We start from the raw sequence: 144,179 nt of genomic DNA on the forward strand, positions 1-144,179 counted from the left end.
ATCACCCCCCAAAATTCCTACATGCCTCTTTGTAGTCAATCTCTCGATCCCTTGGCCCCAGACAACCGTGATCTGCTTTCTGTCTCTGGAGTTTTGCCTTTCCTACAAATTTCGTATAAATGTAATCAGAGAGAAGGTAATTTTTTTGTGACTGACTTCTTGGCAAATGTTTTCTGCCCATTTTCTGTTACTTCTTCATCTCTAGTCATATTTGCTAGGGGATAATGAGAAAGTCGTTATGGGAAGGAGCATAGGAAGCTGGAGACCTGAGTTACGATCCTGGGTCTGCCACTCTGTCTGCTGACCTTGAGCTAGTCACTGTTCTGGAGTCCATTTCCCCATCAGGAACATTAGATTCATCATACTTCCTTTGACTACCTTAGAGGCAGAGCTCATACACAGAAGATATGTCCAGTGTGACCATAAAATTGATAAAATGTTGAACTAATTCCTTAAAAAAAAAAAAAATTTTTTTTTTTTTCTTACCAACTGGCAGATAGCCTCTGCCCTGGGCATTCCCCAAACACTCTTCTCCACCATCTCACCAACCTCAATGTCTCCTCCAGGACCCCCTAGACTTCCTGTAATCTAGCAAGAAGAGAAACAAATCCTGGATTTGCAAGGGTCTTTGGACTCTCCTTACCCCCCATATGCTTCAGTTGGTGTCCTTTCTGATTGCTCAGTGCCCAGACCACCAGGAATGAAACATCTGTTTACAGGAGGCTGCGTGGATGAAGTCTCAGCCTTCATGACAAGAAGAAAGTGCTTCTGAAAATCAGCCAGTGAAAACCCTACAAATCACAATGGTCCAACCCATGAGCAATCATGGGGATGGCACAAGGCCTGGCAGCATTTTGTTCCATTATACATGGGGTTGCCATGAGTTGGGGGCAACTCCGTGGGAGCTAAAAACAACAACAACAACAACAAAACTAACAAGAAGCTGGAAACATGACTTGCTTCTAAAATCCCATCCCGTTTTAGTCCAATGCTTATTTTCTTCTATGCCTGGAGAGAAGTCTTTAGAAACTAGGATTTTAGAGGCAAAATAAATTTATGGTTGGGATAAAGACATTACCTTCGGGGTAACTCTGCTGTTCCTTTCAGAGTTAGCACAGAAGGATTTGGCACCCAGATTTGCTTTCTTTCAAGGGAATATCAGTCCAGGTGATGTCAGCAAAACAACTTGAAATCTCTCCAGGTACATATTGATTTATCTCTGAGCTTTCTAGAAAGACAAGCATCTCAGCAGGTACTTGTAGCCTCATGAACAGCATTCTGTTCAACTTAGAGGGAGATGCCCCAGGGAAGAAATGAATCTTTGTTTGTTCTGCTCATTTGAGGAATTTATTAAGTCCGGCTCTGGCATGGAAGTTTGAGTGGGCTCCTAGACAAATATTAACATTTCTCTGAAAACAGGCTCATCTCCTTGACATTCTTCACCCAAATGTGTTCCTTCTTAGGAAAATTTCAGCTTAACTTAGGCGCAAAAGGTCAGAAGGCTAGAGCCTTCTTGTGTACATACCAACTTCTCCCTCTCAGAAGTGCCCCTTTAGTCCAAACAGATGACTTGGATCCCTACTACGTATTTAGTGCTGGCTATAATTCCTTGGAAACCCTGGTGGTGTAGTGGTTGAGTGCTATGGCAGCTAACCAAAAGGTCGGCTGTTTGAATCCAGCAGGTGCTCCTTGGAAACTGTATGGGGCAGTTCTACTGTAGGGTCGCTATGAGTTGGAATCAACTCAATGGCAATGGATTTGGTTTGTTTGGTATAATTCCTTACCTAGACAAATGCATACTCCTAAACTCACAATCCTGTGCCCTAAAACTACTTGTCTTCCTCCAGATGGAAATTTTCAGTTACCTGGGCATAAGCCTTAGTTGGCAATTGAACATGCACTAGAAGACATCACAGGCTGGATAGGGCTTGTGCCCAAAGATTCCTAGCTTTAATGAGGCCAACTATCTTAGTCATCTAGTGCTGCTGTAACAGAAATACCACAAGTGGATGGCTTTAACAAACACAAGTTTATTCTTTCACAGTCTAGTAGGTTAGAAGTCCAAACTCAGGGTATCAGCTCCAGAAGAAGGCTTTCTCTGTTGGCTCTGTAGGAAGGTTCTTGTTATCAATCTTTCCCTGGACTAGGAGATTTTCCGCACAGGAACCCTGGGTGCAAAGGACTTGCTCTGCTCCCGATACTGCTCTCTTGGTGGTATGATGTCCCCGTCTTCTGCTCGCTTCTCACAATCCAATCTTGTAGATTGAGTCCTGCCTCATCAACATAACTGCTGCCTATCCTACCTTATTAACGTCGTAGAGGTAGGATTTATAATACAAAGGAAAATCAGACAAAAAGTGGTGGACAATCATACAATACTGGGAATCATGGCCTAGCCAAATTGATACACATATTTTTGGGGGACACAATTCAATCTATGACACCTGCCATGAAGAAAATAAACAACCCAGTGAGACCCTGCTGATCTTCACCATCTACAACCAGGATTTGAAGAAGAGGTTTGTTGATTCTGGCTAGTTCTAAAAGAAGATCTTCATAAAGTGCAATCCTTGACAATATTTCTTTGTTGCTCTCCTGATGTGCCCCAGGGACTTATATATACACCTCCTGCCATGTCTGAGCCAATGGAAGAGGATGATACATGTCAGCATTTTCCCTGTCATTCTCCCTATGCCATCCTCCATAGATGTAAAGGAAAGGACGCAAGATGGGGAGTCAGAATCCTGAGTGACCCTTAGCTTTACCATCTGTCTGGGCCTCATTAGCCTCAATGATGACTAGATCAGTGTTTCCCAAACTTGCCAGGTGATTAGAATCTCCTACATAAGCTTTTTAAAAATTTAGCCTCAAGACTTTCATCCTAGGGATTTTAATTCAGCAGGTCTTAGATAGGGACCAGGAATCTTATATTTAATGAGTACCTCAGAAGCAAGAGTGGCTAGAGTTCAGCTTGATTACTTTGGACACCTCATCAAAAACCAATCGCTAGAAAAGGACACCCTGTTGGTAAAACAGAGGGTCAGTGAAAATGAGGGAAGCCCTCAATGAGACGGATTGACATGATAGCTGCAACAACAGACTTTATATACCATCAGGAAGATGGTGCAGGACTGGGAAATGTTTCATTTGTGGCAACATAAGGTTTCTATGAGTTGGAGCCAACCTGACAACAACTAATAACAACAACCCAAATTAGACCGATAGGGCAAGGCTTGGAAAGAACTGAATCAGATGCTACTGAAAACCCTTTCCAGATCTGGCAATGGGATTCTTAGGTGGATCATATGAATTCAGTACGGGAGATGCTGTCAGTCCAACCCTCCCCTGCTCTTACCCTTTCAGAGGCCATACTGTGTGGAGCACAGTGGGGGTAGCTTTTTCCTGGCACGGGCTTTGCTATTAACAGCAGTCAAGCAGTTAATTAAATGCCCAGGTTACCTGGTAACTCTGTACTTATTTCTTCTTGCACTTTAACTCACCAGCTGGCTTTATTCAAGTCTTTGAAGATTTGGAAGAAATGTTTTATCTTATAATAATAAGCTGAAATTCAAGGACTGACAAAGATGAGCTATCATTATGCACACATTATTATGCATGCTTTTATAAGCATGTGTGACAAACAAATTTTATAAATCACTCACTTTCCCTTTGTCTCATCTTTAGCCTCAGGCTTCTACTATGTTCTCAGAAAGAATATCACTGGGTAGAAGTACTTTATAGAAATGAAAAAAATTAAAAGAAAGAAAAGTGCATGAAACCTTTTAGTCACTCTAAGCACTGATACTAAAAAAAGAAAGTCTCACACTTCTTAATGCAACATCTATGCAAAGAAAAATGGAGTTCTTTTTTTTTTACAAGGATTCCTGGCATTAAGAACTTCTTATTGATTTCTGACTCTAACAGTGTGGTGTCTGAGATGCCCTGACTGACCTGCCCATCGAAAAGTAACTAAAAATGCTGGAATGAATGTTTTTAAATTCTTTTAAAAATATGCACATCAATATGCACTGTCAGTTTGGTAAGGGATGTTGTTGTTAGGTGCTGTCTTAGTCATCTAGTGCTGCTATAACAGAAATATAACACCAGTGGGTGGCTTTAACAAAGAGAAATTTATTCTCTTACTGTCTAGTAGGCTACAAGTCCAAGTTCAGGTCCTCAGCTCCAGGGGTAGGCTTTGGAGGAAGGTCCTTGTCATCGATCTTCCCTTGGCCTGGGAGCAAGCATCTCAGGGCAGGAATCTCGGGTCCAAAGGATGTCCTCTGCTCCCAGCACTGCTTTCTTGGTGGTATGAGGTTCCCCTGTCTCTCTGTTCACTTCTCTCTTTTATATCTCAAAAGAGATTGGCTTGAGACACCATCTAATCTTGTAGATCTCATCAATATAATTGCTGCTAATCCATTTTATTACATCATAGTGATAGCATTTACAGTACGTAGGGAAATCACATCGGATGATAAAATGGTAGACAATCATACAATACTGGGAATAATGACTTAGACGAGTTGACAGATATTTTTGGGGGGCACAATTCAATGCATGGCAGGTGCTGTCGAATAAGTTCTGACTCATAATGACCCTATGTACAACAGAATGAAACACTGCCCAGTCCTGCACCAGTCTCATGATTCTTGCTGTGTTTGAGCCCTTTGTTATAGCCACTGTGTTAATCCACCTCATTGAAGGTCTTCCTTTTTTTTCACTGACGCTTTACTTTACCAAGCATGACGTCCTTCTCCGGGGACCATTTCCTCCTGATAACATGCTCAAAGTACGTGAGACAAAGTCTTGCCATCCTTTCTTCTAAGGAGGATTCTGGTTGTACTTTTCCAAGACAGATTTGTTCATTCTTCTGATGGTCCATGGTATATTAAATATTCTTTGCCAACACCGTAATTCAAATGCTTCAATTCTTCTTCAGTCTTCCTTATTGACAAACCAGCTCTTGCATGCACATGAAAAAACTGAAAATACCATGGCTTGGGTGAGGTGCACCTTAGTCCTTAAAGTGACATCTTTGCTTTTTAACACTTTGAAGAGGTCTTCTGCAGATTTGCCCAATGTAATATATCATCTGATTTCTTAACTGCTGCTCCTATGGGCATTGAATGTGGACCCAAATAAAATGAAATCCTTGAAAACGTCAATGTTTTCTCTCTTTATCGTGATGTCGCTTATTGGTTCAGTTGTGAGGATTTTTGCTTTCTTTATGTTGGGATGTAATCCATACTAAAGGCTGTGGTCTTTGATCTTCATCAGTAAGTTCTTCAAGTACTCTTCACTCTCAGCAAGCAAGGTTGTGTTATCTGTATATTGCAGATTGCTTATGAGTCTTCCTCCAACCCTGATACCATGTTCTTCTTCATATAGTCCAGCTCCTCTGATTATTTTCTCAGCATACAGATTGAATAAGTATGGTGAAAGAACACAACTCTGATGCACGAATTTCCTGAATTTAAACCACACAGTATCTCCCAATTCTGTTCAAATGACTGCCTCTTGGTCTATGTACAGGTTTCTCATGAGCACAATTAAGTGTTCTGAAATTCCCATTCTTCGCAAAGTTACCTGTAATTTGTTATGATCCACACAGTTAAATGCCTTTGCGTAGTCAATTAAAACACAGGTAAACATCTTTCTGGTGTTCTCTGCTTTCAGCCAAGATCCATCTGACATCAGCAGTGATATCCCTTGTTCCACATCCTCTTCTTAATCCAGCTTGAATTCCTGGCAGTTCCTTGTCGATGTACAGTTGCAAACTGCCTTTGAATGATCTTCAGCAAAATTTTATTTGTGTGTGATATTAACGATACTGTTTGATGATTTCTGCATTCTGTTGGATCACCTTTCTTTGGAATGGGTACAGATATGGATCTCTTCCATTCAGTTGTTCAGGTAGCTGTCTTTCAAATTTCTTGGCACAGACAAGTGAGTGCTTCCAGTGCTGCTCCATTTATTGAAATATCACAATGGTATTTGGTCAATTCCTGGAGCCTTGTTTTTCACCAGTGCCTTCAGTGTAACTTGAGCCTCTTCCTTCAGCACCATCAGTTCTTTATTATATGCTATCTATTGAAATGGTTGAATACCAAGCAATTCTTTTTGGTACAGTGACTCTGTATTCCTTCCATCTTCTTTTGATCCTTCCTGTGTTGTTTAGTATTTTTCCCATAGAATCCTTCAATATTGCAACTTGAGGCTTGAATTTTTTCTTCAGTTCTTTTAGCTTGAAAAATGCCAAATGTGTTCTTCCCTTTTGGTTTTCTATCTCTAGGTCTTTGCACATTTCATTATAATATTTTATTTTGTCTTCTCGAACCACCTTTTGAAATTTTCTGTTCAGCTCTTTTACTTCTTCATTCCTTCCTTTCACTTTAGCTACTCTACATTCAAGAGTAAGTTGCAGAGTCTCTTCTGACATCCTTTTTGGTCTTTTCTTTCTTTCCTGTCTTTTTAATGACACTTGTTTTCTTCATGTATGATGTCCTTGATGTCATTCTACAACTTGTCTTGTCTTTGGTCATTAGTGTTCAATGTGGCAAATCTATTCTTGAGATGGTCTCTAAATCCGAGTGGGATATACTCAAGGTCATACTTTGGTTCTCATGGACTTGTTCTAATTTTGTTCAGTTTCAACTTGAACTTGCACATGAGCAGTTGATGGTCTGTTCCACAGAATTTCTTTCTGTGTATGGATATTTCCCTGTCACTGACAGTGTTGTATTTCAGAATAGATCTTGATATGTTCTTTTGACAGTGAATGAAACACCATTCCTCTTCAAGTTGTTGTTCCTAGCATGGTAGACCATATGCTTGTCCTATTCAAAATGGCCAATACTAGTCCATTTCAGTTCACTAATGCCTAGAATATCCATCTTCAAGCGTTCTATTTCTTTTCTGACAACTTCCAATTTTTCTTGATTCATATTTCATACACTCCATGTTCTGATTATTAATGGGTATTTGCAGTTGTTTCTTTTCATTTTGAGTTGTGCCACATCAGCAAATGGAGATCCTGAAAAGCTTTACTCCATCTATGTCATTAAGATCAACTCTACTTTGAGGAGGCAACTCTTCCCCAGTCATATTTTGAGTGCCTTCCAACCTGAGGGGCTCATCTTCCAGCACTATATCAGACATTGCTTTGCTGCTATTCATAAGGTTTTCACTGGCCAAGTTTTTCAGAAGTAGATCTCCAGGTTCTTCTTCCAATTTCTCTTACTCTGGAAGCTCCACTGAATCCTGCCCACCATGGGTCACCCTGCTGGTATTTTAAATACCGGTGGCATAGCTTCCAGCATCAGAGCATCACACAAGCCACCACAGTATGACAAACTGACAGACTAGTGGTGGTGGTAAGGGATGCTAAGGGGTTAGCAACTCTCCCGGCATGGACCAGTAATGTGAAATTTGCCTTCAAAAATGAAGGGCACCCAGAGACCAATGAAAGAGGCAGGCAACTCCAGTGTGTCAGCAGAGAAGTATCTTATGGAGAGTTACTTACAAAGCAAATCCTGGGTAGCTGCAAGACCAAAGCAGATCTCCATGCCCTGCAGTGGGAGGGTGGAGGTTTTATAGGAGTAGTAACAGTAGTGGATCCATGCCAGGGGCTTACATAAGAATACAAACTGTAGTGAACTAGTAGACCACATGGGGCACTCATGTTCGGCCTGGCAAAGCTTGTTTCTCTTTCAATAAGCCTGTTGCCATCGAGCTGATTCCAACTCATGACAATCCTATAGGACAGAGTAGAATTGTCCCATAGAGTTTCCAGGGAGTGGCTAATGAATTGGAACTGCCAACGTTTTGGTTAGCAGCCTGAGCTCTTAACCGCTATGCCACCAGAGCTCCAATAGTTAAGTGAAAACAAGAATCTGAAGGGATAAATATAGGCTGAGTCTGGTTTCTGCACTGAGGGAAATTGCCAAACCAGGTAAATTTGTCCTTCAAATTTCACATCATCAAGAGACAAGGCTTATGGTGAGGAGTCTAATAAGAGACTCACCTCCTAAAATTGGGACCCTAAAGGGCTATGCCTCAATGCTAGGGTAATCTAGAAAGATATAACCCTCAAGGGACTGGATTGAAAATGACCTATTTCAAACTTTAGTGCTGGATGGAAGGGAAAAGTGTGTATCCTTCCAAAGAATTTATAGCAACAAACCGGCCCTTATATAGATTTGTTGCCTGAATTCAGTATACCTGAGTATTCAAAACAAAAACCCTCACTCTTTCAATTCAGTTTAAAGTTGCCCTGGGCAGGTAATGTCCCAGACACCTGATATAAGCAAATGCAAATCCTCTCTGAAGAAACCTATTTTCTACTCAGGTCATAAAGTATTCACATAGATAAAACTCCAAAAATTAGATGAGTGTACATAGCCAGAATAAAAGAACAAGGAAATAACCACTATGAATGAGATCTAACAGAAAAAAAAAAAAAAAAAAACAGTAATTAGCATCAGACTTCAGATATGGGAAATATAAGATACAGAATATTAAATAATTATTTTAAATGTGTTTAAAGAAACAAAGGAGCTGTGGTGGTGTAGTGGTTAAGAGCTACGGATGCTAACCAAAATGTTGGCAGTTCGATCCACCAGCTGCTCCTTGGAAACCCTATGGGGCAGTTCTACTCTGTCCTATAGGGTCTCTAAGAGTTGGAATTGACTCGATGGCAATAGGTTTTTAAAGAAATAAAAGATTAAAAATATGAGAAAAGAACAAGCATTATAAAAATGACCAAACATACTTGAAAAATAAGAAAATAGATGGCACTAAAAAATAACTTCAATATTAAATTAAATACAGCTGAATAGAGAATTAGGGAACCAAAGACAGATTTAATAGATTATTCAGTATGCAGCACAAAGGAACAAAGAGATACAAAATACAAAAAAGAGAATTAGAGTAAGAAGAATTAATACACTTAGAATTCCAGGGAAGTGTTTGGGAGAAGGAAAGAGAGAGAGGAAGAAAGAGAAGGAAAAAGAGAAAGGATGAGAGAAGGAAATACTTGAAGTGAAAATGTATGACCCTTTCTAGAACTGATGAGAGATAAACATCGCAGATTGAAGTAGCCCTATGAATTCTAAGCAGGAAATATAAAAAGAAACCTACGCCTAGACACTGCCATGGATTGAATTATCTCACTCCAAAATTGTGTGTATTAACTTGGTTAGGCCATGATATGATTCCCAGTATTGTGTGGTTGTTCTTCATTTTGTGATTGTAATTTTATGTTAAAGAAGATTAGGGTGAGATTGTAACACCCTTACAAGGTTCTATCCCTGATCCAAGGTAAAGGGAGTTTCCCCGGAGTGTGACCTGTACCACCTTTTATCTCTCAAGAGATAAAAGGAAAGGGAAGCAAGCAGAGAGTTGGGGACCTCATGCCAGCAAGAAAGGACTGGGAGCAGAGCATGTCCTTTAGACCTGGGGTTCCTGCACAGAGAAGCTCCTAGTCTAGGGGAAGACTGACAAGAAAGAACTTCCTCCAGACCAACAGGGAGAGAAAGCTTTTCCCTGGAGCTGGAGCCCTGAATTTGGACTTCCAGCCTACTAAATTGTGAGAAAATAAATTTCTCTTTGTTAAAGCCACCCACTTGTGGTGTTTCTGTTATAGCAGCACTAGATGACTAAGACAGACACCAAAGACAAAGGGCTCTTTAAAGCAGCCAGAGCCAAAGGACAGATACCTACAAGGGAATTACACATAGGGCAACAGCTGAATTCTCGACAGAAGCAATGGAATCCAGAAGACCATGGGATAATATTTTCAATGTGCTGAGAGAAAGCAGCTGTCGTGATGGAAATCTATACCCAGCAACATTATTTATCAAGAGCAACACCAAAATAAAGGCTTTTTTTCTGACAGTGAATTCACCACCAAAAGCAAAGGTTTAAAGAGAACATTCCAGGAAGAATGAAAGTAATCCCAGATGAAAATTTTAAAATGCAAGAAGGATCAGAAGAGCAAAAACAAGCATTTTTTTTGAAAGATCTAAATGAAAAATGACTGTATAAAAATGATAATATCCTGTAGAATAATAATAAACTTAAATGTATAATAAAAACAGCATGTAAGTGCAGACAGGGTGATCAGCTCTAAAATTTTCTCAGGTTTTTGTGTTATTTGGGAGGACTGTAAACTTATAAATAAAATTTTAGTTTAAATAAGTTTACATGCTGACATCTCTGGGGTAAACAAACAAAAACCAAACAAACGCTAGAACAGAAAGAGAATGTATAACTTTCAAATCAGTAAAAGGGAAAATAAAATGAGCAAAAAAGAGAAAAAAAGATGAGATACTTTATCAATCAAGCAGAGAGGAAAGATAAACATATGCAAGGCATAAAAAATTGCACAAAATAAATCCACATATACCAATAATTGTAATAAATGAAAAGAGTTAAATAGTCCATGTTGTTGTTGTGTGCCATCGAGTCAATTTTGTCTCATAGCAACCCTATATGACAGAGTAGAACTGCCCCATAGTGTTTCCTAGGCTGTAATCTTTACTGGAGCAGATTGCCAGATTTTTTTCCCCTCTGAGCAGCTGGTGGATTCAAATCACTGACCTTTCAATTAGCAGCCAGGTGCTTAACTACTGAGTCACCAGGGCTCCTAAGAAGTCCACAGGCGCATCTCAAACATGTAAAATAACGAAAGTAAGTGGATGGAGATGGCTGTATCAAGCAAATGCTACCAAAAGAATGCTGGTGTGCCTATATTAATAGTAGATAAAACAGGCTTTAGTAAAGTAAAAAAATTACAAAAGATAAAAAAAAAAAAAAAGGTCACTACATAATAACCAAACCAAACCAAACTTGTTGCCATCAAGTTGATTCTGACTCATAGTGACCCTATAGGGCAGAGTAGAACTGCCCCATAGGGTTTCCAAGGCTGGAAATCTTTACAGAAGCAGACTGCCCCATTTTGCTCCTTTGGAGTGGCTGGTGGGTTTATTTACCTTGTTTTCCCTATAGGAGGTTGTCTTAGTCATCTAGAGTTGCTATAACAGAGATACCACAAGTGGATGGCTTTAATGAAGAGAAATTTATTTTCTTACAGTCTAGTACTAAAAAAAAAAAAATTTAGCTCCAGAGGAAGGTTGTCTCTCTCTGTAGGCTCTGGAGGAAGGTCCTTGTCATCCATCTTCCCTTGGTCTGGGGGCATCTCAGCGCAAGAACCTCAAGTCCAAACGACGCGCTCTGCTCCCGGCACTGCTTTCTTGGTGGTATGAGGTCCCAAACTCTCTGCTTACTTCACTCTCCTTTTATCTGTTAAAAGTTAAAAGGTGGTACAGGCCACACCCCAGGGAAACTCCCTGTACATTGAATCAGGGATGTGACCTGGTAAGGGTGTTACAATCCCATCCTAATCCTCTTTAACATACAATTACAACCACAAGATGGAGGACAGCCACAGAATACTGGGAATCATGGCCTAACCAAGTTAATACACACATTTTTGGGGGGACACAATTCAATCCATGATAAAGGTAGACAGGGATCAGCATATGTGGTCCTGGAAAATTATTGGATACAGTGTCAAACATCAGTTAAGAAAGATAATCTGTATGACATCACCAGGTTGGTGATCCTATTTTGTAATAAATAGCGGGAAAAGGAAAAACAAGGCAAATGTCATGAGTAATAATCAAGGTCTCCTCCTGTAGGGGCAATGGTGAATAAGTTTCAGCGGACCTTCCAGACAAATACAAAGTAGGAAGGTCTGGAGCCAGTGAAAACCCTTTGGATCACGTCTGATCCTGTTGTAAATGGGGTCACCATGAGTCACCATAATTGCAGGGGTGTGGTTAAATAAATGATGGCAAATCTCTATGATGGGCTTTGTTGCATATGCACAAAACAATTTGAAGTTTGGTGACACAGAAAACTGCTCAAAACATAAGGTTAAGACAAAAGAACACACTGCAAAAGTGTACAGATAGTGTGACCCCATTCTGTAAAATAAAATACATGTTCCTACCAAAAAAAAAAAAAATCGAAGGATATACTTCTCCAACTTTTGTACTCAGCACTTTCCCCACCAGGGGTGATACTGTTTTTCCTCTTTTAACCCAAGACATAGTCCTCAAAAATCCTTAAGTTTATTTTACCATCTTTCAAATATTTATGTATGGAAACTTTTTCATTTTAGTAGCTAACTCACATTGACTGTTTACTGTGTGTACTGTGCTAAGAAGTTTATATATATATATGTGTATGTATATGTATATACATACATAAAAAATATATATTATTTAACCATTGCAACAAAAGGTTTTGTTTTATTATCCCCATTTTACAGGCGAGGAAAGTGTAGCCTCTTTTGCATAACTTGCCTTATATCACACAGTTGGTAATAGCCAAAGATGGGACCCTGAACCCACAGCTGTTTGCCTCTAAACAGTTTTTCCTCCATTACTATTAACTGAAGTCTACACAAGTCCATACTTCAGTCAGATTTCCTTAGTTTTTACCTAATGTCTTTTTCTTATTCCAGGATACCACATTATACTTCGTCATCATATCTTCTTAGGCTCCTCTTGGCTGTGACAGTTTCTCAGACTTTTCCTCATGCACTGCATTTTCTCTAAACCATTTTTTATAAATACCTCATCACTGACAACACTATAGCAGCTATAATTTACTATGTACAACTCTGTGTGGCTCTGATCTTCATAGCAACCATTCAAAGCAAATATTATAATCCTCTTTTTATAGATGAGAAAACTGAGACTCAGAGAGATGAAAACTAATTGCCCAAGATCACAAAACTAGCAAGTGATGGAGTTAGGATCCTAACTCAGGACCATCTGACAATGAGTTACTATATATATACATATATTTTTACTACTCTGTCTTATATGGCATATGGCATGTGTGTGTATTTTAAGAATACATTCGAATGTTAACATCAGAGTCAGAAGTGCCATGAAGATGATTTATATCTGATTCAGAACCCTAGTGGCACGGTGGTTAAGTGTTTGGCTGCTAACCAAAAGGTCAGCAGTTTGAATCCACCAGACACTCCTTGGAAACCCTATGGGACAGTTCTACTATGTCCTATAGGGTCCCTATGAGTCAGAATTGACTCAAAGGCAACAGGATTTTATATCTGGCTGAACCCTCCCATCTGATCCCCAAGCCTCTGTTGACTCCCCAACAAAAGGTTCTAAGTATATGGCCAAAAGTCATCAGTGTCATTGAATTTACTACCTCACAAAGCAAGTTTTGAACAGTTCTGATGACTACAAGAGCTCTATGTTCCTCCAAATGATGTTCGCTCTTTGGTCTTACTGTGGCTCTTAGGAGTCAAACACAATCATCTATGCCTTCTGTTCAAGAATTTTGAAGATGGCCACCAAGTCTCCCCCTACGGAGGCATAGTTTGAATTTCCCACAGCATCCTAATTACACTGCTTTGAACCACAGTCCCTTGCAGTGTCTCGATTTGGTTGAAAGTTCTTAAAGTGGTATGTAGTATAGCAATGAGTATGTTGTATATAATCAGAGTTCAATAATTGCTGTCGACTGCCTCCTTGCTTAGTGTAACCTCCTAACACCAACATCACACCTCTTCTTCCCCATCCCTACCCCCTCCACACTGCATTTCTAAACGGTCAGGTCCAAAGAGCTCTAAAGCTGACACTTCTTCTAACCCTTTAAAATGTCAGCTCTTGCTAGAAAATCCCCTGAAGACACTCGTTTGGAAGGTGAGTCAAACGTAAGGGCGATGTTTTCTCTGAGTATGACAAACAAGTTCAAGGGTAGAGGCAGGGAGCTGTGGACACCCAGAGACAGCTCCTTTCTCCATGAATCCCCCTCAGCGCTGAAACAGACAGGAACTTCCCTGAGGATCTGTGAGGCCTTCGTGCAGGGCGGGGCCGGAGCCGACGTGCCAGATGCGGGGCGGGCTCCCAGCAGCTGGTTTCACCGACAGCCGCGGTGGAAGCTCGAGGTCCCCTCCTGGACGCCGCGGCGCCACCAGCTGCCTCGCCAGTTGCCAACGCACCCGCCCTACTGACAGGTCTCCAAAGCAAACCAGAGACCGAAAAAAGCAGGCGAGAGAGTCAGAAAATATCGCAAAGGAGTTGTTACCAAAGTTCTCTAGGTGTTCCGCCTGTTCTGGCCCGCCGGTACCTGCGCGTCGTGATCAGTACCATGGACAGCGCCCGCGCCGCCGGTCCCGGGATCCTGGACGCCGCCGGCTTCTGGCACGTCTGGCAGCGCTTTGACCCGGATGGTAAGTAGAACAAGCCACCGGTGTAGACGCGGCTCCGCGCCCCCCACCCTCCCACCGCTCGGCTGAAAGGACCTAGTTTCCCCTCCCTGCACTTCTACTCCGAGGGGAAAGTTGTCTACCTGCGCTGTTACAGCAGTATACCTGAAGTCTTTGAGCTGGTGTTGCGCATCTAGATAAAAAAAAGGTAACGTGGAAATTCAGAAAGAGAGGAGGGATTTGCCTCCCTTGCCAATCTTTTTGTGCGTTTGTGTATCGCATATATTCAAGAATATATATATATAATTCCGAATATATATATTCAAGTATATACACTTATACGTATATGTGGTTATATATTCACATATATATATCCGTCTACCTATAGATCTGGAAACCCTGGTGGCGTAGTGATTAAGTGCTACGGCTGCTAACCAAAGGGTCAGCAGTTCGAACCCACCAGGCACTCCTTGGAAATTCTATGGGGCAGTTCTACTCTGTCCTACAGATAGATAGATAAATATAGATATATATTCTAAATAAATATAGATATATAAGTCTATATATATTATATAAGAAAACCAAATATATAATAAATACAGATATATATTCTAATCTTGTAGGCTGATACTCGCCTACCTGAACCCTAAATGTGCTCATTTTTCATTCAGTGACTTTATTCTAAACCCCCAGCTTTTTCAATGGGAGGGTGAAAAGACATTCCCCCAAGAAAAAAAAACTACTTGAAAAGAAAGTGAAACTTCTTAATGTTTGCTTTCCTTTTATTAATCATTAAAGTTGCATAAAAGACATCTAAAGGCACGTTTTAACTCTGAAAACTAGAATTCAATACTTGCATTCTGTTAAAATTTTCCAAGCATCCAAAATCCTTAAGTTGGATTTTATTCTAAACTCATGCTGTTCATTGATTAAAATTTGTGTATTTAATAGCTATTATATTCTAAATATTAATATAAACCCCAACGTACAGCATTTACTCTGGAACTTGTTTTTACTGTTCAAATTTATCACTTAGTTATTGGAATAGCAAAGAGCTTGTGAAATAAAAGACAATTATTAGAAAAACACTAAAATGCCCCTTGTTGTTCTAAGTAACTGTTACTTATGCGTATCTTCTTGCATTTAGAAAAAGGTTACATAGAAGAGAAGGAGCTTGATGCTTTCTTTCACCACATGTTGACGAAAGTGGGTACCGATGTAAGTACTAGCACCACTAAGCATTAATTTATGTGTCTCTTAGTGAAATACAGTTAGCACCCAAGTCCTATGTTGACTTGTACCTCTTAATCCCATCTAATCTCTTTTCCTCCCTTAATGCGTGTACTTTTTCCCCTCTCTTAGCAACACAAAGGGAATTAGGCAGGTTTTATAAAAGGCACGACTGTGACATTAGACGTGCTGGTCACTAAATTCCCATCTAACATCTGTCATCCCTTCCGAGATCACAACTGTAGATTTAAACAACTCTGTTGTGAACGTCTCCGTGGTTATGTCTCTGCTGATGGATTTAAACCTGGAGGTAAGGTAGCGCCTTTGTTCAGAAAGGTGGAAAAAATGTTAAGAACTTTAAGGTCCTGGGTGTTTAGCACATAGGACACTTTTCTGATAGCAGGCCACAAACAAAATCATTTAAAATATTTTTTTCATTAGTCATTTTATTAGAAGAGGTTGCAGATTTCTTAGAGAAAGACAAATCAGAGAGTAACAACACATCCAGAGCCTATTTGTCCCTGGTCTCTCTCTCTCTCATCTGTCTCTCCATCTCTGTCTCTCATCTCTCTGTCTTTTTCCTGTCTCTTTGTTTCTCCTTCATTCCATCTCCAGCCTTTCTGTCTCACAATCTCTTTGTCTCTCCGTTTCCTGTGCCTTTTATTTCCCTTTTCCTCTTTCTCTCACTTCTATATCTGTCTTTTGTGTCTCTTTCTGTGTTATCTCTTTTTGCCCTTCTTTCCTTTTCTCTCATCAGTTTCTCATCCCTCTCCCCCTTTCCTCCTTCTCCTTCTCTCTCTCTCTCTCATATCTTTCTCTGTTCTTTCTCTGTCTGCCTGCTCCTCTCTACCATGCCCTCCCCCATGCAACCTATGAAGTGAATGGGTGGCAGCTGTGAAGGATGGAAAGTGTACTCCTTCTTTTTTCTGGTTCAGACCATTCAAATACACTTCTCTTTATTCTTCATTCCTGTGCTTATATCAGCTATGATCAAAGACAAAGAAGCTTCCTCCAGGAGAGGTTTACCTTCAAGCTGCTGCCAGGTATCACCCACTATCAGCCCATGTGTAACACTCCCAGCCTTGCTTACGGAGCTCCCACTTACTGTTGTAAATGCTAAGGCTAGGACATTCCAGAACCCCATAGATCTGACACATTTTGTCCAGCATGGAGTGGGGTATTCAAGGAAAACAAAAAGATGAAGGTAATACAATTTGAAGTCTGGGAATAAACTGGATGGTAAAATTCCTGAAAACTTAAATCCCCAGAGATTTAGAACTTGGGATCTTTTTAGAAGCCTCCTTGCTTTAGTGCCTTATAGGAAAGGGGGAGGATAGTTGCTGTCAGTGTTGCTCTCAGTGTCATGTCTTATTTTCAGTCATAAGGGTTGGTTACTCAAACACAAAGGTCTGTTCTAAGCTGATGAGACTGTGAGATGTCTTCTTCTGGGCCTTTGGCTGACTTTAAAGGGATTGTTGCCATTATTGAGAGCTGAGGGATGTCATCTTTTACATTTTTCCACTGCCCCTCCCTAAGGCCCTACCCATGGACTAACCCTCTCACACCAGGGCAACATGGTCCTTGGAGGAAGCGAGGCAGCATATGACACACCAGTGTCCTCTGCCACTGTGCTCAGTGCAGGTGTTCCTGTGGCCAAGGTTGCAGAGCTTTTAGAATAGTGGCTATTGAAATTTGACATGCTTAAGAATTATCTGTATTTGGTCAAATGCAGGCCCCTGGGCCTCATCCCCTAGATATTTCGGTTCAGTACATTTAAGGCATGCTTAGAATCCTATATTTTAAAAGCACCCTAAGTCAGTTTAGCATCTCTTTTCACTCTCTGTCCCTCTGGGAAAGATGACTGCCTGTCAGGGAGAGGATTCTAATCAGGCCAGTCCCGCTGAGCTGTGTGGCAGAAGCCCCAGGCACCTCTGCTTAGCACCTGGTTAAGGAGAGAGCTTTTGGCCACCAGGGTAATAAGTTATTTAAACTGTTATCCTGAAATGGTATCAACTGCCATGTTTCCCTTTTAAAATGCTGAGGCATTGCCCTGGGGGTCTGGTTACAGGGACATTCACCTGGACAACCATGATTGAGTGAATAATTCCTAATTCTGGGCATTTTTCCTGCTGAGTAATGAGTGATACCAGTTGCCATTGAGTCGATCATGACTCATAGCACCCGATGTGTGTCAGAGTAGAACGGTGCTCCACAGGCTTTTCAATGGTTGACTTTTTTGGCAGTAGATTGTCAAGCCTTTATTCTGAGGTGCCACTGGGTGCACTCCAACCACCAACTTTTCAGTTAGCATCTGAGCATGCTAATTGTTTGCATTACCCGGTGACTTAGTGTACTGACTAGGCCCTAGGAAAATCCTTAATAATAGGGAAAAACTTCAGAAATGAAGCCCCTTTAGCTGAAGGACAGTTACCATTTATTTGTGACACCTACTTTTTAGAAAAAAATTAAAAATTTTTTTTATTGTGCTTTAAGTGAAAGTTTACAAATCAAGTCAGTCTCTCGTATAAAAATTTATATACACCTTGCTATATACTCCCAGTTGCTCTCCCCCTAATGAGACCGCACACGCCGTCTCTCCACCCTGTATTCCCATGTCTGTTCAGCCAGCTTCTGTCCTCCTCTGCCTTCTCATCTCCCCTCCAAACAGGAGCTACCCACATACTCTCATGTGTCTACTTGATCCAAGAAGCTCACTCCTCACCAGTATCATTTTCTATCCCATAGTCGAGTCCAATCCCTGTCTGAAGAGGTGGGTTTGGGAATGGTTCCTCTCTTGGGCTAACAGAAGGTCTGGGGTCCATGACCTTTGCAGTCCTTCTAGTCTCAGTCAGACCATTAAGTCTGGTCTTTTTATGAGAATTTGATGTCTGCATCCCACTGCTCTCCTGCTTAATCAGGTGCGACACCTATTTTTGATGAGTGATGCCCGAGCAAGTATGGAAGTGGACAGCCAGAGAGGCCTCAAGGATGAGGCAGCCCTGCAACTGGAGTTTAGGAACAAACAAGCAGTTCTTCAGAGGCCCTAATAGCTCTATGTTCCTCTGCTGATTAGCAGGTCACAGAGACCCCAGAAGAAGGAATTTTGAGATTTCTAACAGCAGGCTGCCTGCTAGTCAATCTCAGAGAGCAACTAGCCTGCTTGTAATTATCTGCTGTATACATCCGCCAACGGAACTGACTTAATGGACCCATCAGCTGCTATTTATTGCTGGTGGTTTTTTTTGTTTTGCTTTTTTTGTTCCTTTTCTTTTCAAATGCTGAGAATTGGCCTCTGAACTGTGTCTAGATCTAGCCAGTCCATTGGCAGTACCCATTTCTCTGGCTATACACACATCCCACATACACAGATTGTTCCGCAGCCTGGGCCTCATTCAGTCCTGCAGAGATTATAAGTACCCTGCTGGGGCCTAGAGTCTCAGATAAGGTGGGCTGGGCCAGTGTTGATGGGGGATTACATAAAGGGAACCCCAAGCTCTGTTGCTTTAGGTCCATGGCATGGTCATGGATATCAGGGATAGAGGTCAGAGAGGACCGAAGTCAAGGCTCAGTGCCCTCAAATTGAAGGTGGCCTGTAGAATCTGTCCACAGCGTCTTCAAGTTCACACTTAGTTACTTGGCTATCTAATTTTCCAACAATGTAGCCAATGGTAGTTACCTTCCCTTGGGAATTCCCCACCCACAATAAGCAATTATTTGTTCATTCCACATACGCTATGCTACAGAGATACAGAAATGATTGCTTTCCTGGCAGAGCTCTTAATCTAGAAGGACAGGTTGAAATTCAAAGTGAAAGCCACCTGTTGAGTGATTTCTCTTGTACTTTTTCTGGATGGTGCACGTACACACACACATACACCGCAATGCAAACACACACAATCTGTGGTGCTGAGAGCAGAGAGGCTCATCTCTCTGTTGAGTGGAGTGTCACCTGAGGAAACCTGACTAGCAGGAGATCTTGGGCTCTCAGAGTAGCTGTTCACCTTCAGCAGAGAAAAAACATATCTCTAAGGTCCACTCCAGAGATGCCTCACCATGTGTAGGAATGGCCACTAGAGGTGGAGACAGAAATCTGGTGTCGAAATCCTAGCTCTGCGTTTACAACTGCGTGACATCGACATGTTATTTAAACTCCTCGAGTCTCAATTTTATTGTCCATAAAATAGGAATGATAATATTTTGGCCTATCTCACGGGGGCATAATGAAGACCAATGAGACAATACAAGTGAAACATTCTTTTTAGTTGCCAAAGTACTCATTGTTTACATATTTCTATGGTAATATGGTGTCCCTTTGGGTCCTTCATTGTCCCATTGTCTATTCTGGACAGCTTTGGCCTCAGAGCCACAAGAAGACTATACAATACAGGGATAGTTGAAGCTTACTCTCTTAACTGCTGAAAAGCTTTTAAGATCTAAATCAATATAACTGTCAATGGGGTTTCAACTTTGTGGGAGAAAATTTTCCAGGCCAGGGTAGCCTTTGGAGGATCCCCTTAAATCACATGCGCCACCGCTGTCATGAGTAAAAGAGGCCCTATATCCAGGGGTAAATAATAGACTGTAGACACACTGTCATCTCAGGGACTTCCTGACACTTGCTCACCTTTATACAATCGATCCAAGCATTGTTTCCCATTTCTTCACTTGAGATTTTGTTTGCAAATCATGAATGTCTTTTCTCGTACTTTTCATTTAATGTGTATTCCTTTAGGAAGGTATTGATTTTTTAACTAGGCCTTTGGCTATTCCCCATTTATGATCATCAAGTGAATATACGCAATGTCTTTACAGAACCAATCCTTTTATTTTAATCATTTTGGGTTTCTAAATACAGGACCAAAGCCATCAATACAGCAAATGGCTAGAATACTCAAATCCATTTAATTAATATATCATCTTAATCATGAATGATCTTGGTTTGGATTTGCCTTTTTTTTTTTAAGTTGTGCATATAGAAGCTATTTTTAGTTGTTATTGACATAACTCTTAGTTGTTTGCAAAAAAACTCACCTTCACTGCAATTTATTCCAAATTAAGTTTATCTGTCATTGTCCAGTATCCAGTTGGGGACTACACAAGCCGTAATCCATTCACCTCTTTCTGTTGCCTGCAGTTCATCCATTTATCATATTCTAAAGGTGAGGAGTGGAACAAAAAAGAGGTATAAATGCATTTCTATACTTGCTGGCAAAAGTTTGTCTACAATTGAACAAGGAAGAGGCACACACTATTGACTGCCATGAAACTTGGGGGTTCCCTGAAAAAACAAAATCAAACCAGTTGCCACGAAGTCGCTTCCAACTCATGGCAAGCCCACGTGTATGGAGTAAGATTATACTCCATAGGGCTTTCAAGGCTGTGACCTTTTGGAAGCAGGTTGCCAGGCCTTTCTTCAGAGGCACCGAAGCATAGAAAACAAGGTGATATGAGGGGATCCAATAGCTTAAGTCATCTAAGCTTAGCACATCTCTTCTACCTCACTGTCATGATCGCCCCATCAAACATTTGCTGTGCACTCACCTCTTGCAGTGGTGAGACTGTGTCAGGGGCCAAAATCCTGGTAACAATGCCCCAGGACCACCGTAGGATAAAATTGCCCTTGCTGACCAAGATGCTCTTTGCCTTTCCAAAAATTAGTTTTCAGATCTGCAGGGTCTCATGTTATTTAAAGCATCTGCTATCTAACCAACTGCCAGAGCCTATCCTGGAGAAATCCCAGAGCAAGTCACCAAGTCCTCATTGCCTTTTGTTTGAACCATTTCTCATTTATACATTACTCAATGTTGGGCTTTAACAATTCTGTTAGATGCTGTCTGCCTCATTTGCGGCAACAGCAAGATGGAGTGGAAAGCACACCCCGCATCAAAGCACATCCCACATCGAAAGTGCTGGTTTCAGTCTTGTCCTACCACTAACCCACAAATCCTTACGGTGGGCTTATATAAATCCTATGGGGCTACGGCACAGGAATGAGCAATGTTTTGTTCTGTTATACATTAGATAACCAGGAGCCAGAGCCAACTCACAGCAACAAACAACAGCAACAGCCAGGTGCATGGCACTTCGCCCCTCTCTGACAGGCTTCCTCATCAGTAACATGAAAGGGCAAGGGCTCAGATCCTTAGAAAAGGGGTGCCTAACACTTCCTGATTCTTTTCTACTTCACTCTTTTGCCCCCAAATCACCAAGACTGATCAGAAGGAAACAGATACCTTGACTGATAGTGCATCAATAAATAAAATTAATAAGAATATGACCAGACCTCTTTTCATATGCTAAGATTAAGAGGTAAAAAGTTTGCGATACCCTTCTTTTAGATTTCTCCACTCTCTGAGAAACGTTTGCCGTATGCAAAAGCTCATCTGAAGAGGTGGCTGCCTAAGGGAAAAGGGGCATGGCTGATGTCGATCCAAGTCAGGACCTGTCTTGTAACCTGAGGACACATTGTCACGTGAAGAGAAATTTATCTGACCAGTGACGGGAAGTTGTAAAGGGGAATTTCCATGTTAGAGGATGGAACATATGAGATCAAAAAAATTTCCCAAAGAGGAGAAGGCTAGCAGGTCAGCAGTAAAGCCAGGAGCTTCATGAATTATCCCCACACTCCAGGGCCATTGTGAGGATTCTGGGAAATCACACTTGTGAAACAGCCTGACTTGGTACCCACCCCATGGCTAGCCCTCCATGAATGTTTATTTCCCTGCCCTTCTTTCCTCATCTTGTGAATTAGATGTAGGCAGCTGTTAATTTCCCTAGTCACATTTTCCCTCCCACATTTTCCTCATATTTTTGGAACCCATTAGGGATAGGACTTAATGGAAAGGAAGCCAGAACAAAGCACATCTTCCATCCACCTGTGATGGAGGGCAAACGCCAGGTCCCCAGAACGCCATCATGTCCCCGGAGCCCAGAAGAGCGTCTGACACACAGCAAGCCCTCAATGGATGCTTGTGTAATGAATTAACAAAACCTAAGAATGAAATGAATGATACACACAGATTCAAAAGGTAGAGTAGACCACTAGTCTCACCCCTTTGGGAGCAAGAAATAATGAGGAAACCTAAAGATACAAGGGAAAGATTAGTCCAAAGGACTAATGGACCACATGTACCACGGCCTCCACCAGACTGACTCCAGTACAACTAGATGGTACCCAGCTACCACCACTGACTGCTCTCACAGGAATCACAATAGAGGGTTCCAGACAGAGCTGGAGAAAAATGTAGAACAAAATTCTAAGTCAAAAAGAAAGACCAGTCTTGCTGGCCTGACAGAGATTGGAGAAACCCTGAGAGTATGGCCCCTGGACACCCTTTCAGCTCAGTAATGAGGTCACTCCTGAGGTTCACCCTTCAGCCAAAGATTGAACAGTCCCATGGAACAAAGCAAGACTAAAGGGGTGCACCAGCCCTGGGTCAAGGACTAGAAGGCAGAAGGGGACAGGAAAGCTGGTAGTAGGGAACCCAAGGTAGAGAAGGGAGAGTGTTGACATGTTGTGGGGTTGTTAACCAATGTCATAAAACAATGTGTATACTAACTGTTTGATGGAAACTAGTTTGTTCTGTAAAACTTCATCTAAAGTACAATAAAAAGAAAAAAAAGGTGGAGTAGAGTGAAGGAAATTTCAGAAGGAAGGTTTTGAAATGATTAAAGCCCCTCTTTTATTATAGAACAGAAACAAAAAGCCCAAGAGGAGAAGTGTCAAGCTAGTTGGTGGAAAAGTTAGGTCCAGAGCCAGGGCCATCTCCCTATCTGGAACTATTCTCACTATATAGTCAGTGTTAAGGTGTAATGCATAAGTAAATGGTATTGCTTATTAAACTGCCATCAGGTCGATCCTGACTCATGTCAACCCCATGTGCGCCAGAGCAGAACTATGCTCCGTAGTGTTTTTAATGGCTAAATTTTTGGAAGTAGATCACCAGGCCTTTCTTCTGAGGTGCCTCTTGATGGACTTGAACTCTCAACTGTTCAGTTAGCAGTGATCATGTTAACCATTTGCATACCCTAAAGAACGTGAGAGGCACAGGAGGTAGCCAGCCATTATTGTGATCATCCTAAGTGTATTTGTTTTGTTCCTGATAATTCTCTTCACTTATTTCCGCATCAGCAAGGGTCATCTGGGTCTTCCATCTCAGGGAAAGACCCGTGCAGAACAACAGTGAACCAAAGAGTTGAGCTTAGCTTTTTTTTTTTTTCCAAAGTAAACTTTTGAAAATCATGGCAGAAGATAAAGGAGGCAAGAACGGTCAGAGTCCCGAGTACCAACAACCAAAGTCAGGCTATGAGTAATGTTATAGCTTTCTTTGTGGATTAGAGTCGCCAGTGGGAAGCTGAAGGCTCCCCAGTCTGTCTCCCTGAATAAAATGCAGTGAGCTTCATGGTTCCTTAGGCCCCACATGGACTACCCATTGTATAAACACAGACAAGCCTGCTCCGCTCAAGCAGCTGGATAGACCTCTTGGTGTTGCCATGCTGGTGCCGCCTTCCTCTCGCCACTGCCCATAGGGAGCCATGGCAGCCTGTCAGGCCCTGCCACTCTTCACAGCCACACCAACACCTGTTGGCATCGGGAAGAGGACTATCATGTCCCTGTTCTCAGAGATGCATGAAGGGCCTCAAGGAGCATGATGCAACATAAGCCAGAGAAACAAGATGTGTTGGGAAGGAAACCTTGAAGCATTTTAGTGTACAACTGACCTAATTTCTTTCCTTCCCTGCTGATGTTTCAGCATTTATGGTTTTCATCTGAAGGGCTATGTTCTCAGCAGTAGAGGTTTGTGAAAGCCGTTACCATCAGACTAACATATGTGTGTATGAATGGTTCATTGACAGGTTCTCGCAGAAGTCCACAGTCACCCACCAACACCAGCAGAAACTGTAGTCAGTCAACAGCCCCTCTCTCCCAAGCCCTTGTAACTCACAGCTGGAGGGCCTGGTATCAGGGATTGGGTGGTAACATTAGAGAGAATGAATTTAGCATGGCTGATGGAGTCGCGAATCTTGGAATCAGCCACTCTTTGAAATTAGCTGCACCTCTCAACGCCCCATATCAAAATTTATTCTCCATTGTTGATTGCATATATCAGATTTCTTTGTAATAATCCTGCCTTCCACTGACGAACAGTTTAATGCAAAGAAAAGATTGTACGTGGAGGGGACACGTAACATCTTTGGTAACTCAACAATTACGTTGGCTTCTTTTTTTTTTTTTCATCATTAATTACTTTCCCCTGCTAATTTATTTTTTCTCTGAGTGGACCAGGAGGAGATTAAGAAAAGCAGCCTATGACAGCCTCAGGGCCTAGAAGAGCTGCACTTTTCACTCAAAAATAGCATCAAATCTCCAAGTTCTTGGGACAAAAATCTGTATGTCAATTACAATACAGTCTTTTGTTACAACCAACTATATAAAAAATCTTCAAATTCCTTTTTTCAGCACTCTAGTCTCTAAGCTTCTTTTCATTCATATTTTAGGAACTCAATAGCTGTAAGTCTTGTCTAGTCAGGATTCCGGTAATTGATTGGTTGCTCAAGAAATCCCCATCACTACTTCCTCTTCCACAAAGAGTAGGATCAAGGGACCTGCTTTCCAGGTTACAGTACCATAATTATCAGCCTGTGTGCTCTGAATATTTGCTATCTAAACGTCATTATTGGAATACCAGTAGCTTTAATGTGGTTTTACTGGCCCGTTGCAGGATGCTATCATGGAAGAAAATCTTCAGAAGGTGAAACAGCAGATTATGGCTGCCCACGATGTCTCTAAAGACGGTCGTACACAGATGAAAGAGGTACTTTTCATGACTGTACCTTTCTTGGGCTGTAATTGCCTCTGAAAGACAATGAAATTCTTCCATTTGATTGGGAAATCAGAATATTCTACAAGTCAATTGACTTAGATAACTTTTTGTATTGTGATATATAGATACATATATAGTTATTAGTTGCTGTCGAGTTGGTTCCTACTCATGGCAATCCCATGTGTGTAGAGTAAAAATGCTCCATAGGGTTTCCAAGACTGTTACCTTTCAGAAGCAGATTGCCAGGCCTGTCTTCTGAGGTACCTCTGGATGGGTTTGAACTGCCAACCTTTCAACTAGTGGTCAAGCACTTAACCACTCGCCATTTCAACATTTTTTAAGCACACAATTCAGTAACATGGATTATGTTCATTATGTTCCGCAACCATCACCTTTTTCAGAATCACCAAGTCATCGAACTGGATCTGAAGGAAACATGCACCTGGATTTACAATGCAGCAGTAGAAGAAGTAGGGCCAGTGGTGGTTCAGTGGTAGAATTCTCACCTTCCATGTGGGAGACCCGGTTCGATTCCCAGCTAATGCACTTGTCTGTCAGTGGAGGCTTGCTTGTTGCTAGGATGTTGAACAACAGACCAAAAAGAAGAGGTGATTACTTAAATAATATTTTTGAAGTAATCACCTTTTGTTTTTGATCTGCCATGTAACAAGGAATGTGCAATTTCCCATCATTTTATTCAGATCAATCAAGATTTCTACCTATTTTACAATTGTGGAAGTGAGAATCTGTAGGCCTTTCAGTTATTTGATGCAACAATTGTCTCTTTGCACAAAGTCCTGTTTAAACTGCACCTAGCTATAAGGAAAAACTGACAGTAAATGAGTTTAAACTTCAGTAGCAGCTTCCGGAGGAATTTGGAAGAATCTATCCTTGGAACATACTAAGTGCCTAATACAATTATTATTATTTTTTATTGTAACCTCATGCAAGGCAGTTACCCACAAAGGGTAGGGTCAAAGGACCTGCTTTCCAGGTTAGAGTACCACAGTAATCAGCCTGTGTGCTCTGAATATTTGTACCTACTAGGGGTGCAATTATTTTTGAAAGGATCAGCGAATCAAAGAATGGCAATGAAAGACACAGAACTAAAAGCTGGGCTCTCCATTCTGAGAGCCTTTCTGCCCTATACTATGTCCCACCATGCCTTTTATCACAGAGCACTCCTTAAATGACACTGGCCATAATCTGAGACTGCTATTTCTTCCCATTCCTTTAGCTTGCCAGCATGTTCTTGTCTGAGGATGAAAACTTTCTTCTGTTCTTTCGCCGGGAAACTCCCTTGGACAGCAGTGTGGAGTTTATGCAGGTGAGTGGTTGTGTCTGTATGGAGGAAGAAGGTCAAGACAAAGCCAGGACTCTAGCTACCTGCCATGTCTGCCATCCGTCCTGCTCAATCCCCAATACCAAGGAAAGGAGCCATTAGTGATGTGCCAGGACATTGGCTCCAACCTCCAGGTGCTTTTCTCAGTGTGCTGGACTTGAGCTGCTGGATTCTTTGCCTAAGCTCAAGACAATGTTCTGGATCAGACAGGGGACCTGGCAGGTGCACCAAAGAATAGAAAGAGTTGAGGGGTGAGGGGAGTACTGTGAAGACTAGAGAGCGCATGCCCCAACTGAAGCCTATAGCCCTGTGGAGTTCCAGTGAACTTTTGCCCTTTAAGAATGCTATCTTGAAATCTATGTGAGCTACTTATTTTTAAATATTGGTAATTAATTCTGAAGGTATGGTGCAGCCAAAACATAACTTATTAGAGTGTCGGCCCAGCCAGCAGGCCTTGTGTTTGCAACCACTGGGCTTTAGTAAAAGCCAAATGAATGAATGACCTCCTGGCCCCTTTCTCTCTGGGTACACCTTCTCTCAGCCTCTAGGTGTTATGGTTCTGCTGGTGCAAAAGACCAGGGAAGGGCAGGGCAAGGTTCCTCCAAGGCCCCTAGAGTAGAACTAAGATAGCCATTGCATCCAGGGCCCCATTCCTCAAACAGGTACCAAATCCGTTTAGGAGATAACTTCTTTTTGCACTATGTTATTTACCTCCTGGCTCAATGGAGGTCATGTAAAATTAGACAAAATACGTGCAAGAAAATTCACAGAAGAAATTTGAATGGGCAGTAATATGTGCCAATAACCAAAGAAATGCAGATTTAAACAACCAGTGTTATCAAAGTGGTAAAGATTTTAAGAGGATTAATAAAAATAGGCAGAGCTGGCAAGGAAGCAGTGACAGATTGTCACTCATGCTCTGCTGGTAGGCATGTGCATTGGAATAATTTTTCTGGAAAGCAATTGTGCAAAAATGTATTAGGATCCTTTAAACTTTCTTTATCCAAAGAATTAACTAAAAAACAAAAAAACTTTACCCTTTGACTTAATACTTCTGTTTCTCCAGACAGTTGTCTTAAGGATATAATCAGAGATTTAGACACAATTTTTCTATATAATGATGTTCATTAAATACTGTATTTTTACTTAGTTAAAGCTGAAAATATAAATGTCTAACAGGGAAAAAAATTAAGTAAATTGTAATACATGTATATAGTTCATTCATTCCACAAATACTCATGAGCACCTGCAATATGCCAGGCCTGTAGGTGCTGGAGATTCATCAGAGAAGCCCCACCATGGAACCCTGTGTGTCACTAAAGATCAAATTGTCAGATTACATTTAATAACATGAAGTAAATGCCATTCAATGTTAAGAAACAGAACTTTGTGTGCACTAGGATCTTAACTTTATGTAGAAAAATGCAAATATTCCCCTACAAATTAACCATAAACAAGCTAGTAAGTAAATGCACACAAGAAAAAATATTATTGTTCGGATTTCAAGTGGTTTTATCCTTTTCTTTGCACTTTTTGTATGTTCCAGTTGTGCGTAGATTATTATTTAAAAGTTACTTTAAATACCATTTGCAAAGTAATTTTAATTATGTCTTAAAATGCTCACAGAAAATTTTGAACGGAAAATATAAATAGACCAACCAAATGTACAAACGATACGGGCTTGGGTTCCGGTTTGGGGTATATAATAGAAAAATGATGGAAAGGAAACAAAGAAACAATAAGTGATTCTCTCTGGGGGAGGAATTTCTAGAGATTATAATTTTCTTCTTGTTGCATTTTATCAATATTTTACAATATATATGCTTTACTTTTGTAATCAGAAAAAGTATTAAAATGTTGTTGTGTGCAGTCTCGAAAAATGGGAAAAGGAAACATCACTACAGACCCTCCCTATCCTCAGTCGTTTTGAGCTTTCTCAAAGAGCCCTTCAGTGAATGCAGTGTGGTCTCACTAAGTGGCTCCAAGAGAATGGAGTGAGTCATATTTGGTCACTTGTACCCAAATAATTGTTGTCACCAAAGAAAGCCTAACATTTTCAGATGCTGAACCAGTGACACTATCGTAAGTCAAGCAAACAAGAAAAAAATATTGGTTGTTTTTTAAATGGCAGGATTTGAAATGATTTTCTTTTCTTTGTGCTTTTTGCCTTTTCCAGTTGTGTGTAGGGTTAGTATTGCTTAAAAGTTATTTTCAATAACATTTTCAAAGTAATTTTAATGATGTCTCAAAATGCTCACAGAAAATTTTGAATGGAAAATATAAACAGACCAACCAAATGTATAAACAATATGGTTCCCAATTCTGTTTTGTTGGTTATAACAGAATGATGAAAAGGAAACAGAAATCTCTGGGGGAGGAATTTCTAGAGATTATAATTTTCCTAAATATAATAATTAATGAATGAATAGTTTAATGAAATAACTTTTCTAAATAGAATTAAATACACTTTTTCGAAATTATTTGAGAATGAATGGATTATTGTTCTTGTGGATTTCAGATCTGGCGCAAATATGATGCGGACAGCAGTGGCTTTATCTCAGCCGCTGAGCTTCGAGTAAGTGTCACTAGGAACTGTTGCTGGGTGACGGGTGGGTGTGTTCCTCCCTGGGAGTTCGATACATGTGCATATCACCTGTCTGATTTCTGTTGGCCCAAGAAACATGGATTTGAGGTTTTTACTTTTTACAAAACATATTCATGTTTTAGAAGTGTTGAAAGTGCAGATGACTGTGCTCTCTCGGGAAAGAGACATAGCTGAAGATTTATGACGTGTTTTTCATGCCTGGAGCTTGTCTCTGGGTTCCATGAGCTCCCTTAAAATAATGACGGCCCTCCAGTCACGGATTTATTGCTTGCTAAAAACACTACATCCTCCTTAAAACAAATAAATCGCCAGTTCCTAAAAGAAAGCCTCTTGAGAGCGTTAGCTTATTTGCTTGCTATACAAACTGTGACTCTTTTCTTGGCACCACAGAACTTCCTCCGAGACCTCTTCCTCCACCACAAAAAGGCCATTTCGGAGGCTAAGCTGGATGAATATACTGGCACCATGGTGAGTAGCTTTGAAGAGGGCAGCTTTCTTGCTCTCTCCCCAGGGCTCAGAAACAGTGCCTGGCACAGAGAGGATGCACGGGAAATATCTGCAGACTAAGTGAAATGCCCAAGAAAACTCAACTCTGGGAAAATTGGCTACAATGTAGCTGCTGTAGTTTCTCTCCTGGGACCAGACTGCATGTATCTGGGAGAGAAAGTTGCTTACCTGTCCTTGAGGAGACCTGGAAAGTCCAGTCAACACTAGGTTAATAAGCACCAGGCCAACAGATTTGATGTTAATAAGTTACATAGAAGCAAGTAAGTAGAAGACAATCATTACCACACTTGGAGGCCACCTCTCACCAGTGTGGCTGGTTCGACTCATTTAACATGTTAATTTAGTGAAGGTGAGAGTCAAACAGATAACGGTGTGCGTGTGTGTGAGTGTGTGTGTGTTCCATCTCTGCCACTTATTAGCTAAGACCTTGGAAAATTGTCGTGCCTCTCAGATTTATTTGCTTCATCTCTCTCTCTCTCTTTTTTTTTTTGCTTCAGCTCCAAAAAAACGTTGCGCTCGAGTTGATTCCATCCCATGGCCACCCCATGCAGGTCAGAGTAGATCTGTGCTCCATAGGTTATCGAAGGCTGATTTTTCAGATTAGATCACCAGGCCTTTCTTCCAAGACACCTCTGGGTGGACTTGAACCTCCAACCTTTACGGTTAGCAGCTAAACATGTTAACTGTTGGCTCTATCCAGGGACTCCAAAATGGGGGAGGGGGGATTGTGTTCTTGTTGTTAGTTGCTGTTGAGTCAACTCTGACTCATGGCCACCCCATGTGTGCAAAGTAGAATTGCTCCATAGGGTTTTCAAGGCTGTGACCTTTCAGGAGCCGGTCTCCAGGCCTGTCTTCTGAGGCACCGCTGGATGGGTTTGAACTGCCAACCTTTCAGTTGACAGTTGAGTGCTTAACCATTTGCACCACCGAGGGACTTCTAAAATGGAGATTAAAACAATTACTGTGAGGACAGTGTGAGCTGGTGCACATGGAGCACCTTCAATTGTGTCTAGAACATAATCAGTGGCCAAGACATGTTAGCTCTGGTTGTAGTGGTTGTTGTGCTCCTTGTTATTATTTCACTTTCTTCTTCTGGCATCCATGTCTTAGATGGCTCCTGAGACTACTTCAGTGTTGTGAGTCCCTGAAAAGTGAAGGTATAGGAGACAGTGTCTTTGGTGAACTCATCCTCATATTATTTTTCAGCATCTGAGTTTATGCATTTTTTTCCAGTACTTGTCAACAATGTGAATTGTATTGAATCTGGTTTCTCTACTTTCATTTTTTTTTTTTTTTTGCTTTACTCCCCCTCCCCCTTCCCCTACCCTAATCCTCAGATGTGTGTCCCAATCCCATCAAACTCTGCAGATTTCTTAATTTATGAGCTAACAGCTTGCAGGTTAGTTACCTAGGGGATTGTTACATTTATTATATAAAGAGTTCTTAAGCAGAGTCATGTTACTGCCCCTCTGGTGAGTAGATGGGGGTACATACCACTATGAAAAATACGAACAAACCAAACTCATTGCCAGAGAGTCAATTTTGACTCATGGTAACACCATGTGTTACAGAGTAGAACTGCTCCATAGGATTCTGACACATTATCAGGAAAGACCAATGCGTAGAAAAGGACATTGTGGTTGGTAGAGGGTCAGCAAAAATGAGGGAAACCCTCAATGAGATGGATTGGTGCAACAGCCGGTACAATGGACTCAAACATAGCAACAGTCATGAAAATGGTGGAGGGCCAAGCAACATTTTGTTCTGTTATCCACAAATTTGCTAGGACTCAGAGCTGACTCGATGGCACCTAACAACAATAATCTTAATGAAAGCAGATTGCCAGGCCTTTCTTCTGTGGTACTGCTGGATGGATTTAAACCACCAAACTTTATGTTAGTAGTCTAGGGCAACCATTTGTACCCTTTAGGGACCTATATCACCGTGAAGAAGCTGTGAATTCCTGGCAAAGTGTGTACAACTAGGTTGATCTATTTAGGTCTATGATTAGTGTTTTCCAAATGCTGTGTTATTTCTAACAACTTCTCTACAATGTTGGTATTGTTCATGCTATTTTATACATCTGATGATTGAGACTCAGAAAGGGTAAGTGACTTGAACAAGGTCGGTCACTCCCACGTTGAATATATAATTCGTCTGAAAGATCAAATAACTGAGAAAGTTAATTTACCCAGCCAAAGGCACCAGTTAAACTGGAAGCTGAGCTCTCCTTGTCTTTAGCCCTGGACTTTTCCTAGCTGTCGTCATGGACTACTCTTAACCCTGTCCCCAATCAAGGGAAATCTGCCCTGGGAAAGAAGCAAGTGATCTTGACCACAATAACTGGCCTAGACAGGAGGGAAGCAGATGCCCAGGAAAGAATCAAATCCCAGGACAGAATCTCAGTAAAGGAAACAATTTGGCTTCTTACTATGTTGATCTGTTTTAATTGCATGCAAAATGATGTTCTAAATCCTGAATAAATATGTGCTCAGCATTAAAGGGCTAAGTGGGAGATCCCTTAGGAGCAGGAAGCAGTTTCCTAGCTACAGGGAAATCTCTAGGTTCCTTCTGTCCTAAGTTCCACTGAAACCCTCTAATAAAGTAAATAATATGAAAAAGGAAATACAGAATATGCGTGAGGGACAGAGTAACAAGGAAGTTGCTTTTCTTGTTGAGTGTTTTAAACACTGATTTAATAGGATGGTAACACTGCCTGTCATCATCTTGATTTTAACTTACAAAACATGTAAAAAACATGCAATACAAAATGAAGTGTTTTCATTTAGAATCTCCAGCATGGTTCCTTATTTCCTTGAATATTTGTCACTCTGAAGTTCTTCCCCCACCTCCAGCTGAAAATACTAAACCACTGCTTTCTGTCTTCTTAAGATAGCTCGGCTATTTTTTTCCTCCTATTTTTCTTCACTGGGCTCATCCTGCAAGTCACTTAGACATCATCGCACCCTAAGAATTCATCCATAACCTTCTTAATGGTAAATCCAAGTACTCCTTCTCTGTGTCCCTATGGTACCTTGTGTATGCCACTGTCTTAATACTTACCATAGTCATTCATTTGATTCATTCTACAAAAGTAGTCATTAAATGCCTGCTGAGCCCTGGTGGCATGCAGTATAATGGATCATTTTTATATGGCCTTTCTAGCTATTATCTTGTGACTCCCACCAAATGATTGAGTGGGACTACGTAAATAAGGTGTTTGTGGTCCACCAATGTGATTGGACAGCTTGCTAATGTAAATAAGGTGTGTGGTACCCTTGTGGGGGAGGGGCCATATAAATAAGGTGTATAGAACCCTAATAATGGGATTGGTCAGTTTTGGCATCCTGCTAGGCATAAAATGATCTATCTCAGAGTAGAAAGAGGGGACCACACTACCACCAAGAAAAAAAGACAGGAGTGGAGCATGTCCTTTGGACCTGGGGCTCCTGGGCTTTGAACTGCCTACACTCAGTAGAGAGAGAGAGCTGTAACACTGGAGATGGTGTAAGATGGTGAGAAACAGTGGCAGCAGAACCAGGAGACTGGTGTGAGGTGATGCAGTGGGCTTCCTGGCCCAAGGAGTAAGGTAGTTATAGTGGGTGTGCCAATCCGTGGAGGGACAGAACTGAACACCTTCAGGCAGAAGGCTTCCTGGTGGGGTGGGGTGCCTCTAGACACTTGCCGACGGAACTAGGCTTGCCAACCCATGGAGTGAGATAGCTGAGTCCCTTTGGGCTGAGGCTTGCTGGTGGAGTGGGGTGCCCCTGGGCACTTACTGACAGTGCTAAAGAGCTTTGTAATACTTGCCCAAGCAGGACAGAGGCTGGGCCAAGGGGCTGAGAGTCCGAGGGCCAATGAGAGGCCTGCCTGCGGTCACAACTGAAATGAGACTGTCCTGTTTGAAGAACAATATCCTGAGTCGTTCCTGATCTTGAATTGTAAGCTGTCAGTTCCCTAATAAGCCCCATAACTGTGAGTATGGTTCGTGAGTTCTCTGTGGCCATTGCAACAAATTATCGAACCCACCAGAGGACTAGACAGTGCCGTGGGAGGGACGGCTGGTGTCAGAATTGGTAAAAACTTTGGAGGATGGAGGTGAGTTTGACCTCTGCTTCATAGGAATCAGCCTCAGGCTGTTGATCTTCATTTTGTTGACCTTGTTCGGCTGCTACCTGAAAATCTGGCAGTTCAAACCCACCAGTGACTCTACAGGAGAAAAGACCTGGTAATCTCCCAGAAAGGTTACAGCCCAAGGAACTCTATGGGGCAATTATACTATGTCATATACAGTGGCTATAAGTAGGAGCGATTGATGGCAAGCAACAAAAACATGCCCCAGGCACTATTCTAGTCAGTAAGGGTTCAACGGCAAACAATAAACATAACAAATAAGTGAATCACATTGCATATTGTTGTTGTCGTTAGCTGCACTCGAGTTGGCCTGACTTTTAGTGACCCCACACACAACTGAACAAAATGCTGCCCATGATGATCAACAGGGTTTTCATTGGCTGATTTTTTGGAAGTAGTTTGCCAGGCCTTTCTTCCTAGTCTATCTTAGTCTGGAAGCTCCGCTGCAACCTGTTCAATATCACAGCAACAAGCACGCCCCCACTGACAGATGGGTGGTGGCTGTACATGAGGTGCATTGGCCAGGATTTGAACCTGGATCTCCCACATGGAAGGCAAGAAGTCTACCACTGAACCACATTTATGAAGCTTTCCATTTGGAAAAATCTGGTAAATGAGGGGAAAAAAGGGAAAACTCACTTCTGGTACCCCCCTTTCAGTCCCCACTGTGCTTATCAATGAACAGACAGAGCATTGACCATAGGCAACAGTTAAGTTGTCCGTTTCATCCTTAAATATAGCAATCTCACAATGAGGCCCAATTGAAATACTTTTGAAAAATCTTCCTGATTGAGATCTTTCCTCCCAAGACTTAGTGGCTTAATGTATTTTTTCAAAAAGCTGATGTAATGGGGACCCTGTGGATTACAGAGAAGCAGCAATTCTTGAACTTTAGCAAAAGTGAGAGAAGAAAAGGTAGGCTGACAGGGAATTACAAGTTAAGTTGTTATGAGATGCTCTTGTCCACAGAGTACTTGTGGTATTTTTTTTCCCCCATTGGAAAATACCCAGTCCTTGTATTGGGTACTGAATATTTTAACCATAATAACCAAGTGCTCACTTTATGCTAAGCCCTGTGCAAAGCCCTTTTCAAACACCTCGTTTAATTCTCACAACAATCTTTTAAAATAAGTACTTTTAACCTCTATTTTACCAGTGGAAAAAAAAAAACTAACGATTACAGACTTGAACTGATCAAATACAGTAAGATGTGGAGTGGAAATTAAGACTCCAAACTCTGTTTTCAATGATAATATTCCTGTCTGAATGTCTAAATATTAAATTATTTAAAAAAAAAAAAACTTTCAAAGAAGGATGGTAAAGCTCCACAGAGAGATCAAGAAAAGAAGACAATCCTAAAAAGAAACTGAAGAGCAGGGGGAGGCAAAGCCATGTTAGGGGCTTTGGATTCTCAATTTTTAAAAGACGGTACAGGAGCTTTGACGGACATGATAGGATTTATTATCCAAAAAATTTGATTTTTCTCATCGTTAAGTTCCTAACTAATCCTAAAAACTGACACCTTATTAAACACCAAATAAGAGACGAATGAATGAAAAACATTGGGAAACAAAAATGAGTCCCACAAAATTGTTCTGAAGAAGAGAGGAATGCTGATTAATTTGGGGAAAACAAGAAGAAGAATGACTTGTGGCTGTATAAAGCCTCCTCCACCCACCCCCCAAAAAAAACCAAGGCAGTTGCCATCTAGTTGATTCTGACTCCTGGTGACACTATGTGTGTCAGGGTAGAACTGTGTTCCATAGGGTTTTCAGTGGCTGTTTTTTTGGCATTAGATTGGCAGGCCTTTCTTCTGAGGTGCCTCTGGGTGGACTTGAACCAGCAGCCTTTCAGTTAGTAGCTGAGCGTGTTAACCATTTGCACCACCCAGGGACTCTGTATAAAGCCCCAGAGGTCACTTAATTCAAACCACCCAATATAGGGAGGAGGAAAGGGCAGAGAGGAGACATGTAGACAGTTCAGAAGGTCAATACATGGCTGAAAAGACATGATGCATATCACACATCAGTCCAGAAGCCCTAGTTCTCCCAGAGCTCTTCTCTTTACAGCCACTCAGGCATAATTTTCTTTCATTGTTGTCGAAAATATACACAACAAAACATACACCTATTCAACAATTTCTACATGTTCAATTCAGTGATATTTATTACATACTTCAAGTTGTGCTACCAATCTCGCTCTCCTTTTCTGAATTTTTCTTCCCTCATTGACATAAACTCATGGCCCCAACTTCCTGTCTAAACTTTTGAGTTGCTGTTGTCAATTTGATCCCATAGAGATAGTTCTTTAAAAGAGCACAATGCTTAAGGTAGACTGTGTCTAAATTTAAGAAAGCTCAGGCTAGCTACATCTTACTACAAATGTTCTGAGCTGAAAATCTAGCAATATGTAATTTTTGATGACTTTGAACTTAGATCCATTAACTCAGACTCCTGTGAAGTAGTGGAGGTGAATCAGGGTGGCCCTACCCCACTTATAAGGGACATACCTAGGATGGGACTTGTCCGTTGATGTCTGCTTCATTGTTAAATCCTTGGGGCTCTTTTGCTTCTGCGTGCTGTAATTAAGTAGACTCATTTTTGTTCCAAATTGTCCCATGGAGATAGGCTCATGTCAATCAAACTCCAAGTGACCACTCATTGGCTCTTTATGCACGGGGGCGATAAGTAAGTGTTGAGGAATCTGGTGAGAGGGTTGTCACCCAAAGGTCTGTGTTTGATCAGAAGACTGAAAGAGCTTAATGAGATTTCAGCCAACCTACTTCATTTGTCTTCCTTACATGATTTACGCATTGCTGTTGAGTCAATTCCAACGTATAGTGACCCTATAGGACAGAGTGGACCTGCCCCTTAGGGTTTCCAGGGAGTGGTTGGTGGATTCCAACTGCCGACCTTTTGGTTAGCAGCTGGTTAGAGCTCTTAACCACTGTGCCACCAGGGCTCCTTCCCCACATGATAGAGGTAACTTGTACTTGTCCAGTGAACTGACTTGGGAACTGGACTCTACATTTTTTTAAATGATGTTTTACATTTCCCTAGAGACCTTTGGGTCCACTAACTTTCAGAAACTCAACGTTGTCAGAAAAGGCTTCTGTGTCCTGAGCTCTAAGGAAGTGATACACCAAGTGTGAACTCACATCACTGCTGCTTTCATGGTTTTTTATTGGGCAGTGGCTGACAGCCAAGGCAACATGACGATAAAGATTTAGTTCTGAGGTTTAGCATCAAACGCTTTACTTAAGAGATGTAACCTACTATATGAATTTAAATTGACCTGAATAAGGATAGGCATATTTGAAAACTGGCTGATGCATGAATAATGAATGAGGCAAGGCGGAATGTCCAATAAGCAGAGAAAAGCCGAGATCTGTGAACCCTGCCTTATTTCAATTCCTAATTAATGTTCTGGACAAGGAAGGAAGCTGCCTGTTAGCAAAATCCAATCATGACACTGAATTGAGAGGTGCTGCCAACACAGGCAGGGGAAAGATTAGCCGTCTGGATAGGAAATTAGTAAGTAATATTTAGTTATAAAAGGTAAGCTAATACCACTGGGAGATATTAAGTTTATACATCTAATTAGAGCATACAATTTGAACTATTGCAAAACAAATTAAAAGCCAAGACAGTGGCGGACAGAGATTTATATGAGATTAAGATCGTCCCCATTCCTCACCCTGGTTCCAGCTCTCATTCTTCCTTCCCTAGGCCCAGGCATTTACCACTGACCCCAGTCATCCTGAGACAGGTCTGCATTCAGTCCTGGGACTTCTCTTCTCTGTCTACTCTCACTCTGCAGGTGATGTCCATCAGTCACATGGCTTTAAATCCCAGCAAAATGCTGATGACCCCTTAATTTATATCTCTGACTCAGACCTTTCTCCTGAACTTGTTGGATACCCTTGAATGCATATTTCTACTAGGATGTCCAGCATGCATCTTAAACTTGTTATTGTTAGTTGCCAAGTTGTTAAGTCATCTTGTTGGTGACCTCATGTCAGGAAGAATGAAACGTTGCTTGGTCCTGCATCATCCTCCCAATCCTTAGCACATTTAAGTCCATTGTTGTGGCTATTGTGCCAGTACCTCTCACCAAAAGTCTCCCATGCCCTTGTTGGCCCTCTACTTCACCAAACATGATGTCCTTCTCAAGTAATTGATCTCTCCTGAGGACGTGTCCAAAGCCAACAAGTCGGATAATGCTCAGTTGTGATCTGCAGGGTTTTTGTTGGCTAATTTTCAGAAGTAGATTGTCAGGCCTTTCTTCCTAGTCTGTCTAAATCTGGAAGCTCTGCTGAAACCCGTCTACCACGGGCGACCCTACTGGTATTTGAAATACCGGTAACATAGCTTCCAGCATCATAGCAACACACAAGCCACACACCGTATGACAAACTGACAGGTGGGTGGTGGATTTCAAAGTTAGCATGTCCAAAATGGAAATTCTGACCTTCCCCTACAAAATTGCTCCATTAGTGGTCTTCCTCAGCTCAGTTAAGGTCAACTCCATCTTTCCAGCCATTCAAGCTAAAACTCTTGGAATTATTCTTGATGATTCTTTCTCTCATGCTTTAATCGAATTCTTCAGCACCCTGTGTTAGACTCATTCAAAATATACCTGAATCTGACTATTCTCTTCCAGATCCAAGCCACAGTTCTCTCTCTCTGGATTGTTAAAGAGACTTCCCAACAGATCTCTGTGTTTCCACTCTTTCCCCAATAGTCTCTATTTAACACAGCAGCCTGAGTGACCCTGTTATGTTGTGAGATACATCATGTCTTCTCTATGCTCCAAACCCTTTGATGGCTTTTGTCTCTCAGAAAAAAGCCAAAGTTCTTACAGTGGCCTGCTTCACACCACAGCTTACCTACCAGGTCACTACCTGTCTCACTTTGTCTCCTTTTATTCTGACACTCACTTGCTCTGATCCTGACACTCTATTATCTAACATACTTTCTGTTACTCTTACACACAAAATATGCTCCTGCCTCAGGTCCTTTGCACTTGCTGTTTCCTCTGCAAACAATGTTTTTATCCCAGATCTGCATATGCCTTACTCTCATCACTTTCAGGGCTTTACTCAAAGGTCACCTTCTCATCGGGGCTTTCTGTTACCACCCTATCTGAAATTGTAGCCCAACTCATTATTACATATGCTTCTTAATTTTTTTTTCTCTGTAGCATTAATATAGGAGCCCTGGTGGTACAGTGGTTAAACTGTTCAGTTGCTAACTGAAAGGTCTGTGGTTCAAACCCACCAGCCGCTTTGTGGGAGAAAGATGTGACAGTCTCTTTCCATAAAGATTATAGCCTTGGAAACTCTATGAGGCAGGTCTACTCTATTCTATAGGATTGTAATCAATTCCACCGCAGTAGGTTTGGTTTTCGTTTAGCATTAATACTGCTTAGCATAGGAGTCCCTGGGAGGCACAAATGGTTAAGCACTTGGCTGCTACTAACCAGAAAGTTGGAGGTTCAAATTCACCAGAGGTGCCTCGGAAGAAAGGTGTGGCAATTTACTTCTAAGAGCACAAGTAACACATGGGGTTGCCGTGTGTTGGAATCAACGGCAACTGTTTGTATTCTTCTCCAAGGTGACTAACATGTTGCTAGACACGTAGTAATTATTCAACCAATAATTGTTGATTGATAATATTGGGAAGCCTTTAAATCCCTGTTGAGACAGTATATGACTTCCAGACTTTTAAAGAGCAAGGCCTCTTTTTCAAGTTAAAAAAAAAAAAAGGACTGATAAGGAATGATTTCCAAGAATATTGTTAAATGAAAAAAGCAAGGGATAAAATAGTGTATAGAGTATGGTCTGATTTGTCCAAAAAAAAAAAAGAGAGAGAGAGAGATTATATGTTGTTGTTGTATGCCATCGAGTTGATTCTGACTCACAACGACCTTATAGGGCAGAGTAGAGCTATCCCATAGCGTTTCTTAGGCTGAAATCTTTACAGGAGCAGATCACCAGGTCTTTCCTCCGAGCAGCTGGTAGATTCAAACAACTGACCTTTCAGTTAGCAGCCAAGTGCTTGCTTAACCACTGTGACAGCAGGTCTTCTTAGATATTATATACACACATCTATGTCCTTGTGTGCTTAAAAAGCTTCTGGAAGGATGCACAAGATACTGTGAATGGTAGTTACCTCTAGAACAAGCAAGAGAGGGACTTGTACGTTGTACTTTACCCTCTACTGAACTATTTCCGTATTTTTCACCTTGTGTGTGCATAATGTTTCAAGTTATCAATTAACAATTATCTACAAAGTCCATGGTCTTCCTCACCCACCACATGACAATAGTTGTATTTTGGATCTATTGTTTGAGAAAGGGTCTGATAAGAAGGTACTTTTAAGCCAGGAATGCTTTTAAGTGACTTTGCCTCTCGTAATCAGCATGGCGTCTATAAACCCTTGTAAAAATATGAGAAGCATATAATTCACTCTAAGGAGAATTATGGGTAACTCCACAGTCCCTGGGGGATCTCTTGACTCATACTGGGAATCATCAGCCTACAGAATTTTAAAGTGTTTGTCGATAAGACACTGTGTTCCACTTCATTTAGTTTGTACAGATAATGTGTTGGTTAACCCTGAACTCAAGTCTTGGGAAAGCAGTGGCTGAGGTGAGAACAGTGACAGGGCTTAAGGACCTTCACTAACTTTCAGCAACAGGCCCTTCAACACGGAATCATGTCCATGCTGCCACCACCTTCAGCAGCCATAGCCCTCTGGGACTCCAAGACAGAGGGAAAAAATCAAGGCTTGTATTTCCTGCATTATATTCAGAGGTGGGAAAAATGTACAAAAAGAGACCATATCAGTGTGAATCCAGTGACAGCATTGAAGATTGATGACCTTAAAGTTAATTCAATTTTCATGAAGTTGCAATTTCTTTAAGGAAATTCAGACCATTGAGGTCTGAGAACAATCCACATACAGTATTTTTACACAAATAACACACACACCTTCTGTGTTTGCTTGCCGATGGAGGCGGGTAGGGGAGTGGGGCAGGCATTTTTCTAGGTAGCTATGCTAATTTTTTTACAGCAACATGTGAAGGAGGATTGGCATAGCAGGCTTGTGAGAATTGGGGGCAGGGGGAAGAGAAGGAGTGATTGGCAAACATGTAGAAGGTGCACATTATTTGCATAAAATGTGGTAAATAGTGTCTTTTTTGCTTTCCCTGGGAAAAAGAGGCAATTAGAAAGGTAAATATCATGTCTGTGGCACAATCTATGATACCAGATGTTTTATTTCATAGCCAAACATGAGGCAAACTAAATTAATAATGAGATACCCAGACTCTATAAAGCTAGCGACAAATAAGCTTAGATTAAAATCTTGCTACTTCCTTGGACAAATTACCTTAACCATTGTAAACTTCAGTTTCCTCATGTGTGACACACAGACAGTATTTCTTACCTTAAAAGGATTTTGCGATAATGAAATGAAATAACATCTGGCCACTATTATAGTTTTAAGGACTTAGAAGCCATGATGACCCAAGCAAAAAATGCTAAATGTTCAAAATTCACCAAAGGTTGTATTTCCAAAGGTCCTTGTGTGGTGCAAATGATTTTTGCTTGACTACTAACTTAGAGGTTGATGGTTCAAACCAACCCAGCAATGCTGCAGAAGAAAGCCCTGGCCATCTGCTTCCACAAAGATTACGGCCAAGAAAACCCTCTGGAGCAGTTCTACTCTGTCATACATATTTCCAAAGACAGACATGTTTATGATCAACTTTCTCAGTCACTGGGACTATGGACTTTTAGGATCCTACTCTTTCTTCTTACTTATAAATTGGTCATTTTCTGAGACTTCCTTTTTCTATTGTCAGTTTAGGGGGAAGGGCAAAAAGCAAGTTAAACTCAAATAACTGGATTAGTAATGAGCTACTAATTTGCTGCTTCAAAAGGGCCTTTTGAGGAAGAGTACTCTAGTGTGGGTTGGAGGGAATTCACAAATGGTCCAGTGTTGTGGTGTGTGGGTGTCACCTACCTGGGGAGTCCTGAATACCTTTTGCTACTGCTTAGCAGCCAAACAGCATCCATTGAGGAGGTACTGACCATCAATTACTCAGAGAAGACATGTAAGTGCAGATGTGTCTAAGGCCCCTGGACCCCCGACAATCCAATTCTCCCATCAGCCACACTGGCGCCTGCTCCTAAGGGCTATGCTCACTATACCAGGGACAGTGCTTAGCATCACTCTTATTCCTCTTCAACTGCGTTGGCAAAGTCATGAAACTACTACTTAGCTTTCAGAGCTGGAAGGGACCTACCTAGACCCTTAACCGTTTAGTCAGTGGTTAAGGAATACTGGATTGCATAAACAGTTAAGTGTTTGACTACTAAGTGAAAGGTTGGCAGTTCAAAGCCACCCAGAGGTGCCTTGGAAGAAAGGCTTGGTAATCTGCTTTCCAAAGGTCACAGCCTTGAAAACCCTGTGGAGTGCAGTTCTACTGGGGTCACCAGGAGTTAGAATCGACTAGATGGCATCTGGTTCTGGTATCAAACTACACAGTTTCAAGAAACCCTGGGTTCAGAGGCAATACTTCAGGAGTGAAAGGGAGCCTAGAAGGTTAGATTTTAGCCTTCTCCCACTAACTACTAGTACAGTTCTGCTTTGATATTTTATACATTGGGGCACTGTGCAAGATTTAATTAGAAAAATAGGGTACTGCCGATAAGAAAAGTTTTTAAATTATTGATGTAGTTATAGCTGAAGACGCTGAGCCCAAAGAGATAATGTGTCTTGTTTAATGCCACACAAGGACTGATTTCTGGTCTGGTATACCAGGTATGCTCCGGGCTTTCCTCATTAATCACATAATCACAGAGGCCCTAGAAAACCAGAAGAGCAGCTGCAGGGGAGTATGTATACTATTCGTTCCCTCATGTACACACGCAGTTGATTTTTCTTTTCTGCTTCTTAAGTGAGCCACATAGCCAGTCTTGTGATGGACAGAATATAATTCACCATACTGGTGTTCAGTCTTCCCCCAAGCCGATGCTGAGCAAAAGACTATTTTTTTCCCTTTGAGTAAGCTAACACAGCAATGGAGACAGGTCTTTAAAGCTCATGATAATCTAGCTTTCTATTAAAATAGGACCCCTTTTGATGATGGTGCTACCGAAAAAACTCATGGTTCATCCCCTAGCGAAGTCTATCATTATCAAGACTTTTACTGGACGTAGCTTTTATGCTTAAAGGACATGATTAGATGTGTGGAGCCTTGGTGGTGTAGTGGTTAAGAGCTCGGCTGTTAACCAAACGGTTTTCAGTTTAACTCCACCAGCTGCTCCTTGGAAATCTATGGAGCAGCTCTACTCTGTTCTACAGTGTTGCTATGAGTTGGAATCGACTCGACGGCAGTGGATGAAGGGTGGTATTCAAATGTATAAAATTATAACCTATGTAAACAGGCTCTGCAATACGCGTTTTTTGAAGCCAAAATTTGGGGAGAATGGGCTTTCCAATTAATTTCAAATATTAAAAATAAAATAGATTTGGAGAGAGTGGAAGAATGAGGCATGGATATATTTTAATGCAAAAATAACTTGAATATATTCTCAGTCTCTCTCACTGTTTCTTTTTACCTGTACAGCCTCCTCCTATAGATATGCTAGGAGATGTTCAGCTACATCCAGTGTTGTAAAGTCACAAAACTTACTCACTGCAACTGAGATATGTAAAGAAAATGTACCTTCTCTATTTTGTCTAAACCAGTCTGGTTTTCCAGATCAGTGGTTAGTAGAGAAATTTTTAACCTTCAGTTCTCTTTTGTTTAAAGCTTTGTTGTTGTTGTTAGTTGCTGTCGTCTAGTTGGCTCCAACTCATGGTGACTCCATGTACAACAGAATGAAATATTGCCTGGTCCAGTGCCATCTTCATCACCCTGGGTATGCTCAAGTTCACTGTTGCAGCCACTGTGTAATTTGAGTGTTTTCCAACCTAGGGGGCTCATCTTCCAGCACTATATTCTTTTGTGATTCATAGGGTTTTTCATTAGCTAATTTTTGGCAGTAGGTCGCCAGGCCTTCTTCCTAGTCTGTCTTAGCCTGGAAGATCTACTGACATGTGTGCATCACATTTGCTAGTATTTGAAATACTGGTGACATAGCTTCCAACATCATAGCAACACACAAGCTACTGCAGTAGGACAAACTGACAGATGGGTGGTACGTTTAAAGCTTCGTATGACCTGGTAGTTTAGACAGCCCCTTTGGACAATGTTAAGTTGCTTTACGGAAACCCTGGTGGCATAGCTGTTAAGTGCTACAGCTGCTAACCAAAGGGTTGGCAGTTCGAATCCGCCAGGCACTCCTTGGAAACTCTATGGGGCAGTTCTACCCTGTCCTATAGGGTCGCTATGAGTCGGAATCGACTCGATGGCACTGGGTTTCGTTTTTTTTTTTTCGTAAGTTGCTTTACACAGGGAAAAACTCAGTCTCCTAGATTTTGTTTGGTCATCTTCATCTAAACTAGACTCTTCTCCAAAAATGGCATCCAGGTGAATAAGGGGATAGAAGTGGTTTATGTGACTTCATGGTGGAGGGGAAGAGTTGAAGCCCCTAAGCACAATGCCCTGACTCCTCTGGTCTCCAGCTTGATGCCCCTTGACTATTCAGTTGCTGCTACCCTGCTGGCATGGATGACTAAAGTCTGTGTTGAACTCATGGCCCATACTCTTTGCTCCAGCAACTCTCTTGGGAAGTAAAGGCTTCTGCTAATCCAGCCATCCCTTAACACTCCCTGAATGCAGACCACTAATTCTGTGCCACATCCTTCTTCCAGCCTGCTGGCCCAATGGCCCACCCCACCCTCTGTTCCAGCATTGTCTCATACAGTGCCACAGCTATCCCCACGGAAGGCCCACTGGCTCTTGACTCAGCATCCGTGCCACATGGGTACTAAGAGAGTCTTGGGAAAGCTAAGCCACAGCAATGCTCTCTGTCTAGTGTTCTTCTTTATCTAAGGTCCCTCTCCCTCCAAGCTCCCCTTTCTAGCAGGGTTAGATTATATATCCACTTTACTTTCCTATCTCTGCCCTTCTTTCTTTTCCTTCCTATAATCCTTTGAGGCCTAGAGAAGGAAGGCTTTCCCCTATATCATGTCTTCCTCAACTCTTCTTGCCTTCATGGGAAAGAAAATGATATTTCTTCTCTACACTATAGGAGGTACTCTATGATATGAGTCCTCCAGGCTTGGTTGTTAATATGCTAAAGAGGGAGATAAAATTTCTTTTTTAAGAAAGCACTGTCTCAAAGCAAGAGCCCAGACTTCAAGCTTATAATCATTATGGAAGATCCTACTGTGCCTGTCAGCAACTGTGGCCATCAGTATCGCCATCCACCAGATAAGTCCCAGGCACATGGTAGAATCCCACTGCCCTGCACCTTTGAAGTTAGGTGTGGCCAGGGACTTGCTTCGCCAAACAACATTTTAATCAGTGTGTGATTCACTGTTCTCTTTCTACCATGGCAACCAGGAATGCTCCAGAGAGTAGCTGCTTTGTCACTCTGGGTTCTAGAATGTGGAAAACATGGGTTAGAACTCCCAACTAATGTTGATACTCATGTGACATGAATAAAAAATATACTTTTGTTGCATTAAGCCTCTGTGATCGGGAAGGCTTAGTGACTATGACCCATAACACAGAAGCTGACATACATCCCTTCTGTAGCAAATCCTAATCTTCCTCCAGGTAGTTGGACTCCTCAGACAATTTAGGCAAATATCATGTAATCAGAAGACAAAAATAGAGAAGTCCTTTAATAACTTTCAAAATGAATCCTTCTCATAACTATTTCTTACAACCATTTCCACTTCTGCTTTCCAGATGAAGATCTTTGACAAAAATAAAGATGGACGGTTGGATCTTAATGACTTGGCCAGGTGAGTAGTGTGGGCATGAGGCCATAGATTCAGAAATACTTTCCATGAGGGTTTGATGACATCATGTACTTTTTTTTTTTTTGAAGAACAGAGCTCAAGTCTATCCTGGAGTCTTAAAGAATAGATACCTCTTATCCAATAAGCTGTAGTGGTTCTGAATACTTTGGAGGTAACAGATCCCTTTGTGAAATTAATGAAAGTACTTCCCCCAAAATGCACAGCACACAAAATTTTTGTAAGGCAGGCCCTCCCTTCAGAGATCACAAAGGACATTTATGGTCCTAAATATTAGGATCCATGACATGAAGAGTCCTGGATCCTATTCACCGACTGCAGGAGCGTTGAACAGTTAGTTTAAGGTAGCCGCCAACTGAGCCAGACTCCATCTGCGCTCTCCGGTCTTTGAGTGCTGCCATGTCCTCAGTGGGCACCAAGACCCCAAAGGCTGGAAGTAGAGAGGAAAAAATAAGTTCAGAAGTGGCTCAGCATCTGTAGAAATGCTGTCTGTGGGTCTAGCTTTGTAATCATGTGCCTGGTGGTTCTGTATGCTTTGTTAAGGCCTGCTGACCCCAAAACAATGTGTGGTTGTCTACAAAAAGGATAAAGAGATTCTTAGTAGGTGAACAGAATTGAAACCCTTGGATTGCAGAATACACAGATACTCTTATAGGGGAGCAACTTAAAATGCTAGGTATGTCAAGATTAGGCTGGATGGCAATTGTAAACTGGATGATGATTGAGGGCAGGCAGTTACAAGACGAAGGTCAGTAGTGAATATAGTTGGGAGACAGAAATACCAAGGATTGAGGGTGAGTTTTCGATGACAGGGTCTTTACTTGGGAATGTCATGGACAGGTCAATATTAATTTTGTCTCTTAGAGGATGTTAACCTGAGTCAGGAATCACTGAGTCCTGCACTAGCTGTTTCCTCTCTTGGCAGCCATCTCTGCCAGGTCCTGAAGAGTATCTGCAAAAGGGAACACACCAAGACATTGACTCCAATACTCTATAAGTCTTCCACTCTGGGCCTCATAGAAGCTATGAGGCAGCCTGTGTCTTCTTTGGCTATTTTCCTCATGACCTTCACCCTTATTCTGGCTCACTTTGTTGGAGAAAAGACACTGGAAGACCAGTCAGAGGGGCACATTTTTCTCCCAAAGGCCTAGGGCAGAAGGGATCTCAGAACCCCCAATCTTGATTCTACTCCCTGGATACCACCCTGTTTCATTTGGCCAATCGAGGCAGGATTTTCTGTCAAGTAGAGGTCAATTCTGGGTTCACAGAGAGCTGAGAGAGAGGCAATCCTAGAAAGAGGGCCCGAAGCACCCAAAAGATTCTCTCAAAAGATGACAATCTGGGTGGAAAAAAAAAGAGCCTTTAATTTCTTTGCCATTTTCCCCAGATGCACCCGACCCAGTTAGTACCCTGATGCAACTCTGTACTTCCCACGGGTAGTGATAGTGGAGAATTCTTGAGCTCCCCCTAGAGGCTGGAGTGTGTCACTATCAGTAATGTCCTAGAGCTGCAACTCTCTACCTTATTAGTCCCAACACTGACTCCTGAAATATATTTCATAGACGACATGAACTACTGTATTAGTTCCTGTGATTGCTGTAACGTATTACCACAAACTCAGTGGCTTAAAATAACAGAAATATATTCTCTCACAGTTCTAGAGGTCACAAGTTCAAAACTAGTTATCACTGGGCCAAAATCAAGGTGTGGGCACAGCAGTCCTCCCCCTGGAGACTCTAGGGGGAAAATTCATTCCTTGCCTCTTCCAGTGTCTGGTGGTGGCCAGCATTCCTTGGCTTGTAGTCACATCACTCTAGCCTCTGCCTGTGTGGTCACATTGTCTCCTTCTCTTCTGTGTGTGTCAAATCTCCCTCTGCCTCTCTCTTATGAGGATGCATGTGATTACATTTAGGTCCCACCTGAATAATCCAGCATGATCTCCTCTTTTTAATATCCTTGACTTAATCACATCTATTTGCAAACACCTTTTTTCCAAACAAGGAAATGCTTTTAGGTTCCAGGCATTAGGACCTGATCACTTGTGTGTGAGGGGAGGGGTGGTGTGGGGGGGGGGCATTTTCGTTCTACCACACCTACATATGTACATAATTCTAAAATAGTTAACATAATGTCCAAACTATAAAATCAAGGAGAAATGAAAGTAGGTAATAATAAAATAATGTATATTTCTGTGTATAAGTGCTTGGTATAACCACAGTGAAGACAGCTGCTCACACCTTGGTATAGAATCACCATCAGTATAACAGCTCAGATGTCAACTGATACAAGTATGGTCTTTTAGAAACTCATGTATGAAGAGCTCAGTTACTGTTGATAAGGTTTTATAAAATAATAAGTTTCAGTAGAGTTTCAAATGAAATTAAGTACAATCATCCCTCAATTTACACAATTCAGTATACCATACAGGAAACTTACATAATTAGTATACCAAAAAAAAAATACCTTCAATCTTCGTGTAAATAGGAATTCAGTTCTAAGCTCAAATAATTATAAACAGGTTTTTTACATACCTCCAAGTCAGATGAGACATGGGACAATTCTTCATACTGTAGAATGGTCCATCCACTGTAACACGTGTAGGATCCCTGAACCTCAGCTACAAAATGCCAGTAGTGCCCCTTCTCACTGTTGTTGTTGTTAGGTGCTGTCAAGTTGGTTCTGACTCATAATGACCCTATGCACAACAGAACAAAACACTGCCCAGTCCAGAGCCATCCTTACAATTGTTGTTATGCTTGAGCCCATTGTTGCAGCCACTGTGTCAATCCACCTCGTTGAGGGTCTTCTTCTTTTCCACTGACCCTGTACTTTACCAAGTATGATGTCCTTCTCCAGGGACCGGCCCCTTCTGACAACATGTGCAAAGTATGTAAGACGCAGTCTCACCACCCTTGCTTCTAAGGAGCATTTTGGTTGTATTTCTTCCAAGACAGATTTGTTCGTTCTTTTGGCAGTCCATGGTATATTCAATATTCTCCAATACCACAGTTCAAAAGCATCAATTCTTCTTCAGTCTTCCTTATTCATTGTCCAGCTTTCACATGCATATGACGTGATTGAAAATACCATGGTTTGGTCAGGTACACCTTAGTCTTCAAGGTGACATCTTTGCTTTTCAACATTTTAAACAGGTCCTTTGCAGAAGATTTGCCCAGTGCAATGCATCTTTTAATTTCTTGACTGCTGCTTCCATAGATGTTGATTGTGGATCCAAGTAAAATGAAATCCTTAACAATTTCAATCTTTTCTCCATTTATCATGATGTTGCTTATTGGTCCAGTTGTGACGGTTTTTGTTTTCTTTATGGTGAGGTGTAATCCATACTTAAGGCTGTGGTCTTTGATCTTCATCAGTAAGTGCTTCAAGTCCTCTTGACTTTCAGCAAGCAAGGTTGTGTCATCTGCATAACACAGGTTATTAATGAGTGTTCCTCTAACCCTGATGCCCTGTTCTTCTTCATATAGTCCAGCTTCTTGGATTACTTGCTCAGCGTACAGATTGAATAGGTATGGTGAAAGGATACAACCCTGACACACACCTTTTCTGACTTTAAACCAATCAGTATCCCCTTATTCTGTCCAAACAACTGCCTCTTGATCTATGTACAGGTTCCTCATGAGCATAATTAAGTGTTCTGGAATTCCCATTCTTCCCAATGTTATCCATAATTTGTTATTATCCACACAGTTGAATGCCGTTGTATAGTCAATAAAACACAGGTAAACATCCTTCTGGTATTCCCTACTTTCAGCCAGGATCCATCTGACATCAGCAATGATATTCCTGGTTCCACATCCTCTTCTGAATCTGGCCTGAATTTCTAACAGTTCCCTGTTGATATACTGCTACAGCCACTTTTGAGTGATCTTCAGCAAAATTTTGCTTGCATGTAATGTTAATGATATTATTTGATGATTTCTGCATTCCATTGGATCACCTTTCTTGGGAATAGGCATAAACATGGTTCTTTTCCAGTCAGTTGGCCAGGGAGCTGTCTTCCATATTTCTTGGCATAGACGAGTGAGCACTTCAAGTGCTGCAACTGTTTGCTGAAACATTTCAATTGATATTCTGTCAATTCCTGGAGCCTTGTTTTTCGCCAATGCCTTCAGTGCAGCTTGGACTTCTTCCTTCAGCACCATCGGTTGCTGATCATATGCTACCTCTTGAAATGGTTGAATATCAATTCTTTTTGATATAATGACTTTGTGTATTCGTTCCATCTTCTTTTGATGCTCCCTACTTCGTTTAATATTTTCCCCATAGAACTCTTCACTATTGCAACTTGAGGCTTGAATTTTTTCTTCAGTTCTTTCAGCTTGAGAAACACCAAGTGTGTTCTTCCCTTTTGGTTTTCTATCTCCAGCTCTTTGAACATGTCATTATAATGCTTTACTTTGTCTTCTTGAGCCACCCTTTGATATCTTCTGTTCAGTTCTTTTACTTCATCATTTCTTCCTTTTGCTTTAGCTGCTTGACGTTCGAGAGCAAGTTTCAGAGCCTCGGTCTTTTTCTTCTTTCCTGTCTTTTCAATGACTACTTGCTTTCTTCATGGATGATGTCTTTGAAGTCATTCCACAACTCTTCTGCTCTTCGGTCATTAGTGTTCAGTGCATCAAATCTGTTCTTGAGATGGCCTCTAAATTCAGGTGGGAAATACTCAAGGTTGTAGTTTGGCTCTTGTAGTCTTGCTCCAATTTTCTTCAGTTTCATCTTGAACTTACATATGAGCAATTGATGGTCTGTTCCACAGTCGGCCCCTGTTGATAGTGAGCTTTTCCAATATGTAGTCGATTTGATTCCTGTGTGTTCCATCTGGAGAGGGCCAGGTGTATAGTCGCCATTTACGTTGGTGAAAGAAGGTATTTGCAATGACGAAGTCGTTGGTCTTGCAAAATTCTATCATTTGATCTCCGGCATCCTTTCTATCACCAAGGCCATATTTTTCCAACTACAGATTCTTCTTTGTTTCTAACTTTTGCACTCCAATCACCAGTAATTATCAATGCATCCTGATTGCATGTTTGATCAATTTCAGACTGTAGAAGCTGATAAAAATCTTCAATTTCTTCATCTTTGGTCTTAGTGGTTGGTGCATAAACTTGAATAATAGTCATATTAACTGGTCTTCCTTGTAGGGGTATGGATATTATCCTATCACTGACAGCATTGTACTTCAGGATAGATCTTGAAGTGTCCTTTTTGACAATGAATGCAACACCATTCCTCTTCAAATTGTCATTCCCAGCATAGTAGACAGTATGCTTGTCTAATTCAAAAAGGCCAATTCTAGTCCATTTCAGCTCACTAATCCCTAGGATATCAATGTTTATGCATTCCATTTTTGATGATTTCCAGTTTTCCTACTCTGAAAGTCTGAAACTTCATACATTCCAGGTTCTGATTATTAATGGATGTTTGCAGCTGTTTCTTCTTATTTTGAGTTGGGCCACATCAGCAAATGAAGGTCCCGAAAACTTTATTCCATCCATGTCATTAAGGCCGACTCTGCTTTGAGGTGGCAGCTCTTCCCCAGTCATCTTTTGAGTGTCTTCAAACCTGAGAGGTTTATCTTTGGGCACTATATCTTACTGTAATAATAAAAAAACACCCCTACAGGTATTCAAACACCCCCTAGGAGCAGTTCTGACAAGGTGGTACAAATGGTTAACATGCTTGGCTGGATGTCTGGAAAGGTTGGAACCTAAAGTCCACCTAGAGGCACTTTGGAAGAAACACCTGGTGACCTACTTCTGAAAAATCAGCCATTGAAAATGTTATGTAGCACAGTTTTACTCTGACACACATGAGGTATCCATGAGTTGGAATTGGCCCAACAGCAACTGGTTGTGGTTTAAAAACCTAGAAGGTAAGGAATATGCCTTAATCTCTTGAATAGCTTCTCAACTAGTGGAGTGTTACGTATACAAATCAAAAATAAAATAAATCCATTGCCGTTGAGTTGATTCCGACTCATAGCGACCCTATAGGACGGATTAGAACTGCCCCATAGGGTTTCCAAGGAGTGGCTGGTGGATTTGAACTGCTGACCTTTGGTTAGCAGCCAAGCTCTTTACCACTGTGCCTCCAGGGCTCCTATAATGTACATAGGAGGAGTCAATAATCCTTGTGAACTCAAGGAGTTAAAGCAGCAATGAATAGAAATGCAAAGCAACGAAACAGTTACTACGTGATTTCAAAATCATATCTTAGTCTCTGGAATATATGAATATTTTGTTACACGGCAAGAATGAATAAGGGTTGCAAACAGAATTAAGGTTACTAATCAACAGACCTTAAAATAAAAGAGATTATTCTGGATTATCTGGGTGAGCCCAATATAATAACAAATATCCGTTAAATGTGGAAAAGGAAAGCAGAGTGAGAGAGATTTGAAACTAGGCTGATGGCTTTGAAGATCCCTTGTTTTTGATCTTAGAGTGCAAGATTACAGACTTTTACCATTAAGGATGACATAAAATGTGAGTAATTGCACAGATGCCATTTATCAGGTTGAAGAAGTTCCCTTCTTTTCCTAGTTTGCTGAGAGTTTGTATCAGAAATGGATTTTGGATTTTGTCAAAAGCTTACTACATCTATTAAGATGATGATGTGTTTTTTGTCCTTTCATTGATTTTCCTAAGTCAAACCAACCTTGCATTCCTGAGATAAGTATCACTTGGTCATGGTGCATAATCCTTTTTATATGTTGCTGGATTCAATTGGCTAGTATTTTGTTGAGAATTTTTGTATCTATTATTTATAAGGGATATTGGTCTGTAGTTTTCTTTACTTGTATGTCTTTGTTTTAGCATCAGGGAAATACTGGCTCATAGAACGAGTTGGGAAGTGTTCTCTTTACTTTTTGAAAGAGATTTAGAAAGAGTGGTGTTAATTTTTAAATATTTGTTAGAATTCACCAGTGAAGCTTTTTCGTGGGAAGTTTTTTTGATTACTGACTCAACGTCTTTTCCTGTTATAGATCTGTTCAGATTTTCTATTTCTTCTTGAGACAGTTTCAGTAGTTTGTGTCTTTCTGAAAAGTTGCCTATTTCATCTAGGTTATCTAATGTATTGTAATACAATTATTCATAGTATTCCCTTATAATCTCTTTTATTTCTATAAGATCAGTAATGATATCCCTACTTTTGTTTTTGATTTTAGTAATTTGAAACTTCTCTCTTTTTTGTGTCAATCTAGCTAAAGTTTTGTCAATTGTGTTGATCTTTTCAAGGAAGCTACTTTTGATTTTCTTGATATTGACTATTGCTTTTCTATTATCTAGTTCAATTATTTCTGGTCTAATATAATATTTTCCTATTTATGCTTGCTTTTGAGTAATTTTCTCTTCTTTTTCTGATTTCTTTAGCTGGAAGTTTAGGTTACTGATTTGAGATCTTTCATCTTTAATGTGTTAGTTTACAGCTATAAATTTCCCTCAAAGCACTACTTTCACTACATCACATACATTTTGATATGTTGTGTTTTTGTTTTCACTCATCTCAGTGTATTTTCTAGTTTTCTCAGAAAATTAAAATAGTTTTGTAAGCAATAACAATAATAATAATTTTCTTATCTAGAGACTGGTAAGACTCAGAGTTTATAAAAGTTGTCCAGGAGCCTGAAAGAATTGCATAACTGAAGATTGTGTAACTCAAGTTCACATTGCTGGATTGACATGACGTTTTCTCCAAGAGTATATTTTTTAATTTCCACAAAATTTCCCCAAATTCCTTCAGTTCTTAATTTCTAATTTTATTTTGTTATGGTCAGAAAACATACTTTGTTTGATCCAATTCTTTTAAATTTATTGAGACTTCTTTTGTGGCCTAACATATATCTATCCTGAAAAATGTTTCGTGTGTGGAACATTGAGAAGAATGTGTATCCTGCTGTTGTTGAGTGGTGAGTTCTACAGGTGTTTGTTAAGTTTAGTGGGTTTGTAGTTCAAGTCTTCCATTTCCTTCTACACACTGTTGGAAATGGAGCATCGAAGTTCCAAACTGTTACTGTTGAAGTTTCTGTTCCTTCATTCAATTCTGTATGCGCATGTGCACAACCCTGGACATGGGCACAACCCTACATGTGTGTGGCCCCGAAATCTGTTGAAGCTTTCAAATCCCCTATGGACATCACATTTTGCAGGTTTTCCTTTTAAGCTTTTTGGTTATCCTATTGTTTATCCCAACTCTTACCCACTGCTTCAGTCATTTGTGATCTTAAACAATTGCCTCTAATTGTATTTGACATATGTCTTCAGGGAAAAGGCTTCTCATATTGGGCAAGCTCAGAATCAGGGCAAATAAAGACAGCCTTGAAAGCCTGTCTTCCCAGGCAAGCATCAAATAGGTCAAATAATGGTACTTTTCTGGGAATTAGCCTTTGAAGAGGGTCAAATTCTGTTTAGTCTTTTCCAGTGGCTCTTAAGCTGCTAGTTTTCCCTGTGATTGTGGGATACTGAGTCTCAAGACTACCATGAAGCTGAGGAGGGAAAGAGGCGGGAGTAGGGCAAATTAAAATGCCATATAACTTGATGTTTTTACCAAGCTTTAGCCATTTTTCTTGAATAAATGCTTTCTAGATTGCTAGAAGCTTTTGCTTAAGTTTTAGAGTTCTGAAAAAGTTGATTCTGACCATTTTTTCCAATTTTATTTGTTTTTATAGGAGAGAGAATTTTCAGATGTCTTTATTCCACCGTTTTCCATCAAGATGAATTTTTAAAAGTCACTCTGTGGACCACTAATCTCTATGAGAGCCCCAATCAATTTCTTTTTATAACATACAAATTCCTGCTTTTTAAGCACCTATTCTATTGTGCAGAATAATCTGGAAATTGCCTTTTCCTCGCACCGGAGCTGTGAATTTATTTGTAAGTGACAGCTGACAGATAATCATATGCATTTTTTTTTTCACCCCCATCTAGGATTCTAGCTCTTCAGGAAAACTTCCTTCTCCAATTTAAAATGGATGTAAGTATTGACATTTCTCTAAATAGATTCCTGTCATTCTTGTTTCTCTAAAGATTTGAGAGAGAGAGAGAAGGGAAGGCATCTGTTTGTCTTGGCTTGAACGTATCTAGAAACTAACAAGGCTCAGAGTGGATTTAAGGGATTAAAAGTTATTGACTCAAAGTTTATAAAAGTTGCTCCAGAACCTGGGAGTTGTACAAATGAAGTTCACATTGCTGGAGTAATATGATGCTTTCTCCATACACAGGCTTGTTCCACCGAAGAAAGGAAGAGGGACTTTGAGAAAATCTTTGCCTACTATGATGTTGTAAGTATGGCCTCTTCATATTGTGCTGGCAGTCTGTAGGCAGAAAACTTGTAGTCTCTGTGTGTGGAGGAGTCCTCCTACCCATGGACCCTAAACTTATGTGATGAATAGTGATCCTATATGTATGCTGGATAACCCTGGTGGCGTAGTGGTTAAGTGCTAAGGCTGCTAACCAAAGGGTCGGCAGTTCAATCCACCAGGCGTTCCTTGGAAACTCTATGGGGCAGTTCTACTCTGTCTATAGGGTCGCTATGAGTTGGAATCGACTCGATGGCACTGGGTGGTGGGTACGTATGCTGGTACATCAAAGCACCCTCAGCTTCTCTATATAAATTCTGAGAGCTAAGTGTGAATGACCAAAGCAGTGTTTATAGTTGAGAAGATAATGAAATCACAATGTTTGTTTTTTTTCTTGGTTCCAAAATAAGAGAAGAGTTCTCCTTCTTGGTCTCCATCTAAAATGGTGTGCTGAAAAGCCAAACCAAAACAAACAAGCAAAAATAAACAACAACAACAACAAAAATATATATCCTATCCAAAGACTTAGAAATAATGTCAGGCCTATTTAGCATAAAAATTATTTCTTTCATAGGACTAATTATTTGGTCCTACTTTGGAGAAGAAAAAATAATAATTCTAAAGCACACAGTCTGGCACAGGAATTGAATTTCTTGAGGAGAAGGTAGAAAAATACAAGAAGGAAGAAAAACATAAAGTTGAGAAAGATTATAAGAGATCTGATCAGACTGGACCTCGTGTGTCGTATTCTGAGCAGTAAAGAGCATTGCCTGTGAGAGACAGCAGAGTGTACTGGTTAAGCATGTGGCCTCTGTGATTAAAATACCTGTGTTTGAATCCCAGCTTATGGCCTTGTGACCTTGGGCAGGTTCCTTAACGTCTCTGTGCCTCAGTTTCCTTATGTGTAAAATTGGGGTGGTGAGTATAACAATCATACTTATCTCATGGGATTGTTTTGAGAATTATATGAGCTCATGTTTGCAAAGCTCTCGGAACAGGGCCTGGTCCACAGTAAGTACTAGTTAAAATCTGGTAAATATACTACGGAAACAGAATTTTAGAAATCATATGTTAAAGATTCAGAGTTAATGAAACTTGAATAGAATGGATGAAACCTTAGGGAAGAAACAAATTGTTTAATATGTATTGTATTTTGTAGACATTCATATTTTCATGGGTTATTAAATGCATAGAAAAATAAGTGTCTTATGTTCAGACCAAATGGTAACTCTAATATGCTCACTCAATCTATTCTCTCCTGATTTAAAATCTATACTTTTATAATCACCAAATCATTGCCAAATCCTAAAGCAAAATTTTAAAAGATGTCAGCTTATCCTTAAAAGGATCAATATGACATGAAGTTAACACTTTGCTGAACCAAAGCCCGGTACTTGGAAACCGAATAAAGTCAGTATATGCCATATAAATGCTATTTGTAAGAGCCAAGGAGCTCAAAATCACTGCTTCTAGTTTGGTTATCTGGTGGGAGCTATTTGCAATGAATTCTTTAATTCACATGGAACGTTCACATTCTACACAAAGAACATGGGTGGGAACATGTCATTTCTGAATCTGTTTGCACTTAGAAAGACTATCGATTTGGTCCATTTGCCTAATTTATCCCTTAGGTTTTTGACTTAAGAAAGTGATATTTGTATGATTGGATTTTTTTTTTTTTCTTTCAGAGTAAAACTGGAGCCCTTGAAGGCCCAGAAGTGGATGGATTTGTCAAAGACATGATGGAACTTGTCAAGGTGGTTTCATGAGTTTGTGTAGATGATTCCCATCATGAAGGGGGGTTGCCATTTAGATTGAGTTCTTAATTTTTGAGAATTGATGGTGCTGAAGATTAATTCCGGAAAGAAAACCTGGGAACATAGTTTATTTTACAACCTTTGAGATCCCATGAAAGTCAACAAATCTCCTTTTTTCTTAAAATCATTTGTAGTTTAACTTAAATGATGCCCACTGTAATGGTGCTCTTCCTCTCTTTTTTAATCATCATTTACAAGTCATCTGTGTAACTAAAGGAACTCAGTGCCATTGTTTATCTTACTGTTTTAGTTTTAGATTACAGAAAGTCCTTTTTATTAGCCCTTGATTATTAGAATAACTAAAACTTCCAATTTAATTTTCATGTAATACAGTCCAGATTTGGGATTGCATGTTTCACCATGGGCCTTCACTAATATCTAGTTTAGAATGACTACTTGTTTTTCAAGACCACTGCTATGGTTAGAGCTGATACAATTTAGATTTGTCTCCAACACAGAGCTGTCTTCACTAGGTAAACCACAACCAAACCTGTTGGCATTGAGTAGCCTCTGACTCATAGCAACCCCATGTGTTGCAGAGTAGAACTGCTCCATAGGGTTTTCTTGGTTGTAACCTTTATGGAAACAGATCACCAGGCATTTCTTTCATAGTGCCACTGGGTGGGTTCAAACCACCAACCTTTAGTTAGTAGATGAGTGCAAACCATTTGCACCACCCGAGAGTAGATAGGAGGGACCATTCCCTGGAGAAGGACATCATGCTTGGTAAAGTAGAGGGTCAACAAAAAAGAGGAAGACCTTTGACAAGATGGATTGACACAGTGGCTACAACAATGGGCTCAAGCATAGCAACGATTGTGAGGATGGCGCAGGACCAGGCACAGTTTCGTTCTGTTGTAGATCGGGTCTCTATGAGTTGGAGCCAACTTGACGGCACCTAACAACAACAATAGAAGTAGATAGTGTTATAAAAAGAAATCCTTTGGCGACCCTGGTGAACTATATTGACTGGCTGCATGATTCAGTTAAGCAGATCATTTCTAACTTCTTTTCTATGGGACCAACTAGACACTGAATTTAATAGTCTCATATCCTTAGGGATGTTTTTAAGGTTTGTTTGGGACACAATGATTATGTCCTGATTGGCCCGGATGCCAAAAAATTAGAGTAGTAATACACAGGACTCCTTTGACTATCTGATTAAAATCATGGAGGCTTGCAGCAGAAAAAGCCCCAGACACCAATTTTGGCATAAATCTCCGGGAGTTCACATGCTGTGAATGAGTGGGCATGGATGAGGTTTTTTCTGGATTCTAATCAGAATGACTGTGATGTCTTCCTAGACTCCTAATTTTTGCCGTTCCCATCCAAACGGATCCCTTGCCTCTTCTTTTTCTCCTCCACATATTGATTGTGTTGGAGATTTTACAGGCATTTGCACAGCCAGAATGATGGATGGGTGTTTTACCTCAATTGCTAAAGGAAAATCCCATTTGACTCATTATCTATTTAATGCCAGAATAACTTCTGCAATAAAAACTGAGCAATTATCCATGGGGCATTAAAGTTGCATAGCCGAAGGCCTTGCCAAACTGGAGTTTTCATTTCCTCTTGATAGAATGAATGGTGTCTTAGTTCCTCAGTGCTACTGTAACAGAAATACCACAAGTGGGTGGCTTTAAAAAACAGAAGTTTATTTTTCTCACAGTTCAGGAGGCTAAAAGTCTGAATTCAGCATGTGGGTCTAGGCAGAGGTCCTTCTCTGTCTATTTCAGCTCTAGTAGTCTGCAATCCTTGGAGATCCTGGGCTTGTAGATTCATCTGCCTCTGTAGTCATCAGATAGAGTTTGTCTTCCTTCATGTGTGCTTGCTTGTCTCTGTTCTGCTGTTTATATATCTCAGAGGTGATGAGGTTTAGGGTATACCCTAGTTAACGTACCAAAGAAAATCCTATTCTCAAGTGAGATTTCATCTACAAACACAGAGGTTAGTATTCCAACACTTATTTTGGGGGACACAATTCAACCCATAGCACTCCACCCTTTGGCTTCTCAAAATTTATATCATTCCCACATGCAAACAACTGTCACCCTATCATAAATGGTATAGTGATCCTGTTTTTTGGAGCTTGTGGCTTTCTCTGTGGAGAGGTGGGGGTACCATTTCCTGCCTAAGTGTAGAGCCTGGTGCTCCAGAACCTTACAAATTGCCAGCTAGAGGGCCTGGCCTCCTGCTTCTCCCAGGCCCTGCTTCCTAAAGTCTGCATGTGTGGGTGCCCAGCAGAAGTGAGCTATCAGTTATCAAACACATCTCCCTCTTCCCTTCTTTTGCTATTCCCTTAGGAGTCCCTGAGTGCTGCAAATAGTTAAGGACCCCAACCAGAAAGGCTGGGGGTTTGAGACCACCAAGAGGCACCACAGAAGAAAGGCCTGGTAATCTATTTCTGAAAAAATCCACCATTGAAAACCCTATGAAGCATACTGTGATACACATGGGGTCGCCATCAGTCAGAATCTACTTGACAACTTTGTTTTTTCTTTAATTTTATCCCAAACTTGTAGAAAATAAAATTTTCCCGGGTCTGAGATCTTATTTGTAGCTGAAGAGGTTGCCTGGCATCCCACATCTTTGCCAGGTGGTAGGACGCACCTCAGCAGGCCTGAGGGACTGGCTGTGCTTGAAACGGAAGCCATCAGAGGCACAGAATTTGGGACAGTCATTTCTGGAGGGGCTGCCATGGTGGTGGTGGCTGCTGCCCCTCCTCCTCTTTCTTACTCTCATTTTCATTCTCTTTTCCTCTTTCTGTTTTGAAAAGAAGAGGTTGGAAGGTTTTTTGCAGTGAGAAAGGACAGGATGATGGACAGTGCTTTGAGTCTTACAGATCCAAGCTTTAATCGCAGTTTGGCCACTTGCAAGCTGTGTATCAGAGGGAATATAACTTAGCGTCTCTGATGCCTGTCTCCTCATCCATAAAATGGGCACAATAATAGCTATTTTCCAAGGTTATCTGATGTCTAGGAATAACATCGACATGTAGCACAGTCCCTGGGTTTTCTTGGCTGTAATCTTTACGGAGCTCCAAAAATGATAATTTTTATTATTTTATTAGGACAAAGCTGCTGTAATCTTTAGAGTAAGTTTCTGAGCATAAGAATAATTAGCACTTGAGAGGAAACTTCATAAATGGAATCAGCAGCTCAATGCATGGCTGAGCCATTCTAGTGGGTAATCCTGTCTGAAATAATAACATAAAAGAAACCAGTGAAAAAGAGAGCTTCTGAGCAATAAGCATGCTTGTTAACAAAAATTAACTTACATACAGGTAAAAATTAGGCAGAAATCAATCTACATTTTTTTAGAACTCATAGTTTTAAAATTTTTGTTTCATTTTCTGATTATAAAATTATCTTTGCATAGTGTATAAAAACCAAAAATTAAGGAAAGTAACAGGTAAAAAGCAACTGAAAACTCAGGCTGAGAACCCAGGTTCTGACCACGTTGGGTCCTAGTTCTGGCTTTACCACCCACCAGCTATGTGACCTTGGGCAAGGTATTTAGCCTCTCCAAACCTCAGTTTCCTCATCTGGAAGATGGGACTAACCATAGATTCTACCTCCATAAAGTTGTAGTGAAGACTGGAGAAGACAGTATGTGAGAGGCAATTGTTGTTGTCCTTGAGTCAGCTCCAACACCTGGCAACCTGAAGTACAACAGAACGAAACATTACCTGGTCTTGCACCATCTTCACAGTCATTGGTATGGAGTCCATTGTTGTAGCCACTGTGTATTTTGAGGGGGCTCATCTTCTAGCACTATATCAGACAATATTCTATTGTGATCCGTATGGCTTTCACTAGCTAATTTTTGGAAGTAGATTGCTGGGCCTTTCTTCCTAGTTTGTCTTAGTCTGGAAATTCTACTAAAACCTGCCAATCATGATTGACTCTGCTGGTATTTGAAATACCGGTGCAATAGCTTCCAGCGTCATAGCAACACGCAAGCCACCGCTGTACAACAAACTGACAGATGGGTGACGGGAGAGGCAATTAACATTGTACCAGTTCAATAATTATTATCTATAACAATATTAAGTTATTATTAAGAGCTCAATAAATATTAGCTGTTGTTATGACTGTGTCACAAATCTACATGGAAATTAATAGAGCTCTCATAACTTTTTCTCTCTGGTCTTCGTTATTTCCATATAATTTTCTCAGGTATTTGTAGCAGTGTAATTTTACTAGGTTCTGTCTTAAAAATCATCCCTTTTGAGTCTGGATAATCTTATTAATTTTTAATGATTTCACCTCTCAGTTGTCCCTGAGTTTGCCAATGGCTTTCAAAGTTCAATGGAAGAAAATGGAAGTAAAATCTAAACCAGCAACATAGTGGATGAGATATTTTTCCTGAGAAAATTAAAGAGGAGGGGAAAATTCTAGGCCTGATAACTGTTGATTATAGCTCTATTCAAAAGATCACTTGGAAGCAGGGGTCAGCCTAACTCTTTGATGAATGCAAATCAACTCCATCAGAAACCAGAGGAGCCTCTGTCACTTTTGTCTCCGCCCTTCCATTTTTGTGAGGTGTCTGGGCGAGCCGAAAGATACCTCTCATTTTAAGTGCAAGCCAATTTGAGACAGACCTGTTTTCTAAGGACTAAGTTTTTTAAGTCAGGTCGTGACTAGTGCTATGGAAGCATTTTAGAAGGTCTCTGCTGCTCATTTTTTGAGCTAAAAAGGATGTACTTAATAGATGACTATTGACATTCTCCTCTGAAGCCAGATAATTGAGGGTGCATCACTTTATTGGATCTTTCCCAGTCTTTATTGGATTGTGCCTAGTCTTCAAGGGTCCTTTAAAAAAATTCTGCATATAATTTGAAAGATATAATCAAGGGATGACCATTGGTTGAATGTGACATTTTGTGGCTTCATAAAACACAGTCAGCTCCTGTGACTGTTTTATTTATATTCATCTTATATGAAAGGCCATGGGCCAAGTAAACAAATTGATAGCTGCAATTTATTTTAAAAGCCAACTATCAGAGCAAATCATAGCATCAGTAGGGATCTATATTAGTTTCGAAGCTTATAACATGGGGCCAGGGTCCCTGATGTTTGCAATAATAACTTTCAAGTCTTTTATTTCTTGGAAAACCAACGTATGTATGATGCATATGTTAACTTTGCATTAATTTTTTTTTGGTTACCAGAAGACCGCATCCCCTAACTTTAAGAAAATGATGTCCAACTCTGTCTTCTGTCTGATAGATGAAATAGCAAGCCCCTGAGGGAGACAACACAATAATTTCTGCACAAGATTTTTAGGAGCCTGTAGCTCCGTGGGAAACCCTGCTGGTATAGTGGTTAAGTGCCATGGCTGCTAACCAAAAAGTTGGCAGCTCGAATCCACCAGGTGCTGCTTGGAAACCATATGGGGCAGTTCTACTCTGTCCTATAGGGTTGCTATGAGTTGGAATCGACTCAACGGCAACGGGTTTTGGGTTTTCCTTTTTTTTTTTTTGGTTTTAAAGCTCCCTGAGGAGCCCTGGTCATACAGTGGTTAAGAACTCGGCTGCTAACTAAAAGGTTGGCTGTTCAAATCCACCAGCTGCTCCTTGGAAACCCTATGGGGCAGTTCTCCTCTGTCCCATAGGGTCACTATGGGTCGGAATCGACTCGACAGGAGTGGGTTTGATTTTTGGCACAGTTCCCTGAAGGGGCCCTGGTGACAATGTGGTTAAGTGCTTGGCTGCTGACCACCAAAAGATCGATGGTTTGAACCCACCAGCTGCACAGCAGGAGAAAGATGTGGCAGTCGGCTTCCATAAAGATTACAGTCTTGGGAACCCTATGAAGCAGTTGTAGTCTGTTATACAAGGTCACTGTGAGTCAGCATTGACTTGATGGTACACAACAACAAGGATAGTTCCCTGAGTGGTGCAAACAGTTTGCACTTGACTACTAATCTAAAAGTTGGCAGCTCGAACCCACTCATGGGTCCACAGAAGAAAGGCCTGGCAAATTGCTTCTGTAAAGATTACAGCTAAGAAAATCCTATGGAGCAGCTCTACTCTGTAACACATGGGCTCAACATGAGTCGAAATCGACTTGATGACAACGAATTTTTTGCTGTTGTTGTTGTTATTGTTCTTTATAGTACTCACTCAGCATAAAAATAAACACAGGAATCTGCAGCTTAAAATGGAAAATCAAAAGACAAGAACATTGAGATTCCCAGTACCCACTGAGGAGAAATAGAAATATGAACGGTGATGTTGGAAGCTACATAAATGATTCTACAGAGATGAGCAGGATGTCTGCTAGAAGGTGATGAGAGCCCCTACTTCCAGGCCACCCAAAAGTTCATTCTTTCCCCTGATAGACACCCTCTGCTTCTCTCTGTTTTATAAAGAAGATGGTTGGCAAGAGAGGACAGTATCTAACCTCAAGGGCTGAATCTAATACTATCCCTCCAAAGAGCTAGCCCTTATCACAAATCGTATTTTTTTTTCTACTACATTTTTTGTAGTGTAATAATGGTGTTTACATCATAAGGAAACCTGAAAATAGAGAGAAAAAAAAGAAGAAACAATCTCTACACCCTAACAGACCCACTATTAACTGACAACTATTAACTCCTGTGTATATTTTGTATATAATTGAGATTATAGTGAATAAGTATTTCCTAATATTAGTCACGGAAACCCTGATGGCCTGGTGATTGGAAACCCTACAGGGCAGTTCTACTGTGTCCTCTAGGGTTGCTGTGAGTCAGAACTGACTCAACAGCAGCGGGTTTTAGTATTAGTCATGGAGTCCCTGGATGGTGCAACTGGCTAATGTGCTCAGCTGCTAACCAAGTCTACCCAGAGGCACCTCAGAAGAAAGGCCTGGTGACCTACTTCTGAAAAAGCAGCCATTGAAAACCCTATGGAGTAGAGTTCTGCGCTGACACACACGGGGTCACCATGAGTCAGTTGACATGACGGCGACTGTTTTTATTTAAGTATTAGTCATCATTTTAGTGACTAGGTGACACTCCATCTGTGGTTGGATCAGAATTTACCTAAATATTCCCCTACTGCTACTAACTTAGATTATTTTCCATGTCTGTGATTTAAAATAATGCTATAATAAGTATCTTTGTGCATGAATCTTTTCCCGAATTTGGCCTCGTCCCAGAATAGCATTACTAAGTCACTGTAAACTTCCTGACCAAAAAAAAAAAAGAAAAAACGTTGCTGGCTAGTTGATTCAGACTCATAGAAACCCTACAGGACAAAGTAGAACTGCCTCATAGAGTTTTCAGGGAGCAGCTGGTGGATTTGAACTGCCCACATTTTGGTTAGCAGCTGAGCTCTTAACCACTGTACCACCAGGGCTCTTATTTGGCCTAGCAAAATAATCCTAAAAGAACGCCGACATGATCCTCCATTTTAATTTTACAATTTGCAATGGAAGATGATAATTAGAAGAAGTCTGGAACAGGACTGGCCCTGGATGTGGAATTTGTTATTGTTATTTCTTCCAGACAAGGAGAGATTAATGAGCTTGCTGACGGGCACCCGGCCAATGTCTTAAGCAATAATGTCTTGGCCTCTGCCTGTCTCCTTGGTGTTTTCAGAAACCAGTGTGGCCAATAAATATCAAAGGGGAGACAGAGAACATGTTGTAATTTTGCATAGTTCCAGAATGTGGTTCTGGATAATTAAGTATTCTAATTGGTAGAGAGTTATCATAAGTGGATTACAATGAAGTGCACTTACCACCATCAAAACTAGAATTCAGTCTCTCCAGCGGTCAGAGAATCTTTGAGATGGTGCAGTTTCAGAGTTGTGGTGATGAGATGACTCCAACCCTGGTGGCACAGTGGTTAAGAGCTCAGCTGCTAACCAAAAGGTTGGCTCTTTGAATTCACCAGCCGGTCTTTGGAAACCCTATGCAGCAGTTCTGCTTTGTCCTATAGGGTTTCTATTAGTTGGAATTGAATCAACGGCTATAGGTGTGGTTTGCTTCTTTTGGTTATTAATAGAGGGTTTGAACACCAACTTTCACTCTGTTAGGAGAGTTGGAATGTACAGGAAAGAGAGGGCATGTGACAGAAGCATGAAGGCTGCATTTGAGGACAGAGTCACCCGTTAATTCCAATATAATTAAGTACCTACTATCAACAGGCACTGGGGAGACAGAGCACGCCCATAGGCCTGTCCTCCTATTCCCAGGGCTCAAAGGGGTCAGATAAGCATTTTTCAGTCAATTATCCTGGAGCCACTCTCACACTTTTACATGAAATGGATGAGAAAATTTTTTTTTTTTTTTTTTGCGTAAAAGGCTATGATATAGTGTAATGCTGAAGAGATGGACTCTAGGGCCCATCTGCCAGAGATTAAACCTAGTTCTGACATGTGCAGCTGTGTGACTGTGGGCAAGGTTAATTAACCTTTCTGTGCCTCAGTTTCCTCACCTGTAAATTGAGGATGGACAGTAGGTACAATCTCATAGGGTTGTACTGAAGATTAAAGGTAACATGTATAGAGGCCTTAGGTCAGGAACTTGTGTATACTTACATTGGTGATCTCTTATTTAAACTGAGGCCCTGAGTGATCGTAGGTTATGTCTTCAGTGATTTGGGAATTTTAAACAGTAGCATTCAGGGCTCCTGATTCCTAATGGGTTGCTGAGCATTAAAAGACATAACTTCAAAGGTCCAAAGAAACTTCCCTTACACACACACACACACTCACATGCACACATGCAAATTCACACACTAAAAATGCTTCCCTCTAGAAGAAAATAATTACTTTTTCCGGGGGGTGGGAATTATCCTTCAATTAGGAGAAAAACAGTGTAGCTTGAATAAGGTAGATACATTGGCAAATTAATTCATACTAATGTGTAAATGATTACTACCCGATTTTTTTCTAAGAGTGAGATTTCCCAAAAGGATCCTTCCTCTCGTTGGAGAAAGGATGTGTAAACAAGTGGTTGAGGATGCCAAAACCTCCACTTTATAATTGTGCAACAATTGAGCTCCCTGAAATCCTGGATCTCGGAGTGCAGCTTGCTGTTTTCAGGACATCTGGGCCACACCTACACCTCCCTGCTGATGATACTCAGGGAAATATCCATTGTGGGTCCCAACAAAGAGAACTTATTACTAATGTATTACATCTTGGCCTAAAAGTCTAATAATTCGGGGCACCCTCAACAGAGGACTGAAGTTGGCCACATTTATGTTTTGGCCCGAGACTCTTTCACCTCCTGACTATCTCTCGCTGAATTCTGCTGCACTTTGGTGTTTATCCTTCCTGCTCTGCCGTCTGGGTCCCAGTTCCTGCTGCTCTCGTCCCTTCTTCTCCCTGTTAAAACCAGCTATCAGGGATAGACTCAGTGTCAGTCATTTACCCTGTCAGACAGTGCAAATGAGCTGATTGTCTTCATTTGGCTCTCTAGTTGAGGAATGAAAGGTTTTGTTCCCTTTTGTATTGATTTCTCTGGAAGCCAGGACACCTTGGGGTGGGTTGGGTGATGGGGAATGCTCCCAAGTGTATCAGCTTCCTAGAGCTGCTGTAACAAAACATCACCAACTGGGTGGCTTAAAATAATGGAGATTTATTATCTCACAACTCTGGAGGCTAGAAGTTTGAAATCAAGGTGTTGGCAGGGCCATGCCCTCTCTGAAAGCTCTAGGGGAAGGCCCTCCCTTGCCTCTTCCCAGCTTCAGGTGGTTCCTGGCAATACTTGGCGTTCCTTGTCTTGTAGATCCTTCACTACAGTCTCTGCCTCACTCTTCACATGGCTGTCTTCCCTCTGTGTCTCTCTGTCTCTTCTCTTCTTTTTATAAGGACACTGCCCATATTGGGTTACATACGACCCACCCTACTCTATTACAACTTTATGTTAAATGATAACATCTTCAAAGACCTTGCTTCCTAACATAGTTATACTCACAGGGACCTAGGGTTAAGACTTCAACATCTTTTTTGTGAACATAATTTTACCCATCACACCAAGGCTCCTGAAATTAAACCCTGCAGTCAGCTTCCTCCTTTGTCAGTCATAAAAACAATCCGGTAATCAGGGAGCTTGGGAATGTGATTAGTTGGGTTTTCCTTTCTCTCTGAACATTGACTTTCTAATTTACCCCGATACTAGGCTTTTCTCCACGAGAACAGTGTGAAATGGTGGAATGAGCATTTAATCAGAGTCAGAAGACTTGGGATAAAAAATTAAGTCTGCAGCTGTCTAGCTTGGCAAGATGTTTAAGCTCTGTTTGAGCCTCCATTTCCTAATCTATAAAAGAGGGATAATTATTTACCTCCCAGGATTATTGTGAGGACTAAATGAAATCACCTATGGAGAAGCACTTAGTTCAAGCATTGCTAACTTTCGTAGGCTTTGAATTTACAGCGTTTTCCTAGCTAACCTGCATCAAAATGCCTTCTTAGTCCCTAAACTATTCCTTGGAATAAATCCTACTTCCCTAGCTCAACAGCATAATGTTTTAGTTAGATTTCCATTCGTTACAACTCTTTGAAGTCAGAGTCACAAAAACCTCCCACGGGGAGATAATAAAATGTGTCTTCTCTCATCAGTGTAGCGAGACAGCATTTGTGATCATGATCTTCTGCTTTGAGGGAAAATATTTTTATTACAGATGGTAATAAGGTAGTTTTTTTTTTTTTTTTTTCTGTAAGAACTGCAGGGAGGTGATGAGAAATTAATCTGTTGACAGAAAACTTATCACTGGCCATACTTGGCAGAATGAGGACATAGGCCCACTCGCCATGGCCTATCTCCACCAAGGTTTACTTAGAAGGCAGGGTACCCCCTACCCATTACCCATTGCCGTGGAGTTGATTCTGACTCATAGTAACCCTAAAGGAGTGAGTAGAACTGCCCCATAGGATTTCCAAGGAGCACATGGTGGATTTGAACTGCCAACCTTTTGATTAGCAGCCGTAGGCCTTAACCACGATGCTGCCAGGGTTTCCGGGCACCCCTAAGCTTACCAAACATCAAGAGGGGAACATTAAAGGGTGTGGCCACCACTGGCTTTTTTACTGACATTTTTTTTTCCCTCCAGCCCAGCATCAGCGGAGTGGACCTTGATAAGTTCCGGCAGATCCTCTTGCGTCACTGTGATGTGAATAAGGATGGAAAAATTCAGAAGTCTGAGTTGGCTTTGTGTCTTGGGCTAAAAATCAACCCATAATTCCCAGACAGCTTTGCCTTTTGCTCTTGTCATGTTTCTGTGCTTCTGCTGGTAGAATTGTATCTGTGCTCTCACGAGGATGCAGTAGGCATACCTTCTAATAGAATGGTGTGGTAGTCTTCGGCAAGGGAGGGATGCTAGGGCTTTCCTTCCAATGTACTCCCACCTCACTGAAAGCCCCCCGAGGCCATGTCGGTGTTATTTTCTCCTTGACCCTGGGGCTTTCCTGTGCCCCCAGAGACTCAGCTAACCTGTTGGATCTGCTCTGCTTGTCCTTCCTTAGTCTTGTTGTGGGCTTTCTGCTGAGTCTGAATGGGTTTTGGTGTCTGTGGCTATCTTGTGACCTCTACAAATGGCTTTTGATGTGGAAATAAACTTGCAGCTGGAAACAAAGATGCACTGGCAATTGCTTTTGTGTTGTGACCTTTGAAATGTCCCACTCGATGGTTTGACAGACAAACTAGCTCTCTAACTGATGGGCTGAACAAGTTGAAGGGTATCCCTAATGGAACTCACACCACCCAGCCTTCAGAAGCCCTCGAATAGCCTCACCAAGGCTGAAAGGAGGAGTCACACTAATCACTTATATTCATCGGATGGAGGATACCAGAACACTCATCCAGGGCTGGGCTTTGTTCTGCTGTGTTTTGTGAGCTTTCATGGGGAGGTAGGTAGGAACACAGAGGACATCTGGACAAAATGTTCCCAGGTTGCCCAAGCATCTGCTCCCACCCATCCCTACCCCTTCAGCCAGTTTCCTCTAGCAAATCCTGACACTGTCGAGCATCTCTCCTATGTTCCTTAGCACAGAAATTTTAAAAAATGTAAACCATAGAAATGGTCAGAGATTTGATCAGTTGTCAATGTACAAGGATGTTTCCTTTTTTATAATAGAAGTTTGGAAACAACCTGCAAGAACAGCGTGGCGTCAGAGGTCCTCATTTAACTTCACGAGGGGCAAGGATAATCACCACTGATGTCAGTCCAAAGCTGATGCCTGTGAGATGGAGGTCAGGCATACCTCCACTCTCCAACCTTTTTTTTTTTTTTTTTTTTACCAATTCTGATACCAACCATTCACCCCCATGGCACTCTCTACTTCTCTGCTGAGAATTAGAAAGTTCATTGCAATGGCCACACAGAACTCAGACTCTACTCAAGATTATGGGGTTTATTAGAGAAGTAATAAGTTACAATTCAGGATCAGGATCAACTTAGAAGTAACAAGAACAACTCAGGATATAGTTCTTCTATCAGAACAGGTTCCTCTCATCTGCTGCTGTGGGCTCTGGCTCTTGGCCTGGGCTCCTACTTGGGCCTGGCCTCGACTCTACTCAGGTGAGTGTTACAAAGCTCTTTTGCTCTCCCAGTAAGTGCCCAGAGGCACCTCACTCCAACAGGAAGCCTCCTGCCCAAAGACACTCAGCAACCTTGCTCTGTGGGTCAGCAAGCTAGTTCCACCAGTGAGTGCCTAAAGGCACCCCATTCCACCAGCCAGCCTTCTGCCCAAAGGTGCTCAGCTCTCTCGCTCCGTGGGTTGGCAAGTTCGCGGTAGCCACCTTGCTCCATGGGCCAGGAAGCTCACCACGCCCTCTGCCTGCTGGTTTCCTGGTTCTGCTGCCTTCGTTTCTCTGTCGCTGGACTCTGTTGTGCTTGGTGCCACTTCTTGCTGCTGCTGTGCCATCTTTTACTGTCTTTGGTGTTACAGCTCCTTCTTTCAGGCTCCTGGGTCTAGGAGGTTCTCAGTGCAGGGAGCCTGGGTCCAAAAGACACACACTTGGCTCTCAGCTCTTCTTTCTTGATGGTAGTGAGGTCCCTCCTCAGCCTCTGGGATTGGCTTGTTTTAAACCTAGTGAGATGGCAAAACTCACCAATCCCTCGCAAGAGTTCCACGTACCTTAGTTACATTAATTAGTAGGCTGTCCAATCCCCTTTGTGGGTCACAAGCACTTTATTTGCATAGTCCCATTCAATCATTTTGTGGGAATCACAAGACCATGGCTAGAACGGCTGTATAATAGCAATTCACTGCACTGCACAACCAAAATATCCAAATGGCAAAGAAATGGTTAACTTATGCTGCACCTGTAATATGGAATATTTTCATATTATGCACTGATGAAAACAATGTTTTCAAAGAAAAAATAAGATGAGATATTTTATTTGATGATCTCCAAGTCTCTTTTGTTCTAAGCTTATAATTCTATTAATTGATTGATTAGTAAAATAAAATTTGATCATTGAGAATCTTTTTTTTCAAAACTTCTGATATGTGTTATTCCAAGTTTTGTAGCACCTCGTGTTTATTAAAAACATGAGCTCCTCAAAGAAATGTTTCATTCTTTCATATATCACATAACCACCTCAGAAAATGCCTTGGTGGCAAAAAATTTTCCTAGTGTTTATTCTTCGTATTTTTCTTTCAGTACTTGGGAGAAGGAAGAAAATTATTTCTTTTTCCCTTAAAAAACAAAAAGTGATGAAACAATTAACATTAGGAAAAAATGTGCAGCGACATTTTCAGACCACTAAGCGTACACACAGGAAATTGCTGAAACTGACCCGGAATGAATTAGGAAGTATACCTAAAGCAGAGATCAGATTATTGAAACTTTAAGAAAGAGCATTTCAGTAACTTAGAGAAATCCTTTAAACAAAAGAAACAGGCTTGTCATGACTTTATTCTGTTCTACCAAGTGACAAGGAAAAACTTCCAACTCTGTGTGGAGGCCAACAATAGAAATAAGAGAAGGTTAGGGGGAACCGGGGGTGGGGGAGCCTTTAAGAAAGCTGAAGTATTTTACGGCATGTCTTCTGATATGATTTCCCCCATCCTCCATTTTTATTTTGTCATAAAAATCTATCCATTATATTACTTTTAAAATTGAATTAGTGCTTGGCTAATTGACTTTCCTGGAACCTAATTATTTTTAAACGTCTTCTCAACTCATTTTCTATACATTTTGCAACAGAGTTGAGACACTCATTTTCCCATCCTGGAATTATAGTTGGTACCTTGAGTTTTTCCTTTGATAGCTGTGTTTATTAATTTGCTAGAGCATGAAATGATAAACCCCATTTCTCTCACCCCAAATTACAGTCAAGGAAACATCTTCTCTTTCTTCTTATATGCACCAAAGGGGGGAAAAAAAAGGAGAGAGAGAGCTGGCCTGCCATCTACTGCCACCTAGTGCCTATCTTTCATCAGGAAAACCTCACGATAGTGAAAATATGATCCTTCACACTTTATTTTGCTTTATTACTTGGAATCAACAAGATCAAAGTCAGCTCTTTGGCACAACATGACTTGTTAGATTATAAATCCCTTCCTTGGGACACTGAGTTTCTGTTAAGGTGATGGAAATATTCACGAACAGTTTAAGGTTGATGTTTGAACAACATGATGAACTTAATGTCATTGACCTGGACATTGAAGATTTCTGCAACTGCAAATTTTTTGGTACTTATATATTTACCACACACACACACACACACACACACACACACACAACCTGTACTAGTCAAAAAACATAATAAAAGAAAATGCTCCTTGACACCATTCACCTGGCCACAGTGATACCCATGTGACGGGCATTAAAAAGGACAGTTTTGTCCTTTTGTGCCTCCTGTGGCCTTTGAGGCATAAAGGATTCATTACATGTGTGACAGAGGAAAAACTTTAACATTCACTTAATTTATTTAACATATTCATGTATGTATTAGATAAAATACACTAGGTGATTAGTATATAGAAATTTCAATGACACAAATTCCTGCCCCCTTGGAGCTTGCATGGTTGCCTATGTACAGTTCCTCTTTTGTTTCCACTCACGGAGAATTTTATTTTCCCACTCGATTCCCAAGCCTCTGTTATGCAGCACGAGAGTACTGAGCAGAAGTAGAACTGCAGAAGCTAAAAAGGGCAATTGGCTTACGTTGGAAAAGGATAAGAGTCACTAACAAAGGAACAGACCCTAAGGAGACAGGGGAGTGAGAAAGTGAAGCAAAGTATGGGCTGGAATTAGGGGAGGGTTTAGGAGTGCTTGAAAAGACAGGAGAAGAGATTAGGGGCAGCTACGTGGGAAAGTTATAAGGGGAAAAAATGGGGAAATAGAAGGTTCACTGGGTTTTATTAGTGGAATTCCCCCTTCAATGTTTATTGAAATATTTCAATGGAGATTGAAATTTCCTTTAAAAGTTTTAGTTGTCAGATTGGTATTTTCTTGAACGAATCACTGTGCGTGAGTGCGCCAGATGGCTGCTTCATTTTATGTGAGTAACTATATTAGTCAGGGTTCTCCAGAGAAACAGAATAGGAGGTCTCTCTCTCACAAACGCTCTCTCCCTACCTCTACCTACCTACTTACCTACCTACCTATCCATGTATCTACCTATCCATGTATCTACCTATTTATCTATCCATCAACTATCTACCTAGTTATTTCCTTGCCTAGCTGCCTACCTACCTACCTCCTTATCTGTCTCTCTGCCTGTCTGCCTGCCTGCCTGCCTGCCTGCCTATCTATCTATCATCTACCATCTACCTACCTACCTACCTATCTACCTATCTATCTATCTGTCTGTCTGTCTATCTATCTATCATCTATCTAAAAGATTTATTTTAAGGACTTGGCCCATGTGATTGTAGAGGCTGGCAAGTCTGAAATTTGTAGAGCAGGCCAGCAGGCTGGAAACTCCAGTTACAGCCTTGAGGCAGAATTCCTTCCTCTTTGGAAAGTTTTTTTTTCTTTTGCTCCTAGCTCTTCAACAGATTGGATGAGTTCAATGTGCATTTTGGAAGGTAATCTCCTTTACTTAAGTTTAACTGATTGTAAATGTCAATCACCTCCTAGTGTTTGACCAAACACCTGGGCACAATTACCTAGCCAAGTTGACCCATAAAATTAATCACCATAGTAACATAGTATCCAGTGAGGCCATCTGATGTGTGTGGACTCTACTTCTATGAGGGACTGGAAGATGTTACCTGACAAACACAGCAGTGTGGTTAGTAGAAGAAGTGTTGGACCTGGTGTCTGAAATCCTGAATGTGAGTTCCAGCTTAGGCCATTTTCCTCTGGAGAAGGTCACCTTACCTTCCTGGGATCACATTTCTTCTGTAAAAGACAAAAGGCCACATGGATTGATTTCTAATCCAGCTCTAAGTACATTCTATGATTATAATCCATGTTACAGGATTGATAACCTAATTGATCACCTTTTGGTTAATATTGTAATCTTTTTCTGTTATTGTTTTTTGAGAACAACACTTTCACTCAAAGGAGTGGCTAGGTTTTCTGAAATACATGTCAGGCCAGTGGGGGACATGGATACATCTTGGAGTCTCTGATTGGTGCAGTTAGTGCACTCAACCATTAACTGAAAGGTTAGCAGGGGCTCCTTCACATCACTTGTTGTTGTGTGCCATTGCTGTTGTGTGCCGTTGAGCTGATTCTGACTTATAGTGACCCTATATAACAGGGTAAGACTACCCCATAGGGTTTCCTAGGTTTTAATCTTTATGCGAGCAGATTGCCAGGTCTTTTCTCCTGTGAAGATGCTGGTGGGTTTGAACTGCCTACTTTTTGGTTAGCAGCCTAGGACCCAATAATCTGTAATGTGTTCCTACCTTTGTTCTCTTCAGCCTGGCCCACTCTCAGCCACAGTAGTTTTAAAGTTGTCACTAAATGTTTACCATAGCCTGAGTCAAATAGACCTAGAAATTTAGTCTGCTGTTTTAAAAAGAAGAAAAAAAAATTAGAGTACATTGGAAAATACAATGAATGCCACTAGTTCCCCCATTTTCCCTTATCTAGGAAGATACACTAAGCTTCTATATTGGATGAAAAGGAAAGTTGGTTTCTCATTTCCTTTCCCAGTGCCTTTGTGAATATGTTGCTGAGGTCATTTTACACTTGCCATATTGATACAATTCTTGAAGTGTGGAGAGACTGTATCTTGCCCAGGAGCTCACAGTAAATTATTGATTGAGACTCAGACTCTGTTACCGTCAAGTAGATTCTGACTCATAGCCACCCTGTATATGACAGAGTAGGACTGGCCCATAGGGTTTCCTGGGCCAAACTGTATGGGAGCAGATCACCAGGCCTTTTGGCTCTCAGAGCTGCTACTGGTTTGAACCTTTGACCTTTCAGTTAGCAGCCAAGGGCTTAACCACCAGGCCTCCTTCCCACTTTCCTCCTGTCTAGCTTTCTTTGTTCTGTATTACATGCTCTGATCCCCCATCTCACATTCAGGGAATAGGCAGTTGAACTATTACTCAAAATGAACCAGATCAGTATATATTTGTATTTTTTTTTTTATTGCACTTTAGATGAAGCTTTACAGAACAAACTAGTTTCTCATTAAACAACTAGTACACATATTGTTTTATGACATTGGTTAACAACCCCACGACACGTCAACACTCTCACTTCTCAACCTTGGGTTCCCTATACCAGTTTTCCTGTCCTCTCCTGCCTTCTAGTCCTTGCCCCTGGGCTGGTGTGCCCCTTTAGTCTCATTTTGTTTCATGTGCCCATCTAATCTTTGGCTGAAGGGTGAACCTCAGGAGTGACTTCATTACTGAGCTAAAAATGTGTCCAGAGGCCATACTCTCAGGGTTTCTCCAGTCTGTTGGGCCAGTAAGTCTGGTCTTTTTTTCTGAGTTACAATTTTGTTCTACATTTTTCTCCAGCTCTATCTGGGACCCTCTATTGTGATCTCCAGATCAGTATATTTTTAAGGACAGATAACCTCATGAAGTGCTTCTAGTGTTCTAATATCCTATAGGAAAAGAGTTGTATAAATATCCTCATTTAATCAAATTGTCTTAAAGACCAGGAAGCAGTCAGGGTATGTCTGGGAAAATCTTTTCTGGTTTCGACTCCTGCTCAGACAGAATTTGTTTAACAGTGTTGTAATTCCCTTCACTTGAAAAAAAATACAAATTAAGGAAGAAAAATTACTTGAGAATATGAATATGAAAACGAACAGACTCTTTTAACCTCTGTCTGTCACTTATGGTTGTTTATAAAACAAGAAAACATCATTATTAATGAAAACAATAGCTTGTAAGCTAGTAGAGCCACCAACATCGAGATCATAGAAACATCTGCTACGGTGGAAGATTAAGTGAGTGTTTTCATTTTGTACCTTAATTACAAATATTAGTGTTTAAAATTGCTTGATAACAATTATTACCCCAAAGAGAACTCAAAGCTGAACATTGCTTTTATAATGCTCCCTGGAGCTTGTCTGTATGGCCGTATACAGTAACATGGTAAGTATAGGCCCTTTGGACCAAACAAATGCACCCAATGTTAAAAAGAAATTCTAGGATTTCATGGTCAGAAAGATACATAATGGGAAAAAAGCTATATGAACAAGAGGAAAATATCTGAACTTGGAATCTCAAGGCCACCACCCTCTAACTATGTGCTGTGTGCTATGTACAGCATCTATACACCCTCCTGCACAACTTGTTTGAGCCTCAGTTACCTCATCTGTTAAATGGAAATAATAATAGTAATACTTGTGTACACGGTTGGTGTAGAGATTGTATGAGTGAATGAGCTTGCTCAAGTGAAAAAGTTCTATAAACTATAAAGCTGCACACAAACATTAGGTAGGTGAGGCAGTTATACTTCAAGAAGGGGTGGCTTTGATTCATTGCTATTTTAAGTAATTAAGTCTGTCCTTCCTTCTCTCATTCCATCTTTCCTCCAGCAGCTCCTTAAATGTGCCCCTTGCAGTTATTCACTACTTGTTCATGGATTTGTATGTAAAAACATTTATGCTGACCATGAATCCTGGTCTTGAACCTTTGTGGCCACCTCAAGACTCATTCTGCTTGCATTTAACTCATTTCTATTTCAAGCCAAGAGTTTTTGGGTGATATAAATGGTTAACACAGTTGGCTGCTAACAGAGAGGTCGGTGATTTGAGTCCACCCAGAGGCACCTTAGAGGAAAGGCTTGGTGATCCACTTCCAAAAAGTCAGCCATTGAAAACCCCATGGAGTGCAATTACAAATATTACTGTTTAAAATTGCTTGCTAATAACTGTTGCCTCCCCCTCCCCCTGCCACCAACCACTCAAGTTGAAAGGCTGAAAGTTGGCTTTCAAGAGTACTAAATCATGCCATTTTCCCCACTAGGCTTGCATTTAGACCAAGGACTCTAGGGATGGTTTAACCTTACCCTTGGCTGACAGCCAGCCATCCTGCTGAAGCAGGAGCTGATTTTTTTTAACACAGGAGAGGGTTACAAATTAGAAAATTTGGGGTCAGAGAGGATAATTAGCTTGTCCAAGATCTTCCAGCTAGTTAATAGAATGAGTAGGATACAAATTTATTTGTAAAACAGGGACAATGTTTACCTCTTAGGGTATATTAGTCAGAATTTTCTAGTTGCAAACATGGGGCTTCCTCTCCTCAAGATAGTATTGACACAAAGCTTCAATCTTTCTTTCCTTTCACTCAAATAATTCTGGCAATCATTTATTGAACACTTTCTTGGTTATCTAGTGCTGTTATAACAGAAATACCACAAATGGATGGCTTCAACAATGAGAAATTTATTTTCTCACAGTCTAGGAGGCTACAAGTCCAAATTCAGGTTATCAGCTCCAGGGGAAGGCTTTTTCTTCTCTGTCAGCTCTGGAGGAAGGTCCTTGTCATCATTCTTCTCTTGGTCTAGAAGCTTCTCCACACAGGGAGCCTGGGTCCAAAGGATGCGTTATGCTCAGTGCTTATTTTTAGTGGTATGAGGTCCCCCTGTCTCTCTGCTTGCTTCTCTTTTTATATCTCAAAAGAGATTGGTTTAAAATGAAACCCAATCTTGTAGACTGATTCCTTTCTCATTAACATAACTGCTGCCTCATTAACACCATAGAGGTAGAATTTACAACACATCAGATAATCATGTCAGTTGACAAAATGGTGGACAATCACACAATACTGGGAATCATGGCCTAGCCAAGTCGACACCTATTTTGGGGGCAACAGTTCAGTCCATGACAAGCACTTAGTATGTGTCAGCCAGGGCTGGAACACCAATAAAGTGAGCGAGGCATTTGACCCTTGTGCCAAATTTAAGAGGGCATTAAAACAAAACAAAACAAAAAATACTTCGTAATCAAGATAAATAATGTTTTAATGCAATAGTTAAGAAAATCATAATACATACAAATCCATGATGAAAAATAAAAATCAAATTTTAAATAAAGACAAGGTCAGTATTACTGATTTTTGCCCCCGGATCCAATGTGGTTTGGCATGCCACAGGTGCCAGCTGACTATTATAAAATTTTATTTTGGGGTGGGCATCTTTGTATTTTCCTACCCCTTTCTTGTAAATCAACAGATAAGCAGCTCTACACTCCGCACTGCCCCAGGAAAAGTTCATGACGTTGGCCTGCATGTCTCCCTGATTTTTCTCTTCCAAAAGCCTAAGAACTTAGTCTGTGGAGAAGTGATGAGATGATTTGGGGGGAAAAGCAGCGAGTCTTGGAGAAGCAGGAAGGCAAGTTATCTCCCCAACCTCAACTGAAAAAAGAAATTTCCCCAGCTAGGGTAAGAAAGAGAGATATTTGGGTCTCAAAGCAGCTGGAATTAGACCCAGTTCCCTGGCAGGACCCCAGAAAACAGCAAGATCCAGGGGAGAAACAGGCACGTTGCATACCAAGGTTCCTTGTGTCCCAGGCGTGGTAAGAAAGAATTTGAGCAAGAGCAGACCTCAACAGCTTTGTAGACAAGAATGAAGTAGACAAAGGGATGTGGACCAAATGACAAATGCCTTCTCAAGACACTCACAGACACACACACACACACACACACACACACTCTCAATTCCTGGAGTTGTGGTACAATGGTGAGAAGGGGGAGGAACCTGTACTTCTTAAAGTTTTCACCAGCCAGGAAAAATGAGGCCTCAGAGTGAAAAAATGAAGCTATAGAAAATAAAATGATATTTCTTGTTCATTTGAATTTTATGTATACACATTTGTGGAAACCCTGGTGGTGTAGTGATTAAGTGCTACAGCTGCTAACCAAAGAGTCGGCAGTTTGAATCCGCCAAGCACTCCTTGGAAACTCTATGGGGCAGTTCTACTGTCCTGTAGGGTCGCTATGAGTCGGAATTGACTCGATGGCACTGGGTTTGGCTTGGTTTAGATACATACTATACATATTCCATTTAATTATGCAATGAGGATACTCTTAAATTATTTGTATTTTGCAAGTTAGAAAATTTGGACTCGGAGAGGTTAATTAACTTTACAAGGTCTCCCAACTAGGAAGTGGCAGAGTAAGAGAACTATAAATCACAAAGGTAGAGCTGGATCCTGGGGTTGGGATTAATGGCTCAAAAAATGACTCTCTCTCTCTGTCTTCCCCCTTCTCTCTTTCTCAGTTTCTAAGTCAGAACCTTTCTACTGTGCAGAAACGATGGCCCCTAATAATCTCATATCTGCATTTTCCTAGCTAACTAACTACAGGACCAACTAATTTCTGTCACTCCAACAGAAAAGTCCCAGGGAAGATCCTCGTTGGCCTAGCTTGGGTTACATGCCTGTCCATGAACCAATCACAGTGACTACAGGGACAGGGCACTTCAATTGAGGATGAGCAAACTACAACCCTGGACAAAACCAAGCCTACTGAGGGTCAAAACTGGCCACTCACATTAATTTATTTACTGCCTACGGCTGTTTTCATGCTACAACAGTAGAGCTGAATAGCTGTAACAGAGACCATATGTCCCATAAAGCCAAAAAGATATACTATTTGATGTTCCTTTACAGAAAAATTTGCTGAGGCCTGGTCTAGATCATCCAGACATCCCTGTTTCTGGGAATCACCTTCCTAAAAAACTGTGAGTGTTTTGCAACAGAACATTTCATCAGAAAAAGGCAGAGGGCATGCTGGGTAGGCAAACACAGCAGGTGTTCTTTACATACAAGTTTTGCCAAAAGTAAAGACACACATGGTGTAAATACCTAGAAAATAAGTATTAGCACCAGTTGCCATCGGGTTGACTCTGACTCATGGAGACCCCCACGTGTGTCAGAGTAGAACTGTGCTCCACAGGGTTTTCATGACTGATTTTTCTTAAGTAGATTGCCAGACCTTTCTTCTGAGGTGCCCTCTGGTGGACTTGAACCTCCAACCTTCCAATTAGCAGCCAAGCACATTATCAGTTTGTACCACCCAGGGAACCTCCCTAAAAAATCGTAGGTACTTTATTTTATGGATTTTTTCTCCTTCCCACACCCAAGCCAAAACCAAACCCATTGCCATTGAGTCAGTTCCAACATATAGTGACCCTAGTCTTCTATACTGAAAATTTTACTGTATGGATCTGGGTAGGACCAGGCAGATATTGAATGTAGGAGTCAAATACTATTCTCAAGAAATGAAAAGGAAGAAAGAAAAGTGCTTCCCTTTTGACAAGTACAAAATCCCTACAAATATCTAGCTTATAGTATAACTTCTCTACTGGCAAAGGTTTCCAGGCAATTGAAGACTGAAGAATGGTATTTGAGGAAAACAGAAGGTAAAAAATACAAAGAAAACAACCACAAAATCAGAAGCCACTGAGACTCACTCTTCCCCAGCCTGGGGGCTCTGAAGTTCTGGCTAGGTCTATTTAATCATGGTGGAGTTACAGTCTCCGAACAAATCCGTTCAGTGAAAGCAGGGCACCTGTGAATGATGTTTGCAGCTGGACTCTAGTCCTTCATGGCTCCTGCTGCTCTCAAATTTGGGGAGGGGGACTGTCTCAGGCTGGGTTCTCTAGAGAAGCAAAGCCAGTAAAGCGTATAAATATACATAGAGAGATTTACATCAAGAAAATGGCTCATGTGGTTGTAAAGGCTGTAATGTCCCAAGTCCATGGGCCAGGATAGAGGCGTTTTCTGATTCATGTAGCCGCAGGAGCTGGCGAACCCAAGATCGGCAGGTCAGAGAGCAGGGCTCTTGCTCAGAGGCTGTGAAGATCTATGAATCCCAAGATATGTAGGCAAGACCACAGGTAAGCTGCTAGCTCAAATCCCAAGAACCGGAGGTCAGATGAAGAGGAGCCAGCTGCAGGATCCAGAAAAAGCAAAAGCCCCTGAGCCTTGCCAGAATGTCCACTTATATTTGGATGCAGGCTACATACTGAAGGAAACTCCCTTTCAGCTGATTGGCTACTCACAGCAGATTTCATCATGGTGGTGACCACATATCAAATCTCAACAGGGGCGTGATCACAACTTTATACCACTGCCAAAACACCGAGACGCATTGTCCAGCCAAGTTGACACGTAGTCTTAACCATCACAGGAACTTGTTCAGGATCAATCCCAGCACAGAAGAGAAGTGACACCCCTTGTCTTTAGGGCCCCCAAGCCACCTTATCTTTCCATCTCTATTTAAATCCCTTTGAGGGACCATCTGCTTCAGAAACCCAGTCCTTCCTCAAATCTGTGGGATTTGACTTCTCTAAACTTCTTCCAAGTGAGAATAATGAAAATAACTATCCTGTAGGCTGTTGTGAGGTTTAAATGAGACAATGTACTTAGAGACAATCTCATTTCTTATTGCTGATAAGGGAGGCTCTGTCCCTGGCTAATGGAGTTGCAGGCCTCTATGGACAGTTGAAAGATGAATTTTGGAGAATCCTGACCTTACCAAGCCCCGAAAAGTAGGCAGGGGTCTTCCCTTCCACCTCGTAACACGACTAGCCTTGACTGCGATGCTTGAAACCCTCAAATATTTGGATTGTCCTGGTATTTTGCATTGTCTTCAAACTTGCATTTTCAGCTTAAATAATGAGGCAGCCCTCCTTCATCTATCAAAATATAATGCCTTTTTTTTTTCCTAGACATTGGAGCAAAATTTTACACCCCTAGTTATTTGAGTGCAGATGGTAGAAGAATTGAGTGAGAGAATGTTGTTGGCAGGGGGAAGGGGAGAATGGTTTGTGTGAAAACCCTTGCTTGGCACACACTCCCCTGCGTCTTTTTTATAAATCTGTGCCATTCTGAGTCAGCGCTGATTACTACATGCATAATTACAGTAATCTGCAGGCAAGCGTTAATATTGCTAATGATATCTCCTCGCAGAGTGATTATCTGAGAGCCATTCTCAGCTGTTGCATCAGGATTGCAGCATTTGTTTAACTCCAAATTTCACCAGTGGTGGAAAAGGCAGCGCTTGTTCGGTCAAAAAGAGCTGTCGAGGAGAAGGCAGTCTGCAATTAGATCAAGCATGCTGTCACCAGGGGGCTGGCAGGCCTGGCTCACGTGCTGTAGGGTTAGTAATGACCTTTACCAGATGTAGATTCTCAATATAAAGACCCTTGAATCCAGAACAGATAAATGAACTGAACTTTGTAGCTGACCACTTTATCTTTTGAACCCTGCGTGGATAAGCATTATCTGGGCTTACAAATTCTTCTGTCATCTCTTAAGGAATCAAACCACAGACCCCATCTGTAATCTTGTGCTTGGGTACTCCCTGGCCAATTCATCCAAAATCGTTTCTTTTCTCAGACCACTTCAACATTTTCCGAATATTTTTATCTTCATTTTTTTGGAGAGGGGAAAAAAATTCCAACTCCTCCTCCCTTCCCACACACAAATGAGATTGAATTCATCAGCTGTTCCTGCCAAGGAAACTACATCGCCTTAAAATTTTGTCTTAACAGGTACACAGAGTGGTCTTCCAAACACAGGGGATGACTCCTAATATGCTAAGACTCAGGTAATCTACCCAGGAGAGAGGTGTCCACTTGCATGGCTGAGTATTCAATTTGCTACACTGACCCTTCCTCTCCCCATCTCCCAACCCTGTCCTTGCCAGGAAGCCAAAGAAAGAACTTGCTTGGAGGGAAGCCCAACCTTTGATTGCTGACACATTCAAGTTCACAGAAATGTCAAACGACTCTCTATTGGCTACAACTTTTATCTGCAGCAGATTCACAACCCACTGCAAGATCAAATAACAGCCATGATATGCAAAAGCTTTAGCCAAATTGTTATGGATTGAATTGTGTCCCCCAAAAATGTGTATCAACTTGGCTAGCCCATGATTCCAACAATTGTGTGGCTGCCCATCATTTTGTGAGCTGATGTGATTATCCTATGGGTTGTAAACCCTGATCTCTATAACATTAATAATGCGGCCCTGGGGGCACAATGGTTAAGCATTTGGCTGCTAACCAAAAGGTCAGCAGTTCGAGTCTGGCAGCTGATCCTTAGAAACCCTATGGGGCAGTTCTACTCTGTCCTGTGAGTTGGAATCGACTCCATGGCAATGGGTTTTTATGATGTTAATGAGGCAGAACTCAATCTACAAGATTAGGTTGTATCTTGAGTCAATTTCTTTTGAGATATAAAAGATATAATCAAGCATAGAGGAATGGGGCCTCATTACCACCAAGCAAGAAGAGCCAGGGGTGGAGTGTGTATTTGGACTTGGGGTCCCTGTATTGAAAAGCTCCTAGACCCAGGGGAAGATTGATGGCAAAGACCTTCCCCCAGAGCCAACAGAGAAAACCTTCTCCTAGAGCTATCATCACCCTGAATTTAGACTCCTAGCCTTCTAAACAGTGAGAGAATAAACTTTTATTTGTTAAAGCCACGCACTCGTGGTATTTCTGTTATAGCAGCACTAGATAACTAAGAGATGTTGCCTTATATGGGTCCTCTGTTCCAGCCAGACTGGCCTGGAACCTTCCTACGTCTTGTTTGTGCCACACCATTCCCAACTCTTCTTCTTACACATCAAAACATTTTATCTTCAAGCACGGCTCAAAGCTCACTTCTTCCAGGGGCAATCCTTGACTACCCAGATGGAAACGGTCGCTTCCTCTCAGGAAGTGAGGTTGCTGGGCTGTTGGGAAAAGCACAGTAGGGCTGGACCCAAAACCCAGCTCTGCTGGGAACTCAACAGGAGACTTTGGGCAAATCATCTAACCTCTCAGTTTCCCCATCTGTGAAATGGAGATGATGTTGTTAGTTGCCTTTGAGTTAGCTGCAGCTCACAGCAACCTTATGTATAACAGAATGAAACGTTGTCCAGCCCTGTGCCATCCTCATAATTGTTCATATGTTTGAGCCCATCGTTGCAGCTATTGTGTCAATTCATCTCATTGAGGGATTCCCTCATTTTTGATGACCCTCTCTACTTTACCAAAAATGGAAATAGGATAGAGATAATTCCTCACAGAGTTGTTGGAAAGATTAATGCATGTGCGTGCATGTTGGGTTTCATCTGTTACAACTTCTATTTTCTGCTGTATGTGAGCAAAAGCAGACAGGCGGGGGAAAAGTAGGGAAGACAAGACACAGACATAACTAATGGCTCCTCCCTGCAGGAAATGGGGACATACAACTGCTGCCTTCATCCTGCTGGGCACCTAGCTAGGCAATGAATATGACAACCTGCTAGCAAAGAATTTACAGTCTAGGGAAGGGAGCCCAATGCCAGATGACCCCACAGGAAGGCAGGTACGTGCTTGAGAGAGCAGAAGAGCAACAACACCCTCCAAATGAGTAGAACTCAGCTTGGGTAAATCCTTACTCAAAATTTTGTGATCCCCAAACCTAGAAACACCTTATAATCTCAGCACACAGGTATATTTTGTGTCATCAAAACATTTTTTTTTTTCCTCCTTAATTGCATATGGTTTGGGGAGGCGGGGGGCCTGTCATAAACTTTTCTGTGCTGAGTGCTTCCAAAGACCTTATAAGAGCCCTGGGGGAGCTTGACACAATCACATTAAAAGAGCAAGTGCTCCTGAAGAAGAAGATAGGGGAAGAGTGGTTTGTCAATTGTTAAAAACTAAACACCCCCTTGGATCTGCTCTGTTGCTACTTGGACAATGGAAGGGAAAAACCACTTCAGAGAAATGGAGACAAGGGAAGAGAGAGAAGGGACATTAAAAAAAAAAAAAGTTGCCATCAAGTTGATTCCGACTCACAGTGACCTTATAGGACAGAGTAGAGCCGTCCCACAGGGTTTCCAACATTGTAAGTCTTTACAGAAGCAGGCTGCAACATCTTTCCCCGGCTGAGCGGCTGCTGGGTTTGAATCGTCCATCTTTCAGTAAAGCCCTTAACCACTGCTCTACCAGGGCTCCTTAAGGGATGTTTAGCTGGGATGAAAAACAGATGCCCCAGAGGACCGAGCATGATCTGAAGGGTAATATTCTCTAATAATAGAGCAAAACCTTAGAATGGCAAGAGTTTGGATGTTTTATTGGTATTTCCTAGAATTTACATATAATCAGGGCAAGGCCTTAAACACTAAGCACAACAAAGTTGATTGGAATGCTTGAGCCTAAAAAAACACTTGAGGGGGCAAGAGACTGCTTGATTTTCCAGTACTGACTCTCATGAGGAGCCCTGGTGGCACAATAGTTAACAGCTCAGCTGCTAACCAAAACGTTGGCAGTTTGAATCCACGAACTGCTCCTTGAAAACCCTATAGGGCAGTTCTAATCTGTCCTATAAGGTCAACCGTCAGTTGGAATTAACTCCACGGCAACTTTTTTTTTTTTTAACTCTTCTGAAGAGGGCGTTGGTGATTCAGTTGCAGAATTCTCTCTTTCTGGGTGGAGACCTAGGTGTGATTGCTGGCCAATGCACCTCACCGACTGCAGAGGTTTGAGTGTTTCTTTGATGCTGGAAGCTATGCCACCAGTATTTCAAACATGAGTAGGGTCGCCCATGTTAGGCAGGTTTCAGCACAACTTCCAGACTAAGACAGACTAGGAAGAAAGGCCTGGCAATCTACTTCCAAAAATCGGCCAGTGAAAATCCTACAGATCACAGTGCTCTGGTCTCGTTGTGCATGGGGTTGCCATGAGTTGGGGGCAAACTCCAGGCAGCTAGCAGCAACAACTCTCATTACTATGTATGAAAAGTGGGTGAGAGATTACAAAACACAAGGCTGAGTAAAAGATTTTGTAAAATTCCCATGGTTTAAGAGCTATATAAACATGCCTGGTTATCCTGTCTACAAATATTTCCCTTGAATTCGAGTTGCATCAGTTCTGGAGTTTGTCACTTTAAAAAGAAAATGTCATTGTCCTTTTGAGATACATATTGAAATATTTACAGATGAAATGATGTGATATCATTGGATATGCTTCAAAAGAGTTTGTGTAAAGCTAAGAGAAACAAAACTGGTCAGGAAGTGATGTTGTTGAAGCTGGATCATAGATGCATGGGGTGGTGGGGTGGGGTTTGATATGCTATTTTCTTCATTAAAGCTCCATAATAATAAGTTATTTATAAAAAGAAAGACTTTTGGCACAGAAATCTCACTTCTAGTCATCTATCCAAAGGAGAGAAAATCCAACATGTCTGTTTAAAAAAGACATCTATTGCTTTACTATTTATTATAGGCAAAAGCTGGAAAGAACCTAAATGTCCAATAGTAAGGAAATGGTTAAGTAAATTATGGTAAAGTCAATGTAATCAATGTAATGCAGGCAGTAAGAAATAATGTATTAAAAAACTATGTCATGAAAGGAAAAGATGTTTATAACAAAGTAGATAACCCAGACATAAAACTTTGTAAATCAAATGATCCCAATTTTATTTAAATCATATTTATGTAAGTATATGCATGAGAAGAGTTACTGGGTTGTGAAAGCAGTTAAGTACTCAACTATTAACCCAAATGTTGGTGATTTGAGTCCATCAAGAGGCACCCAGGAAGAAACTCCTGGCAATCTGCTTCTAAAGGGTCACAACCATTGAAAACCCCATGGAGCAGTTCTACTCTGACACACATGGGGTTGCCATGAGTTGGAACCAACTCAATGGCAATTGGTTTTTTGTTTTGTTTTGTTTTTATGCATGGAAAAGACCAGAAAAAAAAAATCACCAAAGTATTAAAAGTAAGTATATCTGGTGAGATTTTGCATAATTTTTCCTTTTCCTTTAAATTTTTCTGCATTACTCTCAAATTTTATACAAAAAGTGTTAGTACTTCATAAATAGTAAACAGTGCTACTTTTTAAACATCAGAGGCCCATCGCAGAATGTCTAAAAGGAGACTCATGAGGCAAGTCTGAATTGTGGAGTGTTTCAGTGTGGAAGTTGGTAAACCCAAGAGTTAGTCTGAAATGGAAACTTACAACTGAAATGTTTAAGAAAAAATATGATGAGCATGTCTTGTCTTTTCTTTAACTGCATTATCAGAACTCCCCAATGTAGAATATGCAAGATTGGTAAGTCTGTTAAAACAATATTAATTAAATATTAATATTAATAATAAAATATTAATTAAAACAATATTAAGACAATAATAGAAATCGATAGGAAGGAGTTTACTTAATATATTATTTGCAAATCAGGGTAACATTTTGACTAGGGAGTAAAAAATATTCCAAAAATGAAAGAACTTCCAAAAATTTTTATACACACCTTATTGCCATTGCCACGCAAATGAGGCCGAAACAATGTTTCCATATGAACAATTTACTCTAAAACACAGCTTTCAGTCTGACGCTGGAGTTTCTTTTCCTGAAAGTGACTGAATTTTTCAAAAGAGCACAATGCCCAAGGCAAAACTGTCTTCACTACTTAGCAAGACTGTTACCATTTGATTTGAAGGTGAATTTTAGGCCACCCGTCTGCTCAAGGATCAAGGTTCAAAATACCACCTCAGGGCACTGGACTTGGTGAGTCACCCAGCTTTGTGGACCCTAGAAACTTGGATTCCAAGAGAATTAAAACTGTTTCCCACTCCAAATTTGGCTCAAGGAAAGATAACTTCTATTCTCATTTCGTATTCCTACAGGGCGCTGAATACAAACCCCCAAAGATGTTCACATCCTAATCCCCAGAATTTGTGAAAATATTCATTTATATGGCAAAAGGAACTTTTTAGATGTGGTTAAGTCAAGGATTTAAGATGGGGGATTGTCCTGATTTATCTGGATGGGCCCAAATTAATTGCATGGGTCTTTAAAAGCAGAAGAAGAGGCAGAAGAGTGTGGCAGAGAGATACAATACAAGAACTTGACCCACCATTGCTGACTTTGAACATGGAGGAAGCGGGCCTCAAGAAAAGGAATGCCTCGACCTCTAGAAGCTGCAAATGTCCCTCACCTGACAACCAGCAAGGAGACAGGAACCTCAGTTCTACAATGACAAGGAGTTGAATTCTGCCAACAACATGAACGAGTAAGGAAATGCACACTCCCCTAGAACCCCCAGAAAGGAAAACATCCCTCTCAACACCTTGATTTTAGCCATGTGAGACTCGTGTCAGACTTCTCATCTACAGAGCTGTAAATAGTACATTTTTGCTGAATAAACGACTACATTGGTTGCAGTGTGTTAGGGAAGCAATAGAAAACTAATACAGCTTCCTTTCCCTTCAGAGCTTCTGTTTTATCTGAACCTTATCTCTGCTGCGGCGTAAGGCTTTTCCCTTGACGGGGAAGCTTGTTTTGCAGTGTGTTCACAGCCGACAGAAGTCTCTGATCTGAAGGACATCAGCCTCCTGAAGAGCGGCCGGTTCCTGATGAGTCGACTCTGACTCATGGCAACCCCGTTTATGTCAGAGTAGAGTGGCGCTCCGTAGGGTTCTTAAGGCTGTGACCTTTCAGAAGCAGATCACCAGGCCTTTCTTCCAAGTCACCTCTGGGTGAGTTCATAACCTCCAGCCTTAGTAGTAGAGCACTTAACTGCTTGCGCCACCCAGGGATGCCACTATTAATCTGTTTTTTTATTTCATGTTGGTAGCCATTTATTTTTATTATACTTGACAAAAGTAATAGCCCACAACAGATTGGATATTAAAACAACAACAACAACAACTAGTCCTTCACCACAACTGCTTTGGAAGCAATGGCTTAGAGCATAACTAGGTGTCAGTTAACCATCCGTGCCTGGGTGGAGTGGGATGCCTGTTTTTCAAACACTCCTCGTCTCACTGGGAATTACGCTGTACTTAGAAGCGGCCCTCACTAAATTAGAACCCTGTCAGTCTCCCTTGACTTCACCCCTTCCTGTCACCATTGCATGTCTTCCCAAGCCCAAAACTCCGCTCACTGGAGGGTAAGAACGGCAGCAAATAGGCACAAAGGATGGTTCAGCCACACTTCCTGCATTTACACACCATTGGCCCTGGTAGCACAGTGGTTAAGCATTAGGCTGCTAACCAAAAGGTCGGCAGTTTGAATCTACTAGCCACTGCTTGGAAATCCTACAAGCCAATTCTTCTCTGTCCTAAAAGGTCACTCTGAGTCAGAATCGACACAATGGCAACGGGTTTGGGTTTTAGACAGCCATTAGGGTCCCTGGGTGGTGCAAACGGTTAATACAAACCAAAAGGGTGGAGGTTCAAGTTCACCCATAGGTGTGTAGGGAGAAAGGCCTGGAGATCTACTTCCAAAAAATCAGCCATTGAAAACCCTATAGAGCACAGTTCCACTCGGACACACATGGTGTCGCCATGAGTCAGAGTTGACTTGACAGCAACTGCTAGACAGGCAATCTCACAGTGACCATGGCCTCAAATTCTGAGCCCTCTAGTGCACCCCAGAGGCAGCGTTGGATTAAGCCCTGCAGAAACCATACGTGCCTTTTTTGATATGAGTAAGAGCAGAGTTCTCCTTCATGGTGAAAGAGACCATATTTTGGGCTTTTATTGCTGCAGGAGTAGTGTGAGCTTTTGATAGCAGCTTTTTTTTTTTTTTCTAGACCCAGAAAAGCTCCCTGTTCGAAGCAAAGCATATTCCTAGACAAGTAGGAGGATAAAAGGAATTCTTCCCTCAGTCTCTGATCCTTAGGCTATGTACATACAGAGAAGCCACCTTAGAGAAAACACAGGTCCCGGTGTGTTTCACTCATCTGTGTGTTTGGATAGCTCCGTGCGCATTGTGAACTGTGAAATGTGGGCTTTGTTTTTTTCCGTTCAGATGGATCACGTGTGGACCTGTGCTGCTTCCCCACATCTGCGTGAGTTAACGTTTGAAAGGTAGAGTGGCCTTGCCCTCAGTTCTTCAGTTCCTGTCTGGGATATTGTCCTCCCCACAGGCAGGGGACACCAAAACTTTCTATTGCTCTTCCTCTCTGATAGTTCCCAACAGGCTTCCCTGAAACTTCTGCTGTAACATTACACACATGAATTTCAATTACATTTTCCACAATTTCTTTCAGAAACTGCACAAATAACATCCATAGAATTCGCCTCAACAGGGTTCCTGCTGTTTTCCTAAATGCTTCCAATAACTTTCTGATCTGACTGAGCAATCGTAAATACAAACTTCATGCAGACACTTCAGATACATGATATGGGTTTTTTTTTTTTTTTTTTCCTGAAAACCTAAGCAGCCTGTTGGGGGCAGTGGTAGTTCCGTGCTAGAATTTTCCTGGCCAACACATCTGTCTAGTGCCGCTATTTCAGAAATACCGAAATACCACCAGTGGGTGGCCTTAACAAGCAGAAATTTATTTTCTCACAGTTTAGGAGGTTAGAAGTCAGAATTCAGGTCACTGGCTCTAGCGGAAGACTTTCTGTCTCTCAGCTCTGGGGGAAGGTCCTTCTCTCTTTTCAGCTTTTGTTCCTTGGTTCTTTGACAATCTTCACGTGGCTTATATCTCCCTTCCCTTTGTGCTTGCTTGCTCCTGTGCCTAATCTGATCCTTTTATGTCTGCAAAGTGACTGGCTTAAAACACACCTTACACTAATATGGCCTCATTAACATAACAATTTCCTAAATGGGATTGCATCCACAAGCATAGGGGTTAGGATTTACAACATATGTTTTTTGGGGAATACAATTTAATCTATATCAGCACCTCAGTGGTCAGTAGACGCTTGGGCACTGCTATGATGCTGAACAAGCTTCAGCGGAGCATCTAGAATAAGATGGACTAGGAAGAAAGGCCTGGCAATCTATTTCCGAAAATCAGCCAATGAAAACTCTATGGATCACAATGTCTGGGGCTGTAACCTATCATGCGGACAGTGCTGGTCTGGGCAGTGTTGTCTTCCATTGTGCATGGGGTCACCATGAATCCAGGGCTTATTCAACAACAGCTAACAACACAATAGCAAGCAGCCTGTTGTAAAACTCAGGTGACAGTGTGTCCAGAGCCAAGCTCCCTACTGGCTTGAAGACAGAAGCAGCAACAGTAGAGGAGGCAGGAAGCGGGTTCCCAGGTACTCAGCCCCACCGCTTACATTTTTTCCATGCTTGCATCTTAAATAACAGGCATACAGTGTTTGATACAGAATCGACACACAGTAGGTGCTCAATAAATGTGAATTCACCTACCTCTAGCTGACACCCTAAAACCACACAATAATAATCAGTGGTAAGTTCTGAGCTTGGCCGCAGAACTTGTGGGCAATCAGGACCCTAGAAGCAAAAAAAAAAAAAAAAAAATTTTTTTTTTTTTAAAAAGAGAGGGTAATAATAATTTATTCTGTGTAACACTGAACGGTTCAGGTCACATAAACCTCATGGAGGATTCTTCCTTCTGTTCTATGACTGAGGAAGCAGAGGCTTGAGATGTCAAGAGACTTCCCAGGTCACCCAAGTGGAAAGGGGCAGAGCTGGGACTCAAACCCAGGACTTGTGAGGCAAAGGCCTTTTCTCCCACACTCCACCAACCATAAGGGGTAGACAGAAGTGGCTCCTCTCTCTTCCATGGCCAAGGAGGTGCCCAGGAATTGCTAAGGGAGGGAGTATGCTGGGAGTCAGGAGATGAGAGCCGCTCTCACATAGATCCGTCCTACAGGAAGGGGCCAACCCCCTGTGTCCCCAGCATCTGGCACAGGGCTGGACAACTTGCAGGCACTCAACAAGAGGCACTAGGAAGTGAAGGACACATCTTTGTCAAGCAAGGCTACATTAAGGAAGGACGGGCTCTGGGAAGGTGACCCTGGGCTGCTCCACTAGCACGCATGCTGCTGAAGGGCATCGAGGGTGCTCTGCCTCCCACTGCTCCGCACAGTGGGGACACTGAAGTGCCCACTCTAAACTGTAAAAGGGGGTGTTCTTCCCTCACTCTTGCCCATCCACAAACTTGCAGGCTGTTGTAAATCATACTTTAATTAGTAAACAGTAATCCCCTGAATGGAAAGGCCTTTATATTTCATTGTATTTCCAGAAACTCAAATAGAATCCAACACAGAAGAGGCTCTTGGCTCTCAGCAAAGGAGTGTTAGTGATGATACCAGATTTCTTTAGAACAGAGTTTCACAACCTTGGCTCTATTAATCCTTTGGGCTGGATCATTATTTTTTGTAGGGAGCTATCCTGGCCATTGCAAGATGTCTAGTAGCATCTCTGGCCTCTACCCACTAAGTGCCGGTAGTACCACCTAGGTATGACAACCAAAAATGTCTCCAGACACTGGCAAATGTGCCTTGGGGGTAAAATCACCCCTGGTTGAGACCCCGCTCTAGATGTAGAAAAGTGCTTTATCGAGGCAATCTCATTTTGATCGTCACAATAACCTTGTGAGGTAGTATCTTACACAGGTGGGGAGAGCTAAGACGCAGAGAGGTTAGGTCACCTCAGGGACATCACTAGAGGGGTGGGGGGTGCGGACCACACCCCCTGACACTGTCAGAGGGGGTGTCACAAAACGACCCCAGTGTATGCGGCACCCGGGGAAGAGCCGCCAAGGCAGTGGTGTCTCTAGGGTTGGTATCACCCGTCACCCAGTGCAGTAACTCGTTAACACTTCCCCATCCCCTCTTCCCCATCACCGGCCAATCAGTGTGCAGGCGGCCAGTCACTGGGCGGAGAGTAAAGTCTTGCCTTGGCCAATGAGAGAGGGGATGGTCTGCGGGGAGCCACAGGGGATGGGCCCGGGAGGGGTGGGGCTGCACGTCGCTCAGCTCTGTGGGAGGGGCGGGACCAGCCTGCACACTTTGCTCACCAGGAGGGGTTCGCCAGCCAGCCCCACCCACCCTGGGTGGGGGTGACACCATGAGTTACCGCACTGGGTGACATAAACCCTAGTGACGCTACTGGGTCATGTGTTCAAGAACACTCACCTCAGAAGTAGCAGAAAGTCTAATGCTCAAGGTTCTGGGATCCAGAAATAATGACTGAAACGAAACAAGTACATGTGTTGGTGGGTTTTCTACAACTGTTGTTCATGTAATCAAAATTCTTATTGTATGTTTCACGACTCACAGAAAGGTTGAAGTCTGAATGTTCATTTTAAGCACTGAATTCTATTTTTCTCCCTGGAACTGTGAAATGCACTATTCATAATCTCACTGTACATTTTCTCCAGTGTCATTTCAGAGATGCATTGAAGCTAGCTGGATATATTTTTCACATGAAATGACTACTGGGCTCCCTCTGGTGTCAGCTATGATTACACTTGAGTTTCAAGGAGCTCATGTGTGACCACATTTCAAGCTAATGACGAATTTGTTCTGCGTCAAGAGACAGTTTTAAAAAATCCAACTAGCTCTCGTTGATTACATTGTAAAATTGTTTTACTAGATTTTGCAACTATTCTATTAAAGGTCTAACATAACTTAAATTTTGTAATGCTAGAAAGCAACTAATGTCGATTTGCTGATTAAATTATTTTTAACGGACTCGAAGAGACATTTCAAACAGAAAATATATGTATGTGTGTGTATACATATATGTATGTATATATACATACATATATATATAAAAAAAATTACATTCATATATACATATACACACCAAACCAAATCCATTGCTGTCGAGTTGATTCCAACTCACAGCGACCCTATAGGATAGAGTAGAACTGCCCCACAGAGTTTCCAAGGAGCGCCTAGTAGATTTGAACTGCTGACCTCTTGGTTAGCAGCTGTAGCTATTAACCACTACACCACCGGGGTTTCCAATATATATATATAAATGAAAACGTTCAGCCTCCTGTGATAAGAAGAAATTCAAATTAACATAATATGACAGCATTTTTCCCTACTAACCAAATCTTTACTTAAACAACATCTAATTCTGTGAGGGAAAAATAAAACAGATAATCTCACGTTTTACTAATGGTCTTTTGATTGCAGCCATCTGGAAGAGTAATTTATTGATATGCATCAAAAACAATGTTCTTTGACCTGGTCATACTATACCTAGGACTGTTTTAAATAGACACTTCAGAAGAATGAAGAAGCTATTTGTACCTAAATGTTCATTACGGTATATTACCTCTTGTCTTAGTTATATTGTGCTGCTATAACAGAAATACCACAAGTAGATGGCTTTAAGAAAGAGAAATTTATTTCTTCACAGTAAAGTAGGCTAAAATTCAGGGCATCAGCTCCAGGGGAAAGGTTTCTGTCTTGTTGGCCTTCTCATCAATCTTCCCCCAGGCTAGAAGCTTCTCTGCGCAGGGACCCTGGGTCCAAAGGACGCGCTCTGCTCCTGGCACTGCTTTCTTGGTGATATGAAGTCCCCTGTCTCTCTGCTCCTTTCTCTCTTTTGTATCTCAAGAGATTGCCTCAAGAAACAATCCAGTCTTGTAGGTTGAGTCCTGCCTCACTAACACAACTGCTGCCCATGCTCCCTCATTAGCAGGATTGACAACCTACGGGACTTGTGGCCCAGCCAAATTGATACACACATTTTTGGGGGGCACATAATGCAATCCATGACACTTGTCATAATAAAATATTGAAAGCAGCCTAAGTAGCCAATTACGGAAGAAGAATGGTATATTTAACTAAATTAATGATACATTCACTCTAGAATTAAAAAAAAAACCTATTGCCATCAAGTCAATCCCAACTCATAGCGACCCTATAGGACAGAACAGAACTGCCTCATACGGTTTCCAAGGAGCAGTTAGTTGATGGATTGGAACTGCTGACCTTTCGGTTAGCAGCCATGCACTTAACCACTGCACCATCAGGGCTCCTTACTCCAGTATAGTAATGGTTAAAGTGGGCTGTAGCGTATGACTGCCTGGGTTGAGACACTGGCTCCAGGGCTAGCTTTTTAACTTCCAACAAGTTTAATCTCTTCACCAGTAAAATGGGTACACTAACAGTACCTGGTGGCGAAGTGGTTAAGAGCTCGGCTGCTAAGCAGTTAGAATCTACCAGCCACTCCTTGGAAACCCTATGGGGAAGTTCCACTCTGTCCTATAGGGTTGATATGAGTCAGAATTGACTCGACAGCAACAGGCTTGGTTTTCTTTTTATTTTTTTGGACAGTACCTACTTTTAGGATTATTTTGAGGATTAAACAAAATCAAATGCATAAAGCACTTAGAACAGTGTCTGGCACAAAGAAGTGCTCAATAAATGTCTTTTCATGGACTATTATGCAGCTCTTGAAAGAATTATGAAATTGATGTAACCACTTAGAAAAAAATCTAATGATAGGATGTTTGAACAAGCATAGCATTAAAATAGAAAATCTGTTATATATACGTAAAGGTTAGTTAGGAACACACAAAGACTAATTTGTCAGAATACTGGGATTATGGATGAGTTGTTTCTCCTCAATTTTCTATTTGCTATTATCTTATCTTTAAAATACTAACAAGTGGACAGCTGTAACCCAGAACAAAAATATATTCATTAATGCATTCACCCAGTAGTTAACCAGCCTTCTGTTTTAGGCACTGTGCTGGGCTAAACACTTAAGACATTATAACCAGCTTTATAGTTTAGTAGAAGAGGCAAGCACAAGAGTTAACTACTTCCACTGGGTTATGTTAAGTGGTACATTTGAGGTTCATTCAGGGTGCAACAGCGTTACAAAGACAGTTATCTAAATGATTCTAAGATGGGGCAAAAGGTCAAGAAAAACTTCACAAGTGAGATAATGTCTGAACATGATCTTGAGTGGTCTGTAGGAGTAAATGAAAGGGCAGGAAGAGCACTCTAGGGTAAGAACACAACTAAGAAAGGCAGAGTTGAGTTGAAGCAAAATGTTAGAGCAAAAATGCTGATGGATTCATGAATCTTTCCGAAACCAAATAAACTATTTAAACTAATTTTAGCTCTGACACAATTTTTTTTTTTTTTTTTTGACAGCTCTGATGTGCTTTGTGAGCTCTGATGGCCAGGCAGGTAGGAACACAGAGGAAACCTGGGAACGATGTTTTCCAGGTAACGCAAGCATCTCTTCCCATACCATCCCTCCCCCTTCTTCCGATAGACCCCTCTAGCAAATCCTGGCAGTGGAGCGCCGCAGCATCTTGGGGGCCTCTGCGCTTTCCTGGCTCCACCAGGACCACTCCTCACTTCACTCCGGGAACTCTGACAGGGTCCCTGTAAAAGGGGAGGGGCCAAGAGATTGATGGGGACATTTTAAGACACAATTCTATTATTCTTTGTTACTAAGCATTTTTTTTTTTGCATAAAATTATAGGTATCAAATATTCACACATGCTTCTCTACTTAATTCTGAAATTGATTTGCTTTCTAATTTTTGGCTCATTAATCTCATATTTAAAGACTTCATGATATTAAGCAATTCTAGCATGTTTGAAAGAAAATTCCATTCTTGAAGGGGCTTTGAGAAATCATGCAGCCTTGCTGATGGACAGATGTTCTGTAGGACTGCGCCCCAGAGGTAGACTGGAAACTGCAAGATTACGCACCTCCTGTTGTCCTAATCTAATCATCATTTAGGCATAGTCTTTAACTCATTAAAATATAAGTCCTAAAGTAGAATTTCCCATCTTTATATTATTTCAAGAACTACATGGTTGTCACAGGGCTGTAGTAATTGAAGCTTGCTTCTTCTCCGATGGGCTCCAGGAATGTCGTCTTGACTAGAAAGGATGACATTGCTACCACCAGGAGCCTAGTAGTCTGCCTGCTCTACCTACTTTAGGTGCTAAAGCTAGGTCCGCGCTGATAGGTATCTCCAAGGTCATTAGCTTAAGGGCTTTTGTCAACATTATTTGGCCTTCAGTGAATAGCTTTTGGCAACCTGTCATGAGAACCAAAAATTGTCCGCAAATCAATGTCACTTTCTACTCATTATGAGTTCTGGTGAATCATTTTTAGTGGCAGTCCGCTGCTAATGAATCTAAAACGTACTGTTCTTTATAACCTATGCGCAGCTTTCTCTGTGTCATTGTGGGTGGCTCTTAAAAGAGCCTTTGGTTTCAGGGTATTCTCCCCGCTCTCGGAATGTTCAGGTGACACGCTGAGCTTTACCCTCTAGGGGTGTTACTTGCTCTGGACTTTGTGGTGATGGCTCTCAGTCTTCTTGGGCAGCAGCACGGCCTGGATGTTGGGCAGGACGCCACCCTGTGCGATGGTCACGCCATCCAGAAGCTTACTGAGCTCCTCGTCATTACGGACGGCCAGCTGGAGGTGGCGCGGGATGATGCGCGTCTTCTTGTTGTCGCGGGACGCATTGCCCGCCAACTCCAGGATCTCGGCCGTCAAGTACTCCAGTACCGCCGCCAGGTACACCGGAGCGCCGGCCCCAATGCGCTCAGCGTAGTTGCCTTTCTTAAGCATGCGATGGAGTCTCCCCACCGGAAACTGCAACCCCGCGCGGGAAGAACGAGACCTCGCTTTCGCACGGGCCTTACCACCCTGTTTTCCGCGTCCTGACATAACGAATTGTTTTTAACGCTAAAAAGCTACCGTTTAGCCCCCCCCCCCCCCTGCAGCGAATTTATAGGCTGCCGGTAGGTTGTGCACTGCTATCTGATTGGCTGTTGGCCTTCTAGCCAATCAGGAAGCCTTACTACAATCATCTTATTTACATACATAGCACTACCAGTTATCCAATCAGACGTTGGACGCCCAAGACGTCATTCGAGCGCCGGCCTATAAATATCACTCTTTTTGTCGTTAAAAACTGGTGATTTCCTATCGACCAAAATTGTGCGTCAGCCATGCCGGAGGTGGCTTCAAGCGGCACTGCGGTCCCCAAAAGGAGCTTCAAAAAAGCTGTAACTAAAACCCAGAAGAAAGAAAGCAAAAAACGGAAGAGCTGCCGCAAGGAGAGTTATTCCATTTACATCTACAAGGTCTTGAAGCAGGTGCACCCGGATACTGGCATTTCTTCCAAGGCCATGAGCATCATGAATTCTTTTGTTATTGACATTTTCGAGCGTATCGTGAGTGAGGCGTCTCGCTTGGCGCATTACAACAAGCGCTCCACCATCACGTCCAGGGAGATCCAGACGGCCGTGCCCCTGCTGCTGCCTGGGGAGCTGGCCAAGCACGCCGTGTCCGAGGGCACCAAGGCCGTCACCAAGTACACCAGCTCCAAGTAAATGCACATGAAACCCAAAGGCTCTTTTCAGAGCCACCTACATTTCCTAAAAAGCTGTGGGCTTATTACTTGGTTAACAATTTTTGTCTTTTAGATTTAGGTTATTTAAGTGGACTCTGACGGTGCAGAAGCTAAGCGTTTATCTGCTAACTAAAGGGTCGGCAGCTCAAACTTACCAGCCACTCCTTGCAAACGAAGCTAAGCGTTTATCTGCTAACTAAAGGGTCGGCAGCTCAAACTTACCAGCCACTCCTTGCAAACACTATGGGGTAGTTCTTGCTCTACCGGGTCACAGGTGAGTCGGAATCAACTCAACGGCAATGCGTTTTTTTTTTTTTTTAAAGGCCCTAATGATAGGCCGAAAGTCTCAGAAGACGTGCTTTTAGTTTCTACAGCAGGAAAATTTAGATACTGGTTAAGGTGTATTTACAGAAGTTTATTTCCGTTCAGTTTACTTAATAGCGTTGCAAAAAGGAAGTTATGTAATGTTAGCTCGAATCAACTATACTTTCTGAATTTCACCTTGAGAATGCTTAAGAGACTGACAGTCTTGGCAACATTTTTCCTGAGCATTGAGGTCATCTCATGGATGGATTATAGCAGGAGTAATTCTCTAAAGGGACTTCTGTGGATTGAGAGAGGTGTCAGTAGTCAGCATTCATGTCACGTGGTTTCTGGGGTTGAAGAGTGTCCTGAGGGATGTGACTGGCCATTCTCTAAGACATCTTTTAAATTTCCTGTCTGTTCTGTAAGAAGGCAAAAACGTCTGGCATTGAACAAAGACCTTTTGACCTTAGGGAAGCTGGCATGGGAGCATGGAGGCTATTTTGCTTCCCCTTTACAATGGCTGTGGTGCATGAAAAAGTTCTTTCTATGGACCAATCTACCTGCCTTCAAACTGCTGGGAGTTGAGGCCCAAAATGCAGGTTTCTCGGCCCAGTGATGTCCTCTGTATATTTAGTGAGGCCTCTCTAGGCTGATTTATTTGTCGAGGGCATAGTGGAGTGTGGAGGTCTTGCCATCTCTCTAAGGTATTTCGTGTTGGAACCCAGCATCTGGCTAACCACAATCAACTGGCAAACAGGAGTAACTTTAACCAAATCTCTCTTTTTGCATTACTGTTCTTAACAAGTTATGGTGGAATCATTTTTTTAGTTTGTTTTGTAATAGGATTACTTAAAAATGTGGTTTGTGTCCTGTATTACTGGGTGTTCCAATTTTGACTGTAGGGTAGGCATCAAAATAAGATGCCCAATATTCACACCAGGGGACTTTGAGGGCAGGATTCACTCTGTCATAATCATCTGGACCTTTCTCTGAAGACAACCATAGACAAACAAAAAACCAATGATAATAGATGTTGTCAATGACATTAAAAAGAAGGGATCAAATTACTACAACTCCATAATACCTGTGGTTAGCTGGAATCTCCAATTTGATTGTTTATGTATCTTTTTTACTCTCATCTTTTTCTTTCTTTTTTTATTATTATTTAGAGATTATATATATGCTTTCTTTACATTAAAATAATGTAGATTGAATTTGATAGAATATCTGAAGGTACAGTCAAAATGCATTAAAAAAGTGCCCCATACTTTTGTGCACCATGAGACAGGCCCTGCACAACCTTGAATGCCTTAGCAAGGCACGGATAGAAGGGGCATCTGTGGCCATATTGTATTGGGGTAGGGGACATCATCTCTAATCAGAGATCCTAGCTGCCCCCATGAGATCCATGGGAAACAGCAGATATCTACAAATCCCTGTTACCCTTGCAACCACTCTCAACAGGCCCCCTGATTACCTAAGGACTGATGATTATTTAAACAAAAATTAACTAGGAGTGCTTGGAAAGGAAAACATTTTTGTTCCAACCAAACCTGATGTAGCTTTTACATTAGGTATAGTTTGACTGCAAGTAAATCAAAGTACCAACTGATGTTGAGTAATATCACTAAACAAAACACCCAGGTGCATGCAGGCTGATCAGAGCCCAGGCTCCACGGCCCTGCAGTCTTCTTGCCTCTGCTCTCCTCCGCACCCTGGCTTTAATTTCATGCTGGTCACAGTTCCAAATATCTGTGCAGACCCAACAAAGTAGAGACAGGAAGAGACAGTCTAACTCTCTGGGTCTCTAAGAACAAGGGCAGCCTTCCCAGAGGACTTCCCCTCCTGTCCCATTTTCTAGACCTGAGCCTAGTCCCAGGCACTGCCTGAGCCAATCACCAGCAGCAGGCACAACCATGTGATTGATATGACCTATCAGTTTCCTTCATATAAACTTGGCGTGTATGTATTTGGCACATAAATGTTGTTCTAGCTTTTTTATTTTCTTTTTATCGTTACTGTAAATGGGGGTATTTACTTATTCATATTTTTCTAACATTTTATTTTCATATGTAAATACTGATATCTGTGCATCATTTGTATATATGTATATCCTACGACTACTTCATTGGAAGTTCCTGGTGGTGCAAAGGGTTAAGCTCTTCACTATTAACTGAAAAGTTAGCAGTTTGAAGCCACTTGGAGGTGCCTCAGAAGAAAGGCCAGGTGATCTGCCTCTGAAAGGTCACAGCCTTGAAAACCATATGGAGCACAGTTCTACTCTAATTGAGAGCAAGGACAGCCTTCCTAGAGTTGCCTTGAGTTGGAATCTAATTGAATTGTCTTATATGCATAGTAGTTTTCTGGTAGATTCTGTTGGGTTTTACATGTTTGCAATAGTATTAGCTTTTCAGATAATATCATTTTAATATTTTCATAGTAAAAATTTTACTGAGCCCTTTTAATTACTGTATTTACATTTTGAATTTCTGTCTCTCGTTTGATTTCTGTGGCTCATATCTTTCACAAGGATGTTAATTTGAACTGAAGAGAGTGAACATCCTTTTCTTGTCTCCGATTTTACTGCAGATTCTTCTGAGCTATTCCTCCTTAAAATATATTTTATTATAATAGGGAAGAATCCTTGTCTATTCAGTTTTAAATCAAGACTGGATAATAAATTTTACCAAACGTCTTTTAGCAGCATCTGGAGATGATCGTAGATTTTTCCTCTTTAGATATTTTATGATGAATTATTTGAATAAATCTAATATTTAGCCATCCTTGCATTTCTCATATAAATAACATATGGGCATCATATGTTATTCATTTAATGTTTTGTTGAATTCTGCTTGCCATTTCATCATTTAGAAATTTTGCTTCGGTGTTACAAATTTTACTTTTTTGTTTGCAATCATGTTCAGCTTTTGGTGTCAATGTTTATCAATTCTTAAAAAATATAATATGGGGAATAGTGGTCTTGTTCTATATCTGGAAGTATTTGAACAACGTTGGAATTCTCTCTTTTTTTTTAAGCTTTGGCAAAATTCCCCTGAATTTTCCGGTTAGTAGCCAAGTGCTTAACCCTTTGTACCACCCAGGAACTTACAATGAAGCAGTAGCAGGATACACAAATGATGCACAGATATCAGTACTTACATATGAAACTGCAGCGCTAGAAAGATGTGAATAATACCTCCATTTACAATAACAACAAAAAGAAAATAAAATAGCTGGAACAACATTTATGTACCAAATGCATATACACCAAATTCGTACCTGGTATGTTTTCGGGGTGACAGGTTTTTGACAGTTTTCTCTATTTTTCTTCTACGAAATTGTTGTCCTTAGATTTGCTAACAATTTGAGATAAGTTTTTATAAATTATATTTAAAAAAAAAAAACTGTTTCAAGATATTCCCTTAGGCATAAGTAAATCAGTCTAAAATGATAATAATTCCATTATCTCCACTGTATTTATAACAACTCCTTTATTATCTTTGATTTTATGTTGGTGCCTTCTCATTTTTTTCACAAGCCGCATTAGTTATTGGTTAATATTTTATTTAATTCTGTTTTTAAATGCATTTATTTTCTATTTCTTAACGTTCGCATTTACTAGTTGTACTATTATTTTTTGTGTGTGTTCCAATTGTTATTTTCTACTCTTCTCATTATTAAACCTTCTTTCTGCTTCCACTGGTTCATTTTTTTCCCCAGCTTCTTGAGTGAGATGCTTACTTTATAGATTCACTCCTCATGTTGCATGGCTTTGATAACTTTAAATTTTAGTTACCATGGTTTAGCTAAATAACATCAGTTGTCAAACAACACAGTTCAAATTTCTTTTACCATGTGTATAAAACAAAAAACAGAACAATCCACACCGGTTGCCCTTGAATCAGTTCCAACTCATGGCAACCCCATGTGTTTCAGAGTTGAACTGCTCCGCAAGATTTTCAAGGCTGTGACCTTCAGAAGCAGATCACCAGACCTTTCTTCTGAGGCACCTCTGAGTGGGTTCAAACTGCTAATTTTTTGGTTAGTAGTCGAGTGCTTAACCGTTTGTGCTACCTAGGGACTCCACCATTAATGGTATATTAAAACTGAAACCAAATCTCTCATCATTGAGTTGATTCCGACTTATAGAGACCTTTATAGGACAGGGTAGAACTACCCCATAGAGTTTCCAAGCAGCAGCTGGTGGATTCAAACCACTAACCGTTTGGTTAGTAGCCAAGCTGTTAACCATTGCGCCAATAGTATATTAATGGTAAGTAATTTTTTAATTGGAGAAAGTACAAACGTCACCGCTAGCTCTTCAATCCGTTGGTTACTACACAAATAACAGATGCACATCATGGTCAGTGCCATGGATTGAATTGTGTCCCCCCAAAATATGTGTCAACTTGATTAGGCCATGATTCTCAATATTGTGTGGTTGTCCTCCATTTTGTGATTTTCCTATGTGTTGCAAATCATAATCTCTGCCTGTAGTTAAAGAGGATTAGGATGGGATGTAACACCCTTGCTCAGGTCACATCCCTGATCCAATGTAAATGAAGTTTCCCTGGGCTGTGGCCTGTACCACCTTTTATCTTACAAGAGATAAAAGAAAAGGGAAGCAAGCAGAGAGTTGGGGGACCTCATACTGCCAAGAAAGCAGTGCTGGGAGCAGAGTGTTTCCTTTGGATTTGAACCCAGGATTCCTGCTGGGAGGAACTCCTAGTCCAGGGGAAGATTGATGAGAACGACTTTCCTCCAGAGCCAACAGAGAGAGAAAGCCTCCCCCGGAGCTGACATCCTGAATTTGGACTTCTAACCTACTAGACTGAGAAAATTAATTTCTCTTTGTTAAAGCCATCCACTTGCGGTATTTCTGTTACAGCAGCTTTAGGTGACTAAGACAATCAATGACCAATCACATCATGAGATGTCAACATCATGAGAGTGTTGACACTGCCACCGTTTGAGAGACTCTAGGATACGCATCTAGAGGAACTTAGTGAAGGTAAGCTTACTGACATAATTGTAGAAAGAGGTTGTGCCAAAAAGAATGAAGGTGTCCCAGAGAAAGTGACACCAACAAAAAACTTCACATTGAAAGAACTCTCAGAGATAGTTCATGACATTGAAAGTGTAAAGGGTAAAATACTGGAATCTTAGAGAGCTCTGGTTGCACAGTGGTTAAACGTTTGGCTACTAACCAAAAAGTCGGCAGTTCAAATCCACCAGCTGCTCTTGGAAACCCTATGGAGCAGTTCTAGTCTGTCCTATAGCGTCTCTATGAGTTGGAATTGACTTGATGGCAACGGGTCTGGTTTTTTTTTTTTTTAATCCAAACTTAGAAAGAAGTATGGCAATTGATCAAGGCATAGAAAAGATGCTCACCCTGTATTGTATTATATGATGAGAAGAGAAGGCAATGACAATTTAATCTACTCTCGATGAGTTTTTTAAAAAGAACCAAAACACTATACACCCTGTGGGGGGCCTCACTTATAGACATGGTTAGGTTCCGAAGACCAGGTCGTTATATGAAATTAGCATTATGCGACAATGGATGGTGATTATATCAGATCACAAAATGGAGGATGACTACATCATTATATAACTGCCAAATTACATCAATACATAACTGCCAAGTTACATCATTACATAACTGCCAAATAATATCATTACATAACTGCCAAACCACTGAGAATAACGACCCAGCCAAGTTGACACGTAATCTTTGCCATCAAAGCCAGCATTACTCTTGCCTTGCACTTCAGCGTTCATTACTGCCAGATGTACACCATTAACTCCCAAAATAGTACATTCTTTTACCATTGTCATAAATGTGAAATGTCAGATAATGAGATAGTTGATGGGCGTTTAGCAGCTTCTAAAATCAGGTAGTGCGAGGCCTCTCACACTGTTTTTCAGTAATGCTTTACTTATCTGGGGCCTCTTCCCTTTTCATAAAAAGTCAGTGATTAGTTTCTTCATCATGCTAAAGAATGTTGTTGGAATTTGGATCAGAATTGCATTGTATCTGTAGATGACTATGGGTAATATTGACACTTTCACAATGCTGATTCTTCATATCCATGAGAATGTTGTGCTTTTGCATTTACATAGGTTTCTTGAAGTAGTGTTCGGTAGTTTTCTTTGTGTAAACCTTTTATGTCCCCTGGTTAGATTTGTTCCTAAGTATTTTATATTTTTGGAGGCTATTATAAATAGTATTGATTTTCTGATTTCCTTTTCAAAGTTCTCTTTGTTGGTGTAGAGGAATCCAACTGATTTTTGTATGTTAATCTTGTATTCTGTGATTCTTTTGTTTTATTATGTGGTGGATTATGTTGATTGATTTTCTAATGCTGAACCATTCTTGCATACCTGCTATGAATTCCACTTGGTCACGATGCACTATTTTTTTGATATGCTGATGAATTCTATCTGCTAGAATTTTGTTGAGAATTTTTGCATGTATATTCATGAGGGATATTTGTCTGTAGTTTTCTTTTTTTGTGGGGTCTTTGCCTGGCTTTGGTATCAGGGTTATGCTGGCTTCACAGAAAGAATTCGATATACCTTCCTTTTCTATGCTCTGAAATAGTTTGAGTAGTATTGGTGTGAGCCTTTCTCTGAATGTTTGGTAGAGTTCTCCAGCGAAACCAACCCGGCCAGGGCTTTGTTGTTGTTGTTTTTCGTTGGGAATTTTTTTTCATACCACTTCAATCTCTCCTTTTGTTATGGGTCTGTTTAGTTTTTCTACCTTAGTTTGTGTTAGTTTAGGTAGTGTATTTCTAGAAATTTGTGCATTTATTCTAGGTTTTCAGATTTGTTGGAGTACAATTGTTCATACTATTCTGTTATGATCCTTTTTATTTCAGTTGATTCTGTTGTGATATCATCCATTTCGTTTCTTGTTTGGTTATTTGCTTCCTCTCCTGCTTTTCTTTTGGCCAGTGCTTTGTCAATTTTTTTGATCCTTTCAAACACAAACTTCCGGTCTTGTTGATTCTTCCTTTTGTTTTTCTGTTCTCTATTTTGTTTATTTCTGCTCTAATCTTTATTATTTTCTTTCTTCTGGTGACTGTGGGCTTCTTTTGCTGCTCTTTTTCTGTTTGTCAGAGTTGTAGGGTTAATGTTTTGATTTTGACCCTTCTTTTTTTTTGTTGTGCCTTAGGTGAAAGTTTACAGCTCAAGTCAATCTTTCATACAAAATTTTAAACACATATTGTCATGTGACACTAGTTGCAGTCCCTACAATGTGACAACACACTCCCCCTTTCCATCCCAGGTTTCCCGCATCCATCCCACCAGCTCTTGTTCCCTACTGCCTTCTCATCCCGCCTCTAGACAGGAGCCACCCATTTGGTCTCATGTATTTGCTTGAACTAAAAAGCACACTTTTCCTTAGTATTACTTTATGTTTTATAGTCCAGTCTAATCTTTGTCTGAAAAGTGGTCTTTGGCAAGGGTTAACATAGTGTCCGGGGGCCATGGTCATGGCCATGATTCCTCTAGTCTCAGTCAGACCATTAAGTCTGGTCTTTTTTAGGTGAATTTGAGTTCTGTTCCACACTTTTCTCCTGCTCTTGTCAGTGACTTTCTGTTGTGTTCCCTGTCAGGACAGTCATTGGTGACAGCCGGGCAACATCTAGTTCTTCTGGTCTCAGGCTGATGGAATCTCTGGTTTATGTGGTTCTGCTGTCTCTTGGGCTAATATTTTCGTTGCTACTTAGGTGTTTTTCATTTTTGCTCCAAGTAGTTTGGGACCAAATGATGTAACTTAGATGGCCACTTACAGACTTTTAAGACCCCAGATGTCACTCACTAAAATGGGATGCAGACCATTTTCTTAATAAACTTTGTTAGGCCAATTGACCTAGATGTCCTCTGAAACTATGAACCTGTGGTCTCCAAACCCCACCCCCAGCTACTCTGTCCCTTGAAGTGTTTGGCTGTGTTGAGGAAGCTTCTTAGCTTTTGGTTTAGTCCAGTTGTGCTGACTTCCCTTGTATTGTGTTGTCTTTCCCTTTTACCCAAGAAGATTCTATTCTACTCTCTAGTTAGTGAATTCCTCTCTCCCTCCCTCCCCACCTTTGTAACTATCAAAGGATGTTTTCTTCTGTATTTAAATCTTTTCTTGAGTTCTTATAATAGTGGTCTCAGACAATTTTTATCCTTTTGTGACTGACTAATTTCACTCAGCATAATGCCCTGCAAATTCATCCATGTTGTGAGATGTTTTGCAGAATTTTTCATTGTTGTTTATCATTGTGTAATATGCCCTTATGTACCATAATTTGTTTATCCATTCATCTGCTGATGGGCACCTAGATTGTTTTCATCTTTTTGCTATTGCGAACATTGCTGCAATGAACGTGAGTGTGCATATATCTATTCACGTGATGGTTCTTATTCCTCTAGGACATATTCCAAGGAGTGGGATTGCTGGATTGTATGATACTTCTAGTTCTAGCTTTTTAAGGAAATTGATTTCCAAAGTGCTTGTGCCACTTTACATTCCCACCAGCAGTGCCTAAGTGTTCCAGTCTCTCCACAACCTCTCCAACATTTATAATTTTGTGTTTTTTGAATTAGTGCCAGCCTTGTTGGGGTAAGACGGTTTCTCCTTGTAGTTTTGATTTGCATTTCTCTAATGGCTAATGATCGTGAGCATTTCCTCACGCATCTGTTTGCCGCCTGAATGTCTTCTTTGGTAAAGTGTCTAGTCATATTCTTTGTGTGTTGTTAAATTGGGTTATTTGTCTTTTTGTTGTTGAGGTTTTACAGTCTCTTGTAGATTTTAGAGATTAGACCGTTGTTGGATATGTCATAGCGAAAATATTTTTCCCAGCCTGTAGGTTGTCTTTTTACTCTTTTGGTGAAGTCTTTTGATGAGCATAACAGTTTGATTTTTAGAAGCTCGCAGTTATCTAGTTTCTCTTCTGGTGTTCGTGCATTGTTAATTATTGTTTGTATTCTGTTTATGCCACGTGTTAGGGGGTCCTATCATTGTCCCTGTTTTTTCTTCCATGATCTTTATCATTTTAGATTTTTTATTTAGGTCTTTGATCCATTTTGAGTTGTTTTTGCACATAGTGTAAGATATGGGTCTTGTTTCATTTATTTGCAGATGAATAACAAGTTATGCCAGCACCATTTGAAAGACTGTCTTTTCCCCATTGAATGGACTTTGGGTCTTTGTCAAATATCAGCTGCTTATAGGTGGATGAATTTATGTTTAGATTCTCACTTCTGTTCCATTATTCTATGTGTCTGTTGTCGTACCAGTACCAGGCTGTTTTGACTATGGTGGTGGTTTAATAGGTTCTAAAATCAGGTAGTGTGAGGCCTCCTACTTTGTTTTCCTTCAGTATTGCTTTACTTATCCTGGGCCTCTTCCCTTTTCATATGAAGTTGGTGATTTGTTTCTCCATCTCATTAAAAAATGTCATTGGAATTTGGATTAAGATTGCATTGTATCTGTAGATCGCTTTGGTAGAATTGACATTTTCACAATGTTGTGTTTTCCTATCCATGAACATGGCATGTTTTTCCACTTACATAGGTCTCTTTTGGTTTCTTGCAGTAGTGTCTTGTAGTTTTCTTTGTATAGGTCTTCTACGTCTCTAATTAGATTTATTCCTAAGTATTTTGTCTTCTTGATGGCTATTGTAAATGGTATTGCTTTGGTGATTTCCTTTTCAAAGTTCTCTTTGTTGGTGTAGAAGAATCCAACTGATTTTTGTATGTATGTCTTGTATCCTGGTACTTTGCTGAACTCTTCTACTAGTTCAAGTAGCTTTCTTGTAGATTCTTTAGGGTTTTCTGTGTATAAGATCATATCATCTGCAAATAGGGATACTTTTACTTCTTCCTTGCCAATTTGAATATGCTTTATTTCTTTTTCTTGCCTTATTGCTCTGGCTAGGACCTCCAGCAGAATGTTGAACAGGAGTGGTGATAAAGGGCATCCTTGTCTGGTGACCGCTCCCAAGGGGAATGCTTTCAAACTCTCTCCATTTAGGATGATGTTGGCTGTGGGCTTTGTATAAATGTCCTTTATTATTGTGAGGAATTTTCCTTCAATTGCTATTTTGCTGAGAGTTTTTATCATGAATGGATGCCTTTCTTGTTTTTGATGTGTGCATTTATTGCTATAAATTGACTTCCAAGTGCTGCTTTTGTTGTGTCCTAGAAGTTTTGGTAAGATGTGTTTTCATTCTCATTTGATTTTGTGAAATTTTTTATCCCTTCCTTGATTTCTTCTATTACCCAGTGGTTTTTAAGCAAAGTGCTGTTCAGTTTCCTCCATAGTGTTTTCAATGGAGGTGAAAGTTGATTTCATCAACTGCATGTTTGGACGTAGACTGCCAGGCCTTTCTTTTGAGCCACCTGTTGGTGGGCTCAAACCTCCAACTTTTGGTTAGCAGCTAAACCCATCAACCATTTGTACCACCTGGAAATCATTGTTATAGAAAACCTAAGTAGCTGCCTAAACTATCTCTCCTTGAGATCAGAGGTGTAGACCAAACATGCACTAAGGACCCAGCTTTAGGGAACAAAGACAGGTGGTTGGAATGGGTGTGTGACCTCCAAAGACTTCAGCAATGTCAGACCAAAAAAAGAGAAAAACTTGAGTCCAAGAAAATGCATCTGAAAGCAGAGAAAACACAGCTCTTTGTCTTGTTTTCTTTTTTAAGAAAGACACTGTCTACTGTCTGCCTCTCAGTCTCTGTGTAATACAGGGTTGGCAAGGCAGAATTTTCTGAGGGCAGAAAAAGGAAAAAGTTAGGGCATGTGAAAGGTTTGGACTCTGCTGTGAGCACAGCAGGGACTGGTTTGGGAATTAGGCAAAGCAGATCTTCTAGGAGCCACCCTCCCCAGGCACCTTTATCCTAAAACAATTGCAATGGCTGCCCACAGGGATTTGCTCCAGGAGCAAAGGAGATATTATCTGTGTCTCCCTGTCTCCAGGCTGTGGTTTTGCATTGTCTGGTGGGGGTGGGGGAAGCAGAGAACATAGATGGGATCCAGTAAACTGTGGGCTGGGACAGGGGCAGGGCACATGGGCCTGTTTAGAAACTTGATGCTTTAATTAACCTAAAGACACCATGATGCCTCTGCCCAGAAGGGGAAAGAACTCCGCTATATGGTGTAGTCCTCAGAAAGGGGAATTTCCCAATCTCATCTCAGGTGAGACCAAGAGATACAGACAAGGCAAATCCTTGCAGGGAGCAGGACCAGAGGGAGCCAGGCCATCTTAATTAGGCAAATCACTGTACTGCTCTGTCAGGTAGACATCACTAGCCGTTAGGGTGGGACTAGTCATAGCCAAAGGAGCCCTGGTGGCACAGTGGTTAAACTCTGGCTGCTGACCAAAAGGCTAGCAGTTTGAACTGGGGCTGGCTTCAGGGCTCAGAAGTGCAGACTGGTGATTGTTAGTATTGGAGTTTCTATGCAAAAAGAGTACCCTAAAACCTTACCAGGTCATTCTGTTTTACATTTGAATTTGCAAAAAAAAAAAAAAAAATTTGTAAGAAATGTTTAACTCATATCTGGTCTATGAATCCAAAACTTAACTGGTGTGCTTCTGTGTCTAAAATAGGCCTACGTGTTCTGTCCTTTACCCAAATCTCAGACTGTTATTGTTAGGTGCCGTTGAGTTGGCTCCAACTCAGACCAACCTGTGTACAACAGAGCAAAACACTGCCCGGTCCTACTCCATCTTCTCAATCCTTGTTATGCTTAAACCCATTGTTGAATCCACTGTGTCAATCCATCTCATTGAGAGTCTTCCTCTTTTTGCTGACCCTCTACTTTACCAAGCATGATGTCCTTCTCCAGGGACTGATCCTTCCTGACAACATGTCCAAAGTATCAAAGTATGTGAGACGTAGTCTCACCATCCTTGCTTCTAAGGAGCATTCTGGTTGTACTTCTTCCAAGACAAATTTGTTCATTCTTTTGGCAGTCCATATATTCAATATTCTTCACCAATACCACAATTCGAAGGTGTCAATTCTTCTTCGGTCTTCCTTATTCATCATCCATGCTTTCACATGCATAAGAGGTGATTGAAAACACCATGGCTTGCATCAGGCGCACCTTAGTCTTCAGGGTGATATCTTTGCTTTTCATCACTTTAAAGAGATCTTTTGCAGCAGATTTGCCCAATGCAGTGCATCTTTTTATTTCTTGATGGCTGCTTCCATGGCTGTTGACTGTGGATCCAAGTAAAATGAAATCCTTGACAACTTCAATCTTTTCTCCATCTAACTTGATGTTGCTTATTGGTCCAGTTGTGGGGATTTTTGTTTTCTTTATATTGAGGTGTAATCCGTACTGAAGGCTGTAGTCTTTGATCTTCATCAGTAAGTGCTTCAAGTCCTCTTCACTTTCAGCAAGGAAGGTTGTGTCATCTGCATATTGCAGGTTGCTAGTGAGTCTTCCTCCTAACCCTGATGCCCCGTTCTTTGTCATATAGTCCAGCTTCTCGGATTATTTCCTCAGAATACAGATTGGATAGATATGGTGAAAGGATACAACCCTGATGCACACCTTTCCTGACTTTAAACCATGCAGTATCCCCTTGTTTTATTCAAACCACTGCCTCCTGATCTATGTACACGTTCGTCAAGAGCACAATTAAGTGTTCTGGAATTCCCATTCCTTGCAATATTATCCATAATTTGTTATGATCCACACAGTTGAATGCCTTTACATAGTCAATAAAACACAGGTAAATATCTTTCTGGTATTCTCTGCTTTCAGCCAGGATCCATCTGACATCAGCAATGATATCCCTGGTTCCACATCCTCTTCTGAATCTGGCCTAAATTTCTGACAGTTCTCTGTCAATATAATGCTGCAGCCACTTTTGAATCATCTTCAGCAAATTTTACTTCTGTGTGATATTAATGATATTGTTCGATAATTTCCACATTTGGTGGGATCACCTTTCTTGGGAATAGGCATAAATATAGATCTCTTCCAGTAGGTTGGCCAGGTAGCTGTCTTCCAAGTTTCTTGGCATAAATGAGTGAGTACTTCCAGCACTGTCTTCCAAGTTTCTTGGCATAAATGAGTGAGTACTTCCAGTTTGTTGAAACACCGCAATTGGTATTCCATCAATTCCTGGAGACTTGTTTTTTTTCCAATGACTTCAGTGCAGCTTGGACTTCTTCCTTCAGTACCATTGGTTCCTGCTCATATGGTACCTCCTGAAATGGTTGAATGTCAACCAATTCTTTTTGATATAGTGACTCTGTGTATCCCTTCCATTTTCTTTTGATGCTTCCTGAGTCATTTAATATTTTCCCCATAGAATCCTTCAGTATTGCAACTCGAGGTTTGAATTTTTTCTTCAGTTCTTTCAGCTTGAGAAATGCCTATTGTGTTCTTCCCTTTTGGTTTTCCATCTCCAGGTCTTTGCACATGTCATTATAATACTTTGTCTTCTTGAGCTGCCCTTTGAAATCTTCTGTTTAACTCTTTTACTTCATCATTTCAGATCTCAGACTACTGCCCCCATTATATTCTCTGCCCTGAGACAATGTAAAACCACAGCCTGGAGTCAAGGAGACACAGTTTACATCTCCTCTGCTTACAGGGCAAATCTAATGGGTGGTCACTGTAATCACGTTAGGGAGAAGTAAAGGTGAGTAGGTACTATCTGCTTCCCCCAATTCCACCCCCCCCCCAAAAAAAATCTGTGCTGTATTTACAGCAGAGTCCTAACTCTTCCATGCCTTAACTTTTCCTTGGAGCTCTGGTGGCACACGCAGTTTGAATCTATCTGCCACTCCTTGGAAACACTATGGAGCAATAATACCCTGTTCTATAGGGTTGCTATGAGTTGGAAATGACTTGATCACAAGGGTTTTTTTTTTTTTTTTTTAACTTTTTCTTAGAACATTTTGCCTTGCCAATCCTGTATTAGTAATATTGACGATTGATTACTCAATAAACAAATTACACAGGGGCTTAACCATGTTTATTTACTAATCTATAGTGCACAATTTCACCTCTCTTTCACCACAGATGAAATTGTGCACTACAGATGAGTAAGTAAACATAACTAAGCCTGTGCGTACCTTGCTTACTGTATTCTGCTGCGTATAGTGCTTACTGGTTAACCCGCCCCCTGTGTATTACATAGGGATTAAGAGATGGGCAGTAGGCAGAGAAAACATCTTATTGCAGACGGAACAACTTGGACGAAAGCTTTTCTATTTCTTGTCTGACCTCACTGATCTCTTTTGTGTTCATACATGATAATAAAACATGACATTTCAGAACCTAGGGGAATCAGGTAAAACATTGCTTGGAGGAAAAGTGATAGCTTTAAATACTTAAATTGAAAAATTAGAAAATATGAGTGTGAAGTAAGCATTCCACTCCAGAAGTTAATAAACTAGTGGAAGCTGAAAGGTAGTTTAATAATTAAAAATAAAATTAAAAAACCACAAAATAATAAATTAGAAACAGGTAAAACTGTAGAACTAATAAACCCAGAGATAAAGAACTAGCAGATAAATACATTCTTTTAGAAAAAAAATAAAACAAAGTAGGTTTACCATTGTCTTTTTTTTTTTAACATAGAATACAAACACAATTAAGGCATTATTCAAAAACGAAACTTGTTGCCGTGGAATCAATTCTGACTCATGGCAGCCCCATATGTTACAAAGTAGAACTGCTCCACAGGGTTTCCTTGGCTGTAATCTTTATGGAAGCAGATGTCTAGGCCTTTTTCCACAGCACAAAATGTTTGTGTTACTCCGGGACCTAAGACATGATACAGGAATTATAATAATAGACACAGTGGACATAACAGAATCATAAGAGGCCCCTTGTCATACCTCCTATTTTTAGAGAGCTTAAAAAATGTAATTGATCAAAACTGATTCCAGGAAAGATAGCCAATCATTCAGAAAAATTTTATAGAAGAAAAAAATACATATCAAAGACCTGTGATCCACAAAAGTCACTAAAGACAAATTGTTTCATAAGGGAATTTTACCAGATCTTTAAAGAACAGACAATTCCAATGCTGTGTCTACCGTTCCAAAACCAAAAAATCAAACCCATTGCCTTCAAGTCAATTCTGACTCATAGCGACCCTATAGGACAGAATAGAACTGCCCCATAGTGTTTCCAAGGAGCGGCTGGTAGATTCGAACTGCCGACCTTTTGGTTAGCAATTGAGTCCTTAACCACTGTACCCCCAGGGCTCTGTATACTGTTCCAGAACATAGAAAAAGATGGACATCCTCCATGTTACTTTTATGAATTGAATATAAAATTGATACCAAAAGCCAACAATTATTGCACACAAAAAATAAGCTAGAGACCATGATGGTTTATGAACATGATGCATGAAGTGGAATATTCTCCAAGACAGACCACGTGCTAGACCATAAAGGAGCTTCAATAAATTTCAAAGAATTGAAATCATACCTGGTATGTTCTTCACCCACAAGAAATCCACAATAGAAGGGAATCTGGGAAGTTCCCAAATATGTGAAATCATAACTAAAGCAGGCAAAAGAAAGAAAATAAGAAAGAATTCTGTGGAAATAAATAGAGAATAGAAAAATCAACAAGATCAAAAGCGAGCTCTTGAAAAGATCAACAAAATTAACAAACTACAATGACTAAGGAAAAAAGAAAGGAGGCTCCAGTTACTAAAATCAGGAATGAAAGAGAGGACGCAACTACTGACTTTACAGACAGAAAAAGGAATAAAAGGGGATACTGTGAGCAACTGTGTGCTATGAATTAGATAACTTAGACAAAATGGACAAATTCCTAGAAAGACACAAACTACCAAAGCTGACTCAAAAAGAAATAGAAAGTCTGAATAGAACTATAACATTGGACAGTTCAGTCATCTGTTTTTAGTTTCTTTAAGATCCATTCAATTTTTAAAGAGGACCTGCTCTCTGGGGATGATACAGAGCGTAAAAAGCTCAGGGAATGTCTCAGGTAGTTGCACACTGCTGGGTAATTTTTGCCATAAAGGTGACACTATTCTCTGGATGTGTTCAATTGTTCAACTCTGAAAATGTACTGAGAACCATCGAACTGTATACCATAACAGGTAAAATTTTATGGTATGTTAATTCTATCCCAGTAAAGTTGTTAAAAAATAAAAATAAACATCAAATTTTGAGGGAAGGATATTTAGCAATAGCACAAAAAATGAAGTACGTAGGTGTAAATCTTAAAAGGTATGTGCAGTGATTGTATGTGGAAAACTGCAAAAACTGATGAAAGAATTCAAAGAGCATCTAAATAAGTAGAGATAAAATGCATTCATGATGAAAAGATTCAATACTGTTAAGATGTTAAGTCTCCCCAATTTGAACAATAGATTCAATGTACTCCCAATCAGAATCCTGGCAAGCGGTTTTATACATATCAATTAATTGATGCTCAGATTTATAATGGAAGACAAAAGTACTAGAACAGCAAAAACATTTTTGAAAAAGAAGAACAAATTTAGAGGACTCACATTATTATCTGATATTAAGACTTACTATATACAACTACAGTAATCAAAAAGCCAAGAACTAGTCAACAAGACATTGTATTATTGGCAAAAGGACAGATACACAGATCAAGGGAACAGAACAGAGTGTTCACATAAATATAGTCAACTGATTTTCCTACAAAGTGAAAAAGAAATTCCAAATTGAAAAAACAGCCTTTTCAACAAATGATTCTGGAACAATTGGACATCCACATACCAAAGGAAAAAAAACAAAAAGAATCTGCAACACAGACCTCACACCGTACACCAAGATTAATTCAAAATGGATCATAGAACTACATGTAAAGCACAATGCTATTAAATTTCTAGAAGGAAAATAGGAGAAATCTGTATAATGTTGGGTCTGGTGATGAGTTTTTAGATATAACACCAAAGACACAATCCATGAAAAAAAAAGTTTAGAAATTCAACATTTTTGACATTAAAAACTGCTGTTCTTTGAAAGACACTGTTAAGAGAATGAAAAGACAGGCCACAGACTGGGGGAAAAACATTTGCAAATCACATATCTGATAGATAATTTGTATCCATAATATACAAACATCTCTTCAAACCCAACAATAAGAAAATAAACAATTCAATTAAATAATGAGCACTCATCTAGACACTCATCTAGAAAGATATACAGATGTCAAATAAGCATATAAAAAGACGATCGACTTCATTGGCAAATTAACAATGAGCTATCCCGACACACTTTTTAGAGTGGCTGAAATCCAAAACACTGAAAATACCAGATGTTGAAGGGGAATCACAGCAAAACGAACTCTCATTCACTGCTGGTGGGCTGTTTTCTTACAAAGTTAATCATAAGCTTACCATAAACCTAGCGATAGTGCTTTTCTGTATTTACCCAACTGGACTTGAAAAGATGTCCACACAAAAACCTGCAAATGAATGTTTATAGCAGTTCTATTCATAATGTTCAAAAAGTGGAAGCAACCAAAATATGCTTCAAAAGGTGAATGGATAAACAAATGGTAACATATCCATATGATGGGATATACCCATAAAAAGGAAAGAGCTATTAATCCACACAATGAAGTGGATGAATCTTAAATTTAACTTAAGTTAAAGAAACCAGGCTGAAAATGATACATTAAATGAAGAGTTGAAGGGATGTGGGAGCTAGGCAGATATCTGCTGTTTCCTATGATTAGAGATGCTGCCCCCCTCTCATACAGCATGGGTGCGGATGCCCCCCCCCCATGTGTCAGCTAAGGCTTGCAGAGGCTCTGCATTGGCTGTCTCACTGTGCATGTGGATTTTTACCGTACATTCAAATATTCTATCAAATGGTACTAAAGAAAGCATATATGTACACCGTAAGTCTTTTTTTTAGAAAGGCAAGAGTACAAAACAAAAAATTAATAGTCAATTTGGAGATCCATCTAAACACAGATTTCTGAGAAGTAGTAATAATTTGAACTCATCTCTCATGTTCGTAGCTTTTGAATTCAAAGTCTAGTATCGCTGATTTTTTATTTTTTTTAAATGCTCGTCTACTTTCTGAGAAAAGTCCAGCTAATCGTAAAAGAGTATATGTATCTTGCACCCAAAGTCCCCTGACTTGAATATTTGGCATCCTGTTTTTGATATATACCCGATGGTTAAGGTTGGAACATTCCAATTTTTAAGCCCAGTAACATGGGCTTAAAAAATGGGGACACAATCTCCTTTTTTAATGATCTTCTGTACTTTGAGTGCAGAGAGAAAACAAATGACCCCATCATAACTCGTAAGAAAAGTAAAGCAAAACGAGAGGTGATTCGGTTGAAGTTACTCCTATTTGCAAGTCAGTTGTGGTGAGCCAGATGTTGGGTTCCAACATGAAATACCTTAGAGAGATGACAAGATTTCTGTAGTACAATATATCAACATGTCCTCAACAAATAACAACCTAGAGAGATTGCCAAAAATGCACAGAGGATGTCACCAGGCCAAGAAACCTTGGGCTTTTGGGCCTCAAATCCCAGTGGTTTGCAGGCAGGTAGACTGGTCCAAAGCAGGAACTTTTTCATGCACCATAGCCAGTGTGAAGAGGAAGTGAAAACAGCCTTAATGTTCTCATGCCAGCTTCCCTAAGCTGTAGGCCATTTTCTGTCTTCTGATAGAATGGATCAGAAACGAAGGAAAAAAAGATATCCCAGCAAAAAGCTAGCTGCATCCCTCCCGGCACCCTCATCCCCAGAAATCATAACTACATGAACTGTATGAACTGAAGCTTGTATTCAGAAGGCTCTCTTCTTTGAAGTCACTTCATCTATGAATTTTGAGCTTTCATGAAAATTGAGGAAAATGCACATTTGAGTTCACTAACATTTAGAATTAGTCATGTTTGGTTACTCTCTCAAGACATGTTACATCTATTCTGCTTACTTTACCACATTATAGGGTGTGAAAAAGAACTTGCTAAATAAAACGAGTTCATATTCAGCTAGATACAAGGGTATTTTTAAGAGCCCACAGCTCTTTATATCATGTAGGTGGCTCTGAAAAGAGCCTTTGGGTTGTGACGCTTTGGTTATCACATGATTTTATTTGGAGCTGGTGTACTTGGTGACAGCCTTGGTGCCCTCGGACACAGCGTGCTTGGCCAGCTCCCCCGGCAGCAGCAGGCGCACGGCCGTCTGGATCTCCCTGGACGTGATGGTGGAGCGCTTGTTGTAATGCGCCAGACGAGATGCCTCACCAGCAACACGTTCAAAGATGTCAGTGACAAAAGAATTCATGATGCTCATGGCCTTGGAGGAGATACCAGTGTCAGGGTGGACCTGCTTCAGCACCTTGTAGATGTAAATGGAATAACTCTCCTTGCGGCATCTCTTGCGCTTTTTCCCCTCCTTCTTCTGAGTTTTAGTTACGGCTTTCTTGAAGCCCTTCTTGGAAATGGTAGTACCCTTAGAAGTCAGCTCCGGCATGGTTGGTGAATAGTGCCAATCCTCACCGGAGTTTTGGGAGCAAAAGAGTGGTATTTATAGGCTCGACACTCAAATGACGTCTTGATCAAAGAACATTTGATTGGATAATAGGTAGTGGTATATATGTAAATGAGATGATTCCAATAAGGTTCTCCGATTGCATAAGCAGCCAGTTCCATTAGCCAATCATCTACCAAATCAAGATCTACCGGTCACAGTATAAATAGGTTCCAGTACCGCCCTCCCCCCTCCCTCCTAACGGTAACTTTGTCCGTTATAACAGATTTTCTTTTGAGCTATGTCAGGACGTGGGAAGCAGGGTGGCAAGGCGCGCGCAAAAGCCAAGTCTCGCTCTTCCAGAGCAGGCCTGCAGTTTCCCGTCGGCAGAGTTCATCGACTTCTCCGCAAAGGCAACTATGCTGAGCGCACTGGGGCCGGCGCGCCGGTGTACCTGGCGGCGGTGCTGGAGTACCTGACCGCCGAGATCCTGGAGCTGGCGGGCAACGCGGCCCGTGACAACAAGAAGACGCGCATCATCCCGCGCCACCTGCAGCTGGCCATCCGCAATGACGAGGAGCTCAACAAGCTGCTGGGCAAAGTCACCATCGCGCAGGGCGGCGTCCTGCCCAACATCCAGGCCGTGCTGCTGCCCAAGAAGACCGAGAGCCATCACCACAAAGTCCAGGCCAAGTAATGCTTCCAACTCATAAAGCCCGGCAAAAACATCTTGGAGAAGGGGGCCGGAGGCAAGAGCTTAACTGAAACCAAAGGCTCTTTTCAGAGCCACCCACGGATTCAGAGAAAGAGCTTGGGACAGGTCAAGTGATTTGATGTCGCCAACAGTAAATTACTGATATATTAATAGGACTTTGAAAAGAATCTGTAGTTTTGATGAATTGAGGTTTCTGAACCCGTTCACTTTAAGGGTTAATAACAGCGCAACTGAAGTTCTTGGGGAAGATGCGGGCATCACAGTGGAACTGTCTTCAGTACCTACTGAAGGTAGGCAGAGTAGCTGCCCTAGCAGACTCCCGGCAGTGGACATGCCATCCTTAAGGAGTCTCTGGATGGTGCAAACTGTTAACAGGCTAAAGGTTGGTGGTTCGAGTCCACCTAGAGGCTCCTCGGAAGGAAGATAGGGCTGATGTTCTGCAGAAAAATCAGCAGTTGAAAACCCTATGAGGCACAGTTCTACTCTGACACACATGGGGTGGCCATGAGTTGGAATTGAGACTTGAGGGCAACTTTTTTTTTTTTAAGAGTAAGACCTGAATGATGGTTGGGTTAGAAGTAACGGAAGGCTAAACTTGCAGTTTTCAGCTCAACTCCTGACAGCACACCTACAGGATATTAGTAAAGCAGCAAGCAGAGCACCACATACCCCTAGGCTGCATGATTTCTCAAGTGCTTTCTAGCAGGGGATTTCCTTTGAGAGTTGTAGGATGGTTCTCTATTTTAAAATCTGTTAATGTCGTATATTAATAAGCCAAAGAATAAAAGGCATTTACTAATATTTGATGCCTATATTTTATATGAACAGCCCTGGTGGTGAAGTGGTTAAAGCACTTGGCTGCTAGCCAAAGGTCAGGGTTCCAACCCACCAGCCCTTTTTGGGGGAAAGATGTGGCAGTCTGCTTACCTAAAGGTTTACAGCCAAAGAACCAAACCCGTTGCCGTAGAGTCAATTCCGACTCACAGTGACCCTGTAGGACAGAGTAGAACTGTCTCATAGGGTTTCTAAAGAGCGGCTGGTGGATTCAAAGCACCAGGACTCCACCCTGTCCTATACGGTCGCTGTAAATCAGAATCAACTCGATGGCAATAGGTTTATATTTTATATGAAAAATACTTATTAAAAGTGAATAAATTTATTTCTTTGTGTGTAGGGTACATCTCAAACAAAAGCTTGATACCATTTCCGTGGTGAAATCCTAGTGTCAGTATAAATCAATAATGTGACAATTATTCAGGAATATAAGGTACTGAATTTTTCAAGAGGTTGAACTACGGAAAATGAGGTAAAATATTTTGTGGATACTTTTGTGCTGTGTACAAGTAAACATCCACAGAAACAACTGGAAAATGTTAAAGCAGCCAAATGTAAAATCTACAAAAATAAAAATGGCAATAAATTGGAGAGTGGACCAACAGTAAAAGTCAAATTTACCAAACACTATGAAAAATAAAATTTGCTATTTGTAACAAGCTGCTTAAACATTCACAAAATTAAAAATTATTTCTGTTAACAATAGTTACATAAAATAATTCCCAACTCTATAGAATTGAATAAATATAAGAGCTATTTGTTGAAAACAATTATTATACTAAACCTCTTGGGAATCTCATTTAGAAAGAAAGGAAAAATAAACCTAGAAAGTGTTTTAAAATTACAAGGAAGTAGTTTTTAAAAATCTTAGGTTAACATATTTGAAAATATTGATGAAATGTAAGCATTTTTGGAAAAATACAACTTGCTTGAATTGACCCTAGAAAGCCTTAAGGACTAAGAGGAATAGAAAAAACAAAAACATGGTCATCAATGAGCTACCATCCTCTAAGGCCAGATTTCCAAGGCTGTTTCCTGTCAGGCCTTTAAGGAAATGATAAATCTAAAGCTAATAAAATACTTGCAGATTATGAAAAAATTTAATTTGTATTTTTGAAGAAAACACGATAAAACCTATGAAGAAATTTTACTACTAAGTGCACCAGTCTCCGTTGTAATTAACAATCCACAAATCTTCCATTAAATAAGAACAACCAACTCTGGTACTCTGGTAGCACATTGAAAAATTAACCAGGATCCATCTAAGAAGTGTAAGATTGTTTCAAAGGTGAGTAAAATGCAAGCTTAATTCACTTTATAAAGTTACAAGAAAAAAAAGAGTTAAACTCAATAGATGCCTAAAATGCATTTGCTAATATTTAGCTGAAAACATAATTTTATAATATATCATAACATAATTTTCTTTCCCTAACACACTCTATTTTTTAAAACATGCTTTTAGGAACACGTGCTGGAATGATGAGAGCAGCCAATCAGAGCAACCACATCTGGCTCAGCCAATAAAAGCGCTGCATCCATTTCTGGGCCAGAGCGATTGCTCTGAAGAGTGAGACAGTGAGCCAAAGAGTACGCAGAGCATTTCAGACCTGGAGCTGAAGCTTGTTGTTTGTTTATTATAGAGATTTAAGAATGGGAATATAAAGTTGCCGCCAGTGGTCATGTCTTCTGCTTCTTTTGGCAAATTAAAAGAATAACAATGACAGCAGAGTTGATAAAGTTTGTGGTGGAAGGGAGGAATGATGGAGGAATGGAGAGAATGGATGTACACTTGGATTCCTTTCCTCAAGGACTATTTTCTGTTCCTGTTCTGTGAACTACCTCACTGTAATGCCCTTAACAATACCAATTCCCTTTTTTTTTTCCTTCAACTATTTTCATGTTCAGTTTCCTTTACTTGCAATTACATGCTACTGACAAATCCAACTTACAATCTTTAAGGATGGGCACAACAGCTAATAAAGTGTGCATGATCCTTAATCCACACCCATCATCATGGTTTTCCTTTTAGGATGAAATTAAATCCTGACCTGTCATTCAGAGGATAAGTAGATATTAAGAGAACAGAGGAAGGTTGAAATTCCACCAAAGGATGGTTTTTCTCCTTTTCAAAAAAAACCAAAAAACAAAAATTAAGGAAATGAAAAGACTTGTCTGGGTCCAATCAGGAGAGAGAAACCACATAGTAATTTGAACAGGGAAGGTTTAGTGTAAAAAAGTATTAAAAAAAAAAAAAAAGAAAGAAAAAGTACATAAAAGATAATATATAAAGAATTAACTCTTTAAGGACCCTATGGTGCAGTGGTTAAGGTTTGGCTGCTAACCAAAAGATCGGCAGTTGAAATCCACCAGCTGCTTCTTGGAAGCCCTATGGGGCAAATCTTCTCTGTCAGATGGGGTCACTGTGAGTCAGAATTGACCAACAGCAACAGGTTTTTTAAGGCCTGAGGTAGAGCACAATGGACTGTGATCAAGGCTTTCTTGGGGAGGGCATGGCTGTGACTCATTATGATGTCAGAGAATTCACTGTGGTACCTAGCTGATGGAACTTGCTGGAAATCTGTCCTCTAGGATGTGAGGGAAAGCCATTCAATGGGCGATGTCTCACTGGAGGCACCTCAATGAAGAATTGTCCAAGGGAAGGTGGTGTAATGGGAAGATGCTGTCCACTGGGTGCTGCTACCTACTGTTCCCTGAAGGAGCCAAACACTGGAGAAGCTCTGCTCATTTCAGGGGCTGGACAGTGGGGAAGCCATGCTCTCTGGAGAAGCCTCATGTGATGCAGTAGCCTGCTCAGGAAGTGCACCCAAATTTAAGATGTAAAACCCTTTTCCTCCAGTAATGTCTTTTCAGCACCCTCTACTGACAAGCTTCAGTGACAGCTGGTAAAGGAAAAATATTTAAAGGGCCCATGTCCATTTTCACAGAGCAGGCAAAAAGGGTAAATTTGGAGCTGAGAGGCAATAAGATTGATATAATGGTCAAATACAGGGCATGACTGGTCACTCTCAAGAAAAATTTCGGTGACTTATTAAAGCATTCCTGACATCATCTTCTTGGGCCCACCTCTCCAATTCTTGCCACTGTTGCTAAGAATGAGAGTAACACGAGCAATTTTATCCCTCAAGGATTCCTTGTTATTGTTCTGTGAGTTTTCTAAAATTAGTCAGGACTGAACATTAATTCAACTAAGTTTACTTCCAAGGTCTTTCTAAATTGTAGGAATAGAAGCAGTGCCTTAATGTGTATCCTCTGAAACTATGTTTATTGACACCGTTTAACCAAAATCATCAGCATTACAGTGTCAGTCAAGTACCGGTATCACTTAAAACCTATGACGCCTGCAGGAAGAGACCTGCAAAGTTGTTTCCTTATATATTTACCGATCCAATTGAGAATGCTCACTAATGACTTTCAGTTATTTTTGTACCGATGTAAAAACGAAGTCTCCTGCAATGGAATGCTTTCTCCTTATTGCCACTGCATAAAGGCAAAACCTGCAAAAAGTCACTGCTGCAGTAAGAGGTAAACTAGAAAAAAAAAAAGCCTGTCCACCAGCTCAGGGAGACAACAAGAAAGTGGAAAAAAGAACTGGAAAAAGTGGGTGGAGGGAGCAGTAATAAAACCCCAAAAGATATAGTCTTTAAAAATAAAAACTCCAGAAAAGTGAGTTGAGCACCAGATTAGACACCGTGGAATTCTCGAGCTGTAATGAATGGCTTGAACAAATGGGTATTTATGTTTCACAATTTAAAGACAGGCATCAGTAAAATGAACTACCCCCTGACTACCAGGACACAGGCTTTTTCTACTTTTCTATTCCACCTGTGTGGTAGAATGTACGTAACTCATAATATCTGCAGCCTTTCTTGGAAGAAGGATTGTACTTCTGGGCTACGTTAGTGTCACTCTGGAACATATGACTTGCTTTGGTCAAAACAATTGGAGCAGAAATAGCATGTGTAACTTCCAGGTATAAACTTGTTCTAACCAAAACCAAACCCATTCCATCGAGCCTGTTCTGACTCATAGCGACCATATAGGACTGAGTAGAACTGCTCTGCAGGGTTTCCAAGGAGCAGCTGGTGGAGTTGAACTGCCAGCCTTTGGGTTAGCAGCCAAACAGTTAACCACTGAGCCACCAGGGCTGCTACATAGCTCTTTTTCCTCTGCCAGGAGACTGGCAATGTTTCAGACAGAGCCTACCCATCAGCCTGGCCCCAACATGAAGTAGGAAATAAAACCATGTTACATATCATGGAGATTTAGGTGTTGTTAACACACAAAATTTCACCTTTCCTGCTCAATACAGAAATTATTATAAGGCATACGGTGTTACCATAGGTTAGAAACAATGCAAAACAAAACATTAAAATCTAAACTTTTGGAATTGGCTTCAGGGATGGGATGGGGACAGAAAGAAATGGGTATTGGGATTTAGGATGATAATTTCCATTTTGCATCCGTGAAACATTTAGTAAAACTGTTACCTACAGTAACAGAAGACAGATAATTTCTCTATTAATTTTATTAACCCTAATTTTTGTCAAAATAAATTTAAATTATGTGATTTACTGTTAACTACATTTGATGAGGCACTACAAAGAAAAAAAAAAATACACAATCTCCAGAAGTAATTAGCTGGTTTCCAAATCCTAACCCAAATAAGGAAACCTTGGAGGCATAGTGGTTAAGAGCTCGGCTGCTAACCTAGATGTTGGCAGTTCGAATACACCAGGCACTCCTTGGAAACCCTCTGGGGCAGTTCTACTCTGTACTGTAGGGTCGATATGAGCTGGAATTGACTCGACAACAACAGGTTTGGGGTTTTTTTTAACCCAAAAAAACCCATTGCCATTGAGTTGATTCCCACTCAGTGGAACTGCCCCAGAGGGTTTCCAAGGTTGTAAAAATTTATGGAAGCAGATTGCCACATCTTTCTCCCATGGAGTGGTTGGTGGGTTCGAATCACTTACCTTTCATTTAGCAGCTTATTGCTTAACCACTGTGCCACCAGGGCTACTGGTTTTCAAATAGGAATTTTAAAAAATGAGAAAAAACAATTTGTGATCATCTGCTAACTTAATGGTTGGTGATTCAAGCCCACCCAGCTGATCTGTGGAAGAAAGGCTTGGCAATCTGTTTCTATAAATATTACAGCCAGGAAAACACTATCGAGCAGTTCTACTCTATAACATATGGGGTTGCCATGAGTCAAGTTGACTCAGTGGTAATGGGCTTTGTTTTGTGTTTTTCCTGTTAACTCCAAACAGTTAAAGATAAAATCGAGAAATGATTTAAGCAAGAAAATCCTTTTTAAACTTAGCCTTGTGCAAGTCCCAAATCAAAATGGTACCATCACACTAATTATTAAGTCTATGAATGAACTAAATGTAATGTCTGTAAATAAGTTTGGTTGGCAAAATGTCTCAAGAAAATTAGTGATGGCTTTCCCATTGAAAGTCACTGACGTGCTTTCCCATATGACACATTCAAAGTACCCACTGAGAAAGAGATAAGTAGTTAGGTAGATAGATAAAATCAAATCTCCCAAAGAATAGTGGTTGTGGCTATTGGCACATGTCATAAATGGATAAGAAAATGCAGATTTTGAGAAATATAATACTGAAGTGCCACCAACTTGGATAAAAGAGGCTGTAACTCTTCAAGTCACATATTTCTTGGAGATGACCACCCCTTCTGGGGGGGAATAAGATGAGCTAAGAAAGCCGCTCAGTCTAAAAGGAGGATTATGTTCTCCAATTTCCTCTTCAAGTCTGGCCAAAGAAGATAATGGAAAAGGAAGGAGCAAGAGCCATAGAGAGCGAAGTTCTGGGGAACTATTCACAGAGTGCAAGAAAGGTGAGAGTGCAGAAGCAGAGATTAATTAGGGACTATGGACTGCCCAGAAACACTGGTGGTGTAGTAGTTAAGAGCTAGGGCTGCTAACCAGAAGGTCCACCAGGCGCCCCTTGGAAACTCTATGGGGCAGTTCTACTCTGTCCTATAGGGTCGCTATGAGTTGGAATAGACTCGATGGCAAAGGGTTTGGTTTTTTGGGTTTTTTTGGTTTGTGCACTGCCCTGGTGTCCTTGGATGATGCAAATGGTTAACACTCCTGGTTGCTAACCAAAAGGTTGGCAATTCAAGTCATCCCAGGGAAGCTTCGGAATGAAGGCCTGGTGATCTACTTCTAAAAAATCAGCCATTGAAAACCCTATGGAACAGTCCTACTCTGACACACATGGGGTTTCCATGAGTCAGAATCAACTTGATGGCAACTGGTGTTTTTTTTGTTGTTGTTGTTCTGTTCTTTCGTTTTTTATTCATTGCCCAAGTATAAACCAAAAAAACCGAACCCATTGCCATCCAGCTAATTCTGACTTATGGTGACCCCAGGTGTTACAGAGTAGAACTGCTCCATATGGTTTTCTTGGCTATAATCTTAATGGAAGCAGATTGCCAGGCCTTTCTTTGCAGTACTGCTGGGTGAGTTTGAACTGACAACTTTTAGGTTAGTGTGGCTGTTGTTAGGTGGTGTTGAGTGGGTTCTGACTCATAGCAACATAGCAACCCTACATACAACAGAACAAAACACTGCCCGGTCCTGCACCATCTTCACAATCGTTGTTAGGTTAGTAGTTGAGTGTAAACCATTTTAAATAGCTGCTCACATGATTTCAGACTTCCTTGAACTAGCAATGACTTTGTGTTTCCTCTATAGTTATCTTGTGCATGTTCTAACATAATGTGTTGGGTGTGCATGGGGGAGCAGACACCTTATCTTACTATTTCATGTGTTTCTGGAGCAGGAAAAGCCATATTCACACAGATGAGATAATATAAAAAATTATGAACATCAGGTCCGGTGCTGTGATTAAATGGAATTTCTGAGTTGGCTCACTTGGGAAGAGAGTAAGTATAGTTTGTGTGCAGAGAGTGAACTGAATAATTTTGAACAGAAGCTTGGACTGAGATAGATTATATTATTTCAAAACCATTCCCTGCTCATTGTCATGTGACGTCCAGTTCATGGGACTTGAACCAGTAGCCTGCTGTCTTACCTTCTGATCTTGGATTTGTCAGCCTCCACAGTCCGTGAGCTGGTAGCCTGTCTTCTGACCTGCTGGTCTTGGGTTTGTCAGCCCTCGCAGCTACATGAGTCAAGATAAGCCTCCAGCCTGATGCCTGACCCATGGACTTGGGACTTGCCAGCTTCTACAACCACATGAGGCATTTGCTTGAGATAAATCTCTCTGTCTATAAATATATGTATGTATATATATATGTATGTACACACACACACGCTTCACTGATTTTGCTTCTGTAGAGAACACAGCCTAAGACAAGGTATCTGGTTGTACGTAAGAAGCCTCAGCAGCTGCTCTTTATTGTTGTTGTTTTTGTAAATATATGTATCACACAACATTTGCCAATTCAACTTTTTATGGGTATACAACTTATTGATTTCAATTACATTAATTGGCTGTGCAACCCTTATCCTTAATCAATGAGATTTTTCCATCTCAGTAAATGAAAACTCAGTGTTCCATAAGCAACAACCCTCCCCACTTCCTTCTCCTTGCAGCCTCTGGTAACCACTAATAAACTTTGGTATCTATACATTTGCCTGTTCTTTTTTGTTTATATAAATGAGGTCATACAGTATTTGACCTGCTAGATACATCTATGAGTTGGAATAGACTCGATGGTAGCAGGTTATGTTTTTTGTTTTGATACAATTATATGAAACAAAACAAGCAACTGCTAAATGTTAGTTATAAATTAAGGCTTATCCAAAGGTGTATTTAAAATTATATATTTATGGTTATAAAGCACATAGGTTTCTACCTTAATAAAATGAACCTTAGTGTCCTGGGTAAAAGAACGCTTTTCATAAAACAAAACTTATCATTTCATAAACCTATATGTGAAAGAAACCTCAAAGAGTAAATGTAGGATCTGTGAAGGTCAACCAGGAGAAGTCAGACTAAGGGTATTTTTGTCCTCTGTTCAATGTGGCTAAGCTTGAAGTAGAAGAGTCCTAAGCACCCCAAACGCTCACATTCCCACTGTAGGCTTAGATAACTCAGGGTATGGAGTGAGGGAAAGTGCTCAGTTTTATAGGTTTAAGTTTTCTGAGTTATTATAAGGTGAACATCTCATGCTAATCATCAACTTTTCTTCTGATAATCTTTGCATTTCTTCTAAAGAATAGGGTAAGCCAACCATGCTGTTTTGCCCAGCACCAATGGGTTTCCTGGGATTCAGAACTATCAGTGCTAAAATTTGGAAGTTTCAGATAAAATGGGACAACTTGGTCTTCCCATATAGAAACCCAAGGAATATTGTCAGAATGAACGAGTGGGGCGGTGAGGAAATGACAGAATGAAGGACAACTTGCACCTCACATTTGTGTCTGGTAGTGATTATCACAGGAAGTCCTCTGAACAGTATGGCTTGTGTGATGTTTTTACATTCATAGAGCCTTCCATACTAGATGTTGTATTTAGAGATAATAAATCCACCCGATGGCTTGAACGTTTCCTAAAGAATCTTATTCATATAGACTTTACACGAAGAAAGATGTCTGTGACACTCATAGGACTACCGTTCCTTAGAGTCCCTGTGGTTCCACTTGTCAGAAAAATAAATGGAGAATAATAAAGAAAGTGTAGTCTTTATGACATCAAGTTCCTTCTCTCTCTTTTTTTTTTTTTTGAAGCTTCAATTTCCTTCCAGCATTGACTAACACACTGTCAGGAAATGGCTTTCTAAAATGGATATTCTCAAATGATCTTGTCTCCATCATCCATCCATTCATTCAACAAATATGTGCCAAGCAGTGTTGAAGGGAATTTAAAAAACCAAAACTTATGCCCTCATGAACCTTATACTGCAAAAAAGAAGGTAACAAAAAACAAATATAATAAGAAAATTTATGGTATATTAGTTTGTGATAAGTTCTAAAAGATAAGTAAAACAGAAAATGGGTTTAGGATACATACAATGTGAGGGAAGTTTTAATTTTAAATAGGGTGGTCAAAGAACAACTTACTGAAAAAGTAACATTTAAGCAAGAAAGTGAAAGGTAGTAAGGTAGTTTGCCTAATGACTACCTGGGTGAGGAATGTTCAGCAGAGGAATAAGTAGCTAGTGCAGTGGACTTGAGTCAGAAATGTACCTGGCATGTCCAGGAACAGCCATGTAGACCACAGAGGCTGGAGCAGAGTTGGGGAGGGAGAGTCTGTACGTGCCATGACAAGTAAGAACTGGGTGACAGTTAATGACCTGTTGTTTTCTGCCTCCAGGATTCAGAGTTGGGCTGGAGAGAATCTGGCTTTAGGCTACCATTAGCATATCAGCCCGGGCTTCTACCTTATCTTTAGCCAAACAGACATCCAAGACTGGGCTAAAGAACAATTACCCACTTCTGAGCAAACTGAGTGATCCTTAGGCCCACATGATTAAGCTGTTCATTGTTCCTCTCACAGATATTCTCTTTTCTTACCTGCAAGACTGATTAGACATTTGACTTTGTTTCCAGTGTCTCCTCAGAGATCTTGACTATTGTAATTCTGAAGATTCTGCCTGGACATTTTACAGGGAGATAAAAGGCTAGTTATTTAACTGTGAGCTCCTGAAGGCATAGGTGTGTGAATTTCTTCATGTTCCATTGTTATCCTGGTAAAAGCACCAGGACCTGCAAGACAATTTCTCACCAAAGTAAAAGCTGGAACCAAGGAAGCAAAAACTGAGAATCTTAAGGGGAATGTGTCCAAACCTCCAGATGATGAACCTGGAGGGCTATCATGACAAGAAATCATGAAACTATAAAAGCATCCCGTACACAACCTGAAGTCCTGGGCCAAAAAGTCAAATCAGAAGAATTCACCTTCACATCAAGTTGGGAGGGATACAGGACCATTCTGAGGCTTGACATGGACAGGACTTCTGGCTAAAACTTGCCAAGAAGGAAATGATAATAAAGACAGAATCTATTACAACAAGAGTAATGAATGTCATATAAGTAGTGTGGGTTTGAAACCACACACACACTCACACACCTGTCAGAGATGGGATTGAAACCATGCACACATACCCCTCCCCTCTCCCTTGTTTCCTGTGTTACTACTCTTGCTAACCACAGCTTGTTTTCAGCAAAATTTTCCAGGAAATGCTGACAGTTGATAACTGTGCCCACTGAGCCAGTTCAAGCCAGATCCTGGCACCTGTGCAGACTGACCCGGACCCAATCATCACTGGAAGGGAAGATATTCTTCAGCCCAAAACGTGGACATCCTATGGAGAGTGAATCAGCATTAGGTGCAGACTAACTCTGGACCCAATCATCAGCAGAAGGGAAGATATTCTTCAGCCCACACTTTCACCTGGGCCCCTTTAAGAAGGAGTCCTACAACACGGACATCCTATAAAGGACAAGTCAGCATTCAGGCCTCCAAATTTGGACATTGGAGGGTTCAGGGTGTCAGTACCTGCCCTCTAGGACTCACAGAAATAAAAAGCTCCCTAACCCTTTCAGACAGGGAGCACGCCAGTCTTTTTGTCGCTAGGCCCCACGTTGCTCCTTGTCTGTGCAGACAATAAAACTTGCCACTTTCTGTTCTCCTTGCAACTGGTATCCGTCTTATTTCAACTGGCTAACCCAAGAGGTGTTCGGTTACAGGTTGAGGCTGGTAGACATCACCTGTATCTGAAAATTTGCTTTTTATGGCTTCTAGCTTTAGAATCACAGATTCTATCACAGCTGCCTCCATAATACCTGTAGTTATCAGGCACTTTCTGGAGCCTGTCCTTTCACGACTGCCTTCTTTACGCCTGTATTGATCTCTGCCCACTATCTGGATTATGGATGTGTGTAGATATCTTGCATCTTAGTAAAAGGACACTGCTTAGTTTCTCTTCTATTGCATCATTTGTTCATGCTGTCATTTCTGTCTCTGAATGCCCTTCTGCTCTTCTGAATTTGGAATGCTATTCATTACTCAGTGAGTGCATTGCAACAGGTTTCTCTTTGTATATGGCCTTTCTGGCTCTGGGTTTGTAGTTCTGTCATGATAATTTGCTAAGCTACAATCTTAAAAGGGATTGGACAGTTTACTATGCAAATAAGGTGCTTGTCATCTACTGAGGTGATTGGTCTGTTTGTATCTTGGTAGGAGGAATAGGCTTATAAAAGAGTCAATCCCACAGGGGGGACCTCTCTGCCATTAAGAAGAGCTGGGAGCAAAGCACATTCTTTGAACCCAGAATCCCTGCACCAAGAACCTCCTAGACCCAGGAGACAGAGAAAGCTGTGACACGGGAGACAGCACTAGGTCGTGCAAGATGGCACAAGTGGTAAGAACCAGGAGATTGGTGTGAAAAGGCTGCAGTGGTCTTCCCGGCCCATGGATTAGGGCAGCTGCAGTGCCTTCGCTGACACAGAGAGAGAACTGAGCGCCTTCAGGCAGGAGGCTTAGTGGTGGAGTGGGTTTCTCTAAGCTCTTAACGGCGTAGCCAAAAGAGCTGTAGCTCAGCTTAGGGCTGGCCCAAGCAGGGACTGGCAGCAGATGCTCCAGTGCAGCCTGCCTGCATACACAGTTGAGAAGGAACTGAGAGGCGTATTGGTTGGAAGCTGTCATGATTGATGAACTGTATCCTGTCTCCTGAATTGTTCCTGTTGATCCTGATCCTGAATTGTAACCTATTGCTTCCCTAATAAACCCCATAATCATGAGTGTGGTCTGTAAGTTCTGTGTGGCTATCACAATGAATTACAGAACCCAGCAGAGAACCCTGGTGGCATGGTGGTTAAGTGCTACAGCTGCTAACCAAAGGGTTGGCAGTTCGAATCCACCAGGCGCTCATTGAAAACTCTATGGGGCAGTTCTACTCTGTCCTATAGGGTTGCTATGAGTCAGAATCGACTCAATGGCACTGGGTTTGGTTTTTTTTTTAGCAGAGAAGTAGAGAGTGCCATGGGAGGGACAGCTGCTATCAGAATTGGTAAAAAGTTTGGAGAGTAGATCTACATCTGACATCTACTTCATAGAAATCAGCTTAGGGCTGATCCTGATGGTGATTCTCATTATCCCCCTGAGATCAGGTGACTTCTGACACTACCGTGTTACAGTAGGCCTCATTTACCCACAGGTTCTTCCTAAAATAGTGTGCAAGGTCCACATTGACATGACCCCATAACAAATGTCGAGAGACTGTATACAGTGTATCTGCTTTCATTGAGCTTCTGTATGGGCAACATGGGGACCAGAAAGGGTAGTTGAAGTATTCAAGCAATAAACTGAACATTCATGAACACATACCATGGGGCAAGGCAGAGACTAAAGTCAAATATAGTCTCAGGGAGGGAGTTCAACATCTTGATAGGATAGATGATTTTAATCAAAGTATCACAGAAATGAATGTGAAACGACAACTGTGGAAAATGAAACGATGCACTGTACACCAGGCCGTGAGAAAGAATGATAATGGCATAAGCACTGGTTTTGAGGAGGGAGGGCTACCATTACATAGTTTCAGTTACGGTGGGATCTGAAGGACACCAGTTAACTGCTCCGGAAGGCAGTTGGGTAGAACATTCTAGGAAGATGGAACCACATAAGTAAAGGTTCAGTGGCAGGAGGGGTTTAAAAAATGTGGCTAGAGTATAGAGTTTGGGGAGCACGGTTTGCAAGAAAGATGTCGAAGTACCATATTTTTATGCAAATAACATGCACCTTCTACATTTGTTTGCCAATCATGCCCTCCCGCTGCGAGGTATTTTCATAAGTGCCACTAGGCCAATTTTTTTACATATTGCTGTAAAAAAAAAAAAAAAAGTAACTAGTGCACTTATGAAAATACCTTGAGGGAGGAGGGTGTGGTTGGCAAACAAAGGTAGAAGGCATGTGTTACTTGCATAAAAATGATATTTAACAGCAAGAACACACAGAACATTACGGGCCCAGTGAGTGCCCTTAAGGTTCTATTTTTTCAAAAGTTACTCTGGCTGCACGACAGGGATAAATAGGAATAGGAGTTGACTGTGTAGTCCAGGAGAGAGCGAAAGCATCGAGCACTAGGAAAGAAAGCAGTTAGACATGGAAAATCATTTGGTTTAGGAGATAAACTTGAAAAGACTCTGATACTAAGTGAGTGGAAGATGTCCAGCTCAACATTATGGCTCCTGAACTAATGCTAATTTTACCAAATTCAAAGGGTTCTCTGGCTCTTACCTACAGAATCTCAAAGAGGAGTTTTGAAGAATGACACACACACATTTAAACACTATAAGAGTGTGGCGTGGCTTAGGAAATCAGTATTTCATTCACTCTTGAAATCACCTCCTATGTACAAAGCACTATTCCAGGCACTGAAGGAAAGAAAAGGTCCTGCCCTCCCTGGTAACCACTAATAAACTTTGATCCCTATACATTTGCCTGTTCTTGTCTTTTTACATAGGGAGGTCATGCTATATTCGTCCTTTTGTGATTGACTTATTTCACTCAGTATGTTTTCAATCTCCATCCATGTGTTAGCATGTATCAGGACTTCATTTTTTTCTCTGGCTGAGTAGTATTCCATTGCATGTATGTGCCACATTTTGTTAAGATCGAAGACCACAGACTTCACCATGGATTACACCTCAACATAAAGAAAACAAAAATCCTCACAACTGGATTAATAAGCAACATCATGGATAAATGGAGAAAAGATTGAGGTTGTCAAGGATTTCATTTTACTTGGATCCACAATCAACAGCCATGGAAGCAGCAGTCAAGAAATCGAAAGACACATCTCATTGGGCAAATCTGCTCCAAAAGACCTCTTTAAAGTGTTGAAAAGCAAAATGTCACCTTTAAGATTAAGGTGCACCTGACACAAGCCATGGTGTTTTCAATCACATCATATGCATGTGAAAGCTGGACGATGAATAAGGAAGACCAAAGAAGAATTGACACCTTTGAATTGTGGCGTTGGCAAAGAATATTGAATATACCATGAACTGCCAAAAGAACGAACAAATATGTCTTGGAAGAAGTACAATCAGAATGCTCCTTAGAAGAAAGGATGGGGAGACTACATCTCACATACTTTGGATAGGTTATCAGTAGAGATCAGTCCCTGGAGAAGGACATGTGCTTGGTAAAGTAGAGGGTCAGCCAAGAAGAGGAAGAGCCTCAAAGAGATGAATTCACACAGTGGCTGGAACAATGGGCTCAAGCATAGCAACAATTGTGAGGATGGTGCAGGCTCAGGCAGTTTCATTCGGTTGTGCATAGGGTTTCTATGAGTCGGAACTGACTCAACGGCACCTAACAACAACAGCAACATACATCCTATGATGGGCATTTAGGTTGTTTCCACCTTTTGGCTATTGTAAATAATTCTGTAATTAACACTGGTACACATATGTCTCTTCTGATTGCTGCTTTCCAGTCCCTTAGGAATATTTCTAGCGGTGGAATTGCTGGGTCCTATGGTTCTGTTACCCAAAGCAGGTCCTGCTCAGGGTGGCTTCTCGACAGTAAAGACACACCGACATGAGGAGAGAGGAAGAGTGTTTATTGCAAGTGCACAGGCAAGGAGCAAGGAGGTGTATACCTCAAATCAACTTCCCCAAACAAAGGGAGGCAGAGCCTTTTATACAGTCTCTCACAAGGAAGTACATACAAACATTATGGACTACATAGGTTATCAGGACACACAGGGGCAGTAAGACAGATTGCATTTTTTTCCCGTGGCATGTAGGCTCGTAAGCTGGGTTTGGCAGGCTTGAGCCACACCCAGTGCTTTGAGGAAAATGGACAGGATGGGGTAGGTTCCAACTGGTCTGAGCAGCACCCAATTAAGCCAACTCATTACTATCACTTAAGGTTTTGCTTGATAATGAGTAAGCAGTTTCTGGCTGCATTAGCTGTCACTCCCCCTTTTCTTTGGGGATATGGTGATAAGCTATAGTCCCTGGGTTGTGGAGAGCATTTTGTAATTTGGGAAACAGCTCCTGGATGTGGGAGATTGTACTGTATAGAACAGCAGACAAAAAGTCCTGTTATGATTTAGAAAAATAAAAATAGTAAACAAATGCTTTAGCCAGTTATAGTTAGGTAACCAGGAGGTGAGCCAGTCAAAGATATTTGACCTATCTTGGTTAGAAACATGAAGCGAAATAGCTTTCTGACATATTACAAATCCAGCGTTTAGTCATGTTTGTCACACTTGCTACTGATTGAGCTGATCTGACAAAAGCATTACTATGCCATGACCATGTGAGGGACACAGTAAAAGAAGAATGAAGGTGAGGTACTACAGCTTCATATTTGGATGAAACAGGGTCTAGTTTAAGAGACCTACTATCTTAAACATGTGAAATATGAACAGGAAAGAAAACAACACAGTTAACAAACACTATAGGCTAAAAACTCACAGTCTCTTAAACAGATACTTCAGGTCTTGTAACGGCTTACAGTTCCAGTCGTCCTGAAGAGTTGTCGTTGTAGGGTCAGTGTCTGCGGCAGGTGCCACTTTCAACCAGGTGTGGTGAATCCGAGGTTCGACTCCCTTCAGTTTGCCTGCCATATGGGTAGTGAGAAGCACCTCGAAGGGTCCTTTCCACTTGGGCTGGAGAAGCTCATCTTTCCAGGCACACAGCAGGACCAAATTTCCAGGTTGAAATGGGTGGACCATCACCTCAGGAGGGTATTCTTGGCTGGCAAGGGCGTATCTGTGGAGAAAATAAAGCGTAGCAGACAAAGAACTCAAATACTTTTAATACAATTAAATGGTCACCATTCATCAGTCCGTGATCTTTCAGGAGCGGCTTCCCATTAACCAAAGCCATTGCCGTCCAGTCGATTCGTAGAGTTTCAAAGGAGCACCTGGCGGATTCGAACTGCTGACCTTTTGGTTAGCAGCCGTAGCACTTAACCACTACGCCACCAGGGTTTCCAACAGATTAACTCAAAAGGGCTTAATTTGAGCTTGCTTCTGGGAGCTGCCCTAACCCTAAACAGTGTTATAGGGAGAGCTTGTATCCATGTGAATTTTGCTTTTCGACATACCTTTGCTATGTGTCTTTTAAGTGTCTGGTTCATTCTTGAAATCTTTCCACTGGATTGTGGTCTCCAGCCTGCATGTAGTCACCATTTGATGTCCAAAAAACATACAACTTTTTGGGTTACGTCAGCTATGAAGTAGAGTCCATTATCATTTCCTGCGGAAGCAGGTAATCCAAACAACACTCCATGGGTTGAATAAAATTCTTAGTAAGCTTTCTTCCCATAACTCCCACCACAGGTATTGATTTCTTTGATAAGGGTCCTTTCATATTGTTAATAACCAAATAGTTGGCTCCAGTGTCCAATAAAAAGTCAATCATTTCTCCCCAACATTTATTTTAACCAGGGGGTCTTTAAGGGAAACAGGAATAAGATTGGCCCCTGGTCCCTCTCAGTCCACCTCTTCCTCTTGTTGTTTCATAACGCTTTCAGGTTCATTTTGGGCTCTATGTCTCTCAGGGTATTCTCTTTCCCAATGCCCTTCTTTTTTACACCACATGCATTGGTTTTTCCCTAGCCCAGGTGAGCTGGGTTAATGGGTGTTAATGGAGCACGTCTAAAGTCAGCTCATATCTTCATTGCTGCTCTTCCCCTTCTTCCACTCATTAGTGGATCCAGGTCACAAGTGAGGAGACCAAGGTGTCTACTCATTGGATCCCTTTAACTTCCAGTTCTGGAAGGGAGCTCTTTCTGATGAACACTGACTTTCCCTGCCTCGATGCATCCAACAGCAAACTGCTTGCTTGAAATTCAAAAAGCAAAATAGTCACCTTTTTTTTCCCCCTGCAGAGCCTGGCTTCAAAAGCACATCTTCTGTTCTCTCAGCAGTTCTGGGTGGTTCTGCATGTCTCTTCAAATGCATATGTGGTGGAGCTCAGGTTTTTGACTTAAGTCCCCACTATACACAGGGCTATTGGCTTGAAACAAAAAACCTGTGTTTCTTCCTGGCAAATCCTTGTCCCCCTTTTAGCATATTCAATTGGCTGAAGGCAGAGTTACATGCTGTCTGTAAGCTATAATACCCAATATTCATTTCTACCATACATTTGGGTGTGCTTTACAACATTAAATAGGAGAAGCACTCAATATCCACAGTACATTCAGATAAATGCATAATCCTAAACACATAACCCTTTTAAAACATTCCAGTTTAGTTTTCTCTATACCTTAACTATTCCCATTTATATGCACATGGCCTTGGGCCTCTGGCTGAGTGGAATCAGTAGACCCCAGCCCTCTATCAATCATCTTGCTTATCTAGCCTGGCTTTTTCCCCAGACCAAAGTAACCCTTTTCCCCAACAACCAAAGTAACCATCCAAAAAGTTTCACTTCCCAAGCACCTTGGCTCTTCCTATTACAAAGTTCCATGTTTGCATGCGTCTGGAGCCATTGCAAAGAATCCTGCTCCTGACGCAACTGTAAAAATGACTTGGAGGTGATGTCTGACCTCTACCACCTAGCACAGGGCGTTGCCTTAATGGATATAGCCCCATTGAGGGTTCTGGCCGCCCGCCCCCCCACAACCAAATTGGGAGCCATTTCAAGTACGTGCCCACCCGGGAAAGCGTCTCAGCACTGGAGGCCTCAGGGGCTAACCCTTTACAGGATAAAGGGGAGACCTATGACCTACAGGGTCCTCATCCGGAGGACTAGACAGAACAGGGGTTTTAACTTCAGTTTGGACCATGATTTTACATTGTTCCCACAAATTCTTGTTTTGCTGCAACGGCATAAAAGCTTCATACATTTTTTCATCCCCCTTTGTTTTAGTACAGAACAAATCTAACTCCAGTACGGTATATGATTTAAGGACCCATTCTCAGACCTGGTAGCGTTACAAAAAAATTCCATTTTAGGCTTTTTTATTGGATCATTTCCAAAATAAGACCAATTCTTTAAAATATACCCTAGAGGACTACATTCCGGAATGCTCAAATTATTTCCCATGATACCAAAACCTAAAACTACAGAATGGCTATTTAAAACAAAAAAATTTGACCTGACCTTCACTGGCTAAGCATTACCAGAATCTATATTCTATCTACTTTTCTACAAGTAGGATTTATTTCTGTGCCAAACCTGGAGTCACAGACAACTGTTCAGAATGAAAGTGTTTGACCTGACCTTCACTGGCTAAGCATTACCAGATCTATGGTCTATCCACTTTCTGAACAACAGGACATATTTCTGTACTCACCAAGGGAGTTTCTTCCCTCTTCTTGGGGCACGTGACACATTTCCCTTTCTCCTCCTGTAGTCTGCCACTGAGGGGCCTGAGGTCAGCTCCAACCTTGAGGGCCAAAATGAATCTACACTCAAGAATCAGGCAGTGCTGTGGTGGTCCCATCTGGAGTTGCCAGAATTCGTTACCCAAAGTAGGTCCTGCTCGGTGAGGCCTCTCTTCAATAAAGACACACCAAGGTGAGGAGGGAGGAAAAGAGTTTATTGCAAGTGAGCAGGCAAGAAGTAAGGGAGTGTATATCTCAAATCAAGGTCCCTGAACAAAGGGAGTCAGAACCTTTTATGCCATCTCTCATAAGGAAGTACATGCAAACATTATGAACTACATAGGTTACCATGGTGTGCAGGCACGTTAAGACAAATTGCATTTTTTTTCTTTGGAATGTAGGCTAGTAAACTGAGTTTGACTGGCTTGATCCACATCTAGTCCTTTGAGGACAATAGACAGCAGGGGTCAGGTTCCACTTGGTCTGATAATGGGTATTTTTTAAGCAGCTTCTGGCTGCCTTGGCTATCAGTTTGTTTTTAGTTTTTTGAGGACTCGTCCCAGTAGGGCCGCACCATCTTGCATTCCCACCAACGATAGATAAGTATTTCCATTTCACTACGTTCTTGCCAACATTTATTTTCCACTTTTAAAAAATCCTCTAAATGGAAGTGAAATGCTATCTCATTATAGTTTTGAAAAGAATGTCGGAATTTTAAGGGACCTATGGAAAAAATGATATATTACCTAATTAATGTCTGCTAAAAACAAGGCACTCTACTGGCTGCATAAGCAATCCAGCGTTAGCAAACCAAATTCTGTCTTTGGGATGTCTGTGACAGAGAATGCTAAAATTAGACATTATTAACAGAACATAAATTACTAAATAAGACATACACAACTACTCACTTTTTGACTATCTAGTTATGACGTTTCGCATTTACGACACTAGTGAAAAATCTATCCAACTATTTTTCCCATTCAGGAGAAGCCTAGATGAGAGGGAGAAGAGAAGGAGGGTGAGGTTTGCAAGAGGAAGAGAGGCCTCGAGGGCCACCCGCTAGAGTGCTTGCAGCGAGTGTGGGGCCCGTGGTGTGCAGTAGCCCGGGGCAGCTGGATTTCGAGGAGGCGGCCAGAGCCAGAGCTGCAGGAGTGGGGAAGGGGTGCTTGGAAATCTTATTTCAAAGAGGACTCTGCCACCTCTGCCGCCACCTCCAGGCCAAGGTGGCCAGGCTTCACCTGCCCACAGGTCTGGGAGCCACCAGCCATTGAGGCCTGTCCCTGGGGCCAGAGGAGTTGAAAGGTAGAGAGGTGAGGCATGGGGGTCCATGCAGAGGCTTGAGGCGTGGCCAGGTGATGGTGGGCCCCTGCTGCTCTGGAGGCAGTGGGCAACCCCTGACTACCACCACCACCCCCTCTAACCCCTGCAGGCTTCAAGGTGGTAGGGAAGGCGTGGTGGGAGGGGGTTCCTGCCACAGCAGGCGCATCCTAAGATGTGCTGGGAGTGTCCCGCCCGGAGATGACCAAGCAGGAGTGATACTGTCCCAAGGCAAGCTGCCACCCCAACTCTCATATAGCACAGATTTTCACCTTATGATCTGGTCTTTGGAACGGAACCACGTTAACGAGAAATAAACAACAACAAAAAAACCCAAACCTGTTGCCATTCTATAGGACAGAGTAGAACTGCCCTATAGGGTTTCAAATGAATGGCTGGTGGATTCAAACTGCTGACCTTTTGGTTGGCAGCCGATCTCTTAACCACCGAGCCACCAGGGCTCCAAGTAAGGAATGCAAAAAACCTTGTTGGCGTCAAGTCAATTCTGACTCATAGCCACCCTATAGGACAGAGCAGAAGTGCTCCATAGGGTTTCCAAGGAGCAACTGATGGATTCAAACTAGTGACCTTTTGATTAGCAACCAAGCTTTTAACCACTGTGCCACCAGGGCTCCAAGTGAGCAGTAGGTATACTTAAATTGGTAGATAGCTTTTTTTAAACATTATAGTCAAGTATAATAAACAGAAAAGTGTGCATATATGTACAATTCTCCAAATTTTCACAAAATGAATGAATTCTCTGATTGGCTCAAAGGGACCTTTCAATTTCTGCTAGATGTATGTCACAAAAGTGGCAAAGTATGCATCAGGATGCTAAGGTCTGTTAGTACAATTCACTGTTACACTCTCACCCTTTGTATTCAGAAAGTAGCTTTCTCATATTAACTGGGTGTCTTTAAGAAAAGGTGCTAAGTGGCCAACAAGAAGCTGACCTCTTAGAGGTCAGAGTCGGGGAACAGGCAGGGTCAAGATACAAGCAGCCTGAAAGTGCTGAGGTCAGAAAGCCCAAGGAGGGAGTGGACATGGGTCTTCTGAAAAAAGGAGGAAGGCTTGAAGTGGGCAATGAAACTAGAAGCCGCAAGCCAGAGAGTGAGGGGACAGGACGTCCAGAGAAGCAGGAAGTCAGGGCTGAGAAGTGGACATCCAGAGGCTGGATGTTGGAATGATTTGCCTTCGCTCTGAGGTCTAAAGTGCTCCCCACCCTCAGAAGCCAAGACTGTGGAGAGGAGGGTGGGGAATGGACAGAAAAACAAGGTGGAACCAGATGATAAAGCTCCCCGTGCTGGGAAGAAGTCAAGAGGCAGGAACTGCCATTGCTCTCCTGGTATTTCTGCATCGAGTCACACAAGGTTGATGGCCTTGGTTTACTCATCTGTGAAGTGAAAACTTGGGCCAGGTGACAGCTAAATCCCTTCCATTGTTTGGATTCTACACAGCAATGGATGGTCTCTTTCTGTTGAGACTAACAGATGACTTGTGTTTTCCTTAGTGGAATTTTGATTTAGATTTTGAATTGCTAATCTATTAACAGAGTTCAACACTTTCAAAAACTGTATAGAAAGGTATAGAGTGAAAATTTGTACTCTTATCCCATTTCCTAATCTGCCCTGATCTCCTTGCCCAGTCTTCAAGTATTGTTTATTAATTATGATGTATTCTTATGCTATTTCTTTACGAAAATTCCAGCATACGTGAATGTGAGTTCTTATTGTCTCAGCTTTTTTACACAAATCATTTAAATTGTTTATGCTGTTGTGCTCTATATATTAGTTTTTTTTTTTTTTGCCACTTAAAATACCTTGGAGATTTTTTCATGACAACTTCCTTATTGAATATTATTTGAGTTGTTTCCAGTATTTTGAGGAATGCTGCAGTGAAAACACTGTTCATTGTTCATTGTGAAATTATTTCTGGAAAGTACATTTCTGCACATCAGATTGGTGAGTTAAGAGATATCTGCAGTATACACACACATATAGATTTGAAGAAAAATGGCAAAGGATATGAACAGACAACTTATAGAAGAAGAAATATAAGTGGCTACTACATGTAACAGAAGGTACTTGACCTAGCTAGTAGTAAAAAAAAAAAAGGCACGTGCAAAATAAAACTGAAAACAGATTTATAGACATATGTACACAGTCCAATTGGCCTCCAGAGGGTATGAACAATATATGACAACATCTGTTTCTCCACATTGTCAGCACTGAGCATGTCAAAAAACTTTTGAATTATGGTCAGCTTGACCCAAGAAAAAGGATATCTCCCTTTAGTTTTATTTTGCATGTGTCTAATCAGTGAGGTTAAGAACCTTCAGTTATATTTAGAAACCACTTACATAGAAAAAGAAACCCTGGTGGTGCAGTGGCTAAGAGCTACAGCTGCTAACCAAAAGGTTGGCAGTTCAAATCCACGGGGCGCTCCTTGGAAACCCTACAGGGCAGTTCTTCTCTGTCCTATACGGTTGCTATGAGTCGGAGTGGACTTGGTGAGTACGGGTACATACAAGCCTCTTCTATAAATTGTTCATATTCTTTGCCTATTTTCCTTCTGTGTTTTGATCTTTTAAATATTGTATTTCCAAATGATTATTTTACATAATAAGTGCATTAGTCTTTTTTTTTTTTTTACAAATTCCGTCATACGCATATTTTCCCCCAGGTGCTAAAATTATATCAACTCAATCCAAAAACAGTGAATTTGTATGAATAGTGATAAGTACACAGAGAAAAGTCATAGATGTGGACAATCAATCCAGGCATCAGTCTGGGTCATGGTAGGCGGGTGGGCATTGAGGGCCAGGACCTCACCTCAAGTCTGATCCTTTAGTCTGCCCTGCTGTTTGCATCTGGATTTATCTGCATGATTCTTGAAGGTCTGCTGGCAGATTTTCTCCTTTCCAGAAAAATTCTCAGGCTAGACACCTTAAGGAAACTCTTCACTGCCATGGGTGAGGGAGGAGCCAGTTAGAAGGGTGGATGTGGAATGCCCAGAGGAGCTACCATCCTACCCCCAGAGCTTCTCTTCCCATTTGTACTGGGTCAGATCCAGCGTTAGCACCACCATGGCCTTCTTGGTGCTGTCTTATGGCTTCAGAGGCATTTCTAACTCAGGGACCCTTGTTGATGGTTTACATATTGCTCCTCAGTAGGGAATCCTTTGCCTCCTCTTCATAGAAGCTCAGTTCAGGTCAAAACCTAAAACCCAGTGCCGTTGAGTTGATTCTGACTCATAGCGGCCCTATAGGACAGAGTAGAATTGCCCCATAGAATTTCCAAGGAGCGCCTGGATGATTCGAACTGCCAACCCCTGGGTTAGCAGCTGTAGCATTTAACCACTACGCCACCAGGGTTTCCAGTTCAAGTCAAGATGCCCTAAACCAGCTCTGACACACAGACAAGAGGTGACAGGAATAATCGGTCACAGACAATGTCAACAGGGGCCTAACATCAAAATAATTCCTAAAAGGGACCCAAAGCTGGTGAATCATGGTAAACTTAGTTTTTCAGGTGAAAACAAAGAGTTAGCTGTTTTTAACATCACAATGCCACTGGTCTTGAGTGCAAAGAAATCATAAATAACGACAGCTTTTAGTTATAGAAGAATTGAACACGATCATGTAACATACATTATGAATTTTGTCCTATGATTTAGTCAGAGCAGATCTGTGACACATGTAGACCTACTGCTTTTGATAGATAGCTTCACCAGGTAAAGGATATGCAGCTGAATCAAGGAAGTATAAGTGAAGATCAGAGATGACCAAGACTTCTTCACGTAGCTCCCAGGATCCTTTCCCAGTCACACAGTTCATGCTTCATCTTCAGATAGTGAACCACCGAGCTACGTGGGGGATATATAGGTCTTAGTGGAGCCATCGTCTCTTCCAGTGAGGGTTTTTTGTGCCCAAAACAAAGCTGCAAGATCAGGCTCAATAGTAGAAACCAAGAAAACATAAAAATCTGATGAAGACCATCAATCTGTACATTTTCTATAAACAATGTAGACAAGTTATGACAAGTTGCCCCCTGTAAGTCTCAGATCCTAACCCAGGATTATATTAATCACTACTGAGTTCATTTTGTTCAGGTTTGGCCAACAGTCAGCACAAGTCCAGGCATTCCCAGAGATTTGCACAGTGTTGCAACAAGCCAGCTGAGAAGAACCTTTTGTTCATGAGAGAATATTTCACTCCTCTCTCTCACAAATATGCTGGCTTTCTCAAGGGACTAACACAGGTCTTTGTATACACAGCTAGAGCTATCTCATCCACTGATGCAGGATATTTCATCAGCCTGGTGATGTCATATGTTCTGTCAAAAATAAACCACTCAGAACACCATGAATAGATTGCCATGCAGGTTTAATAGACCATTGGCAACTGGGAAACATGTCATCACTGAGTGAATCAGTGTTGTGATTAATTAAGATTTTTAAAGTGTTGTATATACAATTTTAACAGGAACTTTGAACAAAACATTTTTGATGTGTTGACAATTAGGTCAGAATACCTACAGAAATCTTAAAAGAGAGCAGTATGTGCTCAAACATTATCAAAGCTTGCTAAGATAATCACAAGGCTACTGAGCCATGGTTGCAAGACCGCTGGAGTCTTGAAAACTGGGCATGTTCCTTAATCTTTGTTTTCTGAAAGAATAAGTTTCAATGTTTCAGTGATCCTGACCACCTAGGCACAATTATATGAAGCAAGACAAACTCAGGGAGCTCACGTTCTAGTAGCAGAGGTTGCTAATAACCAAGGAAAGCGTTCAGACATGTGATCCAAGTAAGTCTTTTACAGAAGCCGACGTTTTAACAGTGACAAGGAGTAAGCCCTGAGAAGATTTGAGGGTCGGTGGAAGTTGGGGGATTGGGCATTACTGGCAGAAGGAATTGCAAGTGTGCAGGCCTGTGGCAGAATGAGCTTCATGGGGAAGCCAGAACTGGCTGGAACTCTGCGAGTCATGGGGAGAGTGGTAGAGGAGATGACAGCAGACTGGCATGGCCCAGGTCATAAAAGGTCCTGAAGGCCATAAGAAGGATATTGGAACCTGTCCATTTTGTCCTAAGTTTACTGGGAAGGCTTTGGAAGTTTTTGAACAGGAAGTAAAATGATCATACTTACATGTTAAACATTTTGCCTGCTATGTGGGCATGGCCTTTAAAGAGAGTGAAAACATTGGGGCCAGGCTATGGCCTGTATTATTACCCTGGTGTTAGATGTTTGTGTTAGGAATGGAGGAAAGGAAAAATAATAGTATTTGGGGAAAAGTTGAAGGTACAACTGACAGAATATGTGGTGGAATGAATATGGAGTCCTGAGGGAAACTATAACATCCAACAGGACTCACAGGTTTTTGGCCAGATTAACGGGGGCAACTAGGTTAACCAAAATGGAGAAGCCTGGGGCAAAAGTGGTCTGGAGGGGGATTTAGGAGTTCTGAGCTAGTCTTGAAGCATGAGAAACATTTTAATAAGTTTGATCTGTTCATCAGTGAAGCTATAGAAGTAAGTTGAAAATTTTGAACTAGTAAGTAACTCCCATTTGTTATCGTTAAGGACAAAGACTTTGGGTAGTCACTTACTTCCTGGGAATCAGAAATTAATAGGAGAAGAATGAGGACCCAGCACGCCTCCTTCAGGGTAGCCCTCATTTTTTGCACTTAATGCTCTGCGTTTGAGATGTGGTAGTGGCTGCCTCTTCCCTCAGAGAGCAGCTTAGGTGCTACGGAGTGAGAGTTTGAAAAACCTGAACTATCTGGAGGCAAACTGGCCATTCAAAAGTATGCTTCAAAGGGGTAATAACATCAAGTAC

At 41.1% G+C, this 144,179-nt stretch overlaps 5 protein-coding genes and 1 long non-coding RNA gene across 6 annotated transcripts; 3 read left to right on the forward strand and 3 right to left on the reverse strand.

Annotated features, from left to right (window-relative positions):
* Window positions 1-14,154: 14,154 nt before the first annotated feature.
* On the forward strand, window positions 14,155-68,764 carry SCGN (secretagogin, EF-hand calcium binding protein). The gene is made up of 11 exons (XM_003416436.4): window positions 14,155-14,272; window positions 15,396-15,466; window positions 25,201-25,293; window positions 26,540-26,629; window positions 29,163-29,219; window positions 29,640-29,717; window positions 45,765-45,820; window positions 54,781-54,826; window positions 55,074-55,133; window positions 56,840-56,908; window positions 68,018-68,764. Exons 1-11 carry the CDS (start codon window positions 14,191-14,193, stop codon window positions 68,144-68,146), a joined length of 831 nt encoding a protein of 276 aa, XP_003416484.1. The 5' UTR covers window positions 14,155-14,190; the 3' UTR covers window positions 68,147-68,764.
* Window positions 68,765-95,544: 26,780 nt separating this feature from the next.
* On the reverse strand, window positions 95,545-96,698 carry LOC100675681 (histone H2A type 1-A). Its single transcript, XM_003416435.3, has one exon. It carries the CDS (start codon window positions 96,696-96,698, stop codon window positions 96,303-96,305), a length of 396 nt encoding a protein of 131 aa, XP_003416483.1. The 3' UTR covers window positions 95,545-96,302.
* A 226-nt stretch (window positions 96,699-96,924) lies between these two features.
* On the forward strand, window positions 96,925-97,366 carry LOC100675398 (histone H2B type 1-A-like). The gene has a single exon (XM_003416434.3). It carries the CDS (start codon window positions 96,983-96,985, stop codon window positions 97,364-97,366), a length of 384 nt encoding a protein of 127 aa, XP_003416482.2. The 5' UTR covers window positions 96,925-96,982.
* A 19,239-nt stretch (window positions 97,367-116,605) lies between these two features.
* LOC100675119 (histone H2B type 1-A) lies at window positions 116,606-117,636 on the reverse strand. The gene has a single exon (XM_064281611.1). The coding sequence runs from the start codon at window positions 117,169-117,171 to the stop codon at window positions 116,788-116,790; it is 384 nt and encodes a 127-aa protein (XP_064137681.1). The 5' UTR covers window positions 117,172-117,636; the 3' UTR covers window positions 116,606-116,787.
* Window positions 117,387-117,880, forward strand: LOC100674832 (histone H2A type 1-H-like). Its single transcript, XM_003416432.3, has one exon. The coding sequence runs from the start codon at window positions 117,470-117,472 to the stop codon at window positions 117,863-117,865; it is 396 nt and encodes a 131-aa protein (XP_003416480.2). The 5' UTR covers window positions 117,387-117,469; the 3' UTR covers window positions 117,866-117,880.
* Window positions 117,881-131,646: 13,766 nt separating this feature from the next.
* LOC135230715 (uncharacterized) lies at window positions 131,647-137,288 on the reverse strand. The gene is made up of 3 exons (XR_010321359.1): window positions 136,996-137,288; window positions 134,800-135,694; window positions 131,647-134,462 (listed from the first exon to the last, which is right to left on the reverse strand). It is a non-coding gene; the product is annotated as an uncharacterized LOC135230715 (long non-coding RNA).
* Between the last annotated feature and the right edge of the window lie 6,891 nt (window positions 137,289-144,179).

This window comes from Loxodonta africana, chromosome 1, assembly GCF_030014295.1.
Source record: "Loxodonta africana isolate mLoxAfr1 chromosome 1, mLoxAfr1.hap2, whole genome shotgun sequence".
NCBI lineage: Eukaryota > Metazoa > Chordata > Mammalia > Proboscidea > Elephantidae > Loxodonta > Loxodonta africana.

Excerpts from the sequence above, each read along its gene's own strand:
- LOC100675398 (XM_003416434.3), top strand. The coding sequence starts at position 96,983 with ATGCCGGAGGTGGCTTCAAGCGGCACTGCGGTCCCCAAAAGGAGCTTC.
- LOC100674832 (XM_003416432.3), top strand. The coding sequence starts at position 117,470 with ATGTCAGGACGTGGGAAGCAGGGTGGCAAGGCGCGCGCAAAAGCCAAG.
- LOC100675119 (XM_064281611.1), bottom strand. The coding sequence starts at position 117,171 with ATGCCGGAGCTGACTTCTAAGGGTACTACCATTTCCAAGAAGGGCTTC.
- LOC100675681 (XM_003416435.3), bottom strand. The coding sequence starts at position 96,698 with ATGTCAGGACGCGGAAAACAGGGTGGTAAGGCCCGTGCGAAAGCGAGG.
- SCGN (XM_003416436.4), top strand. The coding sequence starts at position 14,191 with ATGGACAGCGCCCGCGCCGCCGGTCCCGGGATCCTGGACGCCGCCGGC. Across the intron at positions 25,294-26,539 it reads GTCGTACACAGATGAAAGAG|CTTGCCAGCATGTTCTTGTC; the intron begins GTACTTTTCATG and ends CCATTCCTTTAG. Across the intron at positions 29,718-45,764 it reads ATGAATATACTGGCACCATG|ATGAAGATCTTTGACAAAAA; the intron begins GTGAGTAGCTTT and ends TCTGCTTTCCAG.